The 143,379-nt window shown below is 42.5% G+C and overlaps 8 protein-coding genes across 10 annotated transcripts in view; 2 read left to right on the forward strand and 6 right to left on the reverse strand.

Annotated features, from left to right (window-relative positions):
• The first annotated feature begins 5,168 nt into the window (after positions 1–5,168).
• Positions 5,169–10,944, forward strand: si:ch211-28p3.4 (zinc-binding protein A33). 2 transcript variants are annotated; one of them, XM_048232952.1, is made up of 7 exons: positions 5,169–5,188; positions 6,690–6,970; positions 7,091–7,186; positions 7,569–7,796; positions 8,328–8,350; positions 8,886–9,028; positions 9,664–10,944. In XM_048232952.1, exons 2-7 carry the CDS (start codon positions 6,953–6,955, stop codon positions 10,239–10,241), a joined length of 1,086 nt encoding a protein of 361 aa, XP_048088909.1. In that variant the 5' UTR covers positions 5,169–5,188; positions 6,690–6,952; the 3' UTR covers positions 10,242–10,944. The 2 variants fall into 2 exon arrangements, with proteins under 2 accessions (XP_048088909.1, XP_048088910.1); XM_048232953.1 differs by lacking the exon at positions 5,169–5,188 and having other exon boundaries at positions 6,525–6,970; positions 7,095–7,186.
• A 78-nt stretch (positions 10,945–11,022) lies between these two features.
• Positions 11,023–23,917, reverse strand: casp7 (caspase 7, apoptosis-related cysteine peptidase). Its single transcript, XM_048232954.1, has 7 exons — positions 23,768–23,917; positions 22,928–23,080; positions 17,795–17,946; positions 17,161–17,289; positions 15,919–16,094; positions 14,851–14,989; positions 11,023–13,901 (listed from the first exon to the last, which is right to left on the reverse strand). Exons 2-7 carry the CDS (start codon positions 23,041–23,043, stop codon positions 13,675–13,677), a joined length of 939 nt encoding a protein of 312 aa, XP_048088911.1. The 5' UTR covers positions 23,044–23,080; positions 23,768–23,917; the 3' UTR covers positions 11,023–13,674.
• Positions 23,918–24,701: 784 nt separating this feature from the next.
• Positions 24,702–49,189, forward strand: LOC125287832 (nebulin-related anchoring protein). The gene is given in 44 exon segments (XM_048233875.1): positions 24,702–25,012; positions 25,395–25,489; positions 25,730–25,817; positions 27,486–27,590; positions 27,718–27,822; positions 28,146–28,250; positions 28,557–28,664; positions 28,780–28,884; positions 29,153–29,260; positions 30,059–30,166; positions 31,127–31,234; positions 31,928–32,041; positions 32,725–32,829; positions 33,001–33,108; positions 33,487–33,600; positions 33,733–33,831; positions 33,983–34,087; positions 34,467–34,574; positions 34,966–35,073; positions 35,309–35,506; positions 35,748–35,852; positions 35,994–36,092; positions 36,333–36,437; positions 36,691–36,798; positions 37,093–37,404; positions 37,794–37,808; positions 37,810–37,899; positions 39,434–39,532; positions 40,060–40,164; positions 40,338–40,445; positions 40,536–40,649; positions 40,863–41,060; positions 43,129–43,233; positions 43,563–43,661; positions 43,830–43,934; positions 44,060–44,167; positions 44,529–44,840; positions 45,477–45,581; positions 45,965–46,063; positions 46,290–46,394; positions 46,489–46,596; positions 46,965–47,276; positions 47,653–47,805; positions 48,103–49,189. Coding segments are annotated over 44 exon segments (5,559 nt in total). The 5' UTR covers positions 24,702–24,940; the 3' UTR covers positions 48,427–49,189.
• Positions 49,190–54,181: 4,992 nt separating this feature from the next.
• Positions 54,182–57,908, reverse strand: LOC125287933 (tryptophan 2,3-dioxygenase A-like). The gene is made up of 12 exons (XM_048234019.1): positions 57,874–57,908; positions 57,682–57,769; positions 57,401–57,491; positions 57,142–57,212; positions 56,730–56,857; positions 56,357–56,543; positions 55,937–56,044; positions 55,458–55,569; positions 55,228–55,285; positions 54,989–55,068; positions 54,675–54,765; positions 54,182–54,284 (listed from the first exon to the last, which is right to left on the reverse strand). Exons 1-12 carry the CDS (start codon positions 57,906–57,908, stop codon positions 54,182–54,184), a joined length of 1,152 nt encoding a protein of 383 aa, XP_048089976.1.
• A 19,209-nt stretch (positions 57,909–77,117) lies between these two features.
• Positions 77,118–94,708, reverse strand: LOC125287431 (tryptophan 2,3-dioxygenase A-like). The gene is made up of 12 exons (XM_048233266.1): positions 94,344–94,708; positions 94,100–94,208; positions 89,260–89,350; positions 88,751–88,821; positions 79,961–80,088; positions 79,562–79,748; positions 79,117–79,227; positions 78,826–78,937; positions 78,514–78,571; positions 78,275–78,354; positions 77,764–77,854; positions 77,118–77,428 (listed from the first exon to the last, which is right to left on the reverse strand). Exons 1-12 carry the CDS (start codon positions 94,376–94,378, stop codon positions 77,269–77,271), a joined length of 1,233 nt encoding a protein of 410 aa, XP_048089223.1. The 5' UTR covers positions 94,379–94,708; the 3' UTR covers positions 77,118–77,268.
• Positions 94,709–98,534: 3,826 nt separating this feature from the next.
• habp2 (hyaluronan binding protein 2) lies at positions 98,535–104,256 on the reverse strand. Its single transcript, XM_048233518.1, has 13 exons — positions 104,092–104,256; positions 103,678–103,720; positions 103,228–103,311; positions 102,881–102,991; positions 102,583–102,699; positions 102,184–102,300; positions 101,752–101,908; positions 101,436–101,536; positions 100,806–101,064; positions 100,406–100,548; positions 99,627–99,761; positions 99,220–99,362; positions 98,535–98,876 (listed from the first exon to the last, which is right to left on the reverse strand). The coding sequence occupies exons 1-13, from the start codon at positions 104,161–104,163 to the stop codon at positions 98,715–98,717; spliced, it is 1,644 nt and encodes a 547-aa protein (XP_048089475.1). The 5' UTR covers positions 104,164–104,256; the 3' UTR covers positions 98,535–98,714.
• Positions 104,257–107,151: 2,895 nt separating this feature from the next.
• On the reverse strand, positions 107,152–119,570 carry LOC125288050 (hyaluronan-binding protein 2-like). Of its 2 annotated transcripts, XM_048234171.1 has the most exons (17): positions 119,117–119,570; positions 118,950–119,015; positions 117,373–117,498; positions 117,118–117,183; positions 116,774–116,890; positions 114,620–114,653; positions 113,820–113,921; positions 113,481–113,591; positions 113,170–113,286; positions 112,931–113,047; positions 112,586–112,745; positions 111,994–112,091; positions 111,184–111,448; positions 110,793–110,935; positions 109,753–109,887; positions 108,781–108,923; positions 107,152–107,578 (listed from the first exon to the last, which is right to left on the reverse strand). In XM_048234171.1, the coding sequence occupies exons 5-17, from the start codon at positions 116,888–116,890 to the stop codon at positions 107,411–107,413; spliced, it is 1,710 nt and encodes a 569-aa protein (XP_048090128.1). In that variant the 5' UTR covers positions 117,118–117,183; positions 117,373–117,498; positions 118,950–119,015; positions 119,117–119,570; the 3' UTR covers positions 107,152–107,410. The 2 variants fall into 2 exon arrangements, with proteins under 2 accessions (XP_048090128.1, XP_048090127.1); XM_048234170.1 differs by lacking the exons at positions 116,774–116,890; positions 117,118–117,183; positions 117,373–117,498; positions 118,950–119,015; positions 119,117–119,570 and adding an exon at positions 114,944–115,484.
• A 2,475-nt stretch (positions 119,571–122,045) lies between these two features.
• Positions 122,046–143,379, reverse strand: part of LOC125287934 (dynamin binding protein) — a 56,135-nt gene continuing 34,801 nt past the window's right edge. Inside the window, 14 exon segments of the mRNA XM_048234020.1 lie at positions 122,046–122,371; positions 123,702–124,180; positions 124,183–124,380; positions 124,523–124,721; positions 125,199–125,384; positions 125,833–126,165; positions 126,409–126,537; positions 126,883–126,987; positions 127,181–127,311; positions 127,659–127,858; positions 128,850–128,867; positions 131,019–131,166; positions 131,548–131,647; positions 132,292–132,491. Of these exon segments, the coding sequence (XP_048089977.1) occupies positions 122,186–122,371; positions 123,702–124,180; positions 124,183–124,380; positions 124,523–124,721; positions 125,199–125,384; positions 125,833–126,165; positions 126,409–126,537; positions 126,883–126,987; positions 127,181–127,311; positions 127,659–127,858; positions 128,850–128,867; positions 131,019–131,166; positions 131,548–131,647; positions 132,292–132,491 (2,612 nt within the window). The 3' untranslated portion in view covers positions 122,046–122,185.

Below are 143,379 nucleotides of genomic sequence, written 5' to 3' on the forward strand. Positions count from 1 at the left end.
GACTTCCATGGCGGAAGAAAGTATAAATATAGCTGCAAGCAGCAATGTGGGGGCCAAGCAGGCAGTTCAGCAGTCCAGCAGTCCAGATTTGGCATGAAACTCAATGCCATGGCATCAGGCATATAGCATTAAGCAGTCACAGCAAGTTCCATGTCAAACAACCCAAGATTGGCTGAGTTACAAGGTCAAGTTTCACATCAAAACATAACTGATTTTGTGGGGCTGAACCAGGGCTGAGTGTCGCCGCCCCCTCACCCAGCCAACCCTCCCGCAATCGCCCCTGCCCGTCCCCACCCGCCCCACCCTTTGCACGCGCATTAGAATGAACTGGATGGAACTTCGCTGTCATCAGTTTCACATCAAAAAATAAAAGATTGACTGAGATATGATCACACTTGATTTAAACATAGAGGTCATAGTCATGTGTTGAACTGTAATTTCCAATGATACCTCATTTTGCCATTCGGTCAACTGGTCAAAAGTTCACCAACTTTGGCCTTTGGCGCTTGCATGCAGGATGAAACTTGGTGAAATTAATTATTGGACTGTCCCCAATTAGTGTGTTGTATAACTTTTTACCAGGGGCTGCCATTGACCTCCATTGCAAAATAATGCAGCAACTACTGGCCAAAATGCATTTTTGCTAAATTACAGAGCCCCTAGAGGTAAAATGTCACCAAATTTCTTGAGCGTCCTCCTGGTGGGGTCCTGAGGACCATGTACTAAATTTGGTTTTGATACATGAAAGCATTGCTGAGATATGAAATCACTTCCTGTTTAGGCTTCACGCAGAAATTTTGATTGGCTGGTACAGGTCAATGCTTCTGTCAATTGTTCCAGAAAAAAATGCACTTATCAGGCATGGTCTGTAAATGGTCTCTGCCAATTTTGGTGAGGATCAGCTGAAATTTGTGACCTGCAAAAATACTTATTCATGTTTTGATTAAATCCAATATGGCGGCCGAATCAATTATGATGACATCACAAGTTGGCTTGGGTCGGCCTAAGGACCTCCAACAGTATTACCAGACACCACTAGTGCGTTTTAATTCTAAGCAAAACAGCAGCTACAGGCCAATAGGCATGTTTCTTAATTACAGCGCCCCTAGAGGTCAAAGGTCACCAGATTTTTGAGCGTCCCCTGATTGGGTCCTGAGTCCATGGACTAAGTTTGGTTATGATAGATGAATGGGTTGCTGAGATATGAGCTCACTTCCTGTTTGGCGGCTTTGCCGCAAATTTCGATTGGCTGTTACGGCCAAACGGTTTTAGTTCGAAGACAAAATTGAATAACTTTTGTGCGGCTTGGTCTGAAGAGCATGTGTCAAGTTTGGTGAAAATCGGACAAAATTTGTGACCTGTGAAACTTTTTTCACTTTTTAGAAAATCCAAAATGGCGGAAAATCCATCATGGCGGAAAATGACGTCATAGGGTGCGTTGAACTCGGCTTGGTCCAAGGATTCCAAAGGTACCTCATTCAGATGGGGATATAAGTCCATGTACTAAGTTTGGTTATGACAGATGAAAGGGTTGCTGAGATATGAGCTCACTTCCTGTTTGGCTGCTTCGCCGCATATTTCGACTCAAGCACTCTAGCGCCACCAACAGGCCAAAGTTGGATGTGCGTTCACGCACGTAACTTTTGACCCGTATGGCCGATTGTCAAAAATGTGGTACCGTTGGAATCCTTGGACCAAGCCGAGTTCAACGCACCCTATGACGTCATTTTCCGCCATGATGGATTTTCCGCCATATTGATTTTAGTGAAAGTGAAACTAAAACTTCACAGGTCACAAATTTTGTCCGATCGTCCGCCAAACTTGACACACATGCTCTTCAGACCAAGCCGCACAAAAGTTATTCCTTTTCGTCTTCGGAACTAAAACCGTTCGCGCGTAACAGCCAATCGAAATTTGCGGCAAAGCCGCCAAACAGGAAGTGAGCTCATATCTCAGCAACCCTTGCTGTCATCAAATCAAACTTGGTATATGGACTCATGACCCCATCAGGAGGACGCTCTAGAAATTTGGTGACCTTTGACCTCTAGGGGCGCTGTAAATCGGTAACATGCCTTTTGGACTGTAGCTGCTGTTGTGCCTAGAATTACAATGTACTAGTGGTGTCTGGTAATACTGTGGAAGATCCTTATGTCGACAGATGGCAATTCATGACATCAACATAATTGATTTGGCCGCCATATTGGATTTAATCAAAACCACTATCAAATTTCCCTAGGTCACAAATTTCATCGGATCCTCACCAAAATTGGCACAGACCATCTTCAGACCATGCCTTATCAATGCTTTGATTTCCATAACAATTGACGGCGTTTGCCGTAGCAGCCAATCGAAATTGGTAGCGAAGCCGCCAAACAGGAAGTGAGCTCATATATCAGCATCCGTAGCATCTATCAAAACCAATTGGTGAGCAAACTAAGTACATTGACTCCTGACCTAATTGGGAGAACACACAACCAATCTGGTAACCTTTGACCGCTAGGGCGCTGTAATTAGCAAAACCTTTTTTGCCCGTGGTTGCTGAAGTGTATTATTCTGCCATGGATGTCTATGGCGTATAGAACCGTCTGGTAAAAGTTGTGAAGTTTGGCACACTGATTAGAGACAGTCCTGTGATAAATTTCATCAAGTTTTAAATTGACACCTCATACACTCTAGCACCACCAACAGGTCAAAGTTGGATGTGCGTTCCACGCACGTAACCTTTGACCCGTAATGGCCTGATTTTTCAAAAAGGTGTACCGTTGGTGTCCTTGGACTAAGCTGAGTTCAATGCACCCTATGATGTAAATTTCCGCCATGATGGATTTTCCGCCATATTGAATTTTATCAAAAAACTAAAAGTTTTCACAGGTCACAAATTTTGTCCGATTGACTCCAAACTTGACACACATCATCTTCAGACCATGTCTCACAAATGCATTGCTTTTTGTCTTTCGAACTAAAACCATTTGGCCATAATAGCCAATCAAATTTGGGCAAAGCCGCCAAACAGGAAGTGAGCTCATATCTCAGCAACCCATTCATCATCAAACCAAACTTGGTCTATGGTGGACTCATGACCCCATCAAGAGGGTCGCTCAAGAAAATTGGTGACCTTTGACCTCTAGGGGCGCTGTAAATAAGAAACATGCCTTTTGGCCTGTAGCTGCTGTTGTGCCTAGAATTACAATGTACTAGTGGTGTCTGGTAATACTGTGGAAGATCCTTATGTCGACAGATGGCAATTCATGACATCAACATAATTGATTTGGCCGCCATATTGGATTTAATCAAAACCACTATCAAATTTCCCTAGGTCACAAATTTCATCGGATCCTCACCAAAATTGGCACAGACCATCTTCAGACCATGCCTTATCAATGCTTTGATTTCCATAACAATTGACGGAAGCGTTTGCCCGTAGCAGCCAATCGAAATTGGTAGCGAAGCCGCCAAACAGGAAGTGAGCTCATATATCAGCATCCGTATCGCTATCAAAACCAATTGGTGAGCAAACTAAGTACATTGACTCTGACCTAATTGGGAGAACACACAACCAATCTGGTAACCTTTGGACCGCTAGGGGCTGTAATTAGCAAAACCTTTTTTTGCCCGTAGTTGCTGAAGTGTATTATTCTGCCATGGATGTCTATGGCAGCCCATAGAACCGTCTGGTAAAAAGTTGTGAAGTTTGGCACACTGATTAGAGACAGTCCTGTGATAAATTTCATCAAGTTTTAAGTCGGCACCTCATACACTCTAGCACCACCAACAGGTCAAAGTTGGATGTGCGTTCACGCACCTAACCTTTGACCTGTCGCTCTGAGTTTTCAAAAACCAGGTGTGGTTGGTGTCCTTGGACTAAGCTGAGTTCAATGCACCCTATGATGTAAATTTCCGCCATGATGGATTTTCCGCTATATTGAATTTTATCAAAAACACTTAATAGTTTTCATAGGTCACAAATTTTGTCCGATTGACTCCAAACTTGATGCACATCATCTTCAGAGCATGTCTCACAAATGCATTGCTTTTTGTCTTTCGAACTAAAACCATTTGGCCATAATAGCCAATCGAAATTTGAGGCGAAGCCGCCAAACAGGAAGTGAGCTCATATCTCAGCAACCCATTCATCTATCATAACCAAACTTGGTCTATGGTCTCAGGACCCAATCAGGGGGACGCTCAAGAAAGGTCACCAAGAAAGGTCACCAAGAAAATGGTGACCTTTGACCTCTAGGGGGCGCTGTAATTAAGAAACATGTCTTTTGGCCTGTAGCAGCAGTTGTGCTTAGAATTAAAATGTACTAGTGGTGTCTGGTAATACTGTTGGAGGTCCTTAGGCCGACCCAAGCCAAATTGTGCCAAAATTGGCATAGACCATCTTCAGACAATGCCTTATCATTGCTTTGCTTTCTGGAACAATTGACAGAAGTCAATTGTTTATACCGGATCTGTGTTTGCATATTTAATACGTTTCATACACGTGTTTCAGCACTGCATTTCGGTCGTTGCTTTTACCTTACCATTACCTTACCTTACGCATGCCAGTTATGTATCCACCAGCTGCCTACTTCCAAAACTCCAAAGGTGCTTGCTGTCAGATTTGGTTCCGAGGGCACAAGTTCAGTGTATCAACAACACTCAATAAAAGTTTATGTGATGTGTTAATCAATTAAATTCCCAACAATTTCACAACAGCTAGTTCTGGAGTAGGCCATTCAACTAGCCTGCTTGCTTAAGACGAGACTCAGGCTGCGCAGTCAAGGAGTTGGGAGGGCAGTCGGCACCCGCTTCCTTATTTGGTTTTTGGGTTGCCAGGTTTTAGCCTATGACAAAACGGTTGAAATTGAAATGAAGTGATCGTGTATGTGTAGGGTGTATTTTTAAAAAAAATCATAGTCCAGTATTTCTTTCGAAATTGAAATGAAGTTGTATGGACTGGACTATGTTTTAAAAAAAAAAAAAAAAAAAAAAAAAAAAACGACGAAATTGTGAATTTCCAGAGCGTGTTACTCCACACTCAGCAATCGACTCCTACGGACTTTCCCCTAAAGATGGCAGCAAAGATGGCAACATTTCCGGAAAGGTACTGGCTTGATGAAATTCATTCTGGACTCTCTATCCGACCACATAAAGACCTCGGGATACTTCGGTTTGGCTTTAAGGACCCTCTACTCACTACCACGTAAGTGTAATGTTGTTTGGAACTGTAGAAGAGGTGTAAAAATAGCGTTTTGTAGCGGCGAAATGACATGCCCACGTCACTTCCAGGCTAATGAGTTTTGACTAAAAAACGGTAACATCGAACTTTCTCAAAACACATCCGAATGACATGATTTGGATGTCAACTCAACTTATGTACTCCCAATCATCCGTAAATTGATCTAAAGTGCATTTTACTCCGGATAATTCCTTTAAGAAGAACGTTTTCTGTTGTATATGTTTTGTTAGGCAACATCTATTAACACATTCATTTGTGACAGAAGAAACGGTTCCCCATTACCTGTGAAACATGCCCATCTGCATTCATGTAATGACAACAGTCAGTAGCCCACTAAAACTCCTTCTCGTACTGTTTGGTCTCTTTTTTGCCTACAGATCAAGTAAAATCGTACAGTTTGCCCTCTAAGCCCAACGTGTAATCATTTTGTTGTGCAGTAAAATGTCTCATACAGCATCAAACAACTAAGCATTTTTAGCCGACTGGTCACCTGATAAAGTTTTACGCTGTAGCCCAAGTCAATGACAGTGTGATTTAGAGGGGGACAGACACAGCGACAAACCCCTGCCCTAATTTCCAAGCACGCGGACAACGTTCCTCCATCAGTCCAAACCGATGGCACAGTCACTCTTCCATACCACCTAACCATCACACCTACCATACCTACCTACTCCACCCCCCCCCTCCCCAACCCCCACTTATGCTGTCTCAAAACCCTGCAGTGTGGTTTGTGGTGTAGTAATAGTGTTTTAGGTTTACATAATTGTCCTAGATAGATAGATAGATAGATAGATAGATAGATAGATACTTTATTGATCCCCAAGGAGAAATTCAAGATCCTATGCTTACATAAGCAGGCAAAAAGAATGTGCAGCTCTGATGTGCAAAAGAAGGAAGAAAACAAGACGTGTGTGTTTTCTGTTCCTACATTTGTGTATAGTCTTAGCATTGCTGTAACTGGCTATATACAGCAGCACATGCCTAAATATATAATAGCCACGTTTCACTCACAACATCCGTCACTGACCCATCTTTTTTTTTAGCCGTCACATCACCATATGTGTGAGTAGGTATGCATTTTCACAGCTTTGGAGTAAATAAACACAAAGGGCCGTCGCATTTACGTGACAAAGTGATTTGTCATGTGTGTACACCGCCTGCCTTACACACACACTCACACAGGCAAGCATGTTAAACCCATAAACTCATTTTTAGACCACTTGTTCACTGACATAGCAATGCAGCCACCTGTGCCACCCTGGCACCCTCGCTGTGGCCCCCATTGTCCATAGGTTGATATAAATAGGGATAGTCCTGGCTGCAGCTCCTGTACAGAGTCTCTGAGCCTCTGGGCGACTGTAGCTTTCGCTTCGCTAGTCACGCTCCTTCTTCATCCCGAGGAGTTGCGCTTGTGGTTGACATCCTACCGACGACGCCAACGATCCCTTTGCCCCCTGCCACCCAGATTTACAGACCTTCATGGAGGTATGGACGTGCCTTCCAGGGCAATGTGGGGGAAAGAATGGCTGTGTGACTACCAATCACTCACCCACCACCAACACCCTCCCCTGCCGTGTGGCCTTGGCATTGGAGTATAAATTCAGAAGGCTGGGTGGTTGTGTCTGAGAGACTGTGGCCTTCTCTGACACAAAGTGAGACGACAGGGAGTGATCCTGACGAACTAAGACGGGAAATCTTACAAGCACAGTAGGAGTGGAGGAGTCCAGAATGAAGACGCAAACTCAAGTAAACACTTGTCCTATCTTTAGATGATATGACTAAGTGGCAACAATCTTTGGCATGTTGGTTTTGGTATTTTCTTTTATTCTCTTGAGAACACAGTGATCTCTTTGTCTTTCTATCAAGGAAGCACTCGCAAAGCAGCAGGAATACCTGAAACGGCAGAGAGATGCTATCGCATACAGAATGAAAAAATTGTCAGCCAAACAGACAGATATAAATGTGAGTTCTACCAGCAGGATATCCACAAGTTTCCAGGAAGATTATGGATCTAATGGATGTGAAAGGGGCAAGACAAACCTTTCACCACCCAAAATATAACTCATAGTACACTTGACTTGCTTTTGCAGATGCTCAATTTCTCCCAAAAGCCGATTTTAGTCATTTTAGTCAGTTCCACTTAGATTCTAGCTACAATATTGAGCATGTTTATTCTATATGCTTTAGAAAGTAGAAAAACAATGAAATAAAACTTGTCTTGTAACACACCAATAATCTATTGCTACTTCAACTTTGGCCTTGTGGAAATGGCTTCTGTGAGAGCATGTGTGATGTGTGAGACTGGGATTAGGGTCATTGAATTTGACTGTGGCCTCTCTAACAGAAAAAGACAGACAAACTGAAGGAGAAGATCAAGAAGAAATATGAGGACATGAAGCGTGTGTTAGACGAGGACCTGCGCATTACGCTGACTCAGTTGGAGATGGAGGCCGAGGCCACAGAGAGGGTGATCGAGGACCACATGGAGCATTGCTACGCACTGACACAAGACATTGACCGCGAACTGTCAGAACTTAGTGTCCGGCTGGAGAAGCAGCTAAGCTACGACAAGGTGAGTGACCCACCGCTGAATGACCTAACCCTATACCAGGGGGTAAATCTAGGCCCACATGTGAATCCATTTATGAAGGTGACCTAAGGAGCCTGCACACCGCCCAGACAATGCCCAACAAACCCCAACATTCCAAAGTTGCCAGTTGTTGGTTGCAGTCTTTAGAATGCTCAGAAAACCAACTTCCGGTTCCACACTGCCCAGACAGCAGTTGAGTGATTGATGCCCCAGCGTAGCCAATACTGAACTTTTATTGGCTCGTCTGTGTTCTGGGGCGGGGCTTAGCGATAGGTCAATTGTGAAGAATGACATGTAGATATGTCAAACTTGCCTATATGTTTGAGAATGGATGGGTGGAGTGACCATTCTTTCTCCTCATTGCATACAGTCAGAGGTGGAGTGACCATTCTTTCTTCTCATTGCATATGGTCAGAGGTGGGATCACTGAGGGCAGCCACAGGGAGTGAGGCCAGTGTGAAGCACAGTATGAGGTCATGACTAAGATTTTGCTTTTTTATCTCTTTTTCTCAGGACACGGTGGAGACAGAGGGAAGGTATGCGCATGTTATGCACTCACACCACTGTGATGTCGTAGAATACTTTTTTTTTTTACATTTTCCACTAAACATTTTTAGGTGTTTTCAACTTGTTCCAAGTGGATTGCTAAAATAGAATTAACATCTTATACTGAGATGAAAAATGTGCAATATTTTATTTTTGCATGCAATTAGAATTAGGTGTTTACTTATTGTCTGTTGCAAAATGTAACATGTCATGAGATACCCGATAACTGGGTGCTGGCATCTTTTATGAGGTCAGAGATCACGCCATTCTATTTTTGTCATTTATGATCGGCAATGAACCAACAAGGGTGGATACTATTTTCTATTCTGTAATACAATATTATTGTGGGAGAGGATTATTTGTATATATGCATTTTTGCACAAATGTTTGTACTGTGCAGGCTTTGTATGTTTGTTCCCTTCTGTGAATGCATGTGTGCATGCTTGTGTGTGTCTGGTTTTGTGCTGGCATACCATGCATCCTCGGTGCAGTCATACTCTTGCCTCTGTGTATGTGTGCCATCAGGATTGCGGCCATGCTAAAGCAGACGGACCCCGAGCTTATTCAGATGGACGAGTTCAAGAATGAGCAGCTCATCAGCCTGACCATCAACCTGCTGTTATTCATTCGCTCACAAGTGCCTGTCACAAAGAAACTCTTCCAAAGTTGTGAGTTTCTGGGTGTGGCTTTCCGCAACACCTTACCACGTCCCACAACATTACTGTAATAAAGACTTATCCGGACCACATTTTCCCTCTGCATGTTTGTGTTCTTGGAAGCTTAGGTACTTTCAGAGTGCTCTTACCGGTAATTGGCAATAATGAAGAACAGCAGTGGATTCTGTCATCATTTGAGGGTTAGTTTTAAACAGAAAACTCCCATAAGAAAACTATATTAGAATATGAGACAAGAGGGAGGCCCCTTAAGAGAAACCGGTGTGATCTCTTGTGAGACAAAGAGAAGACATTGTCTAGACAAGAAAATTTCCTTTGGGTGCAGTATATAATATTGATACAAATTCTCCCTTAGGCTATTCATCTGGCAGATGACAGAAGATACAGGCTCAGTTGAGACTTTTGTCCACAGTCCAATAAGGTCAAATAAAGGGCAAATTCAGAGCAATGTTTTAAGAAGGGCTCACTTTTTAGAAGGCTGCACTGAAAATTATTTCAGTTTTGGGCAAAAAAAAAAACAGTTTTATTTGAATACATGCAAGCTTCTTTCTTTCATGGTGCCTAAGACAAGCTCTCAGGGCATGAGGTGGTTTCGTATATGACAGTATCACACTTCTGTTTCGACACAGATGCCTCAGAGGTTGTCCTTGACCCAAACTCAGCCCATCCCAAACTGATCATCTCCCCTGAGGGCAACTCGGTCACCTACACCGACACCTGGCAGGAGGTCCCGGAGAACAATTCCCGCTTCGACACCACCCTCAATGCCTTGAGCCGGCACGGCTTCCATGAGGGCCGCAACTACTGGGAGGTGCAGGTGGTTGGCAAGACCTACTGGGAGCTGGGCATCACCTACCCGAACATCCCCAGGAAGGGCAAGGAGGAGCACTGCTGGCTGGGCCGGGGCTCCGACTCCTGGTGCGTGGAGTTCTTCAACGGCAGCTACAATGCATGGCACCGGGGCGTGGCACACACGCTGACCCACGTGGAAGGTCGGAGCTTCACGCGTATCGGGGTGTTCTCCAGCTTTCCGGGGGGGCTGGTGTGTTTCCTCGGCGCGGACACCATGACGCCGCTGTACTGCTTCTGTGCGGGGACGTTCACCGACAAATTGTTCCAGGCCGTCTGCCCCGGAGACGACAACCAGGGGACCAATTGGAAGCCTTTGCAAATATGCGACGCTTCTAGGTCTGGTCCCACTCTGTGATGGACAGTCTGGCCACCGAACCACAGAGTTTCTGGCATCGAGTGATTTGAGTGAGTGAGTGATCTGTGACCAGTTAACAAGGTGATACTGCCCACCATGACAGAGAGACTGTACATTGGGGTATACTGTACATTGGTATGAATGTTTCTACCCATGTTCTAATGACCAGTATTAAAGGAGTCCCTATGTCAGTAATGTTGAAGGAGATCTGATGGGTTTAAAATGTGTTGGGTCTACAATGGAAAAGGCTGTCATATTACACCATATACAGCAATTAAGTGCAAAATGATGTATTAGTTAAGGTAACTTAATGCAAGGTATGTGTTGAGTATCACAGAGAGTAGTAATTTCTATGGGTTATGGAATCAGTGGTCACTTAACAAACAGGTACTGCACTGAAAAGAAGCATCTCCTGCCAATGTCACATAAAGCCCCTTACAAATGAAGCATGTCACCATAAGTAATAGATTAAATCTGTAGGCTTCAAGTGTTCATCATCTAACATACAGACAGTTGAGTAATAGTCCACATATAGGGCCCTAATTTACATGAAGTATAAAGTCCGTCAACAAGCTACAAGTGTCTATATGCATGAACTATAGCTATTGTATGGCATGTGGGAGCACTGAACTGGCTCACCAATGTTTGCATTTAAGGGAAATTGATTTTGCCTTGCTAATAAATAAGCTTCGGTTAGACTTAAGACTTTGGTTGTCATTCAAATTAGGGTCCATAGACATTAACGGAATAATATTGAACAAAAGGGAAACGGATTGCATGGTTGATTCATTTTGATTTAATACAATAAAATAGGGTTTTACACAGGCATTCATTCGATGTCTTTTTAACAAATGTACTACCCCAGATTCAAAAAGAGGCATTAAGGTTATGGCAATATTCAGTATATATTCACAAAATTTCTTTCTTTTTTAAAGGGGATTTCATACCCCAAATATAATATATTCATTGTTCCAAATCATTAAAATATATTCCTGAGGACAATTGCATTAAACACTGTAAAGCATTAAAAAAGTTTTTAACTTTTTTAAAAAATAAGATTTTTTTCCCTTCAATTCCATTCCAAAACAAGGGGAGTTACAACTCCCTTTGGTACGATTTGGGCACTACATCATTGATAAAAGAGGATCCATGTGTGAAGACAGAGCTAGGTGTGTATTTGTGTTTGTGAGTGTGTGTCTGTGTGTGGTGGACAGGGTTCATGACAGGAGAAGCATCCCATACACATGGATTGCCATTTCAATGTCACATCATCATCTGACTTGGGAAAACACCGACTTAAAAAGATTGTCTGCACCATGTCAAACTTCTAAAAGGAATTACTCTGTAATTGTTTAAGGCGACTGAGAAAGATGAAACTACACTTCTGACTAGAAAAAGGAAAAGATAAATTATGGTACTCGACTAAAGCACTGAAGGCACAGTAGCCTTGTAGCATTGTAAGCTTTTCAGCTTTTGCCAGGGCATAGCAGCAAAACTGGAAAAGTGCATTCATCTGCACGGACTGGTGTGTTGTAAATAGACTCGTCATCAGTAATATACTAGCTGCCTCGGTAGACTGAAATCTTTTGGACAGCGCAACAAAACATGCAATGGGTATGCCAATAACACTCTGACCCAGGGAGTAATATGCTACAAAAAAGCTAACTTCTTTAACTTAAAGCTTAAACTACTTCCAAGACCTACTTGGTTATTAAAAGCACTGATGTGAAGACTCCAAATTCCATTCAGTTCCGCTGCCTAATGTAATACTGTTGTGATCTTTCAGACTCTAATTCAAGTTATGACAGAATAGTACATAGTGCTCTTTCACCCGCATGTCAGCTGGGACCCTGAGATAGGTCAGCATGCTATAACAGGACTGACAGAAGACAAAAGTAGCCTGTTGTGCTTTGAGTCAACAGCTTAGATCCCATCCATCGCCATGTTAGGTGTTCTTAAGTGTCATGAGTTAAATTTACAAATCTTGTCTGGAAGAGGGCGAATATCACTGAAGAGGACTACTGGTACAAATCAAGGGGGACTGAATGAAATGCCCTCTGAGTTCAATGACCTTTGATTCTAATTGCCCAATTACAACCACTTAAATGAGAAGCACAAGTAATGTATCCTTCTTGATTTTAACTTGAATGAGAAGTGCGAGTAATGTATCTTCCTTGAATTTAACCTAACTTGAATTTAATTATTCTGCATTGTCAATGAATATAAGATTTTTTTTCTTTTTCCTTAATGTGATGCAACAGACAGGTTATGTGGTCCATTAGTTAACAATTTACTAACAACTAATGTGTGGTCCACTAGTTAACAATCTGGATCTGAGCAGGAAGATGACATAAATGACAAACAGATAGACGGAGAGGATGGGAAAAAATGGGCTCCAATGGTTAAAGTTTTAAAGACGAGCAATAAAACAAATATTTTTTTACTGCCCTTTTCTTTAATCTCCAACTTAAGGAAGTCCACTCGGTGTATTTCCAAGTCCCCTCGCGTCTCTGTGCGGATGTAACCCGGTACGGTCTGTTCGGCAGAGGAGAGCAGACACAGCTCAGAAACTTTTGCTGTGAGTCTCATTCCTCTGCTAAACTGAGGTACGGCCTTCACTGGTGAGATCCAGTCTCTCTCTGGGACACAGCCAGTGAGCAGGAGGAACAGTATGAAACGACAATAAACGGCTAAATAAAAAAAAACATGAAAATGCACAGATCCCTTTCCTGCTTGTGATCACTTCCCAGCATGTGCACCTGATTTAAATGATTTCAGGTAAACTCATCGCTTAACTCACAAGGTCTGAGCACTAGTCCGTTAATATGAAGAACAGCAGTAAGACACTGGGTTTTACTCAAGGTTGTACAAGCGGTTGACTTAAAAGGGAACGTGTGCATTTCCCCCACCCCTCTCAAAATGATTTCAGTTCTCCAACCCTCACCTATTCCCCACCAAAACAGCAAACTTTACATGCGGTTGGTTGAATGCTAATTTAAAAAAAAAAAAAGAGAAATTTAAAACATGTATATTTCACACCGCCTGTTTCAACAAATATCAGATGTGACGTCATTATTCCCGAGGGGAACAACCTGAAAGAGGCAAGGGTCACCACCAACACATGAACGCGGAGTACCACTGAGGATTTACTTCTTCTTTGTCTTAGTTTGATTTATTTGCGGAGCTTATCTTTTTTGCGCCCAGTGTCACGTGAGGAAAAAAAAATGGCTTTCACGCACAAAAAGATTTTTTTGTTTTGTTTTAAAAAAAAGAAACAAACGGCAGCATCCAGCCACGTCTGGATCATCCCTGAATGTTGAGACTGCTCCCAGTGTTCCGATCCTGTACCATCCTGGTGAGTTTCCCCTCCAGTCCAGTTGGTCGGCCAGTAGCCGTCACAGTGGTCATTTTGGAAGAGCCCTACCCCAAACCATCAGTTGAAGTAGAGCTCTTTGGTCAACATGGAGACCACGCATGGTATCTGTTTCTTCTCGCTGAAGCGCGGGTCCTCCGACCAGGACTCGAAGCTGGTGGCCACCATGTAGTTGACCCGTGTGAGGATCTGCATTATCTCCAACTGTTTCCCGAACTCGTTGAGGACGTTGCACAGGGCCTGGACAAACCAGGAGCCGCGGCCAGGGTTCCTCCAGGAGTAGTAGCCTGCAACAGAGCAGCCTCGTCCTCAGTTCTACTCCCAAATCTTTTAAGGCTCACATCTTGCCACTTCTATGCTGCAAAACTAATCTGACATTGTGATTAGTGGTGGTGGAGAGGGGTCTATGTGTGTGTGTGTGTGTTTGGGGGGGGGGGTCTGTCATTTTAGCAAGTTTTAAATGTTTAACATTATTTTAAAATTATCACTACATCATACTTTGGGTTCTTGATTATTGTTATATTTTTAGATACCAATAAGATTAGATAGTCTATTGAGCGCACCACACATCTTTTAATGTATTTTAAATGACAATTCATGAGACAATTCATGATATTTTATGGATTTATGAGGATATTCATAAAATGCCTGAGTCAAACATTGCATGTCATTCACGCCCCCACTGGCTAATGTATATCCCTCTTCCTTGTGTGAAATGGAAATGGACTTGCTGGGGATATAATATGGTCATCTATCTAAATTGTGTGAATTTCCCATCAAAACGCCCTTTTAAGGTCAGGATTTTGTGCATCTGCATATGTCTCCCTGCATACAGCTACTCTGTCTACTGTTAATTGTATGGGCTAAAAGTGAGGAAAATATGGACATGGAGACCACTCAGTTTTATTTTTGGTATAGTATGTGTTGAGTGTCAGAACTTCCATAAGAATCACTCACCTTTTCTGTTTGAATTAGCACTGCTACTTCTTTTCATCTTTTGGATTGGATTCAAATGTGTAGATCTCACTAAAAATACTCATTGTTGCCACTAATAAATGGAAAACTCCCCTGTCGACAATTAACCCCGACCTTCCCCTATATTTTAAAAGGTGTCTGATTCTGTGAGACTGAAACTGATGGATAAATGCACCTAGTGTACAACACAGTTTCATTGCAGCCATAGGGTATCGCCAAACAATACAGGCTAGGACCCCTTACTAAACTGCGATGCGCTACCTGGCACGGTGGAGTAGGCAAACAGGAAGTCTGCCTCCACGGGGATCTTGTGTCGGGGGTTGGCGTCCGTCTCCAGGGTGTCGTTGGGGGGTCCCGAGTCTGTCTGAATGCCGTCGTCAAACTCTGAACCCCGACAAGCCTGGGAGAGATAATAAATGGAGTCATATAAGCCTTCCTCGCCTTTCACCTGAATGAGAGACAGGTTGGTCTGGTAAGCCAAGGGGATAGACGGCAAATGACATCATGCCATGCAAGAAACAACAAGACCAGAGGGTTATGTTCAGCTTAGCAGACATTTGAATGGCAGTCATAAACAGCTAGCAAAATATCACGGTTATGAAGTGATGGGAAATGTTTCTTTGTTGTGTTTTATTCCCGATCACTGCGCCTACATGACGTACTAACAGGATGTCTGTCGCTATATGATTGTTTTGATTTGAGTGACTAAAATGTGCCGGTTTGTTTTATTTATGGCACAAACCTGAAAGTCTGCATTCTAACCTCTGCAGTCTTTTCATCCTCTCAGTTCCCGCTCTTGTTTCATTTTTCCACACCCCCACCCTCCCATCTTACCTCTCTCTTAAAGGAGAACTCCAGCGATTTTTCACACAGATATCTGTTTCTCGGGGTCACCAAGTACTGGCAGTTTGAAAAAAGAATCCATTTTTGCTCTTCAGCTAGAGAGCAACCAGGCAGCTACAGTGCTACACTCTGTGGGCATCTTTAAAATCATGCCCCCACAATGTACCAACAGAGTGTAGATTTGTTTTCCCTTCCGACAGTACTCATGACCTCAAGAAACAGATTTGGAAAATCACCGGAGTTTTCCTTTAAGCGCTCCTTCTCTTTCTCATCCTTCTCCCATTCTATCGTTCGCTCTGCAAGGCAGGCTTGTGCAAAATTCCAGAATTGAATTGAAACTGGCTCTTAAATTCCAATTCAATTCTTGCATTTCTCTTGCATTCCAATTGAGGTAGCAAACAGGAAGCAGAATTGCAATTCGAATTGTGCACAACCCTGCTGCAAGGTCCCCACCTCTCAGCCCCTTGTGCACTCCGTCCGTCTCACCTGGATGAAGAAGAGTTTGGGCTTGCCCACCAGGCTCTTGCACATGTCCCCTCGGAAGAGTGAGGTCATGCTCTTGATGGGCATGGCCCCGTCCGTGCCGTAGATCATACCCTCCTCACCGTGACTCAGCAGTATGCAGGCGAAACAGGAGCTCTCACTGTGGTCCTCCTCTGAGGCTAGGAGACACACACACACACACCCACACACGCAGTTAAGAGGAAAATATGTTGTTGTAAACTATATGAGATTACATTAGACATCAAACTTAACATAAATAGTGTTATTATGTCTGTAGAGGAATAACAATATGGTATAGTTCTAATGTTGTATTTATATTTTACAAACATTAGGGATGATCATTTCCTAGGGTTACGCATCCAAACATAAAACCACAAATTGTGTCAGAGTTAACAGGAAGTTAGTCTCCCATGCATTTTTGTCCAAGCAAGCATACTGTAGAGGAAATCAGTCACCCACCCAAGTCCCAAAGTCCCCAAAACCAAACACCACCCAGGCCTAACCTGACCTCACACACCCTCATTTTGAGATAATCCAGTGGAATGCATACCAACAACACACTTGAATGTAACTAGCTATCAGTCCTACACATAAAGGGGAATGACATGTATTTAGATAACTGAACAAACAATCAAACAACCCCAGTGTGCAGTGTATCCACCTACTGCACTGAAATAACAGTTCCACAGTCCTATACTGAACACTAAAGCCCTAAGTACAGTTCAACAGGATTGGATAAAGATAAATCTGGGGTGAATCATAGACAATTGGACTTCTGTATTGGGGGCAACAGCGTGTCCAAAGTGCAGCAAAAACAGACCAGAAGGAGGCAACAAAGGTCTATCTGGTTGCCCCCTACCCTACAGAAATAGACAACTCAACAGTGAAAAGCACTGACAGCGCGGACAAGCTATACTGGCATTAGCCCAGGAGGGGGTGACACAGATGCAATGAAGAAAAGATCAGCTGCCCTCAAACTAGCCTACATCACATCACGCACTGCAGTGTATGACGTTACATAGCTACTGCTATCATTTCTGCCAGTCCACATAGGAGACACTTTAAATGCAGCAGAGATGTACTGTTCGGTTTCACGCTCACACTCTCAGATATCCTGTTTTCGACGATTTGTTGTGCTGCTATCAACTTCATTATAAATACTAATACATGGTTACCAAGCTAGACAGAAGGAGACAGAACACATGAAAAAGTGTTGCGGCTCACCCTCTTTCATCAGGCGCTCCATCTTCTCACAGGTCTGGTCGTTGTAGACACACACGTCGAAGCCAAGGCTTTTGAAGCACTTGTACAGCTCCCCGGCGTCCCGGTCAGTTCCATTGCGTACATTCATCCCTGAATGTGCACACAATGTATAGCGTATCATTCATTACCTATGGCGCCAATTGCAAACACCACAACTGCACTACACTACAAAACTCTCTAAGGGGTGACGTCTTCTGACGGCTCCTAACAAAACCGCAACCAGATGCTGTAAAAATACCTCATAAACTTGGGAAGCAGAATACAGTTATTTCATTATATTAGCCGCATCGTGTATACACCGCAGGACAGTGTTTTACGATAATTTATCAAAATCAATGTATAAACCTTGGTTTATAGTTGGGAAATTACAGTATTATCTTAATGAATGATGAAATAGCATTGCTGACCAATAACACGCTTCCCTGAAGACTAGCTGAAATATCACACATCTGCACAAAACAAAAACTATGTTATGGCAACTGCTCCATCCAGCAAGTTCTTATACACAAAAATATGGATTTATGATTCTATGTTGTGTGAGAAACGCAATACTCACTGATTGGTTAAAATAGAAAGCTGAAATGGATAGGCCTACCTGTCTTTTCGTCAAAGTTCTTGTTGTTGATGATGATGCACTTGCCCACCCGCTTGTGGCTCATCTTATACTGGAATGTAGGTGAAACGATCCTGTAATGGCTTTCTGAGGAATTCTCCTGCTCTCGCGCCTGGCCATCCTTATTCTTCTTACTGGGGGGACAAGACACACAAACACAAACACACACACACACACACACACGCACACATACACACATGCACGCACGCACACACATTCTCATTTCAGAGAGATAAGGTACCTCTGTTGCACAAGGCGAAGGCTGTGCCATTGTCACTCATTTGTCCCATTGAAAAACCAAAGAACTTTCCCAATTGTTTGGTTGACAGTACATTCTCTCATTTAGACTGGCGTTAATTCATGAATTGACAAATGAGTGAAAGATATATTGGGTTTGACAATGAAATTGATTGAATACCTAATAACAGTTTTGCTTTAATTCTTTTTGAACAGTTGCTGAGAAGGTGAAGAATCCAGCACAATTACACTGAACATGGGGTTAGAAGCATTCAGTGGATCAAAACAAAGTCTTCAAAATACGTAGGAACCAAAGATGGTAATTCAAAACCAACACCACTTCCTGCTTAGACACAATTTATCTGGCAATTTCAACATCCCTTACAGGAACACCAGCTGAGAAAAAACCTGACTGCCTTGTTATAAACAAGGCTGTTTTCGTGCCCACCATCCATTCCACACATATCATGGATCTTCTTTTCAAAAACAAAACTACACTTCAACACACACAGATGCACCAACTAAAAGCATCAAACAGATTTAAAAACGCAATGTGGCGCTTCCAACAATCTTTCAATGTAATATATGGCAGCATTACATAAACACATAAATAGCCAACATATTCAACATCAAGTCCTTTTCGACGTGAAAGACCTGATCTTTGGTTTACAATGAAAACATCTGTCATGTATTAGCCTGAAGGGAATGAACACTGACCACATCTTTAATGTATCTCAATATCATTTGGAACAACATAATAACAAGAAACTCACTATCCCAAAACCAATGAGGGCCACAAACATACATCTTTAGCTTAAGAAACAAGATCATGGCCAAACCATCCACCCTCAAGTCCTTCAAAAAAGTCACAAAAATAAAGAAATCATCCAAACGCAGTCGAACCAAAACACGACACACATCAGCAACAACTGTATACAAACTCGAACACAGTATATTCCCTTAAAAATCAAACACGAGTATACTTTAAAATGAAAAATATATACACATGCCTAAATGGCAATTCTTACACACTTCTCATATTTCCATTTTTTCAAAGGATCCATCCAGATGGGTAGGCCAGAGCAGAGAGGCCATTGCACTCACAATATCTGTATGTGTTCCAGAACAGCCTAGTCATCAGCTTGGCCCAGCACTGCAACAATGGGAGCCAATGTGCACTTGTTCTTACACACAAACACACACATTGCGCGCGCACACACACACACGCACGTTATGTCCCCTGTATGGGGTGAGCATTTCAGGGAGGTGGGAGTGGGGGCTTCACTGCTCCATAGGATTGCCATGTGATCACTCTGATCTCAGCACCCCCACCCTTCCAAAAACATCCCAACCAACAATTAGACCCCCCTTGGCCCCAAGCAGCATGTAGGTCTCACCAACCACTCCCCAATGTGCCCCCCCAAAAAACTCCCCTCCCCTGTAGCAGGAGCCGAGTCAACCTTACCTGGGTTCGTCATTAAGTGCTACACCACTCTGCATCTGAAAACGCGTTGCTCCTCTCTCTGTCTCAACCTGGACCTGGATGGTGAAGCGGTGTGCGTGCCTCCAAAAACTCTTTTTCAGGGGGGTCTTTACCCGTGGGTTGCGTGTAAGGGAGGAGGGTGTGAGCTAGCGTCCAGACATGCTCTATACTCTATAAAGAGGTGAGTGGGCTCTGCAGCTGTGGGCAGGGCGGTGCGGTGCGGTGCAGGGGCGGAGGAGGGGGGGGGGGGGTGGGGGTGGATTGGGGGAGGCCTGAGTCAGCAAGCCTGGCCACACCAGAGCTTTCTAAAAAGGCCCCTGGTCAGCCCCCTCCCACTGCCCACCAGCCAATGCCCACGGACGAGGTCACGCAGGGCAAACTGGCGGGCCCACTGCTGACGAGCACACAATCAAGCCCAGGCTCACGGCTGCCTACCTGACACCTGCACCTGCACTGGGGACTAGGCCTACCTCACCTGAACCTGCGGCGCACACACAGACACCGGACAGGTGATGCAGCTTGCAGTGGGGACAATTTGCCTGTTTTATTACAGCCTGCATCGCAACAAACAAAACCAATTTAAATTTCAATGCAACAGCAACAAGGAGATACAGTATTGGGCTAACATGCATTTAACGATTACCCTAGTCTGCAAGCTCTAACCTACTGCCGTTCTCAAAATTCTAACACCCTGGAGGCAAGCTACACTTTTCCAAGTAAACTAAATGGTGTAAAACAAAACAAACATTGCAATTATGACAGTTAATAAATGTTCCACCTCTGTTTTCAAAAGATCAAACTCCTGACAAGCGGCCAAGTTTCAGTTAATTTTAAAAAAATCCTGTGGTCTTGGCTAATATGTGACTAGGGTTGCAAAATTCCGGGAATTTTCAAAGTTGGAAACTTTCCATGGGAATTAACGGGAATATATGGGAATTAACAGGAAGAAACGGGAATTAATGGGAATAAACTGGGAATTTTTAATATGGCAAGTTAGTCTATAACAGGGAACTTAAATGTAGTGGACAAAACCCCATCTTGCAGTCTAATATTAGTTACAACCTGATTTAATGCATTTTCAGTCGAATTTCTACCCTGCACATATGTCAATCACATGCACACAGCAATCGGCATAGGCTGCTAGACATAAAGGAAACCTATGGTGCGTTTATATGCATGGGGGAAAAATGTTCCAACCAATCAGATTTTGTTGTTGAGTGGTGTTGTGTATCTTGGACAGTTCAGTGTTGCTAGTTTAGCACGCTAGTAAACCATAGGCAGAGAATGGGATTCCCGCTAGCATGCTAGCTAGCTTTGTATGCTAAGCTTAAGCGAAAATACAAACATAAAAAATCATATTGCTTATTACGAAACAAAATGTTAATGTTTGTATATGAAACAGTTTGTATGAATTACTCAAAATTCCAGTAAATTCCCATTAATTCCCATAATTTCCTTTAATTCCATGAAAGTTTCCAATTTGGAATATTTCCCAAATTCCCCAGCTTAACTTCCCATGGTAAGTTTCCGCCCCTTTGCAACCCCATATGTGACTGTTGGGACAGTCATTTAAAAAAAAAAAAAGTGTAACCGATGCCAGTAGTACAAGCAATGGCTACATTCCAGTTTGACATATTGGCGGTAAGAGGAAATAACTGTGAAAAACAGTTCTGAGAAATCACGCATTCTTTACCAAGTGTGGTCAGGGTCAGAGTTCAAAATGGCCTCTGTTCTCCAGGTCATGGATGACACCTAGGCCTTTGTTTCTCACAGATATATTAAACCATTTCATCACATTTTGGTGCTTGTTTAAATATGATAATGCATCTGCTATTGTACATATAGGGCGAAGTCTGACAAACTCCTATTGCTCTATACTTTTGTAAACCTTGATCATTGTTTTCTTTTCAGTTTATTTTGTATACTCTGTATTGAACTAATTACATTCATAATCGTGATTACTGTTTTGTCAATATGTGCCATGTTCAGTCTATAACTAAAATAATGAAAACATTTATAAAAAAATATATATATATGATAATGCATTATGGAGAAGTTCTGGGTTGACCCTTGGGAGTGGTTAAGCAAAAGTTAAACTTTTGAAAATAAATACATACAATACTGGGGGTTACAGAAGACAGGGGGTTAGAAGTGTTGACCAGACATCTCACTCCTGGAGAAGCGTTGCAGCTTTGCTTTTACATTTCTTGCTAGTCTGCCTGTCCCACAAACTGCCCAGCACCATACTGTGGCATGCTACAAATGCTCCTTCTAATTCTATTTGTACAAGCAAATTATGTAACCTAGTGTGATGCATGTTACATACATTTGAAAGTAAAAAAGGGTCATCACAGTGTTATAATATCCTTTGAAAATATATTTAGTAGCCTACTACAGAGATAACTTCATCCATGTTTTGGTGAAAGAAGATGCTGCCCTCTAGAGAAACAGCAGTGAAAATGTAACCAAAATCTCTTCAACAACCTGACCATGCAAACGTTAACGATCATTTTGAACCAATGAACCATGTTGAACCATTTTGATCCTTTGAACCAAACATTTATGTTATCGGGTCTGGTTTATTTTCAGAAAACCTCCATTTGGTAAACCAAATAAATTCAAAGGCTGAGAAGGAAAGCAATCCAGGCACTCCAGGAAAGGTGACTGAGGAAAGTATATTTAAGAAAGCCTTTATTTGTTACTGGCTAATCCATAGCATAAAACGCCAACATGTTTCGACCACACTTGGTCTTCATCAGGGCATGTACAAGTGAATGAGGACTTAGGCCTCACCTATATAGGGTCAAGAGGTCATATGACCAGAAAAGATGTAGATACTCTACAACAGGAGATCCTTTGCACATTAACACAGCAGGGAAAAAAAAGAGAAAAGAAATGTAAAATAAAAAAATCGATTTCACTTGTTTTTTATAGTGATGTAGGCCTACTGATGTGAATGTCACTGTATTTTTAATTTTACATTTCTTTTCTCTTTTTTTTTTCTTTTTGCTGTGTTAATGTGCAAAACCTGTTGTAGAGTATCTACGTCTTTTCTGGTCATATGACCTCTTGACCCTATGCCCTGATGAAGTGTGGTCGAAAGATGTTGGCGTTTTATGCTATGGATAACAAGCCAGTAACAAATAAAGGCTTTCTTAAATATACTTTCATCAGTCACCTTTCCTGGAGTGCCTGGATTGCTTTCCTTCTCATGAACTGATCCCATTTTCCAAGAGCACCCGATACGAGGATAAAATCTACGCTTTACAACCAAGAGCTACCAGCCTCTTTCGCTGAAGTAAATTCAAAGGCTGTCTTCAATTCAAGGATGATGCTGCCCCCTAGCGAAACCAATCGGCACCATAGAATGTATATTTAGACCGTTCATCACTCACCTTCCAAACAGCAGGAACCTGCCTTTCCTATCTGGTTTGGCATCCGTGGTATCTCCCATCATGTCCTCCTGGCATGTTTCGGCATCGACCACCTCAGCTTCAGCTTCCTTATCCATCGTTACCTAAGTTTCTCAGGATGACTCGAGGGCTAAGCTTTGGGAACATAAGGAAACAGATTATACTGTTCACAGAGTTGTCATCCAGCAGTAACTTTTTTTTTTGTGCATTAAACATGTTAGGTAATAAGCGCGAATGTAGTGCGTGGTTCTTCGACGATGTCTATAGATCTAGCTTAGAATTCAAATGAAAGAACAGGAAACGAAAGTGAAAAAAAGGCTGGCCATAGCCGATAAAGAAAGTGAAAGACTAACTTGTCTTAAGCTCATTGCTTTGTATGAGATAACAGCATATATGATATGTAAGTTAGATAATAACGTCAACCAGGGCGAAAACATAACCATCCGTTAATAAAACAGTAAGGAGGAGTAAAGGTATTTAACGCATGGAAAATTAGGATATCGGCTCAACCTCCAGTCAGCTAACGTAACATTAGGCTTAGAGGCTACTGTGCAAATGCTGGTTGGATTAAATATATTTCATTTATTGTCACCCTAGTACGTTAGTCCACGTATTGCTAAAACTAGTTAAAGTTTACTAGTTAAACAGTTAACGTTACAGACAGTTACTATTTTGAAGGAAGAGCTACCTGGCTAGTAACTAGCGCTAGATTAGAAAACTGGCAAGTTGCATTTCAGAATGCTAAATGACGACGTTATGCAAAATAGTTAGCGATAGCCAGGATAACATTAGGCCTACTTTGAATTCATATTATCTACTTACGTATTGTTTGGAGTAAGTAACGGTATATCCGTATAACGACAGGTAAATACAGATTCGTATGTGAAATAGAGTTCCACACAGTGCAGGTCAGATTCCTGTTTAAAAAGTGTTTTCTTGAAGATAAACTGAAAGTTAAGATGCCTGAAAGGGGTGTGTGTGACCAAGATACGATTTAAAGGAACAGTGCGCCAAATTACGGCTGTCTGCTCAGATGCCAAGGCTTAGTAGACAGTGATGATAACGTTGATAGGCCTATCTATGTTAAGTAATAGGCTACTCATAAATGTCTCCTGGAATAAATTATTCATTACAATATTGTAAGCATACAAAATACTTATTTTGGTCTTTTACTTCATGGTAAAAAGAACAAGGCTCTATTTTCATTATTATTTTAGATGACCAGGATTTTGAATAAGATCTAGAAGACAACAAAGTAGGCTTATTCATAGGTCTACCATTACATTTCTCACATTCATAGGCTATTCATTTTTATCTTGCAAATGAACCCTAATGCCAAGACTAGACTTCTAGTCATTACTGTGAAGAGTGTAGGGTCTCTGATTCAACTTGACAAGTCATAGGCTATAGGCTCCTAGTTATTTATGTGAGAAACATTTGAATAATGACATTATCTAGCTGCCTACGGTGTTACACATGTACCTTGCAATGGATGGGTGAGTTCATCATCCTATTTTTGTGTGGGGGACTGAAGGCCATGGTGTGACGAAGCGACCCAAAGTTAACCACCTAGGCGAGGGATTCTATTACATAAACACAGTAGCATCTCCCGTCCCCATCGCTTCTCCCCCCTCTCTGCACATTGACAGACAGCTGGGCAGCCAGTCAGCTGAGACAGGAAGGAGGGTGGAAACCATGTGCCCCGGTGATATGTAATAGCCTGGGTCTGTCTGTCAAAGTGGATATCTAAGTTTAACACGGTAGAGAGAGGGAAAGACCAAGAGGTCGACACTAGTGGGAACAGGGGACTGTCTGGGAGGACTTGCATTCGTCTGCTCTTTGGCCTGTTCTAGCCTTCTGGCTGGGAGATATTATATAGAAGGCATTATATAGCAATTTATTTATTCTGCTTTATTTTATTTTTCCACTTTTTGTTACTTGAGTCTTGATTTTTATTTTTCTCATTGAGAGTGTTTTTTTTGAAAACAAGCAATCATGAATATCCAGTCGTGTGCCAGGTGTGGGTTCACGGTTTACCCTGCCGAGAAGATTAACTGCATGAATCAGGTAGAGTATTCCAAAATCTATTACTGTAGGTCTCCTCTTCCCGTGTATGACTGGAGTTTAATACAGTGGAAATGTCTATTCTCCATCTGTAATAGGATATATATATGACTGAATACTTAAAAGTACTTAATCAATAGTATTTTATTGAGGAGTAAGAGAAATAGAGACCTGTATGCAGGAGCATAATGTGTATTTCTGTGTGAGAAAGCTGCGTAGCGGCTCATGGAGTGAGCCAGGTCAGTCCTGAAGACTCCTCACATTGTTTGTTAAGTGATGAATTAGATTTGAGGCATATTTCTCCCAAATAAGTCACAGCATCACATCTCATAAGGTGTGTGTGTGTGTGTGTGTGTGTTTTTTTTTCCTTCTATGCTTTGAACAGAACTGGCACAAAACGTGCTTTCATTGCGAGGTCTGTAAGACGGTCCTAACTGCCAAGAACTTTGTCAGCCATCAGAAGAGGCCGTACTGCCAAGTGTGAGTATGACAGGATAAATGGGCTCTTTTGGTGGATCAACTTCACTTTATCTGTCTTTTAAGGTCTAATTTTCATGAAGTACCTTGCCTGAGTGTAGATAATAATTCTCACAGTGTAAGAAAATGAAAACAACTACCAGCAACACTAAAATGATCAAGGCCAATTAAACCAAACCCAAGATTTGTTGTATTTTTTATTGAAAAAGTGCTTTAACATTTGTGTGTAAATGATCTCTGTAGGCACAATCCCAAGAATAACACTTTTACCAGCGTTTATGAGACGCCCATCAATATCAACGCTAAGAAACAAGCCGAGGCTGTCAGTGAGGTGAGTGGGCAATGATGTCATGCATAGCCAAAGCACATAGCTCACCTCTCTCTCTGTGGCCAGAAATGTGCCGCTATGGTCAGATGCCAAGGTCCCACGGACGATTTACATGAGTCAGATATACAACAGATATATACAACCTTTGTCATGAAGATGACAAAGGTTGATGTGTCATATTTTTGGATTAATGCTCTTAGTATGAGTCTTTATTTGTCAAGTGGCAATGTTATCATTCAGCATCAAAGTCGTACTGACTTCATCTTGAGTCAGTGTTCTTGGATATGGTGCAAATATATTGCTGACGATAGAGATACAACATGTTTCTCTGTAAAACTATGTTTTTTTGTTTTTAAATGCAGGAATAGTCATAGGAAAATTTGTTTCGGTACTGCACAAGGAATTTCACATCTTCTCCTGTATATAACTGAAATCGGTTTTACCAATAAATGTATAAATAACAGATAATAGACATCATCCTCATTAAGACATTCTAGCTTTTGAAGAACAGGACTTTACACATTATTAGTTAGAACATGACATGACATGGCAAAATGACACTGAATGACACCACTTTTTTCCTGTAACCTTTAAAAGAAAGAAAAGGGGTTTGTTTAAATGGCAAGTGCCATTCGAATTACTGTTAGGAGTTAATTAATGAATAAGAGGTTTGTACTCTGTTATTTAAACTTTTGTTAATGAGTCTATGTCATGGCCTTCTGTTGACTGGTGCATGGTGGTCTAAACCAAACCTCGAAAACAGGTCAATCAGCACTTTCGATAGTTTTGAGCCCCAAACCTGTAACAGCCATTTCTATTTTATTAGAGGCTTGTAGAGGCTGTTTTTGGAGGCATTCAGAAGCCTGAGTGACTCCAAAGGCTTGGAATGGGGACTATGGCTCTGGCTGATGCTATTTCTGTGTTGTGACAGCGACACGACACCCCTCCATGGCCCTGCTTTATGCATTGCCAGTTAAATTTATACCCTAGGAAGCAGCTTCACCTCTCTCTCTCTCTCTCGCTCCTTTCCCCTTTCTCTCTTTCTCTCTCTCTCTCTCTCTCTCTCTCTCTCTCTCTCTCTCTCTCCGTCCACTCATAAGTAGTACACCAGCTGCTGCTGTCTGTCTGAGGGATGTTCCTCTACAGGTCCTGGGGCACTTAAACCTTTTGAATTCTACAGCTTTACTTTAGATCAGATAAGCAGCAGCATCATAGCAGTGAAACTCTAGCTACTTGTACATTTAATATGTCCTATTGGTACAGATGGCATTCTTTAACCTAGTTAATTACCTTTACCAATTTTTGCCTGAGTCACCTAAACTGACACTTAAAATCTCCTAAAAGCTTCGTCCACAAACATGTAAGCAGTTTCTTATTAAATGTAACCATGAATGTGCAATCACTATAGTATAGTATACACAATGTTCCACCATGAGGCAAAATGACCATGGTTGCCAATGGCCGTGCCCTCTACCTACAGTTCCAGACAGTTGCTATTCTACAGACATGAAGTCTAAGACAAGGTCTCTGTGGATTCATCTGCACAATTGAAAAATGAAATATTCTATGAATTATGCCCATGGCTTTTTTGATTAAGTGTAAATGCCATGATTCCTGTGTCCTGTGTACGACTACATTGGGGTTTTTAAAAGCACATCTCTCTTCCTCCAGCTCAAGTATCGAGAAGAAGGAGAGCGGTTTAAGTCAACGTTCCACTATGACATGAGGTCACAGGAGATGGAACTGGCCCGTAGAGCCAGCCAGATGAGCAGCCAGGTGGGCCCTTTCGTACATGCTTCACTCGGCCTCAAATAGTACTTGTTTACTTTCACTAAATAAAGTGCTGTGTTTGTCATGCATAGGCTACTTGTTCAGCCTGACGGTTTCTTCCCGAACTCTCCAGGTTGCCTACTCAGCAGAGTTTGCGGAGCAGCAGAGTTGGTACTCACAGTCGTCCAGCCACCAGGAGATGGTCAGAGTCGCCCAGGCGCAAAAGAACATCAGCAGCGTGAGTAAGAGTTTCCTGAGGAGTCGGTGTCTTTACTTCTATTGTGTGGCCCATGTTTGCAGAGCTTAACACCTATTTGAATTGCCAAAATAGTCTATATTCAGTTGTCAGGGTATTACTTGTAGAGACACAAGCGATTTATTCATTCATCCATCCCTCCATCCATCTCTCCATCCAATTATCCATCCATCCATCCATTCATTCATTCATTCATTCATTCATTCAGACAGACAGACAGACAGTCAGTCAGTCAGTCATACAGACAGACATCAAACTTAGTTTATCATTTAAACGTGGTGCTTGTGCCTGTGTATGCCCTCTAGGTTGAGTATAAAAAGGGACATGAGGAGCGGGTGACCCAGTTCACCTCTATCACAGACTCACCTGAGATCATGCATGCAAAGACTGGAGCTGCCCTGGCCAGTGACGTGAGTACCAGCACCAGTCATTACAATACCTTATCACCTTTTAGATTTATAACTGAATATTATCAGCTATTTCTTTTAAATGTTTATAAATTAGTTAGATCAATAAAAAGGCTAAGTATTAAACTAAATCCTTCAGTTTAAGAAGCAACATGATCTGAAGGTTTATGAGCATAAATCTTCAATGATTACCTTAAAGATGCTTTTATGTGTATCTTTAGAGGCCCATTCATTTAAAAAAATAAATAGACAGAACTAGGTTATTTGTTGGTGGCTTTGTCTCTACATTCCCTGTTGTTTATTTGACAGGTGAAATACACAGAGGAATATGAGCAGTCCAAGGGTAAAGGGAGCTTCCCAGCCATGATCACACCAGGCTATGAGCACGCCAAGAAAGCAGCAGCTCTGGCAAGCAGCGTGAGTCGGCATGCAGAACCTCACGAGACTTTTCAACCCGAATTCTAACCTGAAACCTAGTTCATGTGTCACTCGCTGAGTTCTTGTTGTTCATGAGTCATATGATTGCATTCAGGTGGAGTACAAGAAGGGCCATGATGAGAGGGTGTCGAAGTACACCGCGGTCAGCGACACCCCGGAGGTGCTGCTGGCCAAAGCCCAGAGCCAGATCACCAGTGATGTGAGCTCCACCAGCACATGCCACATTTCTGACTTCTGTGACTCTTGTATTCAAGTTTCCTTGCCATGTCAGATAATGACAATTATTTTACAGTATGCTTTGAAACAATGGGTCTCTCAGATCCTAACAATCAGTTTTATGCAATGATTTATGCAATCATCACTATCCTGCATGTCGTTATCTTACACAGTCAGTCATTCTTCTGACATTCATTAGACATAAAAAAAAAGGATGTTATGAATGATCTTTAAATGACTTCCATCCCCAGTATGCCTACACTGAGGGCTATGAGCAGCAGAGGGGGAAAGGCAGCTTCCCTGCCCACTTCACACCCGGGTACCAGGTGGCCAAGAAGGCCACAGAGATGGCCAGTAAAGTAAGTGACTCACACACATATACAGTAGGTACATGCTGCAGTGTCTTTATACGTAGCACATACCCCCACACTCACAGGCTCAAGCATGAAAGAAGCCCTATGCAGGTCTGGTTATTCCTTCACTGTTTCTGGGTTTTCGCCTGATTTGGGCTCGCATTTTTCACGACATAGCTCCCCCTGCAGCTTCGGTAGCAAGTGACTGCTACGCTAAACCCCCACTAGCTAGCGAGCTAGCCATCAGTAAACCAAGCTAAACACATAGGGCTCACAATAAAACGGTCGAGCAAACACATTGTTCAAGAGACTATCAAATCACATTACAAAAACGAAGTTCACCCAAGGGTAGGCTACTTACAATTTTGCAGTCTTTTTAGAAACTACAATCTAACTACATTTTCAAGTATTTCCGCTGAGTTACATCCGGATGTGTTCGGACCGCGACCAGAAAGTTGCATATTCGTTTTTTTTCCGCGGAGAATCACTAGGGGGAGACGAAGCACCCACCAAACGACCAAAAAAGTGCTGTAGAACCATCAGAACGACTCTCAACCTGCATAATTAAGGTCATTTTTGCTAAAATTGTTGCATAGGGCCTCTTTAATAAAGTGTGGAACACACATGCAATCATGCACACATGCATGCAACCCCCCCCCACACACACACACACACAAAGTACACAGAGCCAGCAAGGACAAACAACGGCCGTCACAACACACCCACCCACACACTAACACACACACACACACACACACACTCTCTCTCTCCCTCTCTAATGTGGTGTGGCTGTGTGTGCTGCAGGTGAAGTACCAGCAGAGGTATGAGCAGGAAATGAAAGGCAAAGCCAGCACTGAGGTGGGCATGGCTGAGATGACCCAGGCCAAAGAGAACGGCAGCAATTTCAGCCAGGTGAGATCTGAGAGAATGCTATGAAGTCATTTCACCAGTATGGATTTAGCAGTCATTTGGCTACAGTGCAAATGGTATTTGTTAAATTGAAGTATTAAAGTATATCCAGTTGCTTGCAGTATGTTTTCAGTTTTGATCATTTCCCTTTATATCTGTGGAATATTATGCAAATGTTGTGCATATAAATATTAATTTACCGGTACTGTTAATGAAAAAAATGTGCTATAGCCATTCTGTACAATATTATATAATTCTATGTTTACTAGATGCAGTTAGTCTCACTCATTCTGAGTGGGTTTATAAACAGTTTTCTAGAAGCAGTGAGTACACAAGCTGCCTCTGGGCTGAGCCACATGATAGGAACCATTTAGAGCCTCTGCCCCACACGTCAACCATGTTTTTCACAGGAATAGGGGATATACCAGTTTAATTCACTAAGTGATTATAGGAACTTGATTAGGCTATAATATCACTTACTCTACAGAAATGTATTATCTAACTCTTAAGCTGAACAACAACAGCTTAGAATGCTTATTGATATTCTGATGAGGGCTTACAATGTAATATTTAATTAGAAAGTCATTTGCTTAGGGATGTTTCTTCTTTACTCAATAATCTTCATCGTAGACAAAAGATGGTTGTGGAGTATGATTTTTGTGACCATGACATGATATTTAAGCAGATTTGTTAGGTTGTTGTTGTGTTCGTTTTGGCTTTAAATGAAATATTATCCCCATCTCTCAGTATCTCAGTTTGACACTAGCCACATCTGTTCCATGAGTGTTATACAGTAGAACTGCACTGCAGTATATGTATACTGCATTAGAGTGTTTTAGACAAATGGGACTGAAGTTAGAATGAAAACGAATGAATGAATGAATTAAACCTGAGAGTGAGAGAGCTTCCCTGGTGTGTGAGATGTGTGATGTGTTGTGACTTCTTGTCCTGTTCTCCCCACAGCTGGCCTACACAGAGGAGTACGAGCAGCAGAGAGGCAAGGGCAGCTTCCCCGCCATGATCACACCAGCCTACATGCAGGCCAAGAAGGCCAACGAACTGGCCAGCAATGTAAGTATCACTTTATAGCACAATGTAGTTTTGAGCTTTTGTGGTTTATGGTGTGCTGGCTTTGTTTTTGCTTCTTCTGCTTCTACCAAAGATCAAATGAAGGAAGCCGTTTGGGTCAAAATAATGTTTGATCTTGTAGAGACATGTTTGGGAACTTGTTGATGAATTCAGGCTCATTGAGAGGTGTGTGTGAGGGAGAGACATGCAGTACCTGGTGCACTGTACGAATAAGGGCCTTCCTGGATTATTCATAGACACATACATGCATGTGTGCACACACACAACACACACATGCTCACACACACACACACACACACACACACACACACACACACACACACCTTCATCCGTCACACTCATCACCTGTCAGCACTGCGTGGAATGTGGGTGGTGGGTCATGGAATGGAAGCCTCTCTCATGACTTCCACCAGGAATCTGATGTTGTCACTGCCGCAGCTCTCAATGGCCTGATTTAGGCACACTGTCTCTGCGCTCACAGGAGTGTGTGTGTGTGTGCTTGTGTGTGTGTGTGTGTGTGTGTCTGTGTGTGTTATGTGTGTGTGTGTGTGTGTGTGTGTGTCAGTGTGCATGTGTGAGTAGATGTGCTCATGCTATGGGAATGCAATCTGATAGGTGGGCTTGAAGACTTGCAGGGGTCCTTCTTCACTTCACTTCATACATTCATTCTTTCAGCTCAAATACAAGAAGGATCTTTCCAAGATGGGGTCCTCGCAATATCATACCTTGAACCCTGACGACAACCTGGCCATGAAAAATGCCCGTAAAATAAATAAGCTCGTCAGTGAGGTGAGACAATAACAGAGATCACCAAAAAAACAACTGTTCCTCTTAAAACTCAAGCACACACCACTGACACACCTACTGTATGTTCCCTTTCTGTCTGATTTACCCCTCCTTTAGTCTGTGTTTGTTTATGGTACATCACACCTAGTGTAAGACAACGTGTGGAAAGCCCTGGATGTTTACATTGCAGCCAAACATAGCAAACTCTGTCATGGGGGATTGCTGTGTGACTCACGCCCAGGATTAGAGCAGTCATCAGTCACAGGTTTCACGGTCAGACCCAAATCCTCCTCACCTGGTGTGGCCGGCATCTCCGGCATGAAGGCTCTCTTGCCCAAAGCCGTGCCAGCCCGGCGACACATCACAGTGTTGGCACACAGGCGACTGGCGCTTTGCACCACAGCAGCGTGCGGGAGCAGAGCAGCAGGTCTGCTCGCATTCTCAGACTGATACCTGATGATCCTAGAGACACTGTTTCTATCATCGCCGCACTCGCCCTTCTTTATTTATCCGCAAAGGTCAAGGGTCAATGGTGCTGTTGTGTGCAAGTGTTGAGGTCATGGTTGAAGATTTTTGAGTGGGGGGATGCCATGCAGATGACTGTGTGTGTGTGTATAGCTGAGGTTTGGTAATGAAATGCCAAGCGGGGCATTGGGGTGATATGGTCGGTCTTTGTATCTCCACAGGTAAAGTACAAGAAGGACCTTGAGACCACCAAAGGACACAGCATCAACTATTGTGAGACTCCACAGTTCAAGACTTCCAGCAAGGTCGCCAAGTTCACCAGCGATGTGAGTGTCACGTTTGCAGCAGTGTGATACAACACTATCTGAAATCTATCTATATCTCTGCTATTACTGGGCAAAGTGGAGTTGCTTGGCAACAGCTGACTTATTTACTGTTTATTAGATGCAGCTTCTCCAACATGTTAAAACTATTTTTTTTTTATTTTATGACTGCAGAACAAGTATAAAGAAAAATATACCAACCATATGAAGGGCCACTATGAAGGATCTGGCATGGACAAGAAGACCATGCATGCCATGAAAGTTGGGAACCTGGCGAGCAATGTAAGTCCTCTCAGATTTCAACATCCTGGACTGCCTTAGAGACCACTAGAGGCCATTCATGCTGGATCTCATCATCCCATAACTAGCATCATCTGATTGAGTGATAATGGGCCATGAATGCCATAGCCACATGGAATAAATTTGTTTAGCCTCTTCCACAAAATTCAATTGACCTGTTTCCAGTGAATTTGAAAATACACACTACACAGAATTCCTCATTTTGCATTTACTCAAGGACAAAACAGGAATTTCTTCTTCTATTACTTTTATATTTGTATGGGTTTGTGCCATTTCTGCTAAACATTGTGGCAAACTATGCACCTCATAGTAGAATAGTAGCTGTTGGCATTCATCATGTTTTTGCCTGAACTGTTTCAGATCGCATACAAGTCTGAATATGACAAGGAGAAGACAGAGCAAGGGGAATACAACTACCCAGCAACTATCACTCCAGGTTACCAGGCCCAGAGGAAACTGGATCCGCTGAAGGATGTGAGTGTTTTGAATCCTAATACTGTAATGTGACTTTTCCCACATAATTTATGTCAACATTTGAACTGCATAATCCCTGCGTATGCCCTCTATCTAGGTTACGTGTTTATTATTCTTTTATATATTCTGTAGGTGAACTATAGGCAGCACATTGACAAGTTGAAGTACCACACAGTGGCCGAAACCCCTGACATTGTGCAGGCCAAAATCAACGCTCAGCAACTCAGCAATGTAAGTGCAGAGCAGCTCAACAGAGTCTATATATGGCTCAGAGGGAGTCCTGCAGCATGTCCATTCACCATTTCATCCTCTGAGCATGGTTTAAACTTATGAGCACCTTTATGCCTATGGAAATGTGTACAGCTGCTGTTTCTGTGCACAGTTGAACTACAGAGCTGACTATGAAAAGACCAAGAACCAGTATACCCTAGGTCAAGACCTGCCCGAGCTCAAGAAGGCCAAAGCTAATGCTGAATTGATTAGTGATGTAAGCACACACATAACTGTACCCATGGACACACACACACACACACACATTCACAGATATACAGGCACACACACACTCCAAAAAAAGAGAGAGAGAGAAATTAGGGCTGCTCAATTTATGACACAAATCATCACCATTTTTTTTTTGGTGATTCACGCTCAACACCATCCATTTACCATTTCACCACCATCCATCTAAACTTTAAAAAAAAAAAGTTTTTTTAACAGTGGATTTAATTTAATTTTACATATAATTCAAAAATATATTCAAAAATATTATTGATATAATTTGGAGAAATTAAAAGTTTGCAAGCTCTCCTTATGAATGGAAATACGGTGAGAATGAATAACTCTGGTCTATCCTTTCCCTCACATACCAGATCAAATACAAGGAGGACTGGGAGAAGACCAAGTCCAAAGCATGTGACATTGGCCTGGACACCCTCACTGTGAAGGCTGCCAAGGCATCCCGAGACCTCGCCAGTGATGTGAGTCCACAGACGTCCTTAGGGCACCTCACAGACCTTAACGATACAGGGAGCTTTTAGGGAGGTTCTCAGCTAGCATTGAAAAATATGAAAAGCAAATGTAACAGAGAAATACAAACTATATATAGGAAACCGTTGGCCTATAGTGTTTAGAGTTTGAGTTCTGGTGCTGGTCAAGGCAGCAGGTTAACCACCATTACAGGATTGATGTAAATATTTAACAATGTGGGCAGATTAACTGTTAAAACAATTTTTTCACTCTTCTTTCAGTCTTAAACTGCTTAAATATGATTTAGTTATATGGAATATGTAGAATATCTGTATTTAGTTTCAGGAAATATATGAGTAGTATAGTCCCACTGGATCAGTGCTATGATCCCATCATTCACAGATCAAGTACAAAGAGAACTTCATGAAGAACAAGGACAAGTCAGTGTGCTACAACGTGAGCGACTCCAAGACTCTGCATTCCCTTCAAGTGGCCAAGCTCAACAGTGCGGTAAGACATCAAAACATGCAGAATCATCCACCACAGAACACGTACACGGTATGTTTAGAAACATTAGAAATAAGCTACAAGCTGAACAAGCGAACAATAAATCTACTATGTAAGCCAAGACACATGGTAACAGCCCACAGCAACCCTCGATGGAACAGTGTTCAGTTATGTTCTGGCGTGACAGTCAGCTTCCCCTCCTCAAGTTATCTCTCTCTTCCTCCGTCTCCCTCATCAGATTGCATACAAGAAGGACTCCAAGGAGATCCAGGCACAGTGCCACCTGCCTCTGGACATGGTGAACCTTAACCAGGCCAAGAAGGCCCAGGCCCTGGCCAGCGACCTGGACTACAGAAAGAAGCTCCACGAGTACACTGTGCTGCCTGACGACATGAAGGTCCAGCAGGCCAAGAAAGCCTACAGTCTACAGAGTGAGGTGAGACAGGAAACATTGGAGGGGGACATTTATATGTATTAATAATTATAAAATAAATAATTATATTGTTGGTGATAGTGCTTGTTATTATTTGACCTTTATTCATTGTAAATATGTAGTTTGTAATCAACACAGCTTAATAATTCTTAATGGACTTGAATTGGACTGTGGAATCATTTTTTATTTTCAAATCAAATGCATATAGAAGCAATTATGTTTCTATGATGTATTTTCCCTGTAGAATGTGTACCGGTCAGACCTGAACTGGATGAAGGGTGTGGGCTGGGAAGCAGACGGCAGCTTGGACAACATCCAGGCCAAGAAGGCAGGAGATGTTCTTAGCGAGGTGAGCTTTGAGAGACAGGGAACAAGATAGAGGATATGTCTGTCTGTCTGTCTGTCTGTGTGTCTGTCTGTGTGCTTGTGTTTGTGATGTTTGTCTTTTGGGTCTGAGTCTGATTGTTCTTGTATGGCTCTCCTGTGACAGACAAAATACCGTCAGAAGGTGGACAAAGTGAAATTCACGCAGGTAGCTGACACCCCCCAGATCAAACACGCCAAGAAGAGCCAGGAGCTTCAAAGTGGGGTAAGACTTTAAGACTCATCAATCCTCATCAATCCATCATTCCCAGTTCTAATACTGTTTTAGAAACAACACAATATTTCATCCATAATATTAGACACTTTTTACATCCTAAACTAGGTATTTTACTCACAATTTTATTTAAACCAAACATAATGTACTGTATATGTAATATTAAACACAATCAATTATTGGCAGTGGTGCTTAGGATGTTGATGATTATATTACCCCTTTTTTCCCCAGGTGACATACAAAGCAGACTCAGAGCAGATTATTCACCAGTACACCATGACCAACGACGAGCCAGTCTTCAAACAGGCCAAGGCCAACGCAGAACTCCTCAGTGGGGTATGACCTCTCACAGACCGTATGACCTCTGCAACAGACCATCACATCATCAACATATATCAAATATGACATACACTGAGAGTGTCGTACATTTGTACCAGTATATGTGTGCCCTGGCAACTGATCCCATCATCTTGTTATTGTTAGTACAGTATTTTTTTGTCCACATGAGACATTTGAGACAGATGCTGTTTGAATGGAGACTTTATTTTCCCTTCCCTTACATGTTTTATGACGTTTCATTTTGTTGTAGAAAACGTACAAGAGCAGTTATGAGCAGCAGAGAGAGAAGGGCTTTGAGCTCCGCATGGACGCCCTGTCCATCCTCACAGCCAAAGCCAAAAGGGACCTGGCTAGTAACGTGAGTTGGTCTTTGAATTCTTAAGATCACCATTTAAATCCTTAGTGGGTTCATTCTCATTTCAAAGTCTGAGGATGCATGAAGTGGTTTGCTTTGTATATTCCACTGATTGAATATTAAATTTCATATTTCCTCAAAAAACACCAGAAGAACCAAGTCCATGATACTGAATAATTGAACCCATGATAACACAGAAATATACCGGTCTTGCGGAGTTGTGATTACACTTATCCACATTGGGACTCCTGTCTAAATGACATTAAACCAAACTTTTCCTCACTCAAATACTTGCAGATTAAGTACAAACAGAATTACGAGCTGTCAAAAGGGAAGATGATTGGCGTGAAGACTGTGGCCGACGACTCTCAGATGTCCCACTCTTTCAAGGCCTCAAAACTCCAGAGTGACCTCAACTACAAGAAGCAGTATGAGGACAGCAAAGCGAAATATAGAGACTGTCTGGATATGCTGACCCTTACACACGCTAAAAAGGCCCAGGACATGGCCACCGATCTCAACTACAGGACCTACCTGCATGATTACACCACCATGCCCACTGACAAGAAGGTGCAGTGGGCCAAGACAGCTTACAATCTGCTGAGTGACGTGAGTGTCAATTCATTCAAACTACGTTTCCCATCATGCCTCTCTCTAACCATGCCACCATCATTCATGTCCTTAAGTCATCAATTACTTAACTTAATTTTTTTTTTAAAACATCTGGATAGAGCATGTTAAACTGTCACATATTTTACAGTTACATAATGCACATCAGTGTCATGTGATCTTAATATTAAGCTGTAAAGCTAAGTTGTTAACAAATACTCACTCTACAGCACTGTCATAGTAATACCAGTTCTAGCTGTTGAAGGTGCTATGTGGTATTGCATAGTAGTAGTAGTAGTAGTAGTAGTAGTAGGCCATAGGATCTCTTTAAGGTCTAATTATTTGGCTAATCATTGCAGTGTGAGATGACATGACATTTCTATCCTCAGAAATCCTACCGGTCAGGATCTGAACTGGATGAAAGGAGCTGGCTGGTTGGCAGCCGGATCCCTTGATGTGCAGCAGGCCAAGAAGGCCGGAGATCTCATCAGTGAGGTAAAGCACCGCACCCCCGTGGCACCTAGCCAGCACTTAGACATTTAGCTGTTATGCTAGGCCATTAGAAGACTCTCTGTTACAAGAGGTTCACTTCTGGAAAGAAGCATACAGTAGCATATGACTAGCCAAGCAATATCTCAGTGATTTCATATTTGTCACTACAACTCAGACTTTAATACCTCACTCTTTCTGTTCATGTTAATTTGGCTAAGCACAAAAAACTCAATTTAAATCTAAACTCACTGTTACCACCAAAAAAAAAAAAAAACCCTCTAACACTTATGGGAGACATGCTTTTCTACAGTCAGTGAAAATTACTGATACTATTTGTAGGTCAGTAAACTATCTAGACGGTTAAGGCAATTGAGTGTATGTCTGGCATTCAGAACTACATAACCACTGAAACAAGGTCAAGGTTAAATCGTTATTTTATGGCTGTGGTTATATTTAGAGGAGAAACTAGCACACTGGTGAAGAACCATTTCAGAGTTAGTTAAGGACTGGGTGATGTTAAAAGCACTCCTTACTCAGCCAAAATGTATTATCTGACAAGCTAACCAGTTCTTTTCCTACCCTTTTAGATTGGCATTACATTATACATATGCATATATGCTTCTGGCAAAATGTTGATAATTTAAAAAGTTTTGAAGCTAAGTACATTTTCTCAGTAATTATAAACTGCAGTGAGCTGTTAAATGTCCTTTGGTTAACTGCCTCTGAGTCTCAATTCTGAATTTGGAAAAAAGGCCCAATTCTGAAATAGCCATCCCGTAATTTATCCTGTGTAGTCTAGGAGGACATGTTATTAGAAGTGCTGATCTTTCACAGAAAAGCATGTTTATATATTTATAATTAATCTTCATACAGTGCAGCGGCCAACTGATAGTGCCCATTATTAGCCCCTTAGCGTGCAAGTTAAGTAGAGTGGCCCAAAATAGATTGTGGCCGGACCCTGACTGGAGTCTCTGAGAGGGCAAGCTTTCATCACTTTGGAATCTTAGGACCTTACAATAAAATAACGCTATCCAAGTAATGCAAGATCCAGGGTGCTAAGATGAGTCAACACAAATGATACAGAAGTGGAGCATCTACTCTACTGAATATCTTAGAGAATGATTGATGAAGAGTAATACTATCTCTTAACCTTTTGATCTGGAAAATTCCGGATGTTACATACTGTATGTGCAGTACCTGCTGGCTGATGTGATCATACTAATTATGTAAATAAATGATCAGTGGAGGCAGTTATAAATACTGTTTTGATATAATATTGATGGTGAAAAGAAATAATGATACTCAAAAAGAGGAGTGATACTCCATATTCTTGCCAATGTCTCTTAACTCATTCAGTAGTGTATGCTCTCCCACTCAATCCTTCCTTCTGTTATTAATGTGACGGTGCCTTTCATGCAATAGTTTCATTTAACGTTACAGTCAGTGTGTTGGATGTCACAGCATGCCTTATCTGGTGTGTATGTGTGTGTGTGTGTGTGTGTGTGTGTGTGTGTGTGTGTGTGTGTGTGTGTTACAGAAAAAGTACCGGCAACATGTGTCCGATCTGAAGTTCACCAGCGTGGAGGACACACCGGAGATGGTGCAGGCCAAACTCAGCAATAAGCTCACCCTGGACGTAAGCCACTTGAACCCTTTCACCCGACTAGCCCACACACACACACACTGGCTTGCCAGACATGGGCATTTTACAGCTCTCATAATTAGAATCGCCTTAAGTAGTTGTCCAAGTCTAAACTTAATCAGTAATGTCCTGGGATATCATGACATCTTAAAATGTAAGAAATGAAGGCCATGAAATTCTTGGAGACACAGTCTGTTTATATATGGAAATTTGTCCGGATTCATTTTGTATAGTTTGTGTATATGTTCATGATATGTGATATATGAGCTTTAAAATATGCTGCAATATTTGGCATTATCATGGTTCATGAATAACTCATAAACTACTCATTTTCTATACTAAATTTTGTTAACAGCTATTAGCTGTGAAGGTTAACATTGCGGACATGTGAGCCATATTTAAAATGTACATTGGGATATGTTTATAATGTCAATATTGATGATAAATGGGTGACACATTAGTTCTGTCTGGTAGTGGAATGGGTGGGGCTGTTCCTCAGTTGGTGTGATTTACTGTTGCAGCGTCTGTACAGAGAGAAGGGAGAGAGCTTGAAGCACAACTACACTCTCACCGGTGACCTCCCAGAGCACGTACAGGCCAAACAGAACGCCTTGAACCTCAGCGACGTAAGGGCCCGCTCGCTCCCACACCTCATACACTTCACACAGTTAATATGCCATTTCTTGTGTGGTTGTGGCACTGCATTTGTTCATTTTCATCACTGTAGTCTTTCATCATCAAAACAGTCGATATATATATTTTTTAATTCAATTATATATTTTGTGTTTGTCATTCACAGACACGTTACAAAGAGTCTTGGACCAAGATCAGAGATGCTGGCTACCAGTTACGCCTGGATGCCATTCCTTTCCAGGCTGCTAAAGCTTCAAATGAAATTCTCAGCGATGTAAGTCTGACAATTACATTTCTCCATGGAAGCAGAGTTCTTCAGCAGAAATAAAGGATGTAATGGACATTGTGCATTTGATATTTGCAGCAAAAGTACAGAGAGCAGTTTGAGAGGACAAAGGGTAAGATGATTGGACTGAGAGGTCTGCAGGATGACATCAACATCGCCCACTCTGTCCACGCCAGCAAACTGCAGAGTGATGTGAGTACTAAGCCCGTGATAACAAGCCTTCAGAATAAGAGTACTTTTGCATTGCCTGTGTCAAAAATTGTACGTCAAGTATTTTTTTTTTTAAATACAAAAATTGTATATTCCCACTTTGAAATGTAGGATCCATAGTGATTTCTTTTGTGTGTGTTTTACATTGTTTGTTTGTTTGTTTGTTTATCCCCTCATGTCTTATCTCCCTCCTAGATCACATATAAGAAAGATTCAGCCAAAGGGCACTCCCAGTACCACCTCTCCATGGACATGCTGGAGGTGGCCCACGCCAAGAAGGCCCAGGCCCTCGCCAGTGACCAGGACTACAGGCTCATGCTGCACCAGTACACCACCCTGCCGGACGACATGAAGGTGCAGGCCGCTAAGAGAGCCTACGAGCTGCAGAGTGACGTAAGTACCCCCCGCCCCCGTTGGAGAGGTCATCACATTGTCCATGTCACACAGTAGAGGTGTGGAGAAAGGATTAGGGTAAAAACGAGGAGGATGAGGAACAGAGGTAATGAGACAGTGTATATAGTAGTGACACTGTGGACCGTATTACATGTTGCTGATACTACAGCAGTGTATTTCTAACTCAAGAAGCTAGTGTCCACCTCTCTACACATTATAACTCAAGAAGCTAGTGTCCACCTCTCTAGATAGTGTATTTCTAACTCAAGAAGCTAGTGTCCACCTCTCTACACATTATAACTCAAGAAGCTAGTGTCCACCTCTCTACACATTATAACTCAAATCCAGTGTGTCCATCTTACACATTATAACTCAAGAAGCTAGTGTCCACCTCTCTACACATTATAACTCAAGAAGCTAGTGTCCACCTCTCTAGATAGTGTATTTCTAACTCAAGAAGCTAGTGTCCACCTCTCTACACATTATAACTCAAGAAGCTAGTGTCCACCTCTCTACACATTATAACTCAAGAAGCTAGTGTCCACCTCTCTACACATTATAACTCAAGAAGCTAGTGTCCACCTCTCTACACATTATAACTCAAGAAGCTAGTGTCCACCTCTCTAGATAGTGTATTTATAACTCAAGAAGCTAGTGTCCACCTCTCTACACATTATAACTCAAGAAGCTAGTGTCCACCTCTCTAGATAGTGCATTTATAACTCAAGAAGCTAGTGTCCACCTCTCTACATTTATAACTCAAGAAGCTAGTGTCCACCTCTCTAGATAGTGTATTTCTAACTCAAGAAGCTAGTGTCCACCTCTCTACACATTATAACTCAAGAAGCTAGTGTCCACCTCTCTAGATAGTGTATTTCTAACTCAAGAAGCTAGTGTCCACCTCTCTACACATTATAACTCAAGAAGCTAGTGTCCACCTCTCTATACACATTATAACTCAAGAAGCTAGTGTCCACCTCTCTACACATTATAACTCAAGAAGCTAGTGTCCACCTCTCTACACATTATAACTCAAGAAGCTAGTGTCCACCTCTCTAGATAGTGTATTTCTAACTCAAGAAGCTAGTGTCCACCTCTCTACACATTATAACTCAAGAAGCTAGTGTCCACCTCTCTATACACATTATAACTCAAGAAGCTAGTGTCCACCTCTCTACACATTATAACTCAAGAAGCTAGTGTCCACCTCTAGATAGTGTATTTATAACTCAAGAAGCTAGTGTCCATCTCTCTACACATTATAACTCAAAAAAGCTAGTGTCCACCTCTCTAGATAGTGTATTTATAACTCAAGAAGCTAGTGTCCACCTCTCTACACATTATAACTCAAAAAGCTAGTGTCCACCTCTCTAGATAGTGTATTTATAACTCAAGAAGCTAGTGTCCACCTCTCTACACATTATACCTCAAAAAGCTAGTGTCCACCTCTCTAGATAGTGTATTTCTAACTCAAGAAGCTAGTGTCCACCTCTCTACACATTATAACTCAAGAAGCTAGTGTCCACCTCTCTACACATTGTAACTCAAGAAGCTAGTGTCCACCTCTCTACACAAGAAGCTAGTGTCCACCTCTCTAGATAGAACTCACATGTGTCCACCTCTCTGTACATTACAGCATGTGTTGGTCTGTTTGTTTGTGTTTGTACAACCTCTCTAGAGAGTGTATTTATAACTCAAGAAGCTAGTGTCCACCTCTCTACACATTATAACTCAAGAAGCTAGTGTCCACCTCTCTATACACATTATAACTCAAGAAGCTAGTGTCCACCTCTCTACACATTATAACTCAAGAAGCTAGTGTCCACCTCTCTAGATAGTGTATTTATAACTCAAGAAGCTAGTGTCCACCTCTCTACACATTATAACTCAAGAAGCTAGTGTCCACCTCTCTACACATTATAACTCAAGAAGCTAGTGTCCACCTCTCTACACATTGTATTGCAGAACTGCACATGTCCTGTCTGTACGTACAGCATGTGTTGGTCTGTTTGTTTGTGTTTGTACAGCATACCTGTGCTTACTGTGAGTGTGGTTGTCTTTTCTGTAGAAATCATACCGCTCAGACCTGAACTACTTGCGAGGTGCCGGCTGGATTGCCACTGGGGCTTTGCAGATCGAGGGCTCAAGGCGGGCCACGGACCTCATCAGCGATGTGAGACTTATGAAACACTTCAACATTCAGCTCCTCACACTTAAAACATTGTTTTTTTTTTTTTTCAGATTTAATGGCCTGTTTGATACGTTTTTTGAAGATTCAGAATAGTATATTATGAACTATGTATGAACTATGAAAATTGGATTTGTTCTGTGTGTTTCATCACAACAAATCTAAACATTTTTATGTCAATGTGGTTCAAGTGAGAACTTTTCAAATCTTTTTGACATAGTTGACCACTAGATGTCGATAGAATCCATAAATGACCATCTCAGTATCATCAAACTCTTGCCCTCATCATTGCTGCCTGTTTTCCTCTTTTCCAGAAAAAGTACCGCCAGCAGCCATACCACTTCAAACACACCTCTGTGGTGGACTCCCCAGACATTGTCCACGCCAAGCTTAGCAACAAGATAACCAATGAGGTAAGAGCCCCCAGTCTAATAACCAGTACATTTCCTCCTGACTGGGCAAAATTTTTGTTTTTGAACAACCGTGCATTGGTTTTAGTTAGAGAAGTGGTGTGTATTGTAAATGTTGCATGGGCTGTTGGACAGTGGATTTACCTTAAGTCTTGTTGACATTTTATTTAGCGTTTGTACAAAGAGGCTGGAGAAAATGTGCGACACAACTACACCATCACAGCAGAGAGACCAGAAATCACCCAGGCAAAGATCAACGCTGCCAACTACAGCGATGTAAGTGTACCTGACTCACATTATCTCTCTCTCTCTCTCTCTCTCTCTCTGCATTCATAATAAGAGAATAAATGTTCAATCATTGTTAAAGACTGTTGATTTATTGTGTTGTTGTGATGTTGTAGGTCAAGTATAAAGAGTCGTGGCATACACTGAGAGCTCAGGGCTATAAACTGACCATGCAGGACATACCTTTCCAGTCAGCAAAGGCATCCACAGGCCTCGCCAGTGAGGTAAGTTCACACATTTAACTCATGTAAACATCCTCTTACAATACATATGGCCTGTTCTATTTATGCCTGTCTATAAATCTGCCTTTGACAGAAACTAGAGATTAGATTATGTCAGCAGGTGTCAGGTAATTGCTATTTTGGAGTGTTTGAGAAAATCACTTAGTTTACTGGAGAGGACTACAGAATAAGGTACATACAGTAGATCAGTATAGAGGAAAAGATCTTAGCAGAGGAAAACAGTGCACCTCTCATCTCTCCAAACCAAAGTTCTGAGCCTTTATCTTGCCTCTCGCCTCTCTCTCTCTCTCTCTCTCTCCCTCTCTCTCTCTCTCTCTCTCTCTCTCTCTCTCTCTCTCTGTAGGTCCAGTACAAACACAACCATGTGCTGGATAAAGGTAAGCACATTGGGGTGCGCAGCGCACAAGAAGACCCCCTGCTGGCCCACTGCATGCAGATGGGCCGTCTCCACAGCGACCAGCAGTACCGCAAGGACGCGCTGACCACCAGCGGCCAGTACCACCTGCCTCTGGACCTGGTCAACCTGGTCCACGCCAAGAAGGCCCAGGCCCTGGCCAGTGACCAGGACTACAAGACCCGACTCCACGAGTACACGGTGCTGCCGGACGACATGAAGGTCCAGTGGGCCAAGAAGGCTTATGACCTGCAGAGCGAGGTGAGAGAGAGAGAGAGAGGGAGAGAGAGAGAGGGACAGAGGGAGTGAGAGATAAAAAAGATAGGAAAAAAAGAACGATATAAAAGGAGACATTGTCTGTGTTATCTGTGACTCTGTGATAGCCCTCCTTTCTCTCGCTGTTTACTAGTTTATTTGTATCCATTTGTATGAGGGTTAATGACGTGACTTTTTTAATGTGAATAAATACAGTGCACAATAAAATATTCATAAGTTACTTTTAATACCAAGGTCAACTACAAAATAATGTGTTAAGCACTGTAGACACTCTCAGATATACTCACTACCAAAAAAAAAGAAGTGTGTTATTTTTTAGAAACCTTTGTTTGTGCCACCTGATATTTTGTGGGTGGTGAAATTGCAAACACAGTCTAAAAATGTATTAAACCCCCCATTAGTGTTGCACAGCCATTAAGACTTGTTTAAACACCGTTTTCCAACTTAAAAAAAAAAAAAAACCTTATGTCCATTTTTAAAAGTTTTTAAAACATTTTTTTAAAGCCTTATTTGTCAATGACCCACGGACATGTGGTAGTCTAACACATGAAATGTTCCCTTCAGTATTTACCTCAGGGTTAGTTCCTCATCCTCTCATCCATGTCTTAATGTCTCCAACAGAAAGTGTACAAGTCCGACCTGTCCTTCATGAAGGGCGTGGCCTGGGACGGTGTGGGTGCACCTCAGATGGAGTATGCCAAGAAAGCCGGAGACCTGATCAGTGACGTGAGTGGACTACCAGGCCATCACATAATGTTATGACTAGTACAGTCATTTAAAGCATCAATACTATTTATCAATACTACTGCTATTACTATTACACATTTTTTTTTAAACAGAACTGTTTTAATGACTTTATGTTTGACTTTACATTTCTTACACGCCTTATTCACGCTGCGGTCATTGTGTAAACCAAAACGAGGCTACAGAGGTACACTGACTATGTCATTAATGCATTTTCACCACCTACTGGCGAATGCATAGAACACAACAATCCTATGGTTTGTGTACCCTGTAGCCTCGTTTTGGTTTACAATGGCCACCACGTGAATAATGCAAATAGACTGCTGAAAATGTAAGGTTTTTTTTTTTATTATTGAAATCTGCAGAAGAAGTATCGTCAGAACCCCGACCGCATTAAATTCACCTCAGTGGCAGATTCCCCTGATATTCTCCATGCTAAAAACAGCTACATGCAGTGCAGTCAGGTAAGGGACTTTCATCATGAACCCATTTTGTTTCAGGAACAGCAATTGTCCTTAAGTATTATTTAAGATAAACAACAGTACATTCAAGTCTGTGAGTTTTGGTTGTGGATAATACATGTTGTTGTTGTTGTTGTTGTTGTTGTTGTTGTTGTTGGTTATCTGATGGATATTGTTGGCCTCGTTGTTTTATATCTCGAACATTCATGAATATTTGTACATATTGCAGAGGCTCTATAAGTCCGGAGACTCTGATGCCATGCACAAGTACACTCTCCATGCTGACGACCCCGACTTTGTCAGGGCCAGGCTTAACGCACAGCAAATAAGTGATGTAGGACACCTATTCTCTGATGGATTCATTATTTAAACATTTTTCCAAAACGGGAAACACAGGTTGACCTAAACGCCCACTGTTTCCCTTGCAGAAAGTTTATAAGACCTCAGGAGAGCAGGTGAAATCAGCTGGGTACGACTTGAGGCTAGACGCCATTCCCTTCCAAACGGCCAAGGCCTCCAGGGATATCGCCAGTGATGTGAGTTTACCATGAAATCTTTTTTTTGTTGCTGTTGATTCAACTTTTAGTTACTGTTATACAATACATCTTTGACCTACAGACATAAAAAGATGCAGGCCTACTTTCACCGTATTTCATTAAAGTTTTCTTAGAACATGACATATACATACTAGCAGAGCTAACACATCTTGTTAAGCATCTTTACCTGTAGCACATAGCATACCTTTTCCCAATTCATTGCAATTTGTTCGATATATTTATTTCAGAACAAGTTGGTTGACAAAATTCTATATATTATTCCATTATTCCATTATTATTATTACTAATATTGCTCTGTTCCGCAGAGATAATCCAACATGCAAGTGACATTCTTGAAACCTTTTCAGTTCCGCTACAAAGAGGCGTTCGTGAAGGGCAAGGGCCAGCAGGTGGGACTGCTGTGCGTGGAGGACGACCCCAAGATCATGCACTCGCTGGCTGTGGGCAAGCTCCAGAGCAACACCGAGTACAAGAAGCAGTCCCACGAGATGCACTCGCAGTTCAAGATGCATGCTGACCAGCCCGAGTTCCTGCAGGCCAAGAAAAGTCAGGCGCAGGCCAGTGACCTCTGCTACCGCCAGCGGCTGCACGACTACACCTGCGACGCCGAGCAGCTCAACGTCAAACATGCCAAGAAGGCCTACAAGCTGCAGAGTGACGTAAGTACTGGACTGAAGACTCTATGCAACCCTGTGCTGTGATTATTATGAGACCATTGATTCTGGTTAACTTTGCATAGCTTTCTCAGTTTACCGTTAGTGTTTTGTGTTTGTGTGTTACATTATACTGCATTTAATGGAAACAAGATACCTGCTTTTTGATTTTGATTTTTAATTCAATTAATTTCATTTGGTTCATAATGGAGCTTGGTAGTGAGTGAGTGTCTCTGTGTATTGTTATAGACTATTTATTAGATATGAGATGAATGCATAGCATGTAGGCTTAAACCTCTGAAGAGCTTAGCTGTGCTTTAATTGAGGCAGTGAGAAGTCACTGTAAAGTTCACTTTATTGACTCTGATGGCTCACCCCACAGGTGAACTACAAGTCAGACCTGAACTGGATCAAGGGAGTGGGCTGGACGCCCCCAGGCTCCCACAAGGCGGAGATGGCCCGGCGGGCCGCTGAGCTGGGCCTGGCAGAGGGAGTGGACACTGACGAGGCCATCGCCAAGTACCAGCAGCTACTGGTGAGCAACAGCAGATATGACACAGCTAATACATAGGCTGTTACAGCAACCTGAATTAGAGAGGTTACATAGCTCTAAATGCAAACAGCATAAAAGCTATTTTCAATTTAATAGAAGCCAAAAGAATAGCATTTTACAGAGCATTGTATATCATTATATCTATTCTACACTACAGTAATCACTTCTTGATGATTAATTTCTATTTAGCAAGTTGTTTAATCCATTTCTCCACCATTGTCCTCTTCGTCTGTGTCTGTGTGTGTCTGTGTGTTCATGGTCCTCTGTCCCACCTCTCAGATGTACCAGCGTCAGATGATGATGGAGCAGCAGATGCAGATGGAGATGCAGCAGCAGGAGTCCTCCTCCTCCTCCAACCAGGTGGAGACCATGGAAGAGTTCAAACAACCCGACGTCAACCCCGACGCCATGGAAGTGCTCCACGTCAAGAGGAAGAAGGTCCAAACTATCCAGACCAACTTCCGGAAAGCCACCAGCAGCAGCACCACCACCAGCCACACCCAGTCCTTGTCCAGCACGCAGTCCGCCGTCACGTCCCAGACTGCCATCAGCTCCCAGAAGACCACAGCAGTGGTCTCTGGCTCCTCTGACACAACGATGTAGACTGATGGTGTTGACCGCCTCCTGTTGTTTAAATCATCAATGTACTTTTTAATTTTTTTAATGATGTGGTGAACTACTGTAGAGCCTGGTGCTTTTATCAACAGTGTAATTGAACTGATGAGCAGTTGAGGGCTGTAGGTGGAGAAAAGCTATACTGAGAGAATTTGGCATGTGTAAAAAAAGTTACGTGGAAGGAAACAGAGAGGAATTATGTCAGTCAAGGATCATGATGTCGGCATATACGATGGAGAATGTAGAACGAGCTGTGGTTGAGAAGGTTAACAGGAAGTTGATTTTTGATTTTTGTGATGATGCATGTGTAAGCTGAGCTAGATTTGCCACGGCTGTGAGCAAAATGAAGATGCTCCTCATAGGGATTTGTTTTCTGTTTTTTTTTTTTTTGTGAGAGGCAGCAAACTGAATGTCATTTTGTATTATTATTTGGAATGATGATAGAAGGTGCTTTAAATGAGCCTCAACAATATGTAAATGTATTACTTTACTCGGAGTAGGCTTTGAGCAAGACGAGCATTATGGTCTCACATCGCCAGACTTAGCACTGTCAAAGTGTCTAGTGCCACCTTGTGGTGGTTTGCAAATGGTTGGCCTTGTGTTAGACGACATACTGTATGTGATTTTTACTTGGATGACTGACCGGTTCAGCTTTATGACTATAAACTTAGCCTATAGGCCACAGTGTTTGACAAAAGTGAAAATGCTGGGTTATGAGTTTCAAAAGGAAAATAAATGTTTTTCAACAGCATCTGCTTGATGGTGTCAGCAACTCTGCAGCAATGCAGAGAGAGAGAGAGAGAGAGAGAGAGAGAGTTAGAGACCCTTGTGTAGATTCCAAATTCAATCAAAATGCATTGGCATGGGACATTTTATTATATCATGTTTAAATGAACCATGATTAACAGTTCCAGTTATCAATACTGCTGCAGTTTGTAGGTAGTACACGCACACACACATACACACACACACATTGCACATTTCCGGCACAAATCATGCTGTCATCCAGCCTGTCACTGTAGACAGGAGTTGTGCAATGAGGTTTGGAGATCAAGGTTGATAGCAACTGGGTGCTGCAATGATCTGTTCAATAAGTAAAACTACAGAAAAGAAAGGGTGTTTTATGATATATTCAAGTAATGCGTTGGGATGCATCTTTATACAATACATTTGGCATCAGAACCAGAATCAGCTTTATTGGTCAGGTTTGTAACCTGACTCTCGCCAGATGAATTTTGTTCCGCTTAGCTCCGCCTAGCTTCACTCACATCCATCTGGGACCTCTTCCATTGAGAGTGATTTCTGCAACCGATTTTATGGTACAGCCAATCAGGATGCAGGGCGAGAGTTTCATAGATGTGACATAGCGTAGAAGCGACTGTGAGACTGTTATCAGCATCACAGGTTGGCTTCGATGTGAGTGGTTGAAGTAGCACGTCAATAGATGACGGACAAGTGGCTTATTCAATCATATGCAAGCATTTTTTGATTAGGCCCAGCCTTCTGAAGCAACACTCCAATAGATTGGTCCCAGATGAATGAGTGGAGCTAGGCGGAACAAAATTCATCTGGCGAGTCAGGTTATCAGGTTTGCGCAAGCAAACAAGGAATTTGACGGTTAATCTTTGCTGTCAATGTACAACACTCACTTAACATATAAAGAATAAAACAAAAAGGTCAGTAAGAAATATAAAAAATACTGTAATAGAAATATATAAACATAAAAACAGAAACATTATAAGAGTAGTAAGAATAAGTGTATGTGCAATTGAAGAGATGGAAGAAATTGTGCAATATCAGTATAGTCTAAGATTTAGGATTTATATAGTGAAAGGCAGTTCAGTGCAATGATAATGTATTAATAACAATATTTTAATTGTAAGATTGAAGTATACATGAGGTAGATGAGCAGAACAGTGTTGATTGACTGTTCAGTGTAAGGGTGGGGGCTACTTCTGAGCGTTCAACAGAGTACTTTCCATTAGACTTGTAAATCGCCCAGCCGAGTTGCTCTGATGCAAAATCGTGACGTAATTGCCTGGTTGTCAAGGTTGCCATGGTCGTGGACACCTCAACAGGCACAGGCAAGGAGGCATTGGACCGGGGTGGGGGTGGGGGGCAGTGGTTGGTTGTCACTGGGATGGAGAGCTAGAGTTCAGCTGCAGGAAAGAAGCTTCCTCTGCGCCTTATGCAAGCATCGCTTGTCCTGGATGGCCTCAATGGAGGAGAGTGAGGAAATGGTGATGCGTTGGGCAGTTTTCACCATCCTCTCTAGTGCTTTTCGGATGTAGGCAGAGCAGTTGCCATACCAAACTGGGACATAGTTGGTAAGGATACGCTTGATGGTGCAGGGGTAGAAGTTCACCAGGATCTGAGGAGGCCGGTGGACCTTCTTTAGCCTCCTCAGAAGAGACGCTGGTAGAGGTGTTGAGGGTCCAAGAGAGGTCCTGAGAGATGTGGACACCTAGAAATCTGAAGCTGGTGATACACTCCACTTTAATCCCATGATGAGAATGGAGGTGTGTGCTAGCTTTAGACTTCCTGAAGTCCACAATGAGCTCTTTGGTCTTCAATAATTCTGTTAACAGGACTTGCTGGAAATTGTGGGAACATATGAATTTGTTGATTATATGCAACCTAATGCTGCTGCCCACTACAGCTAAGTCTGCCTTCATCCATTAATTGTGACTGGTTTCAGAAACCGCATCCTCTGAACAATCTACAGAGAGTAGCTCAGTGCAATTAACACACACATTGGATAGCATCTTAATAGATGGCATGGCTGTTGTGCAGGAGATGGTTGTCAGGAAAAGTGACATAAACTGTTGCCAAGATCTGGCAGAATGCTTCTTTGAAAATGTTGAAAGTAAGGCACGAGGCTACAATGACATACTTATTATTTAACAACTATACCATCACAAACTCCATTAAAGACAGGACGAGACAGGTCCATACAATGGGAGAAGCACATGATAAGGGATAAAAATACAAGACTCCACACCAATCAAAGATTTTAAAGCTTTCCTGGGATCGAAGGAAACCAAAGCCAACCTCATCCTCTACCTTGCTCATAAAGTTGTTGAACTATGTAAACTGCCAGTCACAGTTCACACACACAAAGGTGGCAGTAGCAGTAAGTCATTTTGGGAAAACCCCACATATCTACACATGTCACACAGATGTCTTGGTGCTTGCCCTTCGCAGTGTACCAGACATCAACAAAGACAGTCTCATTATCATGGCCACTGGAGAACTTCGACAAAAGATACATCTCAGCCTAGAAATCCTGACGCACCCTAGCGGCAGCAAATGTAATTTGCAACCAGGGTAGTCTAGCAACTCTCCATTACAATGTTCTATTCTCTGTATATAGACCTTACTGTCCTGTAACTGACCCCAGGCAGATGGGTCAGCCCCTTGAGTCGTGGATCTGCTTGAGGTTTCATCCTATACGTTTCTCCAATTCTTGGGAGTTTTTCCTCGCCCCTGTTACTCATGGGCTCTGTCTGAATGTTTAACACTCTGTAAAGAGCCATGAGACATGTGTAATGTTTTGACACTCTATAAGTGAAATGAAATTGAAATTCTGCCTGCTCCAAAGATTCTTGACTCACTATCACTGGGATGGAGACAAATTGTTGATGGGCAATGGGCTCCTGTTCTGTCAAAACTTCCACCAGCAGAGGCTGTTGTGGAACTTGTGAAGTGTTGTTGTCTTGCCAGCCATGCAGTAGAAGGTGTTTTTGCAAGAGTAACAACTTACCATTCAAGCAACTGCAGGTGTGAAGGCTCTGAGGAGATGTACACCAATATTGAAAGTTGACCACTTTAAGCCTTTATATTATTTTTTCGCATATATTGTCCACCATCTTGAATTTTGGCAGTGAAAATGAAGAAAAAAAAAAGGGAAACATGCTGTTTTGTATTCAATGGGGTCCTAGCAAGTAAAAAATCACCAGTTGCAAAAATCTATATGAACCGTTCCTAAAATTACACGATACCCCTAACTAATGAGGGGGAAATGGAAAGGCTTGTGTCGCACAGTAATCCCATTGTAGAACCATATAAAGCCATTTCAATGAATGTGTATGAAAATGTCACATTCCAGACTCAAAATGGGCCATTTCAGCCATTTGCACCTGTTATTGTTTATAGGCATAAGCACTTAAGTCTGTGTGTGCGCATCAGAAAAGGTCACATTCCAGACTCAATGGGCAATATACAGTTCACACTATTTAATCAGTTTGTGAGGGGTCTGCAGAGATTTGTGCTGCCCTTTTCCTGACCCTGGGCCCATACAGGTCCTGGATGGAGGGAAGGTCAGCAAATCTATTGGTGTTGGTAAAGGGGTAATTTCTGTCTAATTTGGAAGTAAGCTTATCTAGGGAAGATTTGCTATGTTGAACATCCTATCACCATGCAATACATCATGTCTTACATTTCAGACAAAATCAAGGCAAAAGACAAAATAGAGTTTCATTGCTTTTTATTTTTCAGTGACATAATTTCTCATAATAATTTCTACAAAAGGACAGTGTAAAAGTGAAAATCATAGTTAACATGAAATTAAATTTAAATTATACATGTCATTATGGTTATTTTTGTGACTTTACTCTTAACTCTTCATTATTGTCTCTTACAAAAGTGCAGTGTAAAAGTGCAAAACAGTTCACATTAAATAACATTTAAATTATACGTGTCATAATCACTGGCGCCTTAATGCAGGGGCTTACCTGGGCTGAAGCCCAGGGGCCTCGACCAATGAGGGGCCTCCTAATAATAATAATGATAATCAATAATAATAAACGGCCGTCCCCAGATTAGGGCGTCAGTCATTAGCCTATTCTGGAGCTAGCCTACATAATTGAGCACATTGCACTGCTCTACAATGACATCGATGCAGAGGCCCCCTTTGTCTTCTCTTCTAAAGTGTAACAAAATGTAACAAAACTTAATAAATCCCAAAGTAGAGGAGCTACAGGAGAGGCTGAAACTGACTGACAAATTTACAAACTCTGGAGATAACGTGGGTTGGATTGAAGCAACGATAAACGAATGACGTGGATTCCTGTAACTGTCCATGAAAACAGAAGGCATAACAGGTATCGTAGCAAATAGACTGGCAATGAAACGGCTTTAAAAACATGTAGGCCTATTTCACTTGTCTCACTGGAGTGAACGGAGAACATGGGCTGTTGCGCAAAGAAATTAATTAGTGATCTGCATCAACGTTCACCAAAAGCTAAGTTTGTGCTAACCCATATTCGCACAAATAATATCCTATGTTATGTTTTCTGATTGTTAATCACATCAGCCTACCCATGACATCGCTTATCAAAAAGGTTAGCCTACTGCACGAAAACAACAGCGTTGAACTTTTACAACATAGGCTAAGTTAAAAGATGGGTTGCACATATGGACGTTTCAAGCTTTTCAAAAGTGCATGTGTTTGTCGTATCGGTGGGTTCCCCAGGAGGTTTTTTGAAATTATGTCTACTTAACACACCATTCTAACACAGATTGGGAGGGACAGAAATACTTTTAGCCTAGAACAAGCAGCTGGCTCATGTGAAGTTAACATTGGCTACCTTATGCATTATCACTACACTTCCCAACATGGAGACATATCTCACGTTAAGGGCTTTCTGTTGCTGTTTATGTAATTTTTTTACATAGGCTCAATAATGATAGGCTACACTGCATGTTAGGCTATATCAACCAAAAGCGCACGTTATGTAAATAGTTATGGGGAGGAGTCCTCTGTGGGGTTGAGCTTGGGCACCCAGTCGCGCGGCACCAGGAAGGTGGCCAGGTTACACAAGTCCACAAACACCTTATAACGGTCACTGGCAAGCACAACACAACAACAAAGCTCTTTAAGCAAGACAGAAAGACAGAAATCCAAATGACCTGTCTGCAAGGGTTTGGGTCTAATCGTATGAGTGATTTTTGTTGTTGTTGTTGTTAAAATCAGAGAGCAAATTTCTCCCTGTTTCAGTCACAAACACACAGAGCATAAATATATGTGGGAAAATATTAATATACACATAAAACATTTCTGCTACTCATGATATTTTACAAAATGTGCATATGTGTTGCAATATCATTAGTCAAATAGGATGACAGATCTATTGTTTTTTTTTTTTTCTGGGGGAATTGTGCCTGACACATGGCTGTGATTGATGTGGTGTAGTGTGGTGTATGCAGGACTGCCATTTTGACCAGGCTGGGCTTACCTCACGGTGGAACGCAAGTAATGGTACCCTGAGGATCCACCTGTTCCCATCTTACTGCCAATCATCCTGTGCACCATGCACACGTGGTGGTCTGGAAGATGGAGGCATTCATAGTCACTTTCATAGTTACTAACAATAATGCATAATATTATGTCCATAACAATTATATAAACATAATGAGAAACTGATAGATCTGATAGACTGTATAGATCGGTTCTCTCACTATGAATACAACTTGCTGCTGTGCTGTCTGGTTTGATACTGAACATTTTGAATTAAATGTTGTTTAGTGCTGACTCATCTGAGACACCTACATCTCCATTTGGACATGAGGGAGTCGATGTCCATCAGTGAGGTCAGCAGCTGGAACGACACCTGGAAGCGAGGTTCCTCTCTGTCAGAACAGACCACAGGTGAGTGTCCAGCAGGTGGACATTGAACAGGTGAACCGAGTCAACACATTAAGCGTGAGAAGATGAGGAGTGAGAGGACAGATGATCAAAACTGTGAGAGGTGAATGGACAGGTGGACAACGAGTGAGAGAACAACTCACCTGTAGAAGTAGATCATGAGAGCGCCCTGCAAAGCTTTATATGAGAGCCGCCGCTCACCTAAGGACAGCAAAGACAGTATAAAGCAAATGCATGGGATCTTGACATGATCTTGATTTCATTTGGATCATCAGCTTGTTGGGATTTTTGTAAGGATGTGATGTTTAGACATTGGAGTAGCAAAACTTTGTGTCTGGTTGTTGTCATGTATGTATGCAATGATCAGCCTCACCTTTACTCATCAGGTCGTCATGTCTTTGCTCATCAAACAGGGATGTAAACAGGTCTCTCTGCTTTATGAAATCATTCATCTGTTCCTCTTTGTCCTCTGACTCTGGTCTCATCTGTCCAATCAGAATAATACTTCAGCTGACTGCATGTTAACCTACCCACTTTTAGAGCAAGATTACATATGCCACTGTTTCCATGGCCCCAACGTCTGATTACACAGTCTCAATGAATGTAACTCAATTAAAGAATGGATGAATGAATGAATGAATGAATGCCTAAGTCAAATGTTGCAGCACTGCAGATTATTGTTGACAGAATAATCATGACTTAAAATTATTTAAATACTACTGGGCTGTTGTGACAAGTAAATTTCCCAGCTGTGGGATCAATAAAGTCTTATCTTATCTTATCTTGAATCCATGATTACCACAGATGTCTGTGCAGAGTTGATCTATAAGTTTCAGGAGATGATAAACAAACCTCTAGTTTCTCTCTCTCCCTCTTCAGTCCCTCAGTGATGTTGGCCTCCAGTTTTCCCCAGAAGTTGAATCCTTTCTCCTCAAGGCCTGGGGTACGTTCCAGCCATTGCTGCAGTACACAGAAAGCAGGATATACGTTTCATACACCATAGCCTCAGGCAATACCTGGTACTGGAGAACATACATCATGATTCCATGTGTATCACTATATCCATATCATTACTACTGGGACATCCGTGCAAATTGTAGCATACTGTATGGGGTGTTGGCATGGAAGAGGTCCTATAGTGGCCTATAGTAGCTATAGGTCATGTGTTTGTTCTATGTTTACAATACCATGTATGTATATAAACGACACCCAAGAACACACAAATGTTCCTGTGTGATGTGATGTGTATGGTGGCGCTCCACAGGTCATCACCTCCACCACCCGGAGCAGCGTGGGCTCCTGCTCAGAGCGGAGCAGCAGCTCGCTGTCCTGGCCATAGAAGTTGTCCCGGTAGTGCTGCCGGTTGTAGGGAACCCGCCGGTCATTGGGAACGCCAAACTTGTTCTCCAGGAGACGGAACTGCAGGCTCTGGAATCCAGAGGCTGGAGACAGGTACTCCCTGGTTTAGGGCACACACATGTACACACACACACACCAATTTAAGTATATGTTACAGATGCATACACCTAAATTCATATTGGCATAAAGACACAAGTTACAGAATGAAAGTGGAATGTGCTCATAAACTAGGTTACATAACTTGGCAAACAAACAAATAAATAATCAAAAATTATCATCTGCTGACCTGAAGTCAAAGAAGTCCATAGCAGACATAGTCTCCAGAATAGCAAACTGGTCGACCAGGAGTTTAAAGATTGTGATGATCCTCTGGGTGCGTGTGGTCACCTTCAACATGTTACGTCCATTTTGCACCTGAAGTCAAGTGAAACATTTTGACACCCACTAAAACATGGTACTCCAATAACTTAAGTATCCACTGTTATCCATTATATCATTTATTATTATTATTTTTAAATCTCATAAGGGCCTTCATTTTCAAACACATAACATTTTGGGGGAAAAAAAATTGAAAAACTATTTCTCAATGATAAATGACTGGTGGTAATTAAGGCATTGTCTAGAAATATTTGTCCAACTTAGCCACTGCAATGCACACACACCCACAATGCAGAAAAATACTTTTTAAAAAGACTTACATCTCCGCTTATGAAGATATCCCTCACTGAGTCCAGCTCCCACAAGATCTGCTTAAACCACAACTCATACGCTTCACCCAAGAAAAGAAGAGTAAGCAGTTACACATGATGACCCTTAACCCTATACTGGCATAACAGGATTTTCTGTTGTTGATTGGACGTAATGCAAAGATGGCAGTGGTTATCAATACAAATACGGAGAATGTGCTTCAAAACTGATGGAGAAAAATGAGAACTGTGTTGGTTCAGATATATTTACCTTGGTGGGTAACTATGAATAGGTGCTCATCATGAATCTTATTGCCTTTCAGTTCACTCTGGAGAGATTGAGCAGCCACAATCTTATCCAGCTGGGAAAAAAATCAGCATTACACATTAGTTTTGTATTAAGCTAGTTTGGTTACTGGGTTAAAGGTCTTTGAAAGCAGAATACACTGGGAATACACTGTAACACTAGTGGACAGTCTTGACAGTACTGTGAGCATGTCTTGTGGTTTATTAGTCTTTGTGTGTGTGTGTTTGTGTGAGTGTGCGTGATACCTGCAGGTATTCTCCATAGATGATCCCTCCTTTACTGGCTTTGTTGGTTCCCTCCTGAGAGTCATCCCTCTCCTCCTCGTTCTTCTCTCTGAAGGGACAGCCAGTACACACACGCACACACACATATCAGTGTCACATGACAGACAGGTAGGAGAAGACCTGAGCAGGGGTCAGACCCCTCACAGTACTTACACGTCTCTGTTCTGGAAGCACGGGCATCCACTCATTGTTCTGCTGGACAGGGTTACACAGACTACGGTTTTCTGTTTCTCTCTGTTTCTCTTGCTCTTGCTCTGTCTCTCCCTTACTCTGTATTCTTCTCACACAAATTAACTCTTCATTTATACCCTGGTCAAGTGTATATTTATACAATAGCTTCCCTCCTCTGTCCATTAGCCAATGAGAGGGGACACTTCTCAGAAATAATGACCTGATCAGTACAATCAGCTTTTTTCAACTTGCTCCGCCAATTCTCTGAGTGTCTTACTTCACCATTCCCTTTCTCATTGCTCAACTGCTAAATTGCTCACTGCACTGTGTCTGTATCAAATCCGCTAGGGTTATTATATCTGCATGACGTACCTAGCAGATATGATAACCAAAGCAGTTCTAATTCCCACACACACACTGCACTGGTTAATACACATGATATAAAAGAGCATTCAAGAGGCTTCAGTCACTGACACGCAATGCACACATGAGATGAGCGTGTGCATGTAGGCAAACTAAATTGACAGATTAGTAATCAATTATGGCACTAAAAATGAATTAATGGGCTTTTTACAGCCCTGTGGCTTCCACGGGTGATGTTATTTATTTGGATGTCATATGTCATAGTGCTTAAATTAACACATTGCTACCGGAATGTAAGATTTCAGGTAATAGCAAAAAATGCTTCAGAAATAATCTACCCTACCTTTCATCGAGCAGTCATACAGAGAGGAAGGAGCGAGACCTTTTTTGGCATCTTGTGATGATACTGAAATTAATTTTAATAAAAATTGTGCATTTTGTGCATTAGTTTTGGAGAAGAATGTATCTTTTGTCTTACTCATTTTCAAACTAAGGCAGGGCTGAAACACAGCTACTGTGGAGGGACACCTTCAGAAACTGAGAGCTCTGGAGCAGTTCAGTTGATTTGGGAAACTGAGAGCTCTGGAGTAGTTCAGTTGATTTGGGAAACAGAGCTCTGGAGCAGTAAATAGGGAGTTTTGGATGCTTTTGGAAGGGGACACAATGACGGGAAGAAAACACAAAGTAGCCCCTCAGTGTGATAACCCTGTTCACCTTTCAAATGAACTGAATGTGTTCCTATTCTAGCTTTTATGAACACACTGATGAATGTGACTCCTCCAGCGAGTCAACCCCCACTAAGCTCCTGGGGAAGAGTGAGTCCCAAAAGAATGTCTACCACCACCCTACTGCCTTTCTTTACCCAGCTTTTCCAGATGCTCCAACGTCAGTTTTGTCCCCTAGGCCTGGAAATGGCAACCGATGCCTAAAATAACGAATGCAAAATCGCATAAAAAACATCTGATGAAATGCAATTTGTCTGTCTGGCCGGCCGTGGTGTGGAGGATGCTGCTACTCTTCTGGACAAAGTACTGTACAGTATATTATGGTCATCTACACCAGAGGTTCTCAAACATTTCTGGGGCTAAAGAAGCCTGGAAAATCCAGACCCTGGTAATCTAGAAGGATTAAGGGTCTGGCCACGAACAATGTAATGGCCCAACCCGAGGGGCGGCACCAAGCATGCATTTCAAAATCTCACTCCACGCCATTGGATAACACTAGACCAATGTTTACTCTGAATGATTCTGGACTTCGACACAATTGGATAACACTACGATCAATGTTTACTGACCTCCAATGTTGCAGCGCTGTCGTTATCAGTTTAGCTTGCCTCTGGCCCGCCTATATCAGATACGCCGATTTGATTGGTTCCACGGGATGCAAGGGGTAAAAGTAACGTGCATCATTGCTCATTGCCAGAGTGTCTCGCAGAGACAATTCCATTGTGCTCTCGTGAGAACTTTGGATTTCAGGGTAGGGCTAAAGCACACCAAGGGTCAAACCATTATGCCAAGGAAGGCACACCAATTTATGGTTACTCACTAGGAATGTCACAAACATTAATATAGGCTAAAATGGGTCTTCATATGCCCTTTCAAGAGAGTTCCATTATCAGCATCATAGTTGGCCCCACAAGACTTCCTTTTTAACATTCCATATGTTATCTTAATGCAGAGGAAGTAGATTGGGGCCCAAATAGAACGTTCAAGCATTGTTTTTGTTTTTATTGTTGAAAGGGTCTATACTTTCCCATACATACAAGTATTCATGAGCTGAGCACAAAATAAGTTATGACATTATTCACAGATTGAGAAAGGAGATGCTCTTTTAGTGCTAAACAACAGAAAGGGTGGTGTCTCACCTCTGCTGAATCTAGCAATTGCAACATATTCTAATGACTGTTAGTCAGCAAACTTCTAGATAAGTAGACAATTCGACTCATTCTTTGTACAACCCCAAATCAGAAAAAGTTGGGACATTGTGTATAATACAAATAAAAACAGAATGTGATAATATACAAGTCTTGTAAACCAATATTTAGCAGCAAAAAGGACATAGACAACATATCAAATGTTGAAAATGAAAATGTTGACTATTTCAAGTATGATCATTTTTACCACTGTGCTGCTTCACCTCTTCATTTAACAAAATTCTGTAAATGTTTAGGAACTGAGAAGACCAGTTGCTAGAGTTTTGAGAATTAAATGTTGTCCCATTCCTGCCCGATATAGGATTTCTGTTGCTCAACAGTATACCGGTAATCATGTTTTTCATTCCATGATGCACCTAATTTGACAGGCCATTTTTAGCACCTCATTCAGTTGACGTGAGGTGTTGTCCATAATGTTATGGAGTTTTTACAACTTCCTTCTCTCTATCACTATCACCATGACCACTATCACCATTGCACTATCACCATGACACTCACTCACACAGAGCACCTTACCGTACCTTACTATGCACAGAGAATCACAGGCTCAGTCCCTGCCTCAGTCATTACAAGTGCCTCTTGATTGATTAATCACCACTATGTGGATACTGTTTTAGTTAGTTAGTATAATTTGTATTTTAGTATATTCTTTATCTTCTACTATCCTTATTGCTTAGTTGTGTTTTTATATTATATACTTTAATTACTTTTTCTGCTGTTAGTGAATGTGTGTGTTGTCTGTATGCTACTGAGACCTTGAATTTCCCTGGGGATCAATAAAGTATCTATCTATCTATCTATCTATCTAACTCTCGTGGCTGAAGTGTACTTTCAAGTACAGAGCCAGCTCTTTTAATCAACTTTGTATAAGTTCTGAACTTACACTTTAAGGTTTTTTGTTGTCATTTGCACTGATACTGGTGCCCCAACTGATGGCTGCAAAGAAAATGGCACTAGAGCAGCAGACTGGTAAAGTTAAACATCCGGCTGCACACATTGAAAGACCTACAGTAAGCTTTCTCAAGAAGTATAGTCTGTTCTTTCCCTTCCTGTACACAGCCTCAGTGTTGCACTTCCAGTCCAGTTTGTTGTCCAGATATAGTTTTCCACTATCTCCACCTCTTTCCCCATGATGGAAGCAGTGTTCAACTTTGTATAGCACTCCTAAAGTCCACTACCATCTCCTTTGTCTTGGCCACATTTAAGAGGTTGTTTCGACATATTTCTGCAGATGACAAGTTGCAGAGTTGTGGTGAAAGTCTGAGGTGTATAATGTGAAGAGGAAAGGAGAGAGTATAGTCCACTGCGGTGCTCCTGTGCTGCTAACCCCCTGTTCGGACATACATCTGCCCAAACTGTGGTCTTTCCGTCAGGTAATCAACGTTCCATGATGTTATGGATGTCTCCACCTGCATCCTGTGTAGCTTCTCTCGTAGCAATATATTTGTGTCCTTAGCAATTATATGAACATAATGAAACTGAGTAAAAATATAACCATTCTATCTGTATAGATCAGTTCTCTCACTATGAATACAATATGCTGCTGTGCTGTCTGGTTTGATACTGAACCTTTTTAGTTAGTGTTGTTTAGGCTGAGATAGTGTTGTTTAGGCTGAAATAACTAGCAGGTCCAGTGTTTGGCTTGCTCTTCTTTGAGTTGGTCTTAAACACATAAACTGCACAGATGCTAAAACTATTTTAAGAAATCAAATTAAATTGTTCATAGGTCATTCATTTCTTCACCGAGATAGCAAACTCTAGCTTCTGACGTCAGGATTAATCCAACGCACACTGACTCATCTGAGACACCTACATCCAGGGTATCTGCACATTTTCCAAGTGCAAATTTAAAGACTTTTAAGACCTTTTCAAGACATCTTAATGGAAAAATTAAGACTATACCACGGCAAAAAGATACATAATGACAACTTACATTTTTTATGTGTAGCAGGGTTAATGTTGTTTCCCTGAATTTCCCCACATGAGTTGTGCTTTTCTTTTTGGAGTTCTTGTATTTTCTTTATTTTCCCACAGGAATGTAAGGGTAAGGGGGTGCGAACTGAACTAATGAACTTTTAATTAAGTGTCCCACTACACTCTAAAAAATGATTCAGAGGTTAGTAGATAAAACTTAAAATGAAGAACATTTTCGACATAAAAAAAATTAAGTTTGCTACTTGTACATGTATAGGTGAGTTGACAATTTATTTTAAGGAGTTTGTAATACTGAAAAAGAAAGAAAGCTGTCTCAACTTATTCATATATGGATTTTCAACACACAGTCTTGCTTTCACCTAACAATAGAAAGTATTAAGTTCCTGAAACTTGTAAATCTCGTGGACCAAACTTATAAAGCTAATAACACGATTGAACGCTCAGGACCTTCCAGACCACGCCTGAGAAGTAACAGAAATTATGGCACAGATCCTGTAGCCTGCATCGAACATCACAGGTAATGCGTGCAAAGTAGTCTAGCCTACTATTTTTGTGTTTGTTTTAAAAAGCAACAGCTATCAAACAACGCACACAGTGCATCAAAATCTTTGTCACGCGACACTCAAATGAAATTAACGCCACAGCTTGCCCTTTTGCTAATTTGAATATTTGAAAAGATGGATTTTAGCTATCTACAGACAGTAGCTATCGTGTCTTCCAAGCTAGCTGCTGCTTGCACGGTAATTAAACCATTTGAAAAGATGACTTTGGTAGCTGGCGTCTTCAAAGTTACCTGCAGCCTGCCCTTTGATCATTTGGAGTTAGTAAAGGTAAATTTAGCTGTCTGGTGTCTTCAAATTTCACCGTGGCAGCTGTATTCCGCGACTTAACATTTTAGCATTGCTAGTTCTAACACTGCACGTTTGAGGATCATATTTGGTCGCCCTAGTTAAGCCTAACATTGTCACTATTTATGAAGGTTTGTGGGCCATTTGACATTCTTAGCTTAACCTGAACATAGGCCCAATAGGTAGGCCAACATTTATTTATTTTGAAGTTTGAGAAATATTATGTGTCAATCCCTGCAAACCATGTAGATTTTGTTCATTTTGTTGTTTGTCTTGAGGTAAATTTTCTAACATTGTGCCTTTCTTTTATACAGATAAATGACGAATTCAGACGGAGCTCTACATTCATTCATTGCAATAACTGGACCAGTTGCCATTGCTTTAAAAAAAAAACAATGCTTTCAGAAAATTTAAATTGCTGTGTGCTTTTATTTAGACAGAAGTGAAGTAAGTTACTATAACTTAAAAAAGATCCATGCAAATTGTTACCTTAATTTTTTTAAGTCATTTCAACTCAAGTTGTTTTTTTTGAGTAAATATTGTGAGACTTTTATAGTGAGAAGAACTCAATTAGTTTAGCACAATCAACCTGATTTGTCCTCTAAAAGTTTAATTGTTGAAACCAACTTAATTATATTAATTTGATCATATAATATAATTCAGTTGTTCTAACTATATAAGTCTCACAATATTTACTCAAAAACGGCTTGAGTTGAAATTATTTAAAAGATCCATGCAAATTGTTACCTCAATTTTTTTAAGTTGAGTAAGTGTATTATTTTTTAGAGTGTACCACCGGGCTTGTCAGAGATCATGCAACAGGAGCATCTGTATGTGATGACCTGTAGCTACGAGAAAGAAAGAAATTAATTCAGTAAGACCCAGTTCGGACGTCACGTCGCATTATTTCAACTTTTCTTTTAAAAACACAACGCAGAGTATATTTAGGGAGAGCAAAATACTCCCGTTACAACTGGTGCCGTGACCCAGATCGGGAGTGAGGTTTAGGAGGGCGAGTGTAACGGATGCTAGCTAGCTTAGGTTGGTAAACCTCACTACCCGACGCCTCAAGAGTGCTGCTGGCATGCGAGCCAGTAACCTCCCGATCCGAGGTGCTGCTGTTTCGCGTGTTCGAGTCCACTTTTGACGTCTGGGAGTGAGGTTTACTAATGTTCCACAAGCTAGCTAGCTGGCAGTCGTTACACTCACCCCCCTAAACCTCACTCCTGATCCAGGTCACGGCACCAATGTAACCCGTTGTGTTGAACCTGCGCGATACAGCCCTGCACACGCCCGGACTCGAACCCGCGAACAGCAGCACCTCAGATCGGGAGGCGAGCGCGCCAACAATTGAGCCAATAGCCCAGGCTACTGGCTCGCATGCCAGCAGCACTCTTGAGGCGTCGGGGAGTGAGGTTACATATGCAACAGTTTTTTTTTCTACTAATTTTATTCCCCACCCATTTTTGGATGTCTACAGAAGTTACAAAATATATTTTGGCTAAAGAAAAATAATTGTGTTAATTACCTTCACAGCTATAAATGCCCAAATTGTAGGGTCTGGGCTGCTTGCTTTTGAAGTTGGCTGTACATATCTGGTTGTGCTTACTGGCTGAGACTGACTGTTCTTCACCTGTATCTGTAGTAGCCTATATTACTTGCCAAAAACATGTGCACTGGACTGGATTCCCTTCAATATTTTTTTTTCAAGTTAGACTAAAGCTATTAGAAGCTATTTAAATATTTCAATAGGCCTACATGTAAGTTACTATGTGCATCCATATAGCACAGCAAATTAAAGTTAATCCTTGTATCTAAACAAACCAAACCTTGACTGAAACATTGTAAACCCATTGTTTTGTTTTAAATTAATTAAGAGAGAGGTCCTCCTCGGATCCTGCTGAAAACTGCTGGTTTCATCTCACTTTATGTAGCCAGTCGCCGACAATCAAAAAAAATTGCGGTTATATTTCACAACTTTTGCGAAGTAGGCCTACTGGGAAAGGCTGGCAAGCAAGCTGCTGACAGATATTATAACTTAGACAGATATTTTCTTCCCTAGGCTAGGCCAGCAACACACGCTGGAAAGATGCAAACAGATCAACTTAACATATTTCCTTCTGATTGCTAAAATGCAAGTCAGTCCGTGGTTCCAAATTGCGCAGCAAATTATCAGACGAGTTTAGGGGTGCCAAGTCAGTTGTACTTTTTGATAGCTTATATAAAGCTTAAGCACTGCGCATAATTTGACCAGCAGTCTTCGCGTCCATAGTTAGTGAAACCATGCTGCATCCGAGCAAAGATTAGTCCAGTCATTTTAAGCCAAAATAGGGGTCAAGGTTGAACAAATTGCAACACAAGCAAACTTAACTGATTTTGAATCCTCAATATGTCCTGAGTAAGGGAAAAAAAGCCCCGAAGAATCCCGATAGGGGAAAGTTTCGAAAAAGACCCAAATATACCCTATTCATGCGCTACACAGTATTTTTCTCACGTGAATAGGGGGAAAAAATTAACCTTCACATATCACCATGAAAATTACTGAGTTGATTACTTACATCAAGACAAACAAAAAATGTATTATAAGTTTTTTTGAAATTGTTTGTTAACATGGGCAAACAGGGCATAATGTAATTACGTATAGTTAATTTGTATAAATACCACAACGGAGCTAATAGTCCAGGCAAAGGTCTGACCCAAAACTAATTGCAACAGAATTTATTTTCACATTTTTATATTTCAATTGGTGATCTTTACACCATAGTAAAGTACCAGAAAATCCAGTTATAAATATGTTAAAATGAGGGTTATTTTATGCATTATTCTTCAGCAAATACTGACAAAACTGTAATTAGAATGTTGTAGAATACACATTCTAAAGAATATCTGACCCCATCTAACTTAACTGTTAGATGCCTATCCTGTCCAGGGAAAACAAATTAAACACCATAAACTATATATTTTCTATAAGCATATACCCTCTAGATCAGTGTTTCTTAACTGGTGGGTCGGGACCCAAAACCTGGGCGCGGAACTATTCTGGGTGGGTCGCGGAGCTTGTGGTTAAATAAAGAAAAGAATCATCCATTTAAAATCCTATCAGATAGGCCAATAATGTCGGAACTTATATTTTTATAAGTCTATGCCAGTTGTTTCCATGGACTTAACAGGTCCTATTTGATAGGTCATGTTAGACATCATTTTAGCGGTAGGCTAAATATGGCAAAACGACCCTCAATATTTGAAGTATGGATTCATAGATGACTAATGGACTTTGTAAACATCCACATGTTCCAAACAAGTGCAGGCACTTTACTCATCTTATCACATACAGTAGCTCACTGTATCAGTTTGCGTGAACGCTAACAAATGGGTCACAACTATATGACCATGGGAAATTGAGGGTCCCAAGGCCAGACCAGTTAAGAAACACTGCTCTAGATGATATATAATACCAGTTAAGACATGTATTATCTTCCTCCATGCCTTGGACAATTTGTTTGTCAAATGTTGCAATTAGTTTTGGGTGACTATACATTAGCTATACATAATTACATTATGCCCTGTTTGCCCATGTTAACAAACAATTTCAAAAAACTTATAATACATTTTTTGTTTTTCTTGATGTAAGTAATCAACTCAGTAATTTTCATGGTGATATGTGAAGGTAAATTTTTTCCCCCTATTTGCGTGAGAAAAATACTGTATAGGTGCATGAATAGGGTATATTTAGGTCATTTTCTAAACTTTCCCCTATTGGGATTCTTCGGGCTTTTTTCCCTTACTCAGGACATATTGAGGATACAAAATCAGTTAAGTTTGCTTGTGTTGCAATTTGTTCAACCCTTTCTCCTAAAATGACTGGACTAGATTATAGATGCCCAGCGCAACTCCGAAAAGGAGGACAAATGAGCGTCCGGCTTGAGGCTGCGCCGGACGCCGGACAGGGCTTTTCAAATTTTTTGCATTAACCTTTTTATGTTTCATATGTGAGGTGAGAAGGGCTAGTTATTTTAGGGTTATAACATCAGCATGGCGTATCAGACAGAATAGACTACATGAGATATGCATATGTGTGATACCATGTTAACTTTTTTTGTACATAGTACTGGTGCTGCAAAGGTGAATAGATGTAGCACCAGCCACAAAATCTGTAGCATCGTTGTAAAACCTTTAAAATCTCTAAAAACAATCACAAGTATGGCAGTTCATCAATTGCAACTGGATTGATAAAAGGTCATGTACACCTGTAGGCTACATTGTATTTGGGAAAAGCAGAAGGTATCAGCATGATGTTTTATTATTATTATTTATTTATTTTTAAACAAAACAATCCCTGTCAGTTCAAGAAGAGAGGTCATGCCATGGATTTTTGTGAATTTTTCTTCTTCTACAAATGCAAGATTTGATTCATGTTTAGTTCATATATATGATATGATATGACTAGATATGATATATCATATCATATCTAGTCTTTTGATTAGATCAAAGTATCAACTTTATTGTCATTGCACAAATGAAATACCAGTAGCCTAAAACGAAATGCAGATTTACATCTAACCAGTGGTGCAAATGTGGCTGACATGTCCAAAAGGGCCTTCATGAAATGCGTCACAGACTGTTCCATACACATACAGTAGCTGAAGGTCTGTGGCTAAAGCAGCCCTAATGAAAGTGTGAAGTTTTTTCCCCTTTCTCAGAACCTATAGTGTTCTTGTAGGCCTAAGCGAGACTAGTTTCATGTTGCACATAAAGCATGAACTGGATTTAGTGCCATTGCCAAAACTGTATTGCACTATTCATCGCACAGAATGATTTTTTTGTAGCACATGCAACAAGAATCTTCATTAAGTTGTGCTGAATTCAACTAGCCCTGTTCCCAAGCAGAGTTTTTGCCCATACAATTAGCATAAACAAAAGGGCTGCCAAAATGGCGATCATGCCATGTAAATATATTCATATTGTTCACATGTGTACATCTCAGAAATCTCCCTTGGGTAATAGATCAAAGGTACAGGCTGTGAAACAATGAAGAAGAAAAAGATTGGCATTTCTCCATATCACTGTTTGATAGTGTAATCTCATCAAATGAAAATTTGTTGAAAACTGCATCAATAGGTATATACCGCTGTTTCTTAGATGTGCCCAACATTATGCTTACATTGCATAGTTGAAAGTGGGATACCAAAAGCAGGAAACATCAGTATCCCCAGAAGACACAACAACAGTATAAACGACTGTGAATGGCATCCAGTACCAATCTTGTGTATGCTTCCTCGTGTGGATTTTAGGGGTGCCAAGTCAGTTGTACTTTTTGATAGCTTATATAAAGCTTATATAAAGGATAAAGAAATTGTAGTTACAGGGGAATTTAGAGAGGAACTTGAGGTCAAGTTATCAAAAAGTACAACTGATTAGCCACCCCTGAAATCCACAATCGAGGAAGCATACACAAGATTGGTTCTGCACAGAGATGGGGACTCGAGTCTGAGACTCGGACTCAAGTCACACTTACTGTAAGTCACACAAACAGTATACTATTAAACAGTGATATGGACAAATGCCCAATCCCCCACACTTGAGCTTCCTGCACCCTCTGAGATGGGATGGAGACTTGGGGAATCAGCACTGCGGCCCATACTGACACCACTGAGTCCCATTCCAGACAGTTGCCTTGAGATGCTAGCATGTGCGTGCAAGACTCAACGCTGCAAATGCAGGAAATTAGGATGTAACTCCTACATCCTCTCCCTACCCAGTTTCACTCCCTACTTTTCACTCCCTGCTTCCCTACTACACCCATAAAACTCTCAACTACCAGAGAACAGCATCATAAGAGGAAATGAAACTTCAGAAATCCAGATATGGAGCCCAAAGAAGCCGGAAGTGGGTCTTTCAGTGAGGAACTAGGTACTGTATAATAATATATACCTTAATAATATAATAATATATAACATGGGTATTTTTTTTGTCTTGATGAGTGATGAGATTAACCCTTGTAAGGTGTTCATATTTGTGTTACTCAGCCAATGTTTCCTGGTCTGGTGGACCCACCACATTATTAGGCTTTTAAATCAATACAGCCATATCAATTTATGTAAAAATACTTATCAGATGTTTACTTTAGCTCAATTACTAACGATAAAGACATAATTTATGGTTTATATTTGCCATACCCTGTATCACATTTATGATCATATGAATTTTTTTTGAGAAAATAAGGAAATTCAATTATAAACAAGGTGTGGGTGGGGGAATAGAAACAAGATTTTTGATCATTATTGATGGTTATTTTTTAGAACTTAAGCAGAACAGGTGCAAGTGCTTGAAATGTAACAATTTTGTAACTTTGTGTGGGAAATAGCAGGTGCAGAAAGACAAAAAATGTAGATACATTTGCTTAATGTATCCCCAGTACAATATCCATGTTCTAACATAATAATAAAGGTGCTATTTTTAGAAATACCCAAAAAATGTTTGAAAGGAACATTTTTTTTTTGGATGAAATTGGGTTATTCACCGTTCTACCCTAGAGTTAGATAAGTGGGCAAAAGCATTTTTGTTTCAGGGCATGCATTGTCTTAGACTGGCAGCCCCACTGCTAGGTTAGCTTAGCACAGTGAATGAAATCCAATGTCATCCGGATAGCATGACGAGTAAAAGTGAGCAAAAAAAAAAACCCTAATTACTTCTTGTGGCCTGTTATGTGTATTCACAACAAGCACAAAATGGCAATGCAGAATGAGGCGATTTCCAAGGCAAATATTGACTTGGACTATATTGGAGCGAAGCACTGTTACCTGGGCGTAGAGAAATTATCAAATAGCTGTAGATAATTAGCATAGGCATTATAATAGATTTTTCACAGCCTGTTCTTTTGATCTATTGCCCAAGGGAGATTTCTGAGATGCACATGTAGCCCTCCTTTGCACAAAAGGCTGACAATTAGAGGAAGGGTAAGTCTTATGTAAGGTTAAAGAATAAATTATAAATACTCACTGGGACCAGCAGGATCAGAATTTCTAGGAACGCCTACAGAGCCAGGTGTACCAAACAATATTACCAGATAGAACACTCAACACAGTAGTTTATCCTTGGAAGGGCAGTAAACCACTTCCTTTTAATATAAAAGATGTATGTAATTAAACTACGAAAATAAATAATTAAAGCAAAAATAAAAACAAGTATTACCCGGGTAACAAAATAATAAACAAAATGGTAAAAAGATATCTAAATTCCAAATGTACAGATTAATCTACAGTAAATCTACAGCTCAAAGGTTCTAATTCTGCAGTTCAAAGATTTCTTATTCTACAGTTCAAATATTTCTTATTCTACAGTTCAAAGTTCAAAGATCTTATTCTACAGTTCAAAGATTTCTTATTCTACAGTTCAAAGTTCAAAGGTCAAGGGTTACTTATTCTACAGATCAATGTTCAAAGAGTCTTCTTTCTTCGCATGCAATTCTTCACAGGTTCATGGGAGGCTCGCCATCAAACTCAATCAAATCCATATAAAAGATAAAAAACCAATGCGGGATCAAGCGTCGTATATGGGCGAAGACAGGTCGCCGGTTTGCTCAGACAGAGGTCAAAGTACCAAATAGATGCAAATAAAGTTTCTCATGTTGTTTAAAGTAGTTATTTTCGTAAGATGTTAAGTTCATAGATGATCCTGGGCTGTTCGCTTCAAAGTTATTCAAAGTTAAATAATGGTGGTCGAGGTAAATGTAGTGGCTTTCACCACCTCGACTGTCTTCTGTATCGTTCAAGGAAGAAGTGGGCTCCGGTTCTAACGTCTCGCATAAGACTATCAGCTCACGCAATAGACTTATTTTCAAAAGAAAATATTAAGAAATACATTTCTAAAAAATGTTTAAAATATTAAAACTAATTCTAATATGGACGTTTGTGGTTTATCTAGTTGCAGATACATTTTAGAAGTGTTTTTTGCAGTCCTTCTACCTGCTCTGATGTCATGTCTATTCACTACTGTTTAACAGGCTGACTAACCAGGGTTACACACACATGCAAACAATATTAATTTATTTACTAATGCCAAAGTGTCACACAAAGAAAGTGTCACAAATTGCCATTTTGGCAACCATTTTGTTTTTTGCTAATTATCATAAAAAGTCCTGTTCTCAACTTTTACTAAGGAATGCCTCTTTATGCACATATCTCAAAAATAGCACTTGTCTAATGTAGATCATCACGGGTGCATTAATAAATCTACATTGCAATGTATTGTACCTGCAGTAAAAACCAAGCATGTCCGATAAACATTCTCAATATATACATATATTTATATTGATTCTTCATATATATATTCTAATTTACAATGCACTGGCAGCTGTCACCCCATGATACTGTAACAATATGTAAATGTATCATTTCACAACAGACAGACTTTGAGCATGACGAGCATTATGGTCTCACATGTCAATGTAAGCACTAGCAAAGTGTCTTACGCTCCCTCCCTGGCCTGTTTTTAAATGGTTGGCCTTGCTTGAAAACGTACTGTATGAGACTTTTACTAGGATGACTGGCTGCCAGTTCAAGTAACCCTACTGCAATACGTTCTCACACTCCGCAAGAAAGTATTATTATAGTGGATGGAATCCACTATCTTGAAATCTCCTGGCTTCTTCTTCTTATAACCTTTTCTTTTTACCTTTTCAAGGATGAATGCGACTCTAACCACTTAACGTACGGATATGTTGAAATAACCGTTGTGTAGGTCTGCAGTTGGACAAGAGTTATTATTTCATTATTATTTTTTTTTTAAAGTTTATACTTTTTGAGAAATAGGGGATTAAAAATGTTAAAAAGCTACAGTAATCCCCCCCCATAGACTTGAATTGAGGCTGTGATGTCATAATGGCCTAAAGCCAGCTGCGCTCGTTAAGCTCCCAGAGTTTGGTCCCAGCAAAGATTCTATAGTTAACTAAGGGGCCGTTTATACGAGAACGATTGCGAAGGAAGACGACAAAATATTTTATCATAAGTGCCTTTCGTTTACACGGCGACCCCCCATCGGGCTTGAAGATGCAAAATCTGAAGACTCCTTCCAGAGTGTAGAGTTTTGAAGACGCGACCGGTTGCGTCTCCGTCTAAACGGCTAAACCAAAGATCCTTGATTACCTCTCTGGCTAAACTGTCAAATTAGAATGTCTGCGCGTGACGTACAGGGGTTCTATCACACCACCACCCAGCGGTCTGGAATGCATATCCAATCGAATATCACATACTCTTGCGTCTTCATATAAACAAAGATTTCCCCTTTGAATGCTTACATCGCTGAATGAAAGAATGCTCGTCTAAACGCGAATAAAAGACGAGATGCCACTTCTGCGTCTTCTCTTTTCATCGTCACCGTATAAACGTAGCCTAAGATGAATCATAAGACGATTCACCAATGGAACGAAATGGCACTAGTTCCGGACTCCTAAATAGGCGTGTCAAAACAGAAACTTTTCTCTGAATAAGCAATAATAACATATACATATAATTTTGTATACTATTTTACAGTCATTGTTTGTGTGTGATGCCAATGAAACACTCTTTCGGACACGGAATGAATAATTTCATTTTGCCCCGTTAACCGAGCTAGCTAGCTAGCTAGCTAACGTTAGCACAGTAAACGGAAAGTGAATGGGAATGTTCGCTAGCTAGCTAGCAGCTAAGAACTTTGGTTAAACTTATATATTGTTGCAAACAAACCTGAAATAACATATGTTCAGCAACTTTGTGGTAGTCTACTAGTTCTAGCAAAAAATATGTTAGGTTAGTTTATCAACCATCTCTGAGTCTAGAGCCTCTGAGAACAGGTGGCTGTGCACCAGAGCTTTGAGGAGACAGTGACAGATCACGAACAAAGCTATTTTTGTCTTTATTTGTTTCGTTGGAAAATAGAATTTCAATGTCGGAATGTTAGGGAGACATGTGGCTTCTAGAAAATGGGTTCAAAACTTACATCGCTGAATGTAGGGGCTAAGGGGATTGGCCATATTCCGTGAAAATGTTCATTTCTCCCATAGGAATACATAGACACTGGACCTCCCGCTAGACTCCTAAATGGGCGTGACAGCTTCGAACCCCACGTCACAACGTGCCAGAATTTACCCTCTTATGAATCGTCTCGCTTTATCAACCGTCCCTGGTCCCAGGCTAATCAGAACACTGGCACAGGTGTCACCTGTGAATCCAACTGTCTCAGCTTCTTAGCATACAATCTGGCTCTCCCTGAACTACATATCCTGTGTAAGTGTTTCCCGTGTGTCAAAATAAAAGTCACAGCCATATCTCATGCTTTGTGCATTATATCTCCAGAACGGCTTGACGCATTTGCTTCAAATTTGGTACAAGTGTTTGTATGGACTCAAAGATGAAGTGAGTTGATGTTGGAGGTCAAAGGTCAAAGGTCAAGTCCATGTATGGACTCAAGAATGCCTTGACATACATGCCTGAAATTTGGTATGAGTGTTTGTATGGACTCAAAGATGAAGTGAATTGATGTTGGAGGTCAAAGGTCAAATGTCAAGGTCAAAAACACCTTGAGTGTTATATCGCAAGAACGCCTTGACACACAAGGTTTTTTGGTACGAGGGTTTGTATGAACCCAAAGATTAAGTGATTCAATGTTTTTTTTTCAGGAATCTCCCACCAACATTAGGCCAGCAGCTTTCCATCCACTACTGTAATTCCTCTGGCATTACATTTCTAGTTTTACTTGGAGTAGGCTTTGATGCGACATGCCACAGACTTGAGCACTGTCAAAGTGTCTAGTGCCCCCTTGTGGCGATTTGCAAATGGTTGGCCTTGTGTTAGACGACCTATTTTATACAGTCTAGACGACGTACTGTATGTGATATTTATTTGGATCACTGGTGGTCGGTTCAGCTTTATGACATAAGTTTAGCCTATAAGCCACAGAGTTATGAGTTTCAAAAGGAAAATAAATGTTTTTCAACAGCAACTGCTTGATGGCGAGAGCAACTCTTCAGCAATGCAAAGAGCAAGAGGGAGAGAGAGAGAGGAATGTAATTTAGCTCTGATCATGTTGATTGTAAGTAAACTCTTGAGTAGATTTCAAATCCAATCAAAATGCAAAGTTCAATTCAGTTTTAGCATGTGAAATAAGTCTAACTTTCTGTCTAATATGGAAGAAAGCCCATCTTAGGAAGAAATGATAGCTTCAGCGAAAGTTCTACTAGGAAGACTCTCAGAGTGTAGCTTACTCCTCCCATGCTTACATGGAGCCAATCTTAGCTTTGCCTACTTTCGAAAGCCTGCAATCTGATCATTCACTCATTCAATCAGCTTAGCCTATAGGAATTCAGTGGGCTCTTTAAATATGTACCACCTAACACTGCTTCTGCTTCTCAGTACGCTGACTTTGACGTCCTAGCTCAGGCTTCGGCGTGGACCTGGGCTCTCTGCATTTTACATTCGCCCTTCTGCCCTCAGTGGCGTTACTTTTGTTACAATCCTATCACGTTGCTGCGTATTGTTCAGACCTGTCGCCCTTCAGTCAGGGCCACTGCATGTCGCCTTCATCGCTAATCTCTGCCTATCGGAGCCAGTCAAAAACACGCTGTTGCAGCCTTCAATTCACGATAACCTACTGCCGGGTCGCCCCTCAAGGCGAACTCTGTTGCAGGCCCATGTCGCTTTTGGCAACAATTTCTCAAAGCTTCAGCGCCTGGTTGGTCAAACGGAGCGTCCATCACTGGCAGACTCAAGTCTCCTTTCAGGGCTTACGCCGCCCCTTCATGCACTCTTTTAGACAACGGGTCTCCCGCGTGTCCGTGTGATTTCAGCCCATCTAGTCAATGCCATCAGTCATATTGATTGCTTGACTTCGAATTGCTGTTTTAGCAGGATCCTCTGCAAATAATGTGTACTCTAATTTCCATTCTCCATTTTGCCTTGGCTGTTTTGTTTTTAAGTAGATATGCTCACCCGGCGGTCAAGTCCTAGGGAGGAGGGCGTTGAAGTTCCTTTACATTCTCCTCCCAATCTTTAATTTGCTAACCCCTGCAGGTGCATCATGCCTCCCCTCTTCCATTGAGGGGATGCAGTTCGTCAATGGAGAAGCAGTTCCACATATCACACTAATATCTACTTCTTACAGGGATGGCAGTGCCGGTTCACAGAATCACGCAATCGCGGTGGATCATGTTTCCAGTTCATACTGGAGGGGTCATCCCTCCGTCTTCACAAATCTCCCGGAAGGCCAAAGGGCTGAGGATATCTCCTCTGTAGCACGGCTCAAAAACTAGCCTTCCTAATCCCAGCACTTATCACCTGTCTAGAACTGACTCTTTGACTGTGTAAACCGCACTCACTGATGCACTTTTCGCTATTGTGCTCTACCTTGTAAATTGTTTTTAATTGCACTGGCATTGTGGGGAGAATTGTTTTAGCTTTTAACCTGTTTGCCGCCACTTTGGTCTAGGTTTGCCCTAGACGCTGGTTGCCCAGCTCACTGTCCAGGTTGCCTTGGGCGCCGGGTTGCCCGCTCATGACGCCGCCTAGGTTGCCCTAGACGCTGGTTGCCCAGTTTGGTCCAGGTGGCCCTGGTGCGTTGCCCGCCGCCATGTCTGTCTGTTGCCCTGGACGCTGGTTGCCCAGCTCATGGTTCAGGTCGCGGCTTCGTGGCCGGGTTGCCGGCCATTGGCGCTCGTCTAGGTTGCCCCTAGACGCCGGTTGCTCAGTTCGGTCCAGGTTGCCCTGGATGCGTTCGCCGCCCGCCGTCACGCTGGTCTAGGTTGCCCTAGACGCTGGTTGCCCAGCTAATGGTCCAGGTTGCGGGACGCCGGGTGGTAGCCCGGCACGCCTCGCGGGTCTAGGTTGCTCCTAGACGCTGGTTGCCCAGCTTCGCATAAAGCACCAAAGTCCAGGTTGCTCTGATGCCGGTGGCCTGGCTCCGCCACGATGTACTAGCTCGCTAGTCACTGGGCTAAGATCGCGTAAGTGCTTATGGTCCAGGTTGCCCTGGGCGCTGGTTGCCCGCCGCCGCATTGGTCTAGGTTGCCCTAGACGCTGGTTGCCCAGCTTCGTTGAAGCTCCTAAATCCCACTAAAGCGAAAGCATGCTGCGGCCCCACTACAACCCTAGGTTTATGGTTAATACCTAGCTACTTTAAAATTCTATCGGCGTCCTGGCACAACGTCTTCACCCTGGCCCAGTCATGCTGTTTAATTCATCTCTGATGTATACTAATGTCTCTGCTCCTCTCAGAACCAGATTACTGAGTCACCAGCCCTGGCGGGCATCAATACTCATCCTTTTTGGGGTAGGCTTCCCGCCCCCTGCCTTCATCCATCGGGCAGGAGACGGTCATCCGCCATCGCTGGACGGATCCGACGGGCCTACGCCAAAGACTGTTACCTATTCAGGACTCTATCATGCTTGCATCCAAGCCGCCTTTACTAATTAAATCGTTAACTGATTCTATTCTGTCTACTGAGTCTTTCTGGTAGAAATGATAGCTTCCAGCCCGTTCTACTAGGAAGACTCAGAGTAAGCTTTACTCCTCCCATGCTTACATGGAGCCAATCTTAGCTTTGCCTACTTTCGGAAAGCCCTGCAATCTGATCATTCACTCATTCAATCAGCCAGCCTATAGGAATTCAGTGGGCTCTTTAAATATGTACCAACTAACACTGCTTCTGCTTCAGCAGCTGACTTTGACGCCCCTCCCACCTCCCTCCAGCCACACCTCTGCCAGCAGTCCACGCCCATCGGGCACGGTCTGCCTACCACATCTTCCTTCAGCCACCGCCACCAGTTGGTCCCCGTCTTCGTCGGGGGGTAGGCTCCCCTCGCCTTCATCCATCGGCAGGAGACGAGATCCGCCATCGCTGGACGGATCCGAGGCGGGCCTACGCCAAAGACTGTTACCTATTCAGGACTCTATCATGCTTGCATCCAAGCCGTTCCTTTACTAATTAAATCGTTAACTGATTCTATTCTGTCTACTGAGTCTTTCTGGTAGAATTACGATGTTGAACATCCTATCACCATGCAATACATCCGGACCGGCTTATATTTCAGACACAATCTAGACAAAAGACAAAATAGAATTTTAAATTATCTCATTGCTTTTTATTTTTCAGTGACATAATTTCTCATTGTCCCATTTCTTTTTCTAGAAAAGTTCAGTGTAAAAGTATAAAACAGAGTAAACATTAAATCAAATTTAAATGATCATAACAGTTATTTTTGTGACTGTTAACTTAACTCAGCAATCTGATACCCCTTTCACCCAGTCTTATCGGCCCCCGCCCCATGTCTAGTCGGAGTCTTCGCTGCTGTTACTGCAGTAGGAGCTGTCACAGCAGGTGTCGGTGGAGGGGAAGGAGTCCTCTGTGGGGTTGAGCTTGGGCACCCAGTGGCGCGGCACCAGGAAGGTGGCCAGGTTACACAAGTCCACAAACACCTTATAACGGTCACTGGCAAGAACAACACAATAACAAAGCTCTTTAAGAAAGTTTGGGTCTAATCTTATTAGTGATATATTCTGTTAAAATTAGAGAGCAAGTTGGTCTCTATGCATTTTAGTCACAAACACAAACAAAACAAAAATATTATTGGGAAAATATACATAAAACATATTCTGCTGCTGATATTTTACAAAATGTGCATATGTGTGTTGTGATATCATTAGTCAATAGGGATGAAAGATCTATTGTTTGTGTTTAATTTTCTGGGAAAATTGTGGCTGACTTAAACGATGGCTGTGATCAATGTGGTGTATGCCATTTTGACCAGGCTGGGCTTACTGTACCTCACGGTGGAACGCAAGTAATGGTACCCTGAGGATCCACCTGTTCCCATCTTACTGCCAATCATCCTGTGCACCATGCACACGTGGTGGTCTGGAAGATGGAAGCATTCACAGTCACTTTCATAGTCACTAACAATAATGCATAATGTTGTGTCCATAACAATGATATGAACATAATAAGAAACTGAGTTAAATAATTAACCATTTCACTAATACAACTTGCTGCTGTGCTGTCGGGTTTGATACTGGACTTTTTCAGTTGGAGTGTTGTTTGGGCTGTGGTAACAATCATGACTAGTGTTTGGTCTTTGAGGGCTTCTATCTGAGCTATCTCGTGGTATGAGAAAGAGAGTATAGAGCCACAGATATGTACACATAAACTGCACAGATGCTAAAAAGTATTTTAAGAAGTCAAATAAAATGTGTCATTCATTTCTTCACTGAGATAGCAAACTCTAGCCTCTGTCGTAAGGAATAATCCAACGCACACTGACTCATCTGAGACACCTACATCTCCATTTGGACATGAGGGAGTCGATGTCCATCAGTGAGGTCAGCAGCTGGAACGGCACCTGGAAGCGAGGTTCCTCTCTGTCAGAACAGACCACAGGTGAGTGTCCAGCAGGTGGACATTGAACAGGTGAACTGAGTCAACACATTAAGCGTGAGAAGATGAGGAGTGAGAGGACAGATGATCAAAACTGTGAGAGGTGGAATGGACAGGTTGGACAGGGTGAGAGAACAACTCACCTGTAGAAGTAGATCATGAGAGCGCCCTGCAAAGCTTTATATGAGAGCCGCCGCTCACCTAAGGACAGCAAAGACAGTATAAAGCAAATGCATGGGATCTTGACATTTTATTTGGATGGGATTTTTGTAAGGATGTGACTGTTTAGAACATTTAAAAAAAACGTGGAGATAAAACTGGATTGGACTGAAGTACTGGTCAACAAGACATTGAGTGGTGTTCAATTCTTACAGAGTGAGTAGCTATACTTTGACTTAGGCATGGTGTGTTTGTGTGTGTGCGTGTCTGTGTCTGTATGCGATGATCATCCTCACCTTTACTCATCAGGTCGTCATGTCTTTGCTCATCAAACAGGGATGTAAACAGGTCTCTCTGCTTTATGAAATCCTTCATCTGTTCCTCTTTGTCCTCTGACTCTGGTCTCATCTGTCCAATTAAATTATATATGCCACTGTTTCCATGGCCCTTTTGTCTGATTGCACAGTCTGACAATTTACCTCAATGAATGAATGAATGAATGAATGAATTGAATGAATTTGAATCCATGATTACCAAAGATGTCTGTGCAGAGTTGATATATGAGTTTCAGGAGGTGATAAACAAACCTCTAGTTTCTCTCTCTCCCTCTTCAGTCCCTCAGTGATGTTGGCCTCAGTTTTTTTTACAGAAGTTGAATCCTTTCTCCTCAAGGCCTGGGGTAATGCGTCCAGCCATTGCTGCAGTACACAGAAAGCAGGATATAATTTCATACACCATAGCCTCAGGCAATACCTGATACTGGAGAACATACATCATGTTTCCATGTGTATCACTATATCCATATCATTACTACTGGGACAGCTGTGCAAATTAAACATCAGGAAACCTTATTAACGTAGCATACTGTATGGTGTGTTGGCATGGAAGATGTCCTATAGTGGCCTATAGTAGCTATAGGTCATGTGTTTGTTCTATGTTTACAATACCATGTATGTATATAAACGACACCCAAGAACACACAAATGTTCCTGTGTGATGTGATGTGTATGGTGGCGCTCCACAGGTCATCACCTCCACCACCCGGAGCAGCGTGGGCTCCTGCTCAGAGCAGAGCAGCAGCTCGCTGTCCTGGCCATAGAAGTTGTCCCGGTAGTGCTGCCGGTTGTAGTGAACCCGCCGGTCACTGGAAACGCCAAACTTGTTCTCTAGGAGACGGAACTGCAGGCTCTGGAAGCCAGAGGCTGGAGACAGGTACTCCCTGGTTTAGGGCACACACATGTGCACACACATGTACAAAACACAAACACGCACACACGCCAATTTAAGTATATGTTACAGATGCATGCACCTAAATGCATATTGCCATAAAGACACAAATTACAGAATGAAAATATTGGAATGTGGTCATAAACTAGGTTACATAACTTGGCAAACAAACAAATAAATAATGAAAGATTATCATCTGCTGACCTGAAGTCAAAGAAGTCCAAAGCAGTCATAGTCTCTAGAATAGCAAACTGGTCGACCAGGAGTTTAAAGATTGTGATGATCCTGTGGGTGCGTGTGGTCACCTTCAACATGTTACGTCCATTTCGCGCCTGAAGTCAAGTGATACATTAGGACACCCACTAAAACATGGTACTCCAATAATTAAACTATCCACTGTGTGGCGATCAAACCTGACCCCCTATAATAAAGTAATTTAATGAAAACATGGCAGCTACATACGGAAGATGGTCAGCGCCTATAAATAACAGCCCAGGTAGCTGTCTCCGCCTCTCTCGTTCCCTCACCGGTGTTTCGTCTGCTGTGTGTTTGGTTCGCTGGTGTTGCCCCGCGAGGGCTGAACGCGGGGCGACAGGTAGAGTGTTTTGCCTTGTGAGAGCTGCCTGGTTTGGTCCTTGTCTCGACGCCCGTGAGTATTGCCTAGCCTCAAAGAACTGTCTTTCCATTGTTCGGCAGGTTGATAACTCCACCGAAGTAGTTCAGAGTTTTGTGCGTGTTTGGTCTAGTCCAAACCGAGCTCCGTGATCACTTTGCAATAACGAACTGTTTTATCATTGTTCAGCAAGCGATCACGGCAGCAAAGTTGTTGTTCCTGGCCTGTCGGCCTGTCTTGCCCCATTCGCTCCGCGGATCTCCTTGCGCTGTAACTGTCTTATCATTGTTTGCAGGAGTCACGAACGCGGGTAAGCTAGTAGTTTTGTGCGAAGTTGTTTGGCCCTTTGGTGTGCACTCCATTCGCCCCGCGATCTCCCTTTGCATTAGAACTGTTTTACCATTGTTTGCAGGAGACACGCGACAGTAGCGAGGTTGTAGCAGCTGGCCCACTTCTCTGTGTTGTCCTGTGCTCTTTAAAAGCTCTTGTTGTTTAGTCGTGAGCGGCGCGACTAAGTTGAATATAGATTACATAGGCTACTGGGGAGGGTTTCCTTGGGGGTTTTCCTGGGGATTATTATTTTGTCTTTGGGGATATTTTTATTTCTACATTTTCCTTTCCTCCGGCCGGCCTGCCTTTATTGTAATCTAATCTAAACTGTAAACTGAAAGCAATCACGCTTGTGCTCTAGTTTTGGAGAGCTCTTCTTTTGTTAAGTGATTTTGCTATTTAATGTTATTTTGTTTATTGGTTTATCCACACTGGGAGCTTTGAAGCAGTCGGCTATGTTATAGTAGCCAATTAGTTATAGCCTAACTAAAAGGTCTTGTTTGTGCTGCACTTGAGTAGCTTGTAAAAGCAGCATAATTTGTTTAACCTGTTCGAATTTATTGTGGCCTTAGGCCAAGAGGTCTTTTTGACCCTAAGATACTTTTCGTTTTGGACCTTTTTTGCGCCTTGCCTTTTGCATTTTTGTCGAGGCTACCGCCTTCACCGCCTCCTAGTGGCCGGACCTAAAAATAGGCTCAATGGACTGCTACTGCTGTTGTGGTGATTTGTTTGCTTGTGTGGTGTTCATGTGTGTCCTGAACAATATATTCCATTTTTGAACACACCTGTTTGCATTTCTTGAAGTCTTTTAGTTAGAGTTAAAATCATTTAATGTTTTGTGGTGCTTTATAAAGCCATTTAGTTATTATTTCTTAACTTTAGTTTATCTTCACTCTGTCTGAGTGGTGGTGGATAAATCCACCTGGCTTCAACCAGTTAGGCTACCCCACTACCGCCACAGATATTGGCTACAACGGGGGCCGAACTATTGCTCAAACTGTACTTATTGTACTTATTTTTGAACTTGGAAGTGTTTTGAATTTCATTGTTGAATTGTGTATCATTCAGATAAGAGCTTGCAGGCCTGTTTGAATTTGAATCTATGTGATGTGTTGCATTTGTATTGACTGACTAGCATTGTGTAATCAGTTTCTGAATTTGCTTATTGTACTTTTGATCTGTGGTACATTAGAGTAAAATAATTTAATCATGGAACAGCTTGGCCCTGTCGAGACCATATCAGATTCTGAGGATATGTCCCTTCTACTACCCCTTCTATTCCTACACCTGGTGTAATGGGTAGAGTTAGACTCTTCAGATATAGAAAATCCTGTTTTCCCACCACCTCCTCCAGATAATGATGAGGGCACAATAGTTGATCTTGAGGTTTTCTCCCAGGCCATTGATTCTATGAAAACAGTGTTTGAAAGCACCATTGCCTGTCAGAGACAATGGCTTGAGGAGGGCTTGAAGCATGTTTCCAAAGAAGCTGTTGAAGCTAAAGGGATGTTTCTCGCTTTAGTGGAAAAAGCTAATGATGACCTGCTTAATACAATTGCAGAGCATCAGAGAGTTACTCTCAAAATGCATAGAACACATTCAGTGGAACTCTACGCAGACATCAACTGAGTTCCAGACCCTTCTAAAAGCATCACACACTGGTTTATTGGATTCTTTTTCTATTTCTGTCGCTGACCAACTGAATAGACTAGTTAAGCCTGAGCTGCAGGACCTGCAGTTACAGATTTGTGGCATCAAAGATTCAGTTGAAAGTCTTGCTGAAAAAAGTTAATGAGTTGAATGTTACACCAACTTATCCACCTTCAAGAGTCGTGAGCTCTTTTTACTGGTATCGGTTATCAACAGAGGTTCTTCTACTAATGTCGAACCGAGTCCAAACCTGATGCTTTACCTTCAGTTCTCCATACTGGTGATCGGCATTTGCCAATCAAATTGATTTTTCCTTCTTCGGTGGTTCAGATGATGACACTGACCCACTTTTGTATATTTCTAAGTGTAAGGACTTCCTTGCTCTGCGACCCATGTCCAATTCTGAGATCTTAGCCACTATGAGGAATGTCTTGCATGGCACAGCACGTAACTGGTGGGAGATAGCCAGAGAAAAGGTGCACACTTGGGTTGAGTTTGAGAGGCAGTTCTTAGAATCGTTCTTGTCTGAAGACTATGCAGATGAGTTAGAGGAGAGAATCCGACATAGAGTTCAGTTACCCCATGAGAGTGTGAGGGATTTCACCTTCGCATTCCAGGCCCTGTACAAGAGGTGGAAGCCTGAAGCGACGGAAGATGAGATTGTTAAAATGCTTTTTAAAACAATGAATCCTCAGTTAGTTAGCCAACTGCGTGGACGCACGCACACTGTGGATGAAGTTGTTAGACTTGGGCAGCAGCTTGAGAAAGATCTAATACATCAAAGAATGTATGAGCAGAAGGTCCTTATGACTAAAACTCCTAAAATTGAAGCCCCTGTCCACGTCTCAGAACTGTCAAAGAGAAGTCAAAAAGCTGATTTCAAACCACCTGCTCCTCTCTTTGTGCTGGAGCAGCCAAAGCGCACACCCTCCTGGAAGCTGTCCGCAGTTTCAACCTCCTCAAATCAGCCAGTGAAAAGCTTTGGTCCTCGTCAGGCTAACCCCAATAAGGGTACTGTCTCCACGGTTACGAGTCGTAACCAGCCCTCCTTTAAGTCTCAGCCTGTTGTTAGGCCTAAGACGAACTCCATGCCTCCCCAGTCTGGTCCAGTGGTAGTATTGAGGCAGCTGGCAGTGCCAGTCACAGTCAGACGCTGCCAGGGCAAGGCACTGGTAGACACTGGAGCTACATATAGCTTAATGAGTTTTGATTTGTGGAACACAATTAAAGCTCCAAATGAGAAACTTGAGCCATGGCATGAAGGACCCCTGTATCTTGCAAACGGTACAAATACCCATCCTGTAGGTTGCAAGGTGTTAGAGTACAGTATGCATGGACATAGCTGGAGTGTTCTAACTGCGGTGCTTGCTGTTAATGTCCTCGCCTATCCTCTAGTGCTTGGGTTGGATTTCATTTCTGTTAGTGGAATGCAGCTTAATGTGAGGGATCAAGCGTATTCTATTTTGGGGGACCAACAAGGTAGAGCCTTCCCTTTTCAAGTCATGGCAAGACCCAGAGATAGTTGGGGTATTCGGTCTTCCAACCACTACTGCTGCCTCACTCATGCTCTCTCTGCCACCATCTTCCCTTTGTTCCTCTGAGCCTAGTAGCTTTACTCCTGCTGATGAATTCCTACATTAGTTGGGGCTTGCACCCGCCATCCTCTCTAACCACGACTTCTGCCACTGTCATAACCACTATGCCTCCATTTTCCAGTTTGGCAGAACCTAGTAGGTCTATTCCTGCTGAGGACCTGCAGTCACTGTTACAAGCTGCTGTGAGTCAGAGTAGTTTAAGTGGTCAAAATGCAGAGAAGTTACAGACTCTTCTGTTGGCAAAATCCTGAGGTATGTACCACCAAACTGGGTCACACCTCTTGCTGCAGCACAAAATAAAGCTGAAGGGTGATGTTGTAGTTACTCAAAAGCCATACCGCTTCGCCTGTTCACAAACGTCCAGGAAGTAAAGGCTCACATTGAAGACATGCTATCTCAGGGAATCATTGAGCCTTCCCATTCCCCATGGGCTTCACCTGTTGTTATGGTACCCAAAAAAGGATGGTAGCACTAGATTTTGTGTTGACTATCGTCGTTTAAATTCCCACACTGAGAGAGACTCGTTCCCATTGCCGACTGTGAATGAGATCCTGGAATCCCTGGCAGGGTCTGCAGTGTTTAGCTCTTTAGATCTGAATAGCGGCTATTGGCAAGTGGAGGTTGAACCTGCCAGTCGTCCCATTACCGCTTTCACAATCCTTTGGCCTCTATTCTTCAAGAAAATGCCATTTGTCTAAAAAACGCCGCTAGTTTCCAGCTGCTCATGAATAGCGCTCTACAAAGTTGTCTTGGAAAATGCTGTTTTGTTTATCTTGATGATATTATCATATATTCTGCTGACCTTGACCAACACTTTGAAGATATCCAGACTGTGTTTAATTGTCTCAGAGACGCCGGCCTCACCCTTAAACTCAAGAAGTGTCAGTTCTGCATGCCAGAAATGAAGTTCCTTGGTCATGTTGTGAGTAAGGAGGAGTGAGAGCAGACTCTGAGAAAACCGGGCGGTGAAAGCCTATCCAGTTCCCAGTAATCTGAAGGAAGTTCAGCGCTTCCTTGGATTAGCTGGATGGTACCATAGGTATGTGCCGAATTTTTCTGTCGTTGCAGAGCCTTTGAATGCTCTAAAGAGAAAAGGGATGACATTTAGATGGACAGCTGAGTGTCAGAGGTCGTTTGACACCCTCAAACAACATTTGACTGCTCCTCCGATCCTTGGTCATCCTAACACTGACTGCACCTTCATTGTTTACACAGATGCGAGTGCCATAGGTCTCGGTGCTGTACTTGCTCAGAGATCGTCAGCGTTGGCTGATGAGGAAGTGCTAGCATATGCGAGCCGGTCACTCTCTGGTGCAGAGAAGAACTATTCAACCACTGAGCGTGAGTGTCTAGCTGTGATGTGGGCGCTAGAGAGATGGAGACACTACTTAGAGGGAAAACCGCTTGTAGTGGTGACCGATCATTCCTCTTCTTTGGGTGTTCAACACCACTAAAGCAAACTCGCCTGGTGCGCTGGGCCTTACGCCTGCAGGAGTTTTGTTTCACCATAGAGTACAGGAAGGGTAAATTGAACGCTGCTCCTGACGCTTCTCCCGCGGCAACCTGCCTTGGCGGTGAGGGTTCCTTTGGCTGTGTGCAGTGCAGATTTAGACAAGCTTGTTCCATTCCCTTTGACTGACAATGACGCGGTGGAAAGCACAACAGGAAGATCCTGAAAGTCAGGGGCTATACAGAATGGTAACTGAGGCAGAGAGCACCACTGGTCCGTGTGCCTTAGAGTATGCAATTGTGGAAGATAAGGTCTATCGTGAAACTGTGCATCCTCAGCGGGTACACATTATCAGATCTTTGTCCCCAGACCATTGCGCGACTCTGTACTCAGAGCTACTTCATGACAGCCCACTGAGTGGTCATTTGGGTCGCTATAAAACTCTGAAAAGAGTAATGGATGTGGCTTACTGGCCAAAGATGTGGAAGGATGTTGGAGATTATGTCCAGACCTGTCGTGGTTTGCCAGACCCATAAGCCAGAGTGTGTCAAACCTGCTGGTTACTTGCAGCAGACTGAAGTTTCAGAACCATGGCAGATGCTTGGTCTTGATCTCATGGGGTCCTTTGCCGCAAAGTTCTCTGAGGAACACCCAGTTACTGGTAGTGGTAGATTACTACACAAGGTGGGTTGAACTCTTCCCACCACGCCAAGCTACTGCAGAAGTAATTAGCAAATGTCTGCTTAAGGACATTTTCACTCGCTAGTGTCCCGCAGTACATTTTATCAGATCGTACCGCAGTTTGTGTCTGATGTCTTTAAAGACCTTTGTGATCGCTGGGGTGTGGTGAAAAATAACAACTGCTTACCACCCGCAGACCAACCTCACTGAAAGGGTGAATCGCACTTTAAGACGATGTTGAGCTCGTGATGTGGGTGATCAGCACAAACTATGGGATAAACACCTCCCAGAACTGCGCTTTTGCCATCAACACTGCTGTGCAGGAATCCACTGGCCATTCACCTGCTGAGTTACTGCTCAGAGGTAAAGTAATGGGACCGCTTTGATAGGGTGTTACAGCCCCAGTCACATCACAGAGCTCCGCGAGATCTTGAACATCTCCGGGTTGCTAGTAGCCAAGAACTTGGCAAAAGCAAAAGAAAACAGAAAAGAAATTACGACAAAACTCGGGCGGAAATTACCTACGCACAACAAAGAGCGAAAGTGTGATGAGAGCTTATCCCTTGTCTCAAGCGCCTCGTGGTTTCTCGGCAAAGTTGGCTCCTAAATGGGTTGGACCCTATAGAGTTGTGTCAAAGTTAGGACCTGTCAACTATCAAGTGGTGAGAGAAGATTCTGGGAGGACTTGCGCACAGTCCATGTGAGCCGCCTTTAAGCAATGCTTCCCCACTGCTGCTGAAGTTGACCGTAGAGAACGGGAGCAACTTTTGAAAATCTTTCGAACCTGATGTTGATGAGTTCCTAGGTTTCATTTAGGATGTCCTCCTAAGATCAACTTTTCTTGTTTCTGTTCTTCTTAGGTATAGACACCTATTGAATATCTTGTAATATGGGTGGTCCACTTTTGTCCTTTTTAAGGGGAGAAGAGTGTGGGCGCATCAAACCTGACCCCTATAATAAAGTAATTTAATGAAAACATGGCAGCTACATAATGGAAGATGGTCACGCTTCCTATAAATAACAGCCCAGGTAGCTGTCTCCGCCTCTTCGCTTCCCCACCGGGTGTTTCGCCTGCTGTGTGTTTGGTTCGCTGGTGTTGCTCCCGCGAGGGCTGAACGCGGACGACAGGTAGAGTGTTTTTGCCTTGTGAGAGCCGCCTGGTTTGGTCCTTGTCTGACGCCCGTGAGTATTGCCTAGCCTCAAAGAACTGTCTTTCCATTGTTCGGCAGGTTGATAACTCCACCGAGTAGTTCAGAGTTTTGTGCGGTTTGGTCTAGTCCAAACCGAGTCCGCGATCACTTTGCAATAACTAACTGTTTTATCATTGTTCAGCAAGCCATCACGCAGCAAAGTTGTTGTTCCTGGCCTGTCGGGCCTGTCTTGCCCCATTCGCTCCGCGGATCTCCCTTGCGCCGTAACTGTCTTATCATTGTTTGCAGGAGTCACCAACGGGTAAGCTAGTAGTTTTGTGCGAAGTTGTTTGGCCCTTTGGTGTGCACTCCATTCGCCCGCGATCTCCTTGCATTAGAACTGTTTTACCATTGTTTGCAGGAGACACGCGACAGTAGCGAGGGTTGTAGCAGCTGGCCCACTTCTCTGTGTTGTCCTGTGCCTTTAAAAGCGCCTTTGTTGTTTAGTCGAAGAGCGGAGCTGATTAAGTTGAATATAGATTACATAGGCTACTGGGGAGGGTTTCCTTTAGGGTTTTCCTGGGGATTATTATTTTGTCTTTTGGGGATATTTTTATTTCTACATTTTCCTTTCCTCCGGCTACCGCCTGCCTTTTATTGTAATCTAATCTAAACTGTAAACTGAAAGCAATCACGCTTTGTGCTCTAGTTTTGGAGAGCTCTTCTTTGTTAAGTGATTTTGCTATTTAATGTTATTTTGTTTATTGGTTTATCCACACTGGGAGCTTTGAAGCAGTCGGCTATGTTATAGTAGCCAATTAGTTATAGCCTAAATAAAAGGTCTTGTTTTGTGCTGCACTTGAGTAGCTTGTAAAAGCAGCATAATTTGTTTTAACCTACATACTGTTTGAATTTATTGTGGCCTTAGGCCTAAGAGGTCTTTTGACCCAAGATACTTTTCGCTTTTTGACCTTTTAATGCCTTGCCTTTTGCATTTTTGTCGAGGCTACCGCCTTCACCGCCTCCTAGTGGCCGGACCTAAAAATAGGCTCAATGGACTGCTACTGCTGTTGTGGTGATTTGTTTGTTTGTGTGGTGTTCATGTGTGTCCCGAACAATATATTCCATTTTTGAACACACCTGTTTGCATTTCTTGAAGTCTTTAGTTAGAGTTAAAATCATTTAATGTTTTGTGGTGCTTTATAAAGCCATTTAGTTATTATTTCTTAACTTTAGTTTATCTTCACTCTGTCTGAGTGGTGGTGGATAAATCCACCTGGCGCCCAACCGTTAGGCTACCCCACTACCGCCACAACTGTTATCCATTATATCAGAGAGCACTGGTTTAGAAATGTTTAGTAGTATTTGTTTTAAATCTTATAAGGGCCTTCACTTTCAAAAACAAAAACTCAATTTGTTGAAAAACTTTCTGAATGATTAATGACTGGTGGTAATTAAGGCATTATCTACAAATATTTGTCCAACTTAGCCACTGCAATGCACACACACCCACAATGCACACAAAGACTTTTTAAAAAGACTTACATCTCCGCTTATGAAGATATCCCTCACTGAGTCCAGCTCCCACAAGATCTGCTTAAACCATAACTCATACGCTTCACCCAAGAAAAGAAGAGTAAGCAGTTACACATGATGACCCTTAACCCTATACTGGCATAACAGGATTTTCTGTTGTTGATTGATTGTAGCAGCATATAGGGTTTATCATCAAGACACTCTATCTCTTAATTCTTTTATTTAATTCCAACGTTTCGGCCTGTCAGCCTTTAGCCGAAACGTTGGAATTAAATAAAAGAACTAAGAGATAGAGTGTGCGGCGACCAAGTTTTTCTTAGTTTATTTTCCCTTGCCAGCACCTCGGAGGGTGTGCATTATTTTCGTTATTTATATGCAAGGCACATTAGCCAACAGATGATTGGACGTAATGCAAAGATGGCAGAGATGATCAATGCAAATATGGAGAATGTGCTTCAAAACAGATGGAGAGAAATGAGAAGAACTGTGTTGGTTCAGATACTGTATACTGTATTTACCTTGGTGGGTAACTATGAATAGGTGCTCATCATGAATCTTATTGCCTTTCAATTCACTCTGGAGAGATTGAGCAGCCACAATCTTATCCAGCTGGGGAAAAAATCAGCATTATACATAAGTTTTACATTAGGCTAGTTTGGTTACTGGGTTTGTTAAATGTCTTTGAAAGCAGAATACACTTGGAATACACTGTAACACTGTAGTGGACAGTCTTGACAGTACTGTGAGCCTGTCTTGTGGTTTATTATTATTAGTCTTTAGGCCTTTTCATACAGAGATCCCGCTAAATTTACGGGAAGAGGAGACGTCTTTTTGCCGTCTTTTTGTGTCTGAAAGCGAGGTGAAAATTTGCTGGCCTGCTGATCTGTTCACATAATGCGGCATTTTGGGGAGCCAGAAGGCAGGATCAGTTATAGTAAATTAAATTGTGTGGGCGTGTAGAGTGATAGTCGTAGGCCTTATTATGCGTGCGTGGGGCTTCAGATACAGCAGGTGTGTGATTTCAAAAACCATGGCGGGAGAACCGACTGCACTTTGGTTAGCTTGCATTTGCTTTGCTGTTGCTGTTAGAATGTTAAATTCTTAGATGTCTTCAAACAATAAAAAGTAATTTGGAAGGGAAATTGAAGAGAAGAGTTGCCTTTGCATTCGCCGTGATTTCCCTTTGAAAATCAGAGGTTCACAGGCTACTGTGGCCTTGGTCAGTGGCGCCGCCAGCCGTAATCCACAATTTATTCATGAAATCATTCAATATTACAACAATAAAAAATAGCTTGTGTATTGTCTTAATTAAAACATACTTCGCGCACAAATGATAGCCTAGGGCAAAGAGAATGAACATCTCAACATAAGGATACATTAGAAGATGATTGGTGTAAACTTTGTCACACGACGTGATAAGCAGTTCTGGCGCTTAAAAACGCAACGTTCCATTCAGTCATAAATCATTTAAGCGTAGGCCAAGTGCTCGTCATGAAAAGAAAACAGCAGCTTAATATTTTTCAGGTGTTAGTAGGTCTAGGCGCACTGTTAGCAGTTATGCCGAAGGCAGTGAGATTATTAGGCATTGCATCCTGTCACTGTTTGGAACATCGCAGTTCGGGTTGATAAGATTCAGTTAATGTGAGTATGGATCGTCTCAAAGTTTGGGACAACCAAACAGCAGTGTAGGCAAAGCAAATCCTAATTGTTAGGTTACCATAGCTGTGTTTTCTCTAGGCCTGGGCCGATCGGAAATCGCGACATAAGCACATTGGTTTCTTTTTCTTTTCTTTCTTGTTCGCGTGTTGGGTAGTGAAGCGATAACGCATTTAAAGCAGGACATCATGTGAGCCAGAGCCGATATGGCCAGAGCTGCTGCTCTGTATAGGTATTCTGTCCCACCCAAACTACTTGCGAAGTAGCCTATTATCACAGACATCACATGTATCACACGAAAGAGCTTTTTCTCAGCTTTTTTCTGTTAGTGGTTAGTTGTTGTGGTAAACGGTTCGCGTGAAAAGTAACTTTAATTTAATCATATTTTTTGCGCCCGTCTCCCTACCCATTCATCTTGGTGGAATACTTCGCGAACTTTACCTCAACACATGACAAACCATATATCAGAACTAGATGTACCGCATAGCGGTACAAAATATGACCGCCGCTCAGTCCTGTACATCCATTCTGCGAAAATAAATCATATTAATGAATTTGTCTCCATCTTCTACTCCATCCCCAACTCTTGAAACTTTTGTGTATGCTTGTTTGGAATGTGTGTTTGCACACATTCCGCACACAAAGTAGCCTACTGGCGCTGCAAAGGTGAATAGATTTGTTTTTGGGCCAAAAAAATTGTAGCATTGTTATAAAACCTTTAAAATATCTAAATCACAAGTAGGGCAGTTCATCACAGTCCATCCATTGCAACTGGACTGATGAAAGGTACACCTGTAGGCTACATTGTATTTGGGAAAAGCAGAAGGTAGCAGCATAATGTATTTATTTATTTATTATTAAACAAAACAATCCCTGTCAGTTCCATGCAGTTTTCAACAGCTATCAAGAAGAGAGGTCATGTCATGGATTTTTGTGAATGTTTCTTCTTCTACATATGCATAAGTTTAGTCATCTAGTTCAACTGATATTCAGCTTTATTGTCAATGCACAAATTAAATACCAGTAGTCTAAAACAAAATGCCGTTTTACCCAGTGGTGCAAATAACTGACATGTCCAAAAGGGCCTTCATGAAATGCGTTGCGAGACTGTTCATACACATTTTAACGGGCAAAGTTGAAGAGCTACTGTCCGTTATTATTTGTGCAAATAATATGCTGATTCATGTTCTCTTGCATTTTGCAACTATGAGGTCCATGGTTAAGCTCAATCTTTTGACGCAATCTTTTGATTTTCACCCACCCATGGTAGGCGCCCGATAGAAATATTGTTTAATTTTGCGATTGAGATATCCACGCACTGGCGCCCCCCCTGCGACGTGTTCGCCCCCCGGTTTCAGAGCTATTCTAAATGCAAAAATGCATAGAGGGAGTTATGACAAAACCGTGACTGTTAACAAACTATAAGCTATATAAGGTAGTCCCTATGCTAGGCCTATTACACAACACTTGTCACTAGGCTATGCTGGCGACCCAAATAAAATCTCCTTTGGAACCAATGACTTACACCTTACAGTATCAAGCTGCCACCTCTTGGCGAAAAGTTAATAGTTTTGCATATCAGTAGGCCTAATACATTTCACGTAGCTGTGTGAATCACAGAAAGGACGAATGAAGTGGACACTTCTAAATGGAACCCAACCCACTGTACAGTAGGTCAAGGTCTGTGGCTAAAGCAGCCATAATGAAAGGGTTATCATTGTTTGGCTACTTCACACACACGTGTTTTTTAATCGCATAGACTACAACTACCAAGCTGGAATCAAAGCACATCGACTCCCCTCTCACACCCTAAACACGCACTGTGAACAAACAAAAAGGGCCTCAGTCTCACGGAATAGCCATAGGCAAAACTGTATCTGACCGGTGTAACGTTGGTACTAAATCATCCATAGCAAAGATTTGTAGCACGTGCAACAAATATGTGTAGGTACAGCCCTGCCCTGAATACATCTCAACGTGCGCTCTAAATGGAGATGTAGATCATCAAGGGTGCATTAATAAATCTACATTGCTGCGAGTTGACACAAATTATTCACTTTGATGAATTTATGTAGTTTCAGTTACTTTACTTTGAGCCATGCTCTTCCTTACTTGAATCACTTTTGAAAATAGAGGATAGCCTATATGGGTGTTTGGGAATGAACGTTGACTCAGATGCTTTTTGTGACTTTGAGCAGAAATGTCCCAGCCCGGTGTTTAGGATGCATCATAGACAGGTTATCTTTCAGGTAGCCTATATATTTTCCATTAAAAACCATCAATGAAGCTTAACGTGTTGTGGCTAACTCACTTAGCTCCTGTTAGTAGCCTAGGTTATGGTCATAAGCAAATGAGATGACAGTCGAAAGATACAATTAGTGCTGTTATCAATTTGCTTGGTAGCCTATAAACGCATTTATGGTTTTCTACAAATACATCAATAATCAAATTGGCCTCCATCACTCAACCATGCTAACGGTAACATTATTTTACCTACGTTCTGCTATTGATAGGATTAACGTAGCCCACCTGCAGTAAAAAACAAGCATGTCCGATAAACATTCTCAGATTTATTTCGGCTTCAAGAGGAAATGGGAATTACATGTCATGCAGAAATCATCCTACCAGTCTTGTCCTTGTAGGAAGCTTAGTGTCTTTCCAACCCACTTTAGATTAACTTCCAACAACATTACGTATCACTGCAAAGATGCGCCATCTAGTGGACAAACGACTACGTAACGCCAATACTGGAAATGCAGCCAAATTATTATTATGATGAATATTTGGTTTTCCTTTAATCCTACTGAATTTGTAATTATGTATCGGCCGTTCTAATTGCTGATACTGATGGTATGCGTATATGTGCGTATATACGTGTGTATATGTGTGCACCACCATCTACAGGCCAATGAGTGTACAGTCACTAAATGTACACATAACTTAATTTTTTAGACCCCCCCATGGATGAAATTCTACGAAACTTGGCATACCCCCAGAGAATGTCAGGTTAATCATACACATAAAATTTGGTGCAGTTCTGAACGTCTTTACTGAAGAGAGGGGCGATTAAAGCAGAATTATATTGCATTTTCATTTTTTACCGGGGGGGTGCAAATCACAAATGAGTGATTATGGGCTAGGTTGATGTGGGCCCTTGAGACCAACATACCATAAAAATGTCTTCATCCTCGGTGCCACGGTTCAGGTAGTTATTTAGGAAAAACTGCATTTTTTGGGTTTCGGGGGGCCCAGCGCGGAGGGGGAGTGGCCCCCAGGGACCAAACGAAATGTTTCCGTAAAAGTCCAGTGGGGCTACATACCCACCAAATTTCATGTGCCCATGACTGGAGACTTTGTGAATTTATAGATTGACATAATGTGCTGTCTCTGCTATTGCTGCTTTTGATCAGGTAGATTTTTTTGCAATCTCCTGTGGTGGGCTGGACATAGCATCAAAATGCCCGCCCAGATTCCACTTTCCGCCTTGACCCATTCACACTGGTGCCGGAACGAAAAAACTTGGCAAAATGTCTAGGGGGCTTGGTAGTAAATTTGGCGAGACACTTTGTCCCGCCGTTCCGCCTCGGTCTATGTGAAAGGGACAGTCGTTCCGCGATTCTGGTACATAAAATCGCGGCGATTTCGCCAGTGTGAAAGGGCCTTTTATGTGTGTGTGTGTGTTTGTGTGAGTGTGCGTGATACCTGCAGGTATTCTCCATAGATGATCCCTCCTTTACTGGCTTTGTTGGTTCCCTCCTGAGAGTCATCCCTTTCCTCCTCGTTCTTCTGCTGAAGGCGGCTCTGAAACAGGCTAAAGGAGCCGCGGCACACACACACACACACACACACACACACACACACACACACACACACACACACATATCAGTGTCACATGACAGACAGGTAAGAGTAGGTCTGAACCGGTCAGACCCCTCACAGTACTTACACATCTCTGTTCTGGAAGTACGGGCATCCACTCATGGTTCTGCTGGACAGGGTTACACAGACAGTGGTCTCTCTCTCAATCTCTGTATCACCCTCTTACTTACACTTTCTTTCCTTTATCTCTCTCTCTCTCTATCCCTCTATCTCGTTTCTTCTCTGTCTACACCTCACTCTTTTTATCTCTCTCTATCCCCTTCTCCCTAAGATCTCTGTCTCACTCTATGAGTCTGTCTCTGCCTTACTCTCTTCTTCCCACTCAAATGAACTCTCTCCCTTGATTCTTGTCAAGTCTAACCATGCAAACTGGGCATTTTATAGGCTTCCCTCCTCTGTCCTCTCTGTCATCACTGATGATTACATCCCTGTTGGTTACATCCCTGGCTCTGGAATGTGTAAAAACAATACAGTGTGTACCTTGTTTGTGCCCTGCTGACAGTAGCACTCGAATAATCTGGAATCATGTCAAGAAAACATGGCTCTCCTCAAACACACGGCAAAAAACTACAATATCCACATTTCAAACATATTTCAAAGCAGGAGTGAATCCTAAATTTTGGGCAGCCATGGGTTAGTGCTTCGGACTTGTAGCCAGAGGGTTGCTGGTTCGAACCCCGACCAGTAGGAAGCAGTTGAAGTGCCCTTGAGCAAGGCACCTAACCCCTCACTGCTCCCCAAGTGCCGCTGTTGTAGCAGGCAGCTCACTGCGCCGAGATTAGTGTGTGCTCACTGTGTGCTGAGTGTGTTTCACTAATTCACGGATTGGGATAAATGCAGAGACCAAATTTCCCTCACGGGATCAAAATAGTATATATACTTAAATATTAGATGCATTACATTTTGTGGCACCATAAATTATGACTAATGCCGCGACTCGATGCTGTGAATAATAAATAATGCCTCTAACAAGACTACTAATGGAAGTTGACATATTTGGATGCAGAACGTATTTATTTAGCCATGTGACCCTGATGAAAACAACTAAACAGCTGAGTTGTCTTAGCTTGGGGAATCTCCTCTTCCCCTATAACAAGCTTTTGAAAGCCTGCTTTGTGCCACACCTGCATGGACTGCAACCAAACACACTCACCTGCACTCAGTTCCAGGTTTATGGCCGTGTATGGGTTTATGTCTTGTGTCTGTATTAAGCTTGTATTAAGGAATTTGAATTTTCTCTGCAGGTCAATCTGGGAAAGGGCTCAATGACCTCCATTTTCATCACCAAAAACCGAGGAATGAGTCTTCTTTGGAAGTGAATAAACAAGTGAATTTAGATATTTCACAAGAAAGCTATTTTTGCTGCACTTCTAAAATGATTTGGTAAGACTTTAAAGCACAAATTTAAATTTAATTTGACTGCTTTTAACAACCTTGGAAGTCATAAAATGGGGAAGTTCAGAAACGGGTGTCAATGGGATCCTTTCCAGACGGACCTGCAGAACACATTCAAATTTGATAACAGGTTTATCTGGGTTCACCCAGGGTAGAGTTGTCTTTAATCTGAATTTAAAGTGTAATTCCAGCGAAAATTGACCCAAGGGTGTTTTTCTGCATTAAAACACATCAAATAAGCCGTGGAGTATTTTTCGTTGATCAGCCACTACAGAGCTTAGTACAGTCTTCGGTAATAAACTCCGGGTTCGTTAACTACGTTGTTGGTGCTTCATTTTATGTGTAGGGACCTTGAGCAAGCTACTGACGAGGTTTGATGCTGTTTTGAACAATATTAGGCTACTGGTTAAAAAAATGCTATTATGGGTTTATCAAAGAGTGCTCATACAGTATAGCAAGATGAACACATACCCTGATTTGTTCTTGTTCTTGTAAAGGACATGAGCCAGTCGAATGAAACAAAGTATCTCAAATGAACCAATACTATGAAAATGTCCTTGAAAATGTAGGCTGTTCAGAATTCAGAATAGATGTACATTCAGTAGGCTAAGAAAGAAACATACAGTACCATAATGAAAGTATCCTATTCTCCTACTTTTAATGTACCCAGCACAGATTCTGTCCGAAAGGGATTGTTCCCTCATGAAGTTCAAAACATTATCACTGATACAATAAAAAAAGAGCTAAAGTTAGGAAGTAAATCTTTATAACCATGCAATGTGCTCCAGTTCAACTGGGGCCTCAACAATCTCAATGCATATTGGCATCGGTTGTTTGTTAAGTTCATTTTTTTCTTTGTGGTGGTATGATAGTCCAAATAAATGAAAACAGCAGGAGTGAGTCCAAGTTTGCCTCGAAAGTAAAACTCAGGACGCTAATATCTTCACAAAGGCGGCGGCCTAAAACTAATTGTGAGCCCTGAAGTGTGGACAGGTGTTCATTTAACCCAGTTAGCTACATCACTAAAGCCCCACCTGTAAGCCAGTGATTTCCCTATTGTGTGCCTAATCTATCCTAACACCTGTACAGAGTGCAGGTAGACTGCTATGTTCTGGAATGATGGAAGTCGTACTCACCTGTATTTTTCCACTGATTTCCATAGAATTTTTGTGCTATCGCATGGTATAGTGTAGAGCAAAACTTGTTTAAAACGTCAGTGTGTGTCAGCGTGTCTTCTATATGTTAATGACTGACCCTGTGTCCAGTTGCTATGTCTACCTTATCCAAGGTTGTCAGATCTTCAGCCCGTGAGGGGAAAAAAAAGGCAGAAGCTAAGTCTGTCTGCTTCATGCTGTGTGGCATGTATGTGACTACTTGACTCTCCAGATACACTGGACTAGAGATGTGTCCACCAACTTGGTCTTACATAACCTAAACCTGCTAATGTTACTGTTAATTAATGGAAAGACTTCAAGAGCTCTTTTTTTGCTAAATCAACAGGTTAACTGGGTTTGAAAAGTTTAGCCTAATTTTTAATTACCATACTAATACTAAATATACTGTATTTTGGAAATGCATTTTTTCTGTATTCAGTGACAGTGCAATATCCCAAATATGTTTGTTAACTATTGTTATTAGTCATCTATTTTAATTGTAGGGCTATTATGAATAAATGAAAGTGAGTGAGTGCAGTAAATACATCAAACCGATCAACCACAGACTCCTGAGGAGCCGTTTTTTTCCAGTAGGGCCAAAATCACGTGGAGATGCATGAGGTTGTGCCTCAGCCATCACACCAACAAGACATTTCCCTTACTGGTTCACCCACCAGGGCCTTTCCCTGGACAAGGCCATGAGCACTGTTGAGGTCTAGTGTAATGAGCTTCATTTTGATGATGATGTAGTTGACACTAGAGATGTGAATTAAATCCATAAAGTATTCTCTCAGCATCTCACCCGCACACTTGCTTGTTTTCCTCTCTCCAATATAAGTGTACAATGTTTCCCTCCATGTAGGTATGTGTTTGTATTAATATGTATGTTCTCTCTCTCTATCTCTCTCTCTCTCTTTCTCTCTCGCTCTCTCTTTGTGTGTATTTGTGTGTGTGTAAAGTTAAGTGCAAGAGTCGTGGCATACACTGAGAGCTCAGGGCTATAAACTGACCACCTAAATCATCAGGGAAAGAGAGATTGTATTATGTAAGCAGGTGTCCTTAACCTGGTACTTTTGAGTATTTTGAGAGAACTAGATATTTATATCAGAGAAAAGCTTAAGATAGAATCAATATTTATGACAAAAAAGCTTACCCCTTTTTTTGTGAAAACTAACAAACCAAATGACTCAAATTACATTTTTTTAAATTATAATTTGGAATGATACCAGATGTTTTAACGGGTCCCACACACAGTTGCGTGCGTTGCAGTGCTGGAGACGCATCCCGTTCACTTTACATGGGCTTACGCCATCCGTTGACGAACTGAATTGTGGGTCCGTTGCGTCACGTTGCTCCCGTCGCTCACGTTGAGAAGTTCAACTTTTGCTGCACCGAATGACGGCACCAGCCAATCAAATTACGAACAAGTGAACAATATACAGCACCAGCCAATCAAATTACGGTTATACCTTAAGTCATTTGCATAGCTACCGTCGGGAACATCCACTGGCATGCGCTGACGGAACGCAACTGTGTGTGGGAACCGTAAGTGAGTCTGAACAAAATGTAAATGTATCATTTCACAAAAGATCAACTTTGAGCATGACAGGCATTATGGTCTCACAAGAGCACTGGTCAACGTGAGCACCGGCAAAGTGTCTTGCGCCCCCTTGTGGCATGCTTTTAAATGATTGGCCTTGCTTGAAGACTTACTTTATCAGACTTTTACTAGGATGTCTGGCTGCCAGTTCAGCTTTAGGACAAACTTCATTAAACTTAAAATTAAAAAAAGAAATGTTTTTCAACAGCAACTGCTTGATGGCTTCAGTAACCCTGCTGCAATACATTCTCTCACACACACACACATACACACACACTAATCTGTGCCACTAGTCTGATAGTAATTTAGCTGCAATCCAGTCGATGAAGTGGTTGACCCGTGCGTATAACCCTGGCTTGTTCTTCACCCCACAGCTATCTCCCCAGCTCACGACACCGTAAACATAGTAGGTCCCATCCTTCTGACACACAAGAGGACCACCAGAATCGCCCTGTCAACAGAAATATGGGACTGTTTTAGATTCCCCGTCTCAGTCAAAATAAGAGTATCTGTTTTAAGTGTGTGGGGAAAACAGTGGGGAAATTCTGGAAATGTATTTTCAATTCATTTTCATCATGTGTATCATAATGATTATCAGCCATCTTAAATTGACACTGAGAAACAATGGCAGTTATAATCAAAGATCATTGCAGTTGGTAGTACATTCCCCTAAGGTATCAACATGCTTTTGACAAATAAGTTAACATGCATGCATACATAAAAAATAAACTCTCTTTCACACACACACACACACACACACAAACACACACACACACACACACACACATACACACCTGGCATGAGTCCACCCCTCCTTCCATCTTTCCAGCACAGATCATGCTTTCATCCAACCTGGTGCCATAGACGGTGGGAGCTGTGCAGCGCTCCTTGGAAATCAGACGCACCTTGGCTGATAGCAGCTGGTTGCTGTAAACATCTGTTTAAAGAGTAAGAGAATAAAAGAGTTAAGAGGCCATACTGTATAATGTTATTATAATGTATAATGTTATATATATATTATTATTAATATAATTATATATAATTAAAGCATTGCTATATATCTTCCTGAAATACATTTGATGAACAAAAATCTTATGCCTCATATTGAATTATCCAAGAAAGGTTTGCTATGTGACTGTACCACCGATCTGTCTGCATTCATGTTTGTGGTAAATGGGTGAGGAGGGGAGGATTGGCTTGCCTTGCTCTGTGGCCCCCCATCCCGATATGGAGCACTCAGTGGAGTCCGGTAGCGGTCCGCTAGGCAGGCAGGCCGTCTTCACAAACCTGGTCTCTTTGGCACACTGGCCCTTCGGACCCTTCAGTCTCAGCATAGCTGCAATTCAATCAGATATTCATGTAACCAGATATTCATTTGTTCATTCATTCATTCATTCATTCATTCATTCATTCATTCATTCATTCATTCATTCATTCATTCTAAGGCATTCTGTGAGTTCAACCAGAGACTTTCTAATGAGGAGACACAGCACCTAAAGAATCCTCCATAGAAATGCATGGGGTTAGTTTGTAACGCCAATATGCCAGTTGTCTACACATATCCCGCCCCTTCCGCAGCAAAAAAGTTGACTTGTGAATACATTGTGCCAATCATGTGGTGTGTTGTAAATACATCCACATATTCATGCAACCAGATATTCATTCATTCATTCATTCATTCATTCATTCATTCATTCTAAAGGCGTTCTGTTAGTTCAACCAGAAAGACCTAGCAGGGCAGGTGCATGAGTTGAGTCATTATTAAGACCGATGTAGACTGGTGATTGGTCAAGAGAAATGAATGAATGAGTGATGTAGCATTGAGTCTTCCTGGCAGAACTACTGTACGCTGGCACTTGCATTTCTTTGAAAGAAGCATGGCAGTGCTAGGTTAAGGCTTGTGCACCGCTGAGTAGATCTATACACACGTGTCTGTTACGTTGTGTCTGTCTTGCTAAGTCTGTTCATAGTATGACTCACCCACATCGTTATGGAGCGCGTCAGGGGCCTCCCTGTAGTCCTCGTGAATGATGGCCTTCTCAACAGGAATGATCTGCTCAAACTCCTCTGTCTTGTCCAGGTTGATGCCACCCAACTCCACCTGCATCTCGTCCATGGGATTACTACAGCACAAATGAGTAGAAGTGAGTGAAGCATATGCCAAAAAAATACTAATGGTGATACAGTCTGAAAAATAAATGGTCAAATAAATTTGCACTTTTGAAATGAATTGAATTGAGACAGAGATGTGTTGTAGACTCTCTCTCTCACACACACACACACACACACACACACACACACACACACACACACACATGCAATTTCAAACAAAAGCATGGCCAGGTCAGAGCGGTGCTGATAGGAGGCCACATATACGCACATGCAGTGTGCAGCAGTGAGGACCCAGCATGATCCCACCAGGATGCCTCCGCATGAGTGACGGAAGGGCGAGAAGGAGCCCCTGGGTTTGATCTGCAGAGAGGCCTGCCAGGGGTGGGCCGCAGGCAGGGCTTTCCTCCCCCCAAAGATCCGGGCAGTGGCGCGGCCAGGCTCGGGCTTTCCACACTGGGCAAACTGACCACTGGAGGGAGGGTCTGTGGCCTCATTGATGACAGGGATGGTGGGAGGGACTGTGGGTACTGTGTGAAAGAATGAAAGAGGATAGTAGGAGGATGGGGGAGAGAGAGAGAGAGAGAGAGAGAGAGAGAGAGTCAAATAATGTTACACAGTGAGATGTACAGTAAATCTGAGCTTATGAAGTGTTTAAATGTTTTGGAAATACAGCTAAATACTGAGTTGCAACAATACACACACTGAAAAAAAGTAATCATATCTTCTCATGATGACGCACTTTCTCATTGTATAAGGACTATAAACAAAGCTGCGATGAAGGTTTGAACTTTGCTGTTTGCACGGCTTATTGATTTCTGTAGAAGATACTTCTGTCAATCAACAATCTTCCAATCATTCAGTCAGTTGTGTGTGTGTGTGTGTGTGTGTGCCAATGTACCAATGTCTGATCCTGAGCATTTCCTGATATTGCAGAAGTCCCAGTCCAGCTTCTTCTTCTTTCTGATGAAGCACCAAGGGGCGCTCTCACCATCAGGATTTCTGTCAGGGCAGAAGAAGAGGCACATGTTAACATACACACACACACACCAGGCTTGTGCAAAATTCCAGAATTTAATTGAAACTGGCTTTTAAATTCCAATTCAATTCTTGAATTTCACTTGCATTTCAATTGAGGTAGCAAACAGGAAGCAGAATTGCAATTCAAATTGTGCACAACCCTGACACACACACACACACACAATCTTACAGCAGACCTGCAATAGCTGTGGGGTCCCAGTCCATCGATAGTATCGTCAAGAACTCCACCAGGGATGAGGTGAGAGTTCCATGGCAGACAGTTGACTCCGTCCTCAGTCACGCTCACAAAGCCCCGGTATGACTCGCCGTCCCCCTCAACGCAGTCGTTAGGCCCTGTATGCATTTCCAAGATAGTGTCAGTGCTTTAGCCTGATACTCAGTAACTTTTTAACTGCATCACTTTTTCTTATGCAACTGTTTATTGATTTGTTTTTGTACTTGCAGTGCAGGTAGTATTTACTGTAAGTGTGTGCAAAAGCATTGATCTTTTTGTCTTATGATTACATTTTGAAATAGACAAGTACAAGTTGTGTATAGATCTAATACATAAGTTTTCTTAACATCTCCTGTCAGATAGGAGTCTGGTGTAGAACAGGTTGAGGTATTACCAACTTGGCAGAACTTTCCACTGTAGCCAGCCGGGCAGGCACACTCAAACTTGGTTCGGGTTCGTCCTTTCTTGCAGGTACCACCATTCATGCAGGGATTTGGTTTGCACCTGGAAGCTAGAAGACCAACACTCCCCTGAGATGGCACTTCAACAACACTGTAAGAACCTCCTACTCCTACCCCTGATTCATTGCATTCATCATTGACATTGTGCATAGATTTCATTATGTTGGTCTAGACTTGAATCTTCCATTATCTTAGTGGTAACAGCACAATCAGCTAAACTCAGCAGTGCAAAGATTTACTGGACATTACAGGAGCAGATTTACTGGACATTACAGGACATTTAGGGGACATAGTTGGATCTGTACTCAAATCACTGCTTGTAGGATGCCTACCTTTCCTGCAGTCTGGTCCCTGAAAGGGAGGATCACATTTGCACTCATAGAAGGGAGCCGTTTGTGTGAGGACGCACTCTCCGCGGCCACATTTGGCTTTCTTACAGGGATCCTCAGCTGATATAACATGGTAAACGTGTTATTAAAAAAAGATAGTACTGCGGTCCTTATGATCTGTAGATATCGGAATGGTGAAAAAACAACACCCAAAACATAAAAGCAAAATATCATTGAAAATCCCATATTGTTCAGTTAGAGCATTGTTAGTGTCAGAAACGTAATTAATGAAAAATCTTACTTGCTTGGCACTGTTTGCCTTTATAAGGTCTTGGGCAGGAGCACTTGTATCCACCATCCACCAAATTCTTACATACCCCATTGTTGAGACATGGATTCGGGTCACACTCATCTAAGTAAGAAAAAACAATACATTTAAAGTAGGCCTACACATTGCAGAAAAGCATGATGATGAAATGGAATTGGTCTCTGGTATAAGTGCTAATTTGTTCTGCATTGAATTGAGCCATAGCATATGGGTGGCAGTTAATTAGTGGACCTTGATAACTTATATTCTACACACCATACGCAAAACACTAACCCAGGTTTTAAACACCACATCAGTGGTCTGCAGATGAGTAGGCTTACCAAGCACATCAAACAGTTCAGTAAGCCAACTCAGGTCATAATCACCCGTCGAGGGGTCTTCAGTGTAGTCATAATAGGCATAATCTGTAGGGGAAAATACAGCATTAAGTATACAATTCACAAAATGACAGGATGATATAATAATATTATGCAATGATAAATAAATGAATGATATCAGAGCTACACTCTGGGGGCATGTCTGTGAGGTCCCATGTACATGCCCCCAGAGTGTAGTACTGTAGCTGCCTGGCTGCATTAGCTACTGACTGTAACAACACGAGCTAGGTAAAATCGATTGTTTTAGTTTTTTTCGTACCGACAGTACTCGGTGAAGAAACAAGATCTACAGTATGTGAAAACTCGCCAGATTTCTCCTTTAATGAGCAATTGAACAGTTGTTTTCCAGAGTCTACTGTGCAAATGCAATATTTGATGGTCAAAAAGTCATACCTTCATCTATGGAGGCATGGTGGTCAGGTGATCCTTGGACACTCTGTTCAAGAAGAAAAACAGGAAGTTTTGATATATTCATAGAATATATATATATATATATATATATATATATATATATATATATATATATATATATATATATATATATATATATATATATATATATATATATATATACTCTCTTGTTAAGCTCCTGATGGTGACCAAGCTGTTGATCTGCTTGATCAGCTCAACATCATACATGAATGTACTGAATATGTAAAACTAAAATGTGTGCGTGTGTGTGTGTGTGTGTGTGAGAGAGAGAGAGAGAGAGATAGAGAGAGAGAAAACCCTGCAGCTATTTAATTGCCATGATAAAATAATCTTGGGAAGTTTCTTTGAATCATTTGCATCGGCACCGCAACTCACCCCAGTTGCTGACGGAGACAGACTAGCCAGGGTCAGTCCAAGCAGCAGCAGCAGCAGCAGCGCAGGACCCATGGCTTCTGCCGAGACAGAGAGATAGACCGTAGCTTCTCACCAGATCGACCCCACAGACCGACTGCTGGCCAGATGTCCCCTTGTGCCCGATAACACTCTGACCCTCAACCCGCAAACCACTGCCCCCAAATCCCATCCCAACCTACAGCTATGCTAGGAAGGGTCAATGGACTTTAGAAAAGTAAATGAAGCTGATACCTGATCAGGCTCAGCATTTTCTTGTGTGTGCCACAGAAGATATTTCAAATACAGGATTACTTTTGCTCATGGAAATGACTTGACGCTGCCACACATTTACTTGTATATGAGGAGTGTCCCAATCATCATTGTAGGACAGTTATCGCAATGCAGTTAACTGTAATTGTCAAGGCACTCTGTAAATGCTGAATCAAATTAATCCTTTTGTTAATTATTGTTTTTGAGATGTTCAATGTGGCTTGTTTCTTTCCTTCAATAATATTTTTTTTGCTGAGGCCTCGTCAACAATACCTGGTCTAAACAGCATTATTTATGTACTTCAAAAACAAACCAACACTCAAATTCCACTCTCTTCTCTTTCCACTCTGGCTCAGTGTCACATTGATTAGTATTAGTTGACTGGGTTTAATCTCTGCAGGCCTCATTGTGTAATTGGCTTGATTTCCAATTTTGGTCACTTTGGATAGAGACTCTTTCAACATGTGTGTTCCTAAGGAATCCCCTGTGGCACAGAAAACAACATTGAGCTGATGGTAACTGGGATAAACAAACATTAAAAAAAAAAGTTTTAAAATCTACATTTTGTAGAACATTACACTGAAGCCTGATTCATTTTAATTTCAAAGTATCTGCATTGGTTTTGAACATATCAACCCGGAAACCCTCTAAGAAGGACAGTTTGAAAGGGCCTTTATAGTAAGTGTCTGGCAAATCAGTAAGGTTAAGTTATACTTTATTTGTCCTGCAGGAAATTTGTATGAACATTTTCCAATCCAGCGGTTAGTATACCCATACATACATACATACACACACAGACAGACACATACACACACACATTCACACACACACACACACACACTTGGAGCAGTCAGCTCTCTAGGAGCACACATACACACCCGGAGCAGTGGGCAGCCCTTGATCTGTTGCCCAGAGAGCAGTTGGGAGTCAGGTGCCTTGCTCAAGGGCAACTCATTCGTGGATGTGGAAGAGCTCTGTTCAATCACAAGTCCAATTCCTTGACTAGTAGGCCACAGATGCCCTGCCCACTCAATGTAAATTACTTTTTTTAAGACAGTTTAAGGCAGGGATGTCAAACTCATATTAGGCAGTGGGCCGGATTTGTTGGAATGAGACCTAGTGGGGGGCCGTCATTGTCATTATCATTTTTCTGCATGGGTATCAGAGTGTTATTTGATGATATCACAAACAAGTACAAATAATGTACTGCTGTCATATAGCCTACTGCTGTCATATAGCCTACTGCTCTTTCTCTCTTGAAATGCCCTACTTCCATGTTAGTTTTTCTGCTTCTTCCTTCCTGAGGATGGTTTGTAGTGCTAGGTTTAATCGATTTATCATATCATAGAGATATTGCTTTTAACAAATTGTTGAAGACAACTGGATGTGATTTTTTTTCTAATTTCCCCCCTCCTTCCCAGAACATCTGAGGGGCCGTATGAAACCTGCTGGCGGGCCTGATCTAGCCCCCGGGCCTTATGTTTGACACCCCTGGTTTAAGGGCTCTATTTTGGCGATCAGAAACGCGGCACAAAGTGACGCAAAGCGAGACACAAAGCTTATTTTTATCTTACGCCCAGTCAGTGGTGGATTTTGTACCATGCGCTTCACTTGTATTAAGCCTTGTGCCCAGGCGTGTGGCAGAAGGTGTGGTCTGGCATATGATCCAAAAATCACTATCTTACATCCCTCTAAAAATAATTACGCCACTGACCAAGAAAAACCTGGTCTATAGCGAAAGGCGCATAAAAAGCACAGCTGAAGAGGCACTGTCACGAGATGTAAGTAGCAACTCCTCTGCAGGATAAATATCCTTAGGATTTTTATTCAGTCATTCGAACATTATTGGTGTAAATGTTGCTTTTTTCAGGCTACGTTTTCGATGGTAGCCCCTTGTCAGTCAATAATGAAAGTAATTAACTGTGTAGAACTGTTTTGTCTTTGATAAGATCACGGTGAAGTTAGTTTCACTTTGCCGAGTTCAAATAATAGACAAGTGCAGATGCATGGAGAAACTCTGCTAGTCACAAACAGGTTTTAGTATAGCAAGGTTTAGTGGAATCCCTGTTCCATGCGGTCTTGCATGAGTTGTCTGAAGTTGCGCTGCTTGCTGTTAAAGGGAATGTTGGATGTCACTCTCATTGGTTGAAAGGATGTTACGCCCAAAATACACCCATGACTGATTAAGAAACAGAAGAACCCTTTTGAACATTGCTAAATGTATTTAAACTTTCGCCACTGACCATGCGTTTCTAATCGCCAAAATAGAGCCCAAATTGCTATAAGTAAGCCTGCAGTCATTGTAATGTACAGTGTACAACTCCATTCTCACACTGACCCAGACCTATTTTACCCAGTGATGTAAGTACCAGTGTCAATCATCACATTAATAATAATAACAATAATACATCCTATTTATAAAGCACTTTCAAGCTAATTTAAGCACAAAGTGGATATTTAACACTTGGACAGACGTCTCCGGAGCATATTATTCATTCTGCAGATGTGCAACAGTTGCATATCTGTTTACTGTACATGTCTGGATGTTTTATAGGTGATCTGATTACCATCTATCAAAAGAACAGAGAAAAAGTCATCACCAGTGTTTTTTGATGGTGTCGTTTTGATGCACTGGACCATGCTACTCTGTATGCCTCATATCAGCCTCTGGAGGTGCACCTCAGCTTATTGCTTCACATGTTATTTTGATGTTTGACTCTGTGAGGACTGTGATCAACTTCATCAGGTATGTCACCCACCAAGAGTTCCATGTCACTTTAATTCAAATGTTATTTTATTTCAAATTAATTGTTAAAAGCTTGACAGCACTACACATATAGTACATTGAATTATAAGAAAATATTAACATTTGTCTTGGATACATCTGAAGATTCCTGCATGGGATACACACAGGAGACAAAGGAGGCACACATGCATTGCACACGCACGCACAAGCACACACACACACACACACACACACACACACACTTATTGTGTTTAGTCTCTTTTACTCTCTCACATATACTTTGATTCACATTTTGATCTTTTGCTTGTTGGAGTTGATCCAGTCAACAAACTTGGTGACGCGGGCATAAACTCCAGGTTTATTCTTCAAACCGCAGGCATCACCCCAGCTGACCACACCATAAACATAGTGGACACCATCCTTCTGACAGACTAGAGGGCCCCCAGAGTCACCCTGTCAAAAAAAGAAAAAAACAATTTAACAGCTTAAAGGATAATTACGAAAAATTTTCACCTACAGAAGATCTCTGTTTCTCGAGGTGTAGCACTGTAGCCTGGCTGCTCTATTATTTTCCCGGCTCGCTACTTCTCTCAACCTTGCTCAAGTTGAGAACTACCGAGAGAAGTCTGTCTCACTCCTACCTTTCCTATCCAAAGGTATCAAATGAGCAGTCTCCAAACAGGTCTCTGAATTCCTTTCACAGAACGACCTTCTTGATCCAAACCAATCTGGGTTCAAGAGTGGCCACTAAACCGAAACTGCTCTGCTGTCTGTAACAGAAGCCTTAAAGGAAGCCAGGGCAACCGCACGGCCATTCTCATACTCATTCTGCTTGACTTATCAGCTGCTTTTGACACGATTAATCCCCGCATCCTTCTCTCTATACTCTCAAACATGGGCATCTCTGGCTCTGCTCTCTATTGGTTTGAATCCTACCTCACAGGACGCTTGTTTAACGTATCATGGCTCGGACAGCTGTCCGCACCTCACTATCTCACCACAGAGGTCCCCCAGGGCTCAATGCTGGGCCCCCTTCTCTTTGCTATCTACACCACCTCTCTGGGACAGATTATCCGTTCGCATGGCTTCTCATACCACTGCTATGCAGACGACACATATCTCTATCTGTCCTTTCCTCCTGATGACCCCTTGGTCTCGGCACGGATCTCTGATTGCCTCTCAGACATATCTACATGGTGAAGGCACACCACCTCCAGCTAAACCTCTCAAAAACCGAACTGCTGGTCCTCCCAGCTAAACCTACTATACATCATCACATAAGCATCAAAATTCACTCCCTCTCTGTTGCACTTACCAAGGCTGCAAGAAATTTAGGAGTCATGCTCAACAACCAACTAACCTTCTCTGATCTTGTTGTCTTGGTCATCTAGTCGTGCCGTGTTACCCCGCTGCTCATCCAGCTACACTGGCTACTTATGGCCGCTCGCATCAAATTCAAGTCTCTAATGCTTGCCTACAAAGTCGTCTAACTGTTGGTGCAGCAACTCGAGCTAGGTAGCAACGACTGTTTTTGTATTCCTCATCCTACTTTATAAATGGACCTTTGTTGTGCCAATAAAGACGTTGAAAATGTAATTGAATTGAGAAAGAGAGAGATGTCTCACATCCACACACAGACACACACACACACAAACCTGACAGGTGTCCACTGCCCCTTGCATTCTCCCAGCGCAGATCATGCTGTCGTCCAGCCTGTCACCATAGACCTGAGGAGCTGTGCAGCGCTCCTGCGAAATCAGACGCACCTTGGCTGCCAGGAGCCTCGTACTGTAATACTCTGGTGGCAAAAAAGAATAGATGTGAACATTCATGCAATGTCCATACCTCCATTCATAATATAGTAACACTTTATAATAAGGTGTGTTACCTAACCATTTACAATGTATTAATAAATGGTTTGTTAGCTATTTACTATCATTAGATTACATTAGTAAATTACTTACAGATAGTAAGACAAAAGTCACTCAAAACATAAGCCGTGAGCAAATATAGATTCCAAAATCTCCATATAAACTTACAAACATATACCAGTAGTTCAGAAAGATCATAAGATAACAGTTTAAAAAGATCATAATAAATGGTGTATAAGAAAGTAACTAACATGTATTACATGTTTCTTATCGGTTTATAAGTTGTTTTGCAGCCCCCAATTTGAAGTGTACTATTCATACTTTACTTTAGCTTTCAGGCCTGGCTTAGCAGATGCATTTGTCTAAAGCAATTTAGAAAATTGATGAATCAGATGGCATTTGAACCCAGGTCTCCAGCTTGAAAGGCTACATTAGCTACCCTCTGTGCCACCACTGACACACTATGGCTTTAATAAAAGCTATCGTTGATCATTAATCATGTCTTACATTTAAAATACTCTGAAAAAATCTGATTCAACTCACGTAGCAACCATCACGTCAGTGACTCATTAACCACTCTGGCACATGATCAAAGGTCAACGTCTTGTTTGCTACAGAGCATACAAAGTCGGGCATACAGGTTGTGGCATGCTCAACACTATGCGACTTTGTTTTGATTTGTTACCGTTTTATAGTCCCTTTGAATTTGTTTAGTTTTCTTTTGAATCCATTTACAACTTGTGTGTGGATAGATACCTGTCTCTGTCTCTCCCCATCCTGATATGTAGCACTCAGAGGAGTCTGGTAGCGGTCCACTAGGCAGGCAGGCCGTCTTCACAAACCTGGTCTCTCTGGCACACTGGCCCTCCGGACCCTTCAGTCTCAGAAGAGCTGCAGTTCAAACAGGAAACAATCAACTATGACTAGATACAGCCTGTACCGTCACATCGGTGTGACAGGAATGTTTAAAATTTAAAGGAACCGTATGTAAGAAATGTATTTCAATTAATCATAAAATGGGCCTGATAGGTCACTAGACATTAAGAAATCATGTTCATTTCAAATACTTATATCACTGACAACATTAGTCCGGAATGAAAGTGAATGAAAAATAAAAATTGAAGTTGCAGCCCTCAACTGATGTTGATGTTGTGTTTTGTCATGTCATGTTGTGTGTTGACCTGATGCGCCACCCTCCACCTATCTACTAATCACAAAGTCAGTAGTGGCATCCGGGTGGGCAACCTCGAGTTAGAGGGGAGGGCGATCTACAGTAATTTGAAAGTGATTGTGGCCAAAATTAGAACTGCAATCTTACATATGGTTCCGTTAACATTGTAGAGAATATCTGGATTCATCGAATTCAACATGGAATTAGAATTCAAGAAGGGTTGAGTTTTTAGAATTGCTGCTGAAGGGTTAACAAATGGGGAGAAGGGTCATTTTTTATTGTTGATCTGAAAATGACTATGTTTGTGTATCCAGAGTTTACACAAAAAGGATGAAAGGTCTAAATCAAAAGAAGGAGGTACACTGTGGTTACTAGATTGCAGAGGAATATTGGAAACGAAAGACTGGAAGAGTAAGGTTGACACAATGGAGAATGGAGTGTTCTCCTCTGTAAGGTGGAACTACTGTAGGAGTCAAAAAGCACCTCAAAAAGTAATTAGTTAGGGATCAGTTAGGGATCAACAGTACTTAATGGAATTACCAATGCTCTTCTGGATTCTGTTAGACTCAGAGAACTTGGCTTTACTTTAGATCAAGGGACGAGGTGACCAGGCAATGGCACTCACCAATGTCATTGAACAGAGCCTCTTTAGTCTCCTTATAGTTCTCATGAACTATGAAATCCTCCACAGGGATGATCTGTTCTGAGTCCTCCTTCTTCTCAATATGGATACCACCCACCTCCACCTGCATCTCCATCATCCTGTTACTGAGGGGAGGAAAATCCAGGGACAGCCACTGAGCTCTTCCTTCAAATCAAGACTCCCACATGAACCAGCAAATAAATACACCATTCAAGTCAAGACTAAGTTTGACAATCTGACTGCTACATTACAATAACAGACTTCAGAAACAGAAAAATTACAGGAGAGTGAGGATTTTAGGAGATATGGTCATCTTCCATATGAGCATATCTTCTAAAAACTTTACAGAACTATTCTCAGACAGACCACTCACATGCAGTGGGCGGCTGTGAGGACCCAGCACGAGTCGATGAGGATCCCCCCGCACGTGTGTCTGAACTCGTCCCTGCTGCGCTTGCGCCTGACCTGCAGCGAAACCTGCCAGGGGTGGGTCGCCGGCATCACCTTGTGGCCCCCGAAGATCCTGGGGGTCATGGCACTAGGCTGAGGCTTGCCACACTGGGCAAATGGCTGCGTGGAGGGAGCCTGGGTGCCAAGAGGGTTGACGATTTCAGGAGTGACCGGTACCATGGGTAAGGCTTGGGAAGGAGAGAGGTGACAAGGGGGGGGGGGATACCGAAAAACATTTTTTTGCATTTATTTGGATAGGACAGTAAAGTGTGACAGGAAGAGAGATGGGGTGGTATCGGGAAATGACCACAGGTCAACTTCAAACCTGGGTCCCCGTGGGCACTTGGACTGCATGGTATGGGCCCTGTAGCCTGCTGAGCCAGCACCCGCAATTTGAGGATTTTTTTTACTTATAGCATTTATACATTTGATGGACACTTTTATGTCTTTAAATACACTTGTGTATTGCTTATAAAATATAATATATTACATACAACATGTCTTTGTATATTTGTGTGTTATCTATATTGTCACTGTCATTGCCACTATTTACTGTATTGCCAGATTGACACCAACAGCCAGAACCAAATTCCTTGTGGGAATAAAAAAAAATCTGATTCCGATTTATACAGAATGGATATGCTTTTGTGCTTTTGTGTCTGCTTGTGCACATGCATGTGCACACCTATAAGTGTGTGTCTGTGTGTATGTGCACAGTGCACTCATGTTTTACCTGTGGTTCCAGAGCACCTAGTCACATTGCAGAAATTCCAGTCTAACATCTTCTTTATCTTGATGAAGCACCAGGGGGCGTCCTCTCCATCAGGATTTCTTTCAAGAGAACCAGGAGAACCACAAAATCATCTTTGGATTCCATTCCCGGCAGCACATTAGCTGTCTTTTTCATCATTTTCAACAGAGGTGAAACGTTTTCTCTGGATACTTCAAGCAGAAGAAACTCACTTCATACGTGGTAAAACAGTTTGAAATTATTTCAGGATGGAATTCAGTAAAATTGCCACATGAATTCAAGAACATTTTCAGGTACACCTGTATATATGTTTAGTAGGAACCTCGGACAGTAGGATAGGAACCTGTGTATGACTAACCAAAGTAGCCTCAAGTAAGTAAGTAAGTAAGTAAACTTTTATACAGCACATTTTGAGGCACAAATCGCAATGCTAAGTGCTTCACACAAATACCGGTACACACATACAGTACAAACATATAGTAAAGACATAAAGATAAAAAATCATAGTAATTAAGAAGTGAAATCAGTAAATGGTGAGGGGAGGAAGACAGGCAAACCCAAACTCATGGCACACCTGCAGTAACTGTGAGGACCCAGGCCACTTATAGTGTCCAGATCAAAGCCGCCGTCTCTCATAAGGTGAGAGTTCCAGGGCAGACAGTCGTGACCGTCCATCGTCTCACTCACAAAACCCTGGTACGATTGTCCATCTCCCTCATAGCAGTCGTCTGGGCCTGGACACATCAGAAAAGTTATACAGTAAAGATAAACTGCCAAAACAACTAATCTTTTACAGAAACCAACAGGAAACAAATCAAAACAATTTAGCAAGTATGACACACATAGCGCTTGTTTGGTGTGGTACTACGACCTGCAGTAAAGGAGGACTGTATTGAATTGTGTTATGGAGAGACTTTACCGACTTGGCAGAGCTTTCCACTGTAGCCAAGAGGGCAGAGGCAGGTAAACTGAGATCTGGTTCGTCCCTTTTGGCAACTTCCCCCATTTAGGCAAGGATTCTGTTTGCAGGCTGCAGCTGATGGAGTCACAGAACAAACCCCACTTTAATAAGTGATATCATTTTGTGGTCTAATGTCAAATCTCCCTGGTGTGTGGTGTGAGTGCATGGGTAAGGGTCAGGGTGCTGTGTTGTCTTACCTTTTCTGCAGTCTGGGGGTCGAAACGGGGCTGTACATTTGCACTCGTAGAAGGGAGCTGTCTTAATCAGCACACACTCACCACGACCACAGTTGCCCTTCTTACAGGGACTTACGTCTGTATAAAAATAAGAGGAATATGGGTTCATACATTTACCACAGAATATTACTGGCAAATATTCAAGAATACATTTTTTTAATCATTAGTATAGTTTAAGAATTGGCTGGATATGTGTATGTTTTCATTTACATCAATACTTTATTGTCAGCTTTTTTTATGGAGGATGAGTAAAAGTCACATGGAAGTCATACATATCTCGCAGCGTTTCCCCCTGTAAGTTGGTACACATAAGCATTTGTAGCCACCATTGGCCTTGACTTCACAGGTACCATTATTCTCACAGGGATTGGGTTCACAATCATCTAAAATCAGAGAAGGAAAAAAGGTTTCAAACAGAAAACAACTAAGCACATACATTCACAAGCATACAGTACATCCCACCCACTTAAGAAATCACCTGCAAATGAAATGCCTAATACCACATAGATGATTTAGCATTACAGAACAGCTGTGTTAGAAATAACTGTAAAGCCTTCTGATAAGGTTATGCTAGCATGGAGACATTGGTAGTAGTTAAATAGAAGTCTCACCTCTATTCTCGTCGAGCAGATCTGACAACCAGCTTAAGTCATAATCAGATGCCGCTGCCGCTGGCTCTTCAGTGTAGTCATAATAGGCATAATCACCTAGAGCTGTGAGAACAGAGGATAAATACATACTGCATATCAGTTAACACGCAGACATGGACACCACAGACAATTAAATCAAATACAACGTATCTATGCCCCTATGGCATATTGCAATCAATGTGATTTTTAGGTGTGCTTGTATGCTGGACATAGGCTACTGTATGCAACTGTCTTTTACTTTTTATTTATGCATTGTTGGGCTGTTGTGACAAGTGAATTTCCCAGGTGTGGGATCTACTATATTACAGTTTCTTCCTGAATGTTTAAAGAAACACACCAACTTTGTGGGAAATTAGGTTATTTACCATCTATCCATCCCAGAGTAAGATAGGACAATGCATACCCTTCTCTGTGCGTGCAATAACCCATTCTGACACGGTTAGCCTAGCTTAGCATAATTCAGGGGAAGTAGGTCAAATCACAAATCACTTACAACAAACCAGCTAAACATTTTATTTCTTGCAAAACATACTTGTATCTCTTAGTAAATGTCAAATTCTTCTAAAAATTGTGTTTTTGTGTCATGCAGTACACACTCAAGTCATCATTTAAATTAAGCAAACATATTTGGGGCTTTTTGTTTTTTCTGTGTTCAGGGAATGGCAGTTTTCAATCAGCAATCAGATTTTTTTTTTTTTTCAAAGACAGTGCCTATGCATTTAGGAGAAAACTGTAGGATGTGAGAGTTAACAGTAGCTTACCGTCCACAACATCAACAAAGACCTTCATCAAGTCCTGATGACCAAGGGAGAAAGAAGGAAAGTCTATTATACTGTGCACTGTATATACACTGTATATATTTTATTTAAATAAATTATATAGCCACACCTATCAATAATCATACAAACATTACAGTGGTGAAACACTGAAATACCCTAAAACCAGAAAAAAAAATCATAAAAGGAAAATACTGTCACTGAATGAGATGGACAAGGCACTGGTTACAGAACTTATTGACTTTGAAAAAAAAAAAGCGCACATCACAGCAAATTCATTTCTGTCCATATTTTCTTCGTCAAACTCACCCCTCTTGCAGGCTGAGATTGACCAAAGAGGGTCAGGATAAGCAGCAGCAGTGCAGGACTCATGGCTGCAAAAGACGGCAGCTTTACAGCTGACCACTGAGTACACATTTCAGCCCTTTTATGTGTGACAACCCCCCCCCCACACACACAGATATACACACACCAACAAACATGTACACCCACACACACACCCACACAGAAAGACACACACATTCAAGTTTGGGCCAACCTCCCCAAGAGGGCACTGGACTTTAGAAAGGCAAACATCCAATCCTCAGTTCAGCATGTTTTTAGTGTCCTCCCAAATGCAGAAAACAGATAGTAAGACATGGGTGGCTGTCTAAATCCACCACTGTGCAGACCAGTTTCCCTCGAGCTGTGGCTCGACTAGACACTAGATGGCAGAAAATTACAACTTGTCTTTATGTGTTTCTTCATCTCTCTCTCACACACACACACACATATGTGGATTGCACCTTAGGAAGAAAGTATAAGTATGTAAGTATATATACTCTTTTGATCCCGTGAGGGAAATTTGGTCTCTGTATTTCCCCAATCCGTGAAATAGTCAAACACACTCAGCACACAGTGAAGCACACACTAATCCCAGCGCAGTGAGCTGCCTGCTACAACAGCGGCGCTCGGAGAGCAGTGAGGGGTTGGGTGCCTTGCTCAAGGGCACTTCAGCCGTTCCTACTGGTCAGGGTTTGAACCGGCAACCCTCCAGTTACAAGTCCGAAGCGCTAACCAGTAGGCCATGGCTGTCCACCACCAAAACTCCCTAAAGACTCCCTAAGAGGTTGCTGGACTCACAATGTTCACAAAGTCAGCATGATTTAGAAGACTGCGCTCACTGAACAGGTGTTACGATGCTTCCACACTGACCAAGCACTTACAGTTGGGTCAGTGTGCACCATCTGTCTGTGTTTATTGGATGGAGTTGTTAGATTTTGACGTGTTCTAAAGTGAGTCTTTTTCCATTATTGTCTGGGCAGTGTGGAACAACCAGTTGGTTTTCTGAACATACTGAAGACTGCAACCATAAACTGCCAACTTCACTTGTGATAGTAGTGTTGGCAAAGGCTGTGCTTACCTGTGGTACTTGGCCTACAGCTTTATCCTTAAACCTTTATCAATGCCAGTCCCACACGCACATGAATGTCTACATCATATTGTCTATACTGTTTCTTGTTGTCACTGTGTATATTGTTTCTATTATGAATAACATTTCAGCAGTTTTGTTTGGATTGGAAACATAAGGTCCTCCTAGAGCACACAGAATGTTATTGATTCAACGCACATCTAGACAAAAAACACTGTACCTCTATCATAGTATGCTAATTCTACCTATTACAAGTAAGTTTAAGTTTAAGTTTCAAAATGACTTTGAAGCTGCTATATTAAAGGAGAATTCCTGTGTGATATTGACCTAAAGTGTGTTGAAACATGATACCGAGTGGGAACGTATGTCACATAGCCCATCTCGGCTTGTCCCCTGCACTCCAAAATCTGGCGCTAGTTAGCCGATGCTACCAACAGCTTTTTCAATGGTGGTGCTTCGGCATCGGGCTAATATCACCTCATCACTTTAGGTCAATATCACACCGGAATTCTCCTTTAAGATACAAAATTTGCACAGGATACCTTGGAAATTGTCTTGTGACTGTGTTTAAAAGGTACACAAAAACATTCAAGAGCAGAACAGCAATGCAATTGAAACTAGGCAAAAAATATCTATTTTTTTAATACGCGTAAAAAGGTAGAGAAACTAGATAAGAACTTTGAAACTTTGATAAGAACTTGTGCTAAATGGCTATTTCAATTTGTTGCCTTTTTCAATGTTGCCTTTTTCTGTTGGGCCAAACTCTTCCATTGCCTCAACATTTGCTGTCGATTCACAAGAATTCTCAAAAATTCGGAAGACTTGTTCCTCAAATCGCATTTCATCTAAGAGAGATACAGAATAAAACTAAGTACATTTTTAAGAAGTGTAGACAGCCAGTTAGGAGATTTAATTGTAGGTTCCTAACGATGGATTGCACCAAATACATTGCATTCTAACAGTCTAACAGTATTAATTAAGGCTAAATCTTGATTAACATCTACATAGGAACGTCAAAAGGCCTTTACTGCAGATAATACATTTTCTCATGTAGACCTACAGTATGACTCACCGAGTCTTCTTTTGTCAGCAAACATCTTCTCTTCCATTTTATCAAGATGCCACTCCATCTCTTCCACTACCAAACCAAGAGTGCATGTGAAGAACATAGTAGGGCCTACAGTAATAGGCCTACTGCAGTATTTTTCTAGTCTTACAGAAAGCTGTTGAAATTTGCAATTTTATACATATGAAAAAAATAAAATTGCACAACATGATTTGGGAACTTATGTGAATATGGGACAGATTAGCATAACTTAATACCCACCAGTTTTGTATTCTTGCCTAGTTTCCTCTGCACTGTCAGGCCCGCTACCGTTCTGACCCTCTTGCATCTGGTCTTGCCTCTGTTTCAATCTCGCCTTCGTTTGCTGCATTTGTTCACGCATAACAGCTACCGACAGAGAGAAAGGGGGGATAGAGCAACAAGTCAACTAACGGCAGACAGTGGCATTTGAAAGGGAAGTGGGGTTTATACATCCATGGTTCTCATTTTCTTTAATATTACAAATATTTCATGACTGTCAATGGCCTTTAATGAAATATCCATGACCTTACACAACCTGTGAATTCACAAATGGGTAGCCTGGAGCCCTTTAAAGTTGCAGTCAGTGATTGTAAGTGATTTCACACCCATAACATTTATTGTCACATTCAGCAATCATCTCCTCACCATCCACTAGCTGCCCATTTCATGAGTAGCCACACTCAGGGTTCCCACTCTAACCTGAATTTCCATGACTTCCTATAATGGATAGTACAATAGACCAATGATTTCAGAGCACCCGTGTAAGCGTTCAAGAATGGGATTAACTTTTTTAGAGCGGGAGATGAATAAATAAGCATTGAACAAGTACATTTTAAACCGCTACAACAAAATTCCCTGATATTGATAAAATGTCATGATGAAATGATAAAATTCCCTGACTTTCCATGTCAGGAATAGACTTTCTAAAATTCCATGATATTCCAGAAATTCCATGACCTGTGAGAACCCTGCACACTGTAAAAAAAAAAGAAATGGTCTCTGTAGCCCAGGCTCCGAAAACTGGAAACAAAGGGGGGGGGGCAGCCTAGCCTGGCCCCGCCTACCTAGATCTTCTTTCAGGGGATATAGTCTGAAACATAACCGTTTCCCTCAGACAAGAAAAATGTCAGACCAATCAGCGACGAGAGGGGAGGACAAAACAAATACATACTGTGATAAACAGAAGAAGCAACACCTGCAAACATCAAAAAATGCAGTTGGAAAATTTCAGAAATTTATTTACAGCAAAGGTAGATCCACATACATTGTTTCCTGACTGTTGATGCTGTTTCCCAATCCCAATCATGAGTCACCACTCTATTCACTTTGAGAATGAGTTTGGATTTTTCCAGGCTAGAGGCAGTTTTTCTGGGAATGCTGATACTGTAGGGGTGAGCCACCCCTCTGGTGTGTATTCATTTGGTTATTGGTTAAAATATAATGTAGCCCTACATTTTGTCTGCTAATAACTTTAAGTATTTAAACATAAACTCGAATTTCTGCGCAATCACTGGCTGTGTCTAAGTCACATGGTGAAGTTTTTTTTTGTGCCATTGTTAAATGTCCTTGTTCCCAGAGCAATAATCTACTGAGACGAAAAACATGCAGAATGGGCATCATTGTGTTTTGCATGCAGAAACTTTATTTTTTGGCCCATGTGGGCATCATTGTGTTTTACATGCAGACACTTTTTATTTTTTGGCCCATGTTGCAAGGCGTGGAGACAGTAGTTAAGGTTAAAGTTCAGTGATATTTGGAGGATTTCCATTTTCCATAAATGCTATGTAATATATGTAATGACAAGACTTTGTACTCACCTGCTTTCTTTATCTGCCCATTTATGATGTCTTCCACTTTGTCTATGTTGGCAAACTGCTGTCTAACTGTTGAATGACATTGAATTAGATAGGCTACTGTAAAATGTATACCAACGCACATTTTAACGTTATCCTACAACTAACCATTTAGGGAGAAAGCAACTTACTCTTTGTGGACAAAACATTATCTGCTGTTTCTGCCACACACTGAGACCGTAAAGCAATGACCCCTTGTCTAGCCTGGGCCAATTTGCTTTGAAAGCTCCTCTCAAACGGGGTTTCATCCCAGTCGATCACGTCAACCCCACATCCTGTTTGCTCCCATCCACACAAACTAACCGATCCGGTCACATGTCTTGGCATACGATTCCCTCCTAGCACTAACTCATTAAAATTGCCCCTCACGTCTCCTGCTCCATCCAGCATGCCGAATTCAGTCGTCTCATTACTTTCCTGCTTCGATGCGCAACAGCCAAAACAACGGAGAAGATTCATTTTATATGTATACACGATGCCTCGGGTCAGTCTTGGTAAAGATTATTGACTAGCCTACTCCTACGTGTGATCCTCGGCTTCTGGTTTAGGATACTGTAACAATTTATTGCAAATGTTTACATTCGATTTCACCTGTTTCCATAGATACTACCACGCGCGTTCCAATCATTAGCGGCCTGGGCCACGCATGGTGCATACCAAAGATTCTAGAGCTCTGTTCTAGAATCTTTGGTGCGTACTATGGATTACAACCCTAGCGGCGCCCCTGCCCGTCTCTGCCAAAGATCCTTGATTAGGCTACTAACTGTTGGAGGAACTGTTGTTCTGAAGACTGTTGGCATGTAGGCTACTCTAGAATCTTTGGCTAGCCAGGGTGAACTCATTCAGATTTGACAGTCTGGGTTCACTCAGGCTACATAGCAGCACATGTTGCTCCAAAAGGTATCAGGTATTGGTATCATTCAGCATGCCTTTCCAGATATAAGCTGCCCGTGCCACATGAACTAATGTGTACCTCTATACCATCATTAATGTTGAACTGGTTTCTCTCCTCTTTAGACCAGGGGATGTGGAGGAGTCCTTGATTTCCAAAAAACATGTCATATATCCTAACATTTAAAACTTTGTTTGGTCTGAGCACAGGGCCGTTTTCCACTTTGCCTCAGATGGTGATGTCTCTAGTTAAATGGTTTCTTCTTTGCATGGTAGAGCTTTGACCAGCATTTGTGTAAGGAGCATCGAACAATATTCAGAGGCAATGGTTATTGGAAGTTCTCCTGAGTCCAGGCAGTCTATAGTTTTTTTCCACCCGGTCCCTTATCCGTGGCGTACACAGATTTCTCTGTAGCCCTACTCTCTGAATCTTTTAATGATATTATGTTCTAATGTTATTACTAACATTTGCCAAATCAGTCTTTCACATAGTGGTGAATACCTCCCCAGCTTTACTTCTACTCCTCTGGAATGCTCTTTTTAATTACCATGTTGCCAATAAATATTGCACAACTTTTCCCAGTTTTTTTCTGTTGCCCCATCCCAACTTTATAGAAACCCTTTGCTGGCATCAAATTCAAAATTATATTTTCATAAAATACTAAAAGGTATAAGTTTCAATGTTTTAGATTATGTTCTATTTTCAATTAAATATGTGTTAAAATGGTTTGCAAATCATCACTTTCTGTTTTTATTTCACACATTTTTTGGAAACGTATTTCCCATCTCTCTTATACACAGACTGGAATATTAGTTATGGATAGTACTCAAAACACAAAGTGTGGCTTAGTATTTGTCTTTTAGCTGTTTTTCATATGGAAAAATAATCTGAAGTAGCGTCATCCAAAGGCTGTTCTGTCAGTACACCGTAATGTTAGAAATGAAGTCACTGTGCGTCATTTTTTTTCAATTACTTTTTTATTTGTTCCAAGCTGAAGACCTGAGACCTCTTCCTTACACAAACATTCCCACAGGGATAATTAATCAGATTGTAAATGCTTATGCTTTCATATGTTCAAAATATAAAAAAATACTGAAACGTCCACTGCTAATTCCATACTAGTCCACCTATCCACCCATGTAAGGCAGTGGAGTGCTCAGCTGGGGTGTGTGGGTGGAGTCAGCTGGTGCAACCTCGGGTAGAATCAGAGAGGGCTCTGTCTTCATTTGGGAGTGTGAGATTGTCTAAGAGCAAGGCTGGAGGGAGTGTCCACTTGTGGTGACCATAGATATTCTCCCCAAATCAAACTCAATCCAATGCATTATTTTGACCTGAATTCTTCAAACACACACACACACAAACACAGACAGACAGAAAGGCATACACACAGACAAACAGACATACATATATCCCATATTTCTCCCTCTTAGCAGTGTGTTGTAGCACACTCTTATCATGCCTCCTAAGTACTGAGTGTGGGTGCAAAGGTCATTGTTATCTTCCACAGGCTAGTAATGATAGCAAGGCTACAAGTGTGCAACCAAGACATTCATTCAAACAGTCAGATACGCAGTCCATCCTGTAACGTGTCGTGCGGCTATGCCTCTGTCCAAAGACTCCTCTTCTGATTGGAGAGTCCACACGGTGTTTCACTACTGCACCCAACATTGTTATATGTAAGAGAGAGGGATAGAGAGAGAGAGAGAATAAAAGATGGAGGGAGAGAGTGGAAAGAAATGAAAGCATAAGAACAAAGATCAAACGGAGGGAGGGTCTTTAAGTAGTCTTACAGAATCCTCTCCCTGCACGCAAGTGGATCAGCAGCTCTCAGATATATATATATATAAAAAGTGGATCAGCAGCTCTCAGATATATATATATATATATATATATATAAAAGTTCCACAAGAAAAATTTCCCAAGACTGTAGTGTCTTTTTTTCCTTCCTCTTTTCAGTGTCACTCCAAGAGTTGTCCATCATTTCAAACAAGAGAGGAAAAAATACTAATGATAAAAAAAATAAGGCACCACCACGATCCGCCATCACCCTTTTGGGGTTAGTGTTCCTATAGGGTACACAGCGCGGCCTCCTTCTGCTAAGCCCTCAAGTGGGGTTCCATCACAGGGGACCAGCCTCGCCACCCCTAACATCAGTCTTCGACCGGGGGGTGTGCTGGGAGGAGAGGAGTGTGGGTCTGCGTTTGACCTCCATGGGCCGAGGGGAGACCATGCGTTGGGTCTGGGTGTGATTTTTGGGGTGGGGTGAGGGGGGTTTGGGCAGGGGAGAGGGGGGCGGGGGTGGGTAGGTTCAGGTGTACTCGGACTTGCGGATGTAGTTGGAGGGGACGTAGCCGCGCCGGCCCCCGGTTTCGCCGAGCCACCACTCATTGTTGCCCGTCATGTCGTGGAACTCCAGGATGCGGATGCGCTCATTGGCCGAGATGCTCATCTCGTTAGCACAGCGAGCACTGAAGGGGTAGAGGGCATAGTAGATCTGGGGAAGAAAGACATACAGTATACAAAACATCAATACTGGACAAATAGTTCTGCATTTTGAAGTACAGGGGTCGGACAGAAAGAAGGCAACAGGTGATATTTTGAACCCCTTATTTCCTCCAATGTTTAGACATAAATTAGAGTCCCAGTGGTACACAGATCTAATATATATTTTATATACACTGCAGACATCAAGTATATGAAGTAATAACTAAGATGTGCCTTTTTTACTGATCTGTGCAAATGTGTGTGTGTGTGTGTGTGTGTGTGACTTCCAAAGAGGGCACATTTTTGGAGTTGTCAAAGTTTAAAGTCAAACTAGCTTTGGAAAGCTTAAAGCGATGGTTCAGAGTAATTTTACCCTAGGGTCCTTTGCACCATGACCCCGAGCCAAACACCCTCCCAGAACCCTGGTCGAGTAGCGCTGTCAGAAACGAATGAGTTTCTGCAGTCGTAATGGTACCAACTTTTATCTCGTAAATTACCCCACTAATATTGCCCTGAATGGTACGAAACTTCTACAGTAGTACAACTATGTTCTTTACTCATTAAACGAGGCATTGAAAAGTTTGTAAATACACCAGGAGTTTATTTAAATAACATTTGCCTGATGGATGCTACCATCTGCTACTATACCGCTGCATCGACGTTACTTCCGTGATTTGGGAAAAGCCCGTAAAAGTCCTGGCAGGAAGCATGCATAAGGATGTAGATCCAGGAATGCACTACTATGTTGTTCGTAGTACCAGATTGCAACAATGATTAGTTAACACCAAGTTGTAAATACTGTTGATGTAATCGCTTCCTGCCAGGACTTTTACAGGTAATTTACAAGATAAAAGTTGGTACCATTATGACTGCAGAAACTCTCCGTTTCTGACAGCGCTACTCGACCAGGGTTCGACCAAGGGAAAACAGGTTCTGGGAGGGTGTTTGGCTCGGGTCATGGTGCAAAGGACCCTAGGATGAAATTACTCTGAACCATCGCTTTAACTCAGGACGGAGGGTGATCCTCGATGAAAGAGACCGCCGGTTATTTACAGTAACAGTGTTTTTATTATTTTATGACTTTTTTATGAAGCACATTATAGTAATCATCACTTATCACTCTTCAGTATGTCTGCATTTTAACCAAAAAAGGCACATTCATTTAGTTTGGTTAGTGTCAGTGACAAGTATTGATTTATGAGGTATTTCAAATTTCATTAAATCCATTTCAATAACTCACTAGCATTAGGTGATCATTTCTCAATATATTTTCACCCAAGTCATTACTGCTCTGGTAAAACTGCAGCATATGTATTTAGAGCTGAATGGTTCTGCCTTACCTGGTGGCCATCCAGCTCTGGGTCTGCCTCTGCCTCTGCCTCTGGCTCACTGTACTCCTCCGGGGGGTACTGAGAGCGCCTCTGGGGCACCCCACCGTCCCGGTTCCGTCTCTGGTGCGAGCTGAAGGCAGCGTGCGACTGGCCGTACCTCTGCGACGTCTCTAGCCATGACGAGTTCCTGCTGGACGAACAAGAGTCTGTTTCGGAGGAGTCTGAGAACTCCCTGTGATTGGTCGGAGTGGCGTCCAACGAGTCCCTGTGACTCGTGGGGATCCTGTAAGACGAGGACGAGTCCGAGGAGTATTCCCTGTGATTGGCTGAGTTTCGGTAGCGTGTCTCGCCGGCCAGTTCTCTGTGATTGGCTGAGCCTCTGTGGGAGGAGTCCGACAAGTCTCCCTGATTGGTGGACTGGCAGTTGGGGGAGGGGTTGCGGCGGGAGGGGGCAGGGTCCTGTGAGGGGCGGGGGTGTGAGTGGTTGGGGGTGGCGCGGTGGTGAAGCTGACTGCGGCGGTCTCCTGGTTGAAGGTCAGCGTACTGTTGCTGTTCTGCCGCGAGAAGACGGGAGATGAGCCACCGTAGCCGGACTCATTGGACGACTGACTCTCAATGGAGACATCTGATTGACTCCTGCGTGGGTTGTAAGGCTTCAGGAAGGAGCTATACACAAAGCCCTTGGTGACTGTATGGAAAATCAAAGGAAAAACGACAGCATGAATAAAAATATTTTTTCATATGAAAAAGCAATGTGGTGCAGTCAAAACCTACATTTCAAAGGAAAGCAAAACTGGCGGTTCAAATCACATGCAGCAAACAATACCCACCCCCATTGTCGATGAGCCAGCGATTCTGGCTTCCCATAGGGTCCTGCTGTTTGATCACGCCTACAATGTCTCCCTCGAGCACGGACACATCTAGGTCCTGCGCTGCATTGAAGTTGCGCTCAGCCTGGAACAGCTTCTCTGGGCCATAGCGGGCTAGCAGGCCCGCCCGATGCTCATCCGTCTGCAGTACATAGTTAGGCTGCAGCAAGAAAAGAAACATGGGAAAAGTGAGACACAAAGGAAAGTAGGAGAGAGGCCGCACTATGCATATATACTCTTTTATTTGACGCGTTTCGGCGTGTACCTTCTTCAGTGTGCAGGCATTTTTGTCACACACTGAAGAAGGTACACGCCAAAACGTGTATGTGCAAATAAAAGAGTATATATGCATAGTGCGGCCTCTCTCCTGCTTTCCTTTATTTATAACTATCCAGGCCAGCACTCTTAAAGTTTAAAAGTAGACAAATTGAGTAAAGCCTGCTCCTATCCTCACTAAAAGTGAGACACAACAATAGTGTATAGTAAAGTATAGTAAGAAGGTAGCTCATTCCAAAGCAAAACAGAGAAACAAAAAACAAACTCATTCTCATATTTGTCTAAAGCATATCAATTAAATTGTTCCATATCAGATATGGTCGATATCAGATATGTTTCGGGGACTTTTGTTGGGACGTACCGGCCCCTGCAGCTGCTTCCTGGAGGTCTGCTTTTCCAGGGTCTTCTTCTCGAAGGGCTTGCGTGCTGTTGGTGGGGGCATGTTCTCGGGGAAGAAGCTGAAGTTCTGCAGCAGCTGCACCACCCGGCTGTGCTCCTCCTGGAACAACGAGATCAGGTTCCCCTCTGTCCCACCGATGCCTGAGAGCTGCGGAAAACACACAATCAATTAAAAACCTGGTTCACTTCCTGTCATCTCCCCCGACCCTCCTTTTCACTTGTTTTCCTTCTCTCACTCCGTAAACCCCCTACTTTTCACCTATCTACTCCTTTATTTACCTGTAGCATCTGTGAAATGAGTGAGTGTGAAATGCACATGTAAAACCTTGAAGAATTATGTATCCTGTATGTAATCTTGTCTCCATCTGCCCTGTAATCCTTTATCCCTCTCTCTCTTTCCCTCTCTCTCATTCATTCATTCATTCATTCATTCATTCTAAACCACCCACCCAACATCTTTAGCAGTGGCTGCAGCTTGCCGAGCGAGAGGCATACAAAGTCACATCAGCGCTCTTCTCCTCTCTATCATTTCACTCTTTGCATTTGCATCTTTCCCTCTCATCCACCTCACCCCCCCCCCTTCCCCTCTTCCTCACCTGTAGCAGTGGCTGCAGCTCGCCGAGCGTCAGGCGCGTGAAGTCGCGCTGGGCCTGGGCGAAGGCGCGCACGCAGCCCGTGAACAGCTCCTCGGCGGCGCGCTGGAACTTGGGCAGCTCGTCCAGCAGCTGGGCGTTGAGCGCCTCGTAGTTGTTGCGCGCCGCCTGCAGCTCCTCCTGGGCGCGGCGCTCGCGCAGGCGCTCCGAGCGCTCTTTGCAGTTGTCGTAGTCCAGCAGCTTGTCGAAGCGCTTCTGGATGAGCTTGTGCGGCCCGGCGAACATGGAGAGCAGCTGGTTGAGCGGCTTGATGACCAGCGTCTCCGTCCGCTCTTTCTGCACAGGTGAAATCGAGAAAGGAAGAAACAGAGAGAGAGAGAATGCAATGACAACATCAGAAGGACAGAAAAACAATTGACTAGAAAGCAGAACGAAAAAGACACATCAGAGGAACTGATAGTCAGAGGCTATAATGACCTCTATCCAAAGGCAAAGACAGATATGCTTGTAAAAACTACAGCTTACTGTCCATGCTAGCTCTATGTAGCTAACAGGCATTTTGCAAAGAACAACACTTACAAAATCAGTGAACTGCTTATCACTGATGCAGCGGTGAGCTCTCTGGAAGCGCTCAGGGTCGGGGTGGCTACGATCGGTGTAGATATCACAGAAGCTGATGGCAGCCAGCACCTTCACAGAAGCCGACTCCTGTAAAAGAACAGTGTCCAGGATGTAGCACATAAAAATGTTCTTATACCAATTACTATGTAAATTGACATTGTATCAGGGAATCTGGGGAAAACGTTTTATTAATAGCTCTGGTTGGTGTTTATAAGGTTTTACATGCCTATTCATTTGCAACCTCACTAGTGTGAGACCTAGAGGGTATTGTTTTTATTTGAGAGTTGCTTTGGACAAAAAGCATCTGCTAAATTACATAACCATAACCATAAAGTTCACAGTGCTGCTTTAATAGTTGAATCTAGTGCAGCTTGTGCAGTGTATGCTGGGACTTGTTTACTTGTTCTTTATTTGTTATTTAAGTGTTCTTACCCTGATGTGCTGCAGGTAGAGAGAGATGTCCCTGATGAATGATTTGATCAGCCGCTCTTGTAACCTAAAACGTTTTTCCGCCTCATCAAAAGCCTCATCTTTGACCTGCAGTGAAGAGTACAGAGAGAAGAAGAGAGAAAGAGAGAAAGAGAGAAAGAGAGAGAGAGAGAGAGAGAGAGAGAGAGAGAGAGAGAGAGAGAGAGAGAGGGGGGTCAATTAAAGAGCTCAATGTTTCTTGGCATGACCGCACCAGTGAAAGGTAATGCCTTGTGGTTGCTGCTGTGGTGAGGATGGGTACCTGTGGGGAGATGCCTGTGAGGTGTTTGAGGTGACTGCTCACACGGTTGGACTTCTTTATGATCGAGTGCATGCTCAGCTTGGAGATCTTGTCAATGAGAGTGTCTTCGTCTCCTTTACGGTACTTTACCACTGTTGGACACAAGAGGGCGCACTATGGTCAGACCAGCTGCAATAGGGCCTAATAGGGCAATTTACTGTGGAAATAATCATCCTAAGTATCATACTCAAATCAACGGTTAACGATTAAGTGTTAGCAGTAATTTATATTAAACAATAAAACATGCCTCATGAAAAACAATGCTAGGTGCATTCTTATTGTTTTTCATAACTACTTCCTTATAGTCATAAAAACAGCCATAAATCTGGCACACAGAAACACACACACACACACACACACACACACACACACACACATAGAGAAAGAGAGAGAGAGCGAGAAGCACACACACACACACACACACACACACACATCTTACCCAGGTCCTTCCTCCTCTTGAACTCGTTGATGTTGACGTTGATCTCCTTGATGTGCTGCACGGCTTCGGTGAGCTGCTCGCGGTCGTGGTGTGACTCTGGCGTGGCGTTCAGCAGCTCCATCAGCAGCAGAGGGTAGCGCATCACCCTCTGGACCGGCTTGATGAGGAACGAACCCAGGTTGATGTAGTTTGTCTTTCCCCTGCAAAAGAAAGAGGGAAAGAGTGAGAAAGGGAAAGGATCAAAATAAAAGGAAAGACATGGCCTCAGTTAGACTGCCAGGTTATATGACTTTGATAACCTCAGCATCAAAAATCCACACCAAGGACACAAACTCTCGCACCTAGCTCACAGAAACTTGAACACCCTTTGAACTGTGTGAAACTCAGTCAAAACAAACAAAAAAAAAACATTTCAGTCTAAACAAAGGTCTACCATTTTAAAGAAAAACAAAAACACTGCAATGGCCTGGCCTGAGACTGAAAGTAAGACTAGAACATACTAATACCAGGATTTGTTGGACAAAAGGGTGTTCAGAATTTCTTGAGAGGCATCAGCAAATGCACAAATAAAAGGTGTTGCAGCTGGGTACAAATGCAGATAGCATGTCTGCTGCCAGTATTGGTGGAGACCATGGAAAATGAGATATTTTGCAAGAAATAGACAGTTGCAGTTAAAGTAGTTACAGTAGTTGTGTGGACATTTTGATTTGAGATCCACTGTTAAAAGTGCATCAAAGAACATCAAAGTAGGAGGGCACAGCCAATCAAAGCTTGTGGTCCTCTATAAAATTCTATAAATCCCAAGTTCAACAGCCAGTTCTTCAGGGAGGGGAGAAAAACACAGAGTCATGAGAAGGCACAGCATAAGCTCACTTAACCCAAAGGGAGTCATGGTAACATTAAAAGACACACACCACACAAACACACACACCACACAAACACACTGAGCGTCGCAGAGCACACAATCCCCTTGACCGCTCATGGGATGGAAGGAGAACAAAAACAGAGAGAAAGAGAGAGTGATAGATAGAGAGCTAGATAGATAGATAGATAGATAGATAGATAGATAGATAGATAGATAGAGATAGAGAATGGTGTAGGAGGAAGAGCAGATTTGGTTATGTTAGCGGGTTAGTGAGCATGCTTGTCAGGTGCTTCTCATGCGGAGCCTTTGGCTTTGGGAGGACTTACCACTCGCGATACACCGCTCTGCCAGGTGAAGGGAGGGCGAGAGAGAGAGAGAGAACACAAAACAAATGCACAGTGTTTAATGACCTGAACTACAGTTCGTACTAGCGCCTGTCAGTCGAATTCATAGCTAAACAACGCCTGCATGAACACTCCAAAACCTACTGGTATTCAATATCAAGACCGACAGAGCAACAGGGGGATACGAAGATCAACCTTGGCAGAACAAGATGAAGGGCTTTAAAAGGGCCAAGTTGACCAAATATGACCATTGAGCAAAAAGAACCATTGTGTTTTACTTGGGCTCTGAACTTTTTACAAACAAGTATTTGTGATGTGGATAGACAGTGTTACACAGCACACCATCAAACTGCACATTTCATCACTGAGATCATATTGCGTGGGCTATTATCACTGGGATCTGATGGAATGTCTACGCGGTGAGCTGACATCAGCCTGACACTGGGCCAGATATCTGTGGCGCAGTCAAGTCTTCAAGGAGGGATCAGAGGGCGCCACGGTTCAAAAGACAACAAGAACTGGAGTCCACCCCTGCAAAGTTAATAAGCCACCCTGGCACCATGGCAACCGGTGCCGCTGGCGACCCACTTTTAGAGCTCCTTTATGAGCTAACCTATTGGCTTCTGGAGGCCAAATAAATGAAAGAAAAATGAACAAGTGAAAGTGTCAGAGAGAGAGAAAGAGAGAGAGAGAGAGAGAGAGAGAGAGAAATGTGGAAAGAAGTACAGTCCAACTCCTCCAGGTCCCTACCCACTCACGTGTCCTGGACTCCTGGTCAGAGCAGAAACAGTGTAACGTGATAAAATGAATGGCCATTGTCCACTCACAGACCCGGAGAAAGTGAGAATCCCTTTTCACTGACCAACACTCTACAGTCCTCAGATTTGGATCACCACTACTTCTACAATATCTAGCCAAAACAACCACACCTTAGTCTTGCCACTAAAAAACACCAAAGCTGTTTTTCAAAAACATCTTTTTGGTTCAAAGCTCAACACAAAGGATGTTTGGAGTTCAGGGTCTGAGATGGATTTTGGAGCCAAATGCGGCTTTAATTATTGTCTGTGCCGTCCAAGCTTTGACTCAAACCCTTAAACAAAGGATGTGATTTTTAGCCTGAAACAAAGTGAGGTTAAGTGGTGTTTGAGCCGAAGGGTGTGTGTGTGTGTGTGTGTGTGTGTGTGCACATGCACCTTGGTGCTGGGTGAAACCGGCAGTGGATTGGAGTAGTGGTAGGGGGGTGAAACCGGGTGAGGCACATTCTTCGACTACTATGCATCACTAAGCTCAACTGATAACTATTGAGTGTGCAAGCACACACAATCTCTTTTGTTTACTTTCAAATAATTTCCTTGCAAAATGTAATGAACACAAACAACTCAAACCTTCAAGTAACTCCCATCGGAGCAGTTAAGATTATATGAAACCAAAGCTAAGATTTTTATTTCTTAAAAGGCCTGCAGTGTCATCCATCTCAGTGTGTGTGTGCGCACACACACACACACACAAAGGGTTTACAGGGCCCACAGCTGACTATTGTCTCAATTCACTACCTACCAAGCATGACCAGGTATTTCAATACTATTCACAAATTTATCCCAACTAAGAACTACAAGCCCATGTTTTCTTTTCTCTCTCCTATATCCACAGAAGTCTCTTTTCCTTCCTTCTCATCCTCAAATCAAGTCCTTTAAATGACCAAGTTAGGGGAGTCAGTGAGACACTGTACTCCGTTTCATTTTCATCTGCTACGAAGGTCACCGCAAGTCATTGGTGCTCAACTATGCAAGAGTGTAGTCTCAGTAATAGCGACAAAAATGTTTACAGTCCTTTTTGGCTTAATTTTCAAACACTGTGTTGTTAGAAAACAAACATTCCTGTTGAACACACATGCATTTCAATGAACTTTTACATCAAAATGCATCAATCAGAGGTTATACAACTCCATGTTCTGTTACAGCGCACCTGAGAAAAAAACAGTCAGGAGTTCCTCTATGCCACTGGGTGGTACCCAGTGGACAACCGAGAAAAACACTGCCAGTCTCAGGCTGCTACGGACATGCTTCACAAACCACACCATGCACTCAACACCCCAAGTGCTTCCAGATAGAGCCCAATGGGGGTTTCCTAGGTCGGCTGTCGCCTAGTTACCTGAGCTTCTCCAGACACTCCAACACATGCTTCTGTATGTTCTCGTCCTTCTCGTAGGTCTCCAGCAGAGAGATGGCATCATCGTGGTTCTGGCAGTAGACCTTGTAGACCTCCTCCAGCTCTGTTTTGAAATCCAGGAACACTTTCCCTGAGAGAAAAATAAGGGCTCAGGTCAAACATTTGCCAAGTTGATTTGTTTCAGACTCTCTGACCAGACTAATTAAGTATTTGACGAAATGCTGGAACAACAAAATATAGACAATACTGCCAGGGACGACAAACAATGGCTCAGTCATTAGACTTTGCCATTGTATTTAATAAAGTAATGAAATTAAGGAATAGCCACTTTAACAGACCTGTTAATCCAACTGCTAATTACATCTAATGCATTCCACTTGAAACAACTAAACTTGAACTCAACACTGCCACTGTGAACAACTTGACACAACTAAAGAGCCAACACAGAGAGAGAGAGAGAGCCTGCCACCCATAGACTGTATGCTGATGAATGATATGTCCACATACTCACCAATGGAGTCGGAGTCTACAAGGGTTTTGTAGAGGCGACGGGAGAGCTCGATCACAGAGCTAATGTTCCCAAACAGACCATCAAAGTCCACATTCTGCACCTACAAATCACAAGGGACAGACCACAGAAACAACTGAAACATTTACAGCAGTGAGGTTATGTTGCTCTGATATTTGTTGTAGATCAGAGCACACCCTAAAGCAAGGAGCTCTGTCACCAAGCAACATTGACAATTTCTATTAGGACACTCACAGAGCGCAAACCAAGTGCCACCACATTTGCACAATTTAATGGGGGTCTTCAGGGTAGTAGTTTCAATTTAATTCACTTATAGAGCGCCAAAACATTACACATGTCTCATGGCGTTTTACAGAATGTTAGACAATCAGAGAAAAGAAAAGAGAAAGCCCATGGGTAACAGGGGCAAGGAAAAACTCCCTAGAATTGGGGATACATATAGGAAGAATCCTCGAGCAGATCCACGACTCAAGGGCCTGACCCATTTGCCTATAGGGTCAGTTACAGAACAGTAAGGTCTGTATACATGATAAATGCATAAGTTAGTTAGATGTAGAGAATAGAACATGATGTTTAAAGCCACCTGAGGTGTATGTTACAAGAGATGGGATAGTTACATATCCAGTATGATAATGCATGAATCCTAGTTTTAGGCTAATCCTGCTTACAGACAAACCACACTGAAACAATGACCTCTTTGGTGGAGGTGATGAAGTGTCTAGGTACCTGCTTCTGTTTGAGAGGCTGGATGATCTCCTTCACGCACATCTGCAGGTCCTTGATGTAGTCCTTCTCCGTCTGCAGGAGCTCCTCGATGACCTTTGACCTCTTCTCCAGCATCCTCTGCTCAGGATCTTCGCTGGTGGTGGCCGCTGACACCGGAGCAGAGTCCAGGGACTTTGGCTGGGTAGACAGCAGAGTCATCTCTGTGAGAGAGAGAGAGAGAGAGAGAGAGAGAAAACGAGGGAGAGAGAGAGAGAGAGAGAGGAGAGAGAAAACGAGGAAGAGTGTGAATACGTCATTGACCTTGCATAACATTGACTCGAGCTACTAAGCTTTTCAGTTCCGAACTGTCAGGTCCAGCACACAATAGCTCAACGGCAACACACTGCCACTGTAGACAAAGGCCTGGGACGCGACCAATTCCCATAAGAAAGAGCACAAAAATGACTCAGAGCGTATCTAGCCGCCTTTGATCTTTATTTCTGGACATGAGTGGGCTCTGGCAGGATAGTCAGGGCTGGGATGGCAGGGAGATTGGGGGCGGACGGTTATGGGGAGGCTGAGGAGGCGCAGGGTTCACACACTGCTGGAGTTCCACAAAGGGCCTCTGGACTTTGGCTTTTGTCCACACCACAATGGACTATCACAGCAGCCAATGCAACATGGCCACACTCAAAGAGAAGCGAGGTGGAAAAATGGGGGGTCTGGGGGCATTGCAGAGGGACCCAGTGAGTAACCTCACACAAACACACTCTCAATCTCTCTCACACACACACACACACAGATGATATTTTATGATTCCAATAAAGACATCATCAGATAATGCCAACGACTAATCGAGAAGTCAGATACATGAAACAGGAATGTGAAAATACAACACATCAACTGGCAGAAGCAGGTTGCAATCTATGCAAGGCACCACATGCTCCATCACAATGGCTCAGCATCAGTACTGCCAAGCAGCCCGCTGTGGCGAAGGCTGCCAGCCGGCCAGCTGCCTGTGGTCACTGAGAGTCGCTACATCCTGAGACGGCGCTGAGGCAGGCTGCTGTCTCTGAGGCTGCCTGCTGTCCTGTCCAATGGAAGCTGACCGCTCTGTTTTCACACATGAGGAAAGATTCAAAAAGGCATCGCTGTTACTGGCAGACCGAGAAAACTGAGATGATGTGCCACAGCTGTGCTGTGGAGAACTGTTTCAGAGAGGCTGGCTGGTTGCCTAATAGCTATAGTCAAAGAACATCCTATAATACTAGACAAAATGGCTTCAAACTATTCTAAAAAACAAAAAGCAAAAAGAGAACTCAGAAATTGGTTTAAAAGGTTATCAAAGGGTGAAGACCCCAGTCATCAATCTTTAGAGTGTTGACTATGTTTTTACAAACAGAAGATAACCCCACAGCGGAAATGTTGGACTTACCCAACAACCGCCTGGGTGCAAATTCATGGCTGCTAGTAGTAGCTTCCACAAAACTACTCCATACAGCAATCTATTGTGGTCAATATTTTTGCTTTGTTCCATCTCATCTCATGGGATGACATCATTTGTCCCCATGCTGTATGGTGAGCAAGAGTTTTAACCTTATTGCCACCTCTGCATATCTATACTTATGTATCTCTTTGCAAGTGACCTCATACCCCTGCAAATCTTTCATGTTGCTGATTCAATAAAAGAGCAATCCGGGATTAGCAACTGCACCAAATGGCAGAGTTACTGAAGAGATGATTCCTCAGCTCTGTACATATGCAACGGATCAGGGCTATAAAGGTTATGTATCAGTATGTTCTGTCAAAATAGTCTGCATCTGTGGATTCCTAATTCATTTGTAATGTAGTGTGTGTTCCACTCCAACTCGGACAGTGTGGATTCTACTATGGATTTACTACGCCTAAAATGTATCTTCTAGAAAGAGGCTCCAAAGTGGTCTTGTTATTCTCCTTATTTAGCCACCCTATTTTTTGTTTTCTCTTTCATGGTTTGTGGCCCTGTCTGTCCGTCTGTGTGTGTTTTCAGTCGGTCTCTCCGTGTCTCTGTGCTGTAGGGGGTTCTGTCTGATCCTTCCACCACCTGCCCCCCCATCCCCCCAACCCCCCCCCCCCCCCCATAGAAGGCTTAACCAGCTCCGGGTGGCTCCTCTGATCCTCTAACGTCTTCTCTTCCAACTCTTTTCTCTTCTACTCAAAACAGATTTCAGATATACTACAAAATACTTCTTTTGGAGTTCTCGCAGAGTAATACTTTACAAATACAGACAGAAAGACATGCACTCTGGGAAATAAGAGTGGGACATGAGTCACATGACTTCATGGGTGTTTCTGGGAAGGCATGCCCCCTGCTCTGGGTGCCCACGTACAGACCATAGCCCACCCTGCAGAGAGCCATGTGTTGCTACTTTTAAGGGTAACAGGACCTAGTGGTGCAACTGGCACACACACCCAAACACACACACACACACACACACACACACACACACACACACACACACACACACACAGACATGCACACACGCAAACCTGTTCTGACCCACTTCCAGTGAATGGGGATGGCAACTCTCATTGTTTGGACCTGAGCTACATGCTTAAAATTCAAAAGTAAAGATTCCATCACAATGGCTCACACAGCAGACGTGCATGCTGGAAGCTTGGCTGTGACTGGGCAGTGCTAATGGTGTGCGCGGAGAGGGAGGTACAGGTGATAAGACAACAACACAAACACACACACACACACACACACACACACACACACACACACACACACACAGTCCTGACTCATTCACTATCAGCAAATGCTCCCTCTAATCTTACGAAGTCCTGGTCTTGGACTCGATCACCTCCCTAAGCCCTTCCCTTACAGATCATGAGTAAGTGAAACAACTGTACAGCAGTATGATATGGATTCTACTCTTTTGTCTGAAAATGAGAAGTGTTGCATTAGCCAACAGTCAACAGCATTGACTTGGAGAGAGATGTTAGTGCTAATGGATGCATTTAGTCAGACAAAAGTTGTCTTTACATCACCATAGGATTTCCGTACCAGAGTAGGGTATAGCCTGGTCAGGTACTACTGTACGTGTCCATCTTACACCACTTTAACAAGACACTCTCCTGCTTCAAAGCAGGTGAAGCCCAAATGGCATGAGACTGTGTGAATACTCTCAGTGCCATATGCTGTGTGTGTGTGTGTGTGTGTGTGTCTGTCTGTGTCTGTGCATGTATGAAGGGATATGCCCTACATGTGCCAGAGCACACCTCTGGTATGTGTGCCGTGGCCTGGTGAAGAGCCTTATGGGTAATCAGCGACCGGACCACACAGGGGCCTCAGTCTCTACCCAGGCGAGTGGTGGAAGTAATTGGTCGTGGCACTGAGTTTGGTCTCTCCCAGCCCCCTCTCTCCTGTTCTCCCGTGTCCAACCCCCAACCCACAAAGCCTCGTGTGGCCCACATAGGATCCCAACAGGAGGGGAAGGAGTCCTGGGGAAGTGTGCGGCGTTGAGAGGTGGGGCAGGGTAGGGTGAACAATACCAGCAGCAGTAAACATGTTGTTTGCATACATAGCTTTCCCTAGTGTTTGTTCCTGATTTTTCATACTATTGGTCTGACTGGGTCTCTATTTCATCTGTGGTATCAAAATAACCATCACACTGTACCTTAATTGTTTCCATTTTTCTAAGTCGCTTCGGATAAAAGTGCCAGCCTAATGAGTAAATGTAATGTAATGTTCAGATATAACCCCAATAAAATATTGTGGAAAAAACTCCAACCATACTAAGGTTACTTCAGGTCCTGAGTGGAGCGCAGAGCTAACAGGTAAACACTATTGTATTTTAGCACCACACCAAATCCTGCTCTGAAACGGATGACGGCAACAATTCAATTCGCTAATAGTACAACTGAAATGCCACAGAGGAATATGTCCTCAACAAGTGCACATTCAAGTTTTCAGAGACAAGTTAAAAAGTTCTGTCACTCATCACCAGCCATTGCAACCCTTCAATATACACAATCACATACCATTCCTGTGAAAGCATGCAACTTCACACTGATATACAGTACTTGCATGTTGCAAATCATGTTTGTCTCCACAAAGGCATTCCCAAGGCTCTCTTGCTGTCTCAACAGCCGTGGAACTGAGCCAGTACCTAAATCATGTCACATGTATGGGGAAACAAAGATACAAAAGGCTACAGAGCTCTCTGGAGACAACAGCAAAGGCACCATTTTCACGCTCCACAAATCACTCCGGCTTTTCTATTCAAAAGAGCCGTGGCTAATCAAACCAAACATGACACTTCGGCCACAAAGGCAACCTGGGCGAACAGGAAATTAATGAGATCGGGACCGACGGATATGCATACTGCTACAGACGCGATTATAGCCGAAAAAGCCCAATTTACATTTAAGAGATGTGCACTGAAATTGAGGAGTGGCAGCTGAAAGGCACTCGAAGGAGCAGCACGTTCTTAAGAAGTTGGGACCATGTGCTGCAAAAAAAGTTTGTGCGTGTGTGTGTGTGTGTGTGTGTGCTCAAGATCTGCACTTTCACCCACCTGTTAGTGCATACACACATACTTGTCCTCCCGGCTGCCATAGAACACATCTCTACACGTCCCCTAAGGAACTCCGAACGAATGCACTCCTCTTCCCCAAGACGAGCAAGAGCTTTGTCTCACTGTATCCTTGTCACTCTTAAAACTCCTTGAAGTTCAGACTCCTTTTCTCCCCGCACATTTCCATCTGAATGCATGGGAACCACCACGCAGATTACCACACAAACACACACGCATGAACACACAACACACACACAGACACACAGGGTGCAGTGAGAGGCACCCACTGAAGCGCTCACAAAAGTCTGGAACCAGAATCCTGGGACTGGGTCCCATTCCCAACAACAACAACTTCCTCTATTGGCTGTTCCATCAGCTTTGACTAGAAAGTCACTAATTGGGCAATAATCACAGTGACCACTAGGAACCTTCTAGTAGGTGGTGTGTGTCTCAAACCACATACTTCCGTCAGTACACTGCTAGTGTGCACTGAGCGATTACTTGCACTGTGTCCACTTATCGATGGTTAGTATTGTCCCAATATCTGGACTATACTTAAACTAAGTACTTGAAGTGTGCAAGTATAGGTGGTTTGAGACACAGACGTGGTCTCTCATCTCAAAGTGCATGTGAGAGAGGGGAACGGAACTCTCACACAGACACAGATGCCTATTCCATGCTTGGGTGAAAATCTGGGCCAGGTTTTCTCAATGTGCCAATCACTCATCAAAGCCCGTCCCACCCGGCCTGAATTCCATTAAGATCTTAAGGATCTTTCACCAATGAGGCCTTCAGAAGAAGAAGCTCTGCATTCTCTTTGGAGGCTGTGTGTGTGTGTGTGTGTGTGTGTGTGTGTGTGTGTGTGTGTGTGTGTGTGTGTGTGTGTGTGTGATCCATTCGACAGGTGCATGTGCCAATGTATGGGCTCTGGTTCTCATTAAGACAGTGGTGTGGTATTTGGGTGGATCTGTTTGGCATCTGTTTAACAGGGCTGTTAAGTTAACCATGCACTTTAAGATGTGAGCCTCTCTCTCTCATGCATGTGCGTATGGATGAGTGTGCCAGGTCCTCAGAGAGGAGGCAGTACTAGTAGTGAGTTAATAGGGGGATTCGACTTTATGTAGCCGCCTGCAGCCATCTTAAACTGACTGCATAACGTGAATATATCTGAGATTCTGATACGTTTTCAACCTTGACGTATGCACAATTCCGTCATGGTTGAAACGTATCAGAATCTCAGAAATAATCACATTATGCAGTCAGCTTAGGACGGCTGCAGGCGGCTACATGAAGTCGAATCCCCTAATATATAGGCTCTCCCATCAGAAGAGCTGGATGGGCATCTGTCCTGCATCTGTTTGGCAGTGCTGTGCAGTTTCTTTACTTTCCTTCTCTTTACAAGACAGGTGTTAGGGCACTGAGTTTTCCAAAGTATCTTACTGGAAGAAATACTTTGAAGAATCTGGCTCCATTATGGTAATTGCATAGGCCTATTTGGTTCACCTGTAATTGCTGGTACCATTACTCAATTGGGGTGGTTTATGTTCTTTGGGGTGACTGCAGATTACTACTGATGAAAGCAAATATAATTTATCTGAAAGTCTAAGGTCATGTGCTCACAACCAGTGCTTCTAAATCACCCACCTGAAATGATATGTCTGACAACAAAGATGTAGCACAACTATAATATAACTTATATAGTCTTTGGAAAAAAGTGTGTGTTAAAAAGTAAACTCTGCAGTCCAATAAACTCATGTTTACATGTGAGGTGTTGTGTCATGTAAACCTCTACACTATGGGCCCTTATTTAGATGACAGGAAAATATTGTAGTCTTTTGAGTAAAGTTTGAATGAATCTTTCAAGATTCTTGAAAGATTGTAGTCTTTTAACTAATGACCCCAAATTAGTTAAAAGACTACAATCTTTCAAGAATCTTTCCCAAAGTCACACAATTGTCTCCTGCATTAACTAAAGCTAACGTGTGTGGCATGTGGGAAAGTTTGAGCTGTTTGTGCTTGGAATCTTGCTCATGGTATTACATGCACATAGATTTTGCCTCGTTATTAAACTAGAATTTAGACATTGCACTTTGGCTGCCATTCAAATTAAAGCCCTATATCTTTTTGTTAAATTGATCAAGAGTATAAGACAAAATTTAAGACAACATAGAATAACTTAAAATGTAAGGCAGTGAAATCCAAACCCTTCATTCTAGTAAGACTAATCAATCATGGAACTGTCGGAATGTTTGTGAAACCCAAGTGTACAGAGGAGAAAAAAGCAAGTCAGGTTTGCTTTTCACGTGTGCAGCTATGACGCCTATGTTTACTGGCCAGCATCTGCTTGCTGAGCTGGCTCTGTGGAAATGTTTGCGTATCGGCCCGGTGCGTCCACTGAGGTCACGCTCAGTCTGTGTGTGCGCTGCACAAAGTTCACCGGCAGAATGCCCTGTTTCCTTGGCAACGGCTCTAGCCGGGCCTCAGATATCGCGCCAAAGCCTGTTGAGTGGACAGACAGATTGACCCCCCCCCTTCCCCCCTTCCCCCATACACCTCTTAAGAGGCCGGGAGAGAGAGAGCAGCCAAAGCCAAAGAGTAATGCCAGTGACTGTGCCTGGAGCCGTGTAAACCCTCTGGCGGCTTTGGAGCTTTGAGCGTGACTTACAACTGCATGTAAACATTACCAAGGAAGAGGAATTCCGACTTTACAACGGGAAAAACTTTACAACTCTTTACAACTTGTTTCAAAGCCTCCGCATTGGCTAATCTAGAGAGATCCAAAAAAACAGAGGCTGTTCTCTTCTGTTTTTGTTGTTGTTTAATGTGGATGGTTGGCCTAGTTCCCACGAAAACCCTCAGCACACACGCACACACAAACACACACACACACATACACACACACACACACACACACACACACACACACACACACACACACCATGCCCCCAAGCTGAACATGATCCTGCTGGCCAATTAAAATAAAAGTGGCACATCTCATCATCACGTCTACTTATCGCCTGCAGTTTCAAAGGTCTATAGAGGTCACATTCCAACTCTCCCTTTGCCCTCCTGAGTCAAACTCATTGTCCAGAGCCATTTTCATCATGAGTTGGGTAGCCAGGGTGGACACACGCCCAATGGGTGTGCATTCCTCCGAGCAAACTTAGCCCATTCGATGCGTTCACTCCAAAATATCTTCCACGTCCACAACTCGAGCAACCAGAAAAGTGCACCCTGTCAGCTGAGGTCGGTTTGGCATGGGGAACGCGGAGAACGGAGGGGTGGTCATTTACTCGCCCACGTTCTCCAAGCAGCAACAATTACAATGGAGCACGGCCAGAGATGAGCTGGAACGCTGAGGCTAGACCGCCCAAGATTGTTAAAAAAAAAAAGTATAGAAACTTCTTCAAGACGCTGCCCCGATTCTTACACCCCCCCCCCCCCCCCTCTCTCTCTCTAGAAACTTTGAACATGAGTGCCACGAGACTTCCTGTGACAGCCCTGCGGTTAATTTTAGACAAATTGTGACCTGTGTCTTTTGTTATTGCCTCTTGAAGTACGTACTGTATGGGGGAGAACAGGTTGAGTTGGTCTGGCCGGTAAAGACACACAGACACACAGGAGGGATGGTGCTCACTGATGACTAGGGAAGACTGTCGTCAAAAATAAACATCAGATAGTCATGGCTGTGGCTCTCTGTGCTCTGCCACGTACCACCACAACACCCTCAGGAATCCAGCTGGGCTGGTCTTCCCTCTCACAGAAATCCCACCTCTCATAGAGAATCACAGAACCATTTCATGGCTAACATTCGGAGAGAACGGTGATACATATACGGATAGGGAGAACAGTGATATGTATAGTGACAGTGATGCCGGATTACGTCTCACAGTACGCAGTACGCAGTCTATCAATATTTGAATATCTCAACAAGGACCATATTTTCCAGACAGCCTCTATTTGTAATTCTTCACAGTTCATTATCTACAGTTTATGGCACATACAATTTTACAAAGTGAGCTTGACAAATCGTAGCCTTCCCATTGCATTAATGCCATGTTACAGTATGATCTCATGCATTAAGGATGTAGACTCTGTGTACAGTCAGTGTGCCGTGCCTTTGTTTTGGGGTGTGTACTGAGGCGTATCTGCTATTGACCAATAGTGTAGAATTTGCATGTGAGAAGAGTGGGTCAGGCAACAATTGTGTGCAGTCCAACATCACGCCCCCACCAAACTAAACTAACCCCATTCTACCATCAAGACCTCTCCCCCCACACACACACACACACACACACATGATCACGCTCTCACACACACACACACGCTCATGCTCACACACACACACACACACACACACACACACACATGCTCACGCTCACACACACACAAACACGCTCACACACACACACACACACACACACATACACACACACACACACACACACACACACACAGCAGAACAAAGGGAGCCCCGTCGTGAGGGACGTGGCAGTGATAGATGGTCCTCTCTGGCCCCGGCCAGGCCCTTTCACTGGCCTGCTACTGGGAGGGTGGAGATTAAAACGAGGTGGCCCTATCTCCCACATTCATCTGCTCCAGCCCTCTACACACAAACCGGTTGCATTTTAAGTCGAGACAAGCCACCACAGATTTATGAAGGCTTTTAGAAGCAGTTTATAGCTTTTGAGCGTTAGTATTCTCTCAGCAGTTACAATGAAGTTGTATTCATGCTGAAGGAGGACTTGAGGTTTTGAGCTAAAGGCCTGAAGCTGAAGCCAGCTAATTTTCCTGAACGAAGTATGGAGGTACATATTCACCAACGACACTTCATGATCAATCAACTCACGAGTAGGCGAGATATTCTAGAGGGGGCAAAGATGTAAGCCACAACATGATTACAACGAAACCCTGGGAAACCCTGTTCTCAATTCCTTCAGGCTTTTTTCCCCCCTGAATCAGTAATCGGGTGCCGCTAACACACAACTTTCCTCTTTAAATATCATACACCATGTCTTTCATTAATTTTAATGAATAACAATATATTCACCACTATGGTCAAGTGATCCTTGAAGAGCAACATATTGGCAGCTGATGTGTTTATATGGGGTCAAACTGGGTCCAGCTTAAGTACGAGAGTGCGCGTGTGGTGGCAAATGGTGTTATGGGTAGCATGCCAATGTGTATGTTATTGTGTGTGTGTGTGTGTGTGTGTGTGTGTGTGTGTGTGTGTGTGTGATTGGCTCTGACCTACATTAGCTGGCTAATTCCCGGCTCGGCTCGTGACTTGAGCCTTTTGTCTAGCAAGCTGGCCCTTGACTTAACGGTGCTGGAGGGCCATGCCATAGGAGGAGGGGAGGGGACAGGAGAGGAGCGGCTGCCTTAAGGTTGCCGACCTAATCCCCTCCCCAGCCCACCAGAGCCGGCAGCTGCACTGGGATTACAAGGACCAGCAACAGGCGACTCAACAGGCTAACACACACACACACACACACACACACACACACACACACAGGGGTGTGAGGGGTGTTATTAGCTTCTCCACCTGGTTGAGCAATATGACCAACTGTGCCCAACTGCATCCTGGCTAACACGCTAATGCTACTGTTTTTTTCAATGTTTTTTTTCCTCACAGTTTGCAATGTGCTGCATCACCTGTGTCTTCTGGGAGGTTCTCTCTCAGCAGTTTCCAACTCGTTTAGATCAGTGGCTCCATTCAAATAAAGCCACAGGTAAGTAATCCAATTAAGTTCTCCTGAGTTAAACAGCCCAGCCTATGGTAGCCCCGCTCTGGAAAAAGCCTGAAATGCCTTCATGAGCGGAGTCAAAAGTGTCAGCTGGTTGACAGCCAATAAACAAGCCTGCTATGATCCCATGTTTGTGTTTATATTTGTGGTGTGTGTGTGCGTGCGTGCATGAGGTTGTGTGTATCCGCACATGAGATTGGACCTCAGCGAGTGCCTGTGTGTGTGTGTCTTTGCATATCTGAGAGTATAGTGCATGTGTAGGGACATGAAAGTGTGCAAAGCTACATCCATGTTGCGGTGAATAGAAGTGAGTGATTGTGACTGTGTGTGGTTGAGTGGATTTATGATTGTGTGTGTGTGTGTGTGTGTGTCAGGGTGGAAGTCGCTTATCTTTAAAAGATGACCTCACCTCACACCCTGTGCCAGATTGACTCTGAGTCAGGCTGACCTGCCATAAGGTCCCACACACACACACACACACACACACACACACACACACACACACACACACACACTACTAGAAGAAACCAAACTCTCTCTCTCACACACACACGCACACACAGGCAACACCACATGGACAAACACACTCCCTCACTCCCACATATCAACACACACACACACACACACACACACACACACACACACACACACACACACACACACTGTGATATCAGACCCAGAAGCAGAGTGGGGAGGTTGGAACTCTCCCTGGTACCAGGCACGTCCCAGCACAGGCCTTCATATCACTTTGTCTTTCTCTTGTCTCCTCTTCCTCATCCCCTCCTCCTCCTCCCCCTCTT

The sequence above is a fragment of the Alosa alosa genome, chromosome 22, assembly GCF_017589495.1.
Source record: "Alosa alosa isolate M-15738 ecotype Scorff River chromosome 22, AALO_Geno_1.1, whole genome shotgun sequence".
NCBI lineage: Eukaryota > Metazoa > Chordata > Actinopteri > Clupeiformes > Clupeidae > Alosa > Alosa alosa.

Coding starts and splice junctions, on each gene's coding strand:
- si:ch211-28p3.4 (XM_048232952.1), top strand. Junction 8,351..8,885: donor ACGGTGGAGACAGAGGGAAG/GTATGCGCATGT, acceptor GTGTGCCATCAG/GATTGCGGCCATGCTAAAGC. Junction 9,029..9,663: donor AAAGAAACTCTTCCAAAGTT/GTGAGTTTCTGG, acceptor GTTTCGACACAG/ATGCCTCAGAGGTTGTCCTT.
- casp7 (XM_048232954.1), bottom strand. CDS start 23,043: ATGGATAAGGAAGCTGAAGCTGAGGTGGTCGATGCCGAAACATGCCAG. Junction 17,947..22,927: donor AGGTTCCTGCTGTTTGGAAG/GTGAGTGATGAA, acceptor TTGTCCCCCCAG/TAAGAAGAATAAGGATGGCC. Junction 16,095..17,160: donor GGAGCGCCTGATGAAAGAGG/GTGAGCCGCAAC, acceptor TGTGTCTCCTAG/CCTCAGAGGAGGACCACAGT.
- LOC125287933 (XM_048234019.1), bottom strand. CDS start 57,908: ATGAGTGGATGCCCGTGCTTCCAGAACAGAGACGT. Junction 56,544..56,729: donor ATGGACTTCTTTGACTTCAG/GTCAGCAGATGA, acceptor GCCCTAAACCAG/GGAGTACCTGTCTCCAGCCT. Junction 55,286..55,457: donor TGACGACCTGATGAGTAAAG/GTGAGGCTGATC, acceptor TGCTGTCCTTAG/GTGAGCGGCGGCTCTCATAT.
- LOC125287431 (XM_048233266.1), bottom strand. CDS start 94,378: ATGAGTGGATGCCCGTACTTCCAGAACAGAGATGT. Junction 88,822..89,259: donor ATTCATAGTTACCCACCAAG/GTAAATACAGTA, acceptor TCTTGGGTGAAG/CGTATGAGTTATGGTTTAAG. Junction 78,572..78,825: donor TGACGACCTGATGAGTAAAG/GTGAGGATGATC, acceptor TGCTGTCCTTAG/GTGAGCGGCGGCTCTCATAT.
- habp2 (XM_048233518.1), bottom strand. CDS start 104,163: ATGGGTCCTGCGCTGCTGCTGCTGCTGCTGCTTGGACTGACCCTGGCT. Junction 102,700..102,880: donor AGGCAAACAGTGCCAAGCAA/GTAAGATTTTTC, acceptor ATGTTATATCAG/CTGAGGATCCCTGTAAGAAA. Junction 102,301..102,582: donor GGGACCAGACTGCAGGAAAG/GTAGGCATCCTA, acceptor TTGGTCTTCTAG/CTTCCAGGTGCAAACCAAAT.
- LOC125288050 (XM_048234170.1), bottom strand. CDS start 115,156: ATGTGTGTGTCTTTCTGTGTGGGTGTGTGTGTGGGTGTACATGTTTGT. Junction 112,746..112,930: donor TGGAAAGCTCTGCCAAGTCG/GTAAAGTCTCTC, acceptor TGATGTGTCCAG/GCCCAGACGACTGCTATGAG. Junction 112,092..112,585: donor GGTCCTCACAGTTACTGCAG/GTGTGCCATGAG, acceptor TTCTCTTGAAAG/AAATCCTGATGGAGAGGACG.